General features: G+C 35.8%; 8 protein-coding genes and 2 long non-coding RNA genes across 16 annotated transcripts in view; 4 read left to right on the top strand and 6 right to left on the bottom strand.

Moving 5' to 3' along the window:
- Positions 1 to 7313, top strand: part of tcf4 (transcription factor 4) — a 162976-nt gene extending 155663 nt beyond the window's left edge. For 2 of the 3 annotated variants that reach the window (XM_026196959.1, XM_026196961.1), the window contains 3 exons: positions 3076 to 3305; positions 4569 to 4701; positions 6384 to 7313. In XM_026196959.1, coding sequence (XP_026052744.1) covers positions 3076 to 3305; positions 4569 to 4701; positions 6384 to 6432 — 412 coding nt within the window. In that variant the 3' untranslated portion in view covers positions 6433 to 7313. Of the gene's footprint in view, positions 1 to 3075; positions 3306 to 4568; positions 4726 to 6383 lie in introns of all 3 variants that reach the window. The other variant, XM_026196960.1, reaches the window with a different exon arrangement.
- Positions 7314 to 15848: 8535 nt separating this feature from the next.
- Positions 15849 to 47797, top strand: LOC113039067 (cingulin-like protein 1). 4 transcript variants are annotated; one of them, XM_026196956.1, is made up of 18 exons: positions 15849 to 16046; positions 26994 to 27081; positions 30183 to 30309; positions 37094 to 37333; positions 38663 to 38758; positions 38964 to 39101; positions 39959 to 40051; positions 40196 to 40402; positions 40495 to 40599; positions 41466 to 41618; positions 41711 to 41878; positions 42744 to 42917; positions 43012 to 43101; positions 43726 to 43809; positions 43899 to 44017; positions 44103 to 44211; positions 44709 to 44872; positions 47105 to 47797. In XM_026196956.1, exons 3-18 carry the CDS (start codon positions 30277 to 30279, stop codon positions 47232 to 47234), a joined length of 2103 nt encoding a protein of 700 aa, XP_026052741.1. In that variant the 5' UTR covers positions 15849 to 16046; positions 26994 to 27081; positions 30183 to 30276; the 3' UTR covers positions 47235 to 47797. The 4 variants fall into 4 exon arrangements, with proteins under 4 accessions (XP_026052741.1, XP_026052740.1, XP_026052743.1 ...); XM_026196955.1 differs by having other exon boundaries at positions 26994 to 27085; XM_026196958.1 differs by lacking the exon at positions 15849 to 16046 and adding an exon at positions 26775 to 26896.
- A 2565-nt stretch (positions 47798 to 50362) lies between these two features.
- LOC113039084 (ras-related protein Rab-27B-like) lies at positions 50363 to 81947 on the bottom strand. 2 transcript variants are annotated; one of them, XM_026196982.1, is made up of 7 exons: positions 81706 to 81947; positions 67542 to 67605; positions 61844 to 62015; positions 57803 to 57888; positions 56978 to 57081; positions 51631 to 51754; positions 50363 to 50852 (listed from the first exon to the last, which is right to left on the bottom strand). In XM_026196982.1, exons 3-7 carry the CDS (start codon positions 61994 to 61996, stop codon positions 50666 to 50668), a joined length of 654 nt encoding a protein of 217 aa, XP_026052767.1. In that variant the 5' UTR covers positions 61997 to 62015; positions 67542 to 67605; positions 81706 to 81947; the 3' UTR covers positions 50363 to 50665. The 2 variants fall into 2 exon arrangements, with proteins under 2 accessions (XP_026052767.1, XP_026052766.1); XM_026196981.1 differs by lacking the exon at positions 67542 to 67605 and having other exon boundaries at positions 81706 to 81946.
- Positions 81948 to 88191: 6244 nt separating this feature from the next.
- wdr91 (WD repeat domain 91) lies at positions 88192 to 100669 on the top strand. Its single transcript, XM_026196954.1, has 16 exons — positions 88192 to 88303; positions 88562 to 88727; positions 89534 to 89713; positions 90889 to 91096; positions 91200 to 91282; positions 92290 to 92396; positions 92924 to 93089; positions 93948 to 94103; positions 95480 to 95658; positions 95765 to 95915; positions 96804 to 96898; positions 97014 to 97173; positions 97571 to 97679; positions 98740 to 98852; positions 98934 to 99131; positions 100087 to 100669. The coding sequence occupies exons 2-16, from the start codon at positions 88605 to 88607 to the stop codon at positions 100249 to 100251; spliced, it is 2193 nt and encodes a 730-aa protein (XP_026052739.1). The 5' UTR covers positions 88192 to 88303; positions 88562 to 88604; the 3' UTR covers positions 100252 to 100669.
- Positions 100670 to 101691: 1022 nt separating this feature from the next.
- On the bottom strand, positions 101692 to 104735 carry LOC113039093 (vitelline membrane outer layer protein 1-like). The gene is made up of 4 exons (XM_026196993.1): positions 104446 to 104735; positions 103331 to 103467; positions 102420 to 102533; positions 101692 to 102176 (listed from the first exon to the last, which is right to left on the bottom strand). The coding sequence occupies exons 1-4, from the start codon at positions 104644 to 104646 to the stop codon at positions 101993 to 101995; spliced, it is 636 nt and encodes a 211-aa protein (XP_026052778.1). The 5' UTR covers positions 104647 to 104735; the 3' UTR covers positions 101692 to 101992.
- A 147-nt stretch (positions 104736 to 104882) lies between these two features.
- LOC113039099 (uncharacterized) lies at positions 104883 to 107341 on the bottom strand. The gene is made up of 3 exons (XR_003274861.1): positions 106830 to 107341; positions 106563 to 106667; positions 104883 to 105902 (listed from the first exon to the last, which is right to left on the bottom strand). It is a non-coding gene; the product is annotated as an uncharacterized LOC113039099 (long non-coding RNA).
- Positions 107342 to 111625: 4284 nt separating this feature from the next.
- On the bottom strand, positions 111626 to 113911 carry LOC113039086 (vitelline membrane outer layer protein 1-like). Its single transcript, XM_026196985.1, has 5 exons — positions 113524 to 113911; positions 113208 to 113341; positions 112941 to 113054; positions 112160 to 112341; positions 111626 to 112086 (listed from the first exon to the last, which is right to left on the bottom strand). The coding sequence occupies exons 1-4, from the start codon at positions 113719 to 113721 to the stop codon at positions 112161 to 112163; spliced, it is 627 nt and encodes a 208-aa protein (XP_026052770.1). The 5' UTR covers positions 113722 to 113911; the 3' UTR covers positions 111626 to 112086; position 112160.
- A 3292-nt stretch (positions 113912 to 117203) lies between these two features.
- On the bottom strand, positions 117204 to 118904 carry LOC113039097 (uncharacterized). Its single transcript, XR_003274858.1, has 4 exons — positions 118278 to 118904; positions 117962 to 118068; positions 117784 to 117810; positions 117204 to 117261 (listed from the first exon to the last, which is right to left on the bottom strand). It is a non-coding gene; the product is annotated as an uncharacterized LOC113039097 (long non-coding RNA).
- A 2347-nt stretch (positions 118905 to 121251) lies between these two features.
- LOC113039085 (vitelline membrane outer layer protein 1-like) lies at positions 121252 to 126734 on the top strand. Its single transcript, XM_026196984.1, has 5 exons — positions 121252 to 121588; positions 125146 to 125270; positions 125426 to 125539; positions 126170 to 126351; positions 126432 to 126734. Exons 1-4 carry the CDS (start codon positions 121382 to 121384, stop codon positions 126348 to 126350), a joined length of 627 nt encoding a protein of 208 aa, XP_026052769.1. The 5' UTR covers positions 121252 to 121381; the 3' UTR covers position 126351; positions 126432 to 126734.
- A 9166-nt stretch (positions 126735 to 135900) lies between these two features.
- LOC113039082 (vitelline membrane outer layer protein 1-like) overlaps positions 135901 to 136984 on the bottom strand; it is a 1461-nt gene continuing 377 nt past the window's right edge. The window contains exons 2-5 of the mRNA XM_026196979.1: positions 136768 to 136889; positions 136490 to 136603; positions 136121 to 136299; positions 135901 to 136037 (exon numbers count right to left, since the gene is read on the bottom strand). Of these exons, the coding sequence (XP_026052764.1) occupies positions 136122 to 136299; positions 136490 to 136603; positions 136768 to 136889 (414 nt within the window). The 3' untranslated portion in view covers positions 135901 to 136037; position 136121. The remainder of the gene's footprint in view (positions 136038 to 136120; positions 136300 to 136489; positions 136604 to 136767; positions 136890 to 136984) is intronic.

Genomic DNA, 136984 nt, shown 5'->3' with positions numbered 1-136984 from the left:
TTAAATTAATTGAATTTAAATTATTTCTTAATATTTAAATTTTTTCAGGATTTTTTGATGAACATAAATCTCAAAAAAGGACAGCATTTATAGAAATCTTTGGTAACATGTAGGGGTGTAACGATACGCGTATTCGTATTGAACCGTTCGGTACGACGCTTTCGGTTCGGTACGCGGTACGCATTATGCATACCGAACGGTTCGTTGGACAAATTAATTATATTTGGAAAAAAAAAAGAGAAATATAATGATATGCGTTCAACAAGGTAGCCCAATAACCCAAACGACGTAACAGGCAACGCCCCTGACACTCCCGAAGAAGAAAAAAACACCATCTTATGTTTATGTTATGTTATGACTCAGTCAGGCGCTCGCTCACTCAGTACGCGCTGAAGGCTCGTTGCAAAATGGCCAATGCGTTTAACAGACTAGAAAAAGAAGATGACTCTCAAACATATTGTTTGAGATGCATGATTCCATCTATGAGCTGCTCGATCAGAGTGACATGAGAGCCCCTCCTTAGAACATTATTTGTAAATCCATGTTATGGTAAGTGTGCACGTGAAGTCTTTGCACAATTTCTGAAATCCACACTGTGGTAAGTTTGCACACTACACTAGTGCTCTGCATTCTTTCTAAAATCCTATATAGTGAGGGCTTCGCGCGGTTGCTTCATTGCTTTAAAAAAAAAAAAAAACACCAGCGTGAATACTTGAAACATGTCAACTCATTTACGCCGACATCACCTTATTGTGTCAGTATCTGGGAAAAGACGAACAAAAGGAGAAACATGCACGCAACAAACTATGCCTGCAGCATTTAGACACCAGTATTATAGCTTACAGGGAATCCAAAGTGCACCCAAACACCAGACCTGTTGGTTATTTTAGGATCTTATATTTCTGGTCTGTTAAATGCATTAGACATTTTGCAACGAGCCTTCAGCGCGTGCTGAGTGAGCGAGCGCCTTAGGGGCCGTTCACATATCGCTCCTAAAAACGCGTGGAAAACGCTAAGCACGTCTTTCTCCTCCTTTCCAAAGCGCTCGGGCAGAAGCGCTCATGAGGCGTCTGTCTTTGCTAAGCAACAATGACGTGCTCTCTCCATGAGACGCGGAAATTTCAGCAAAGGATAAATGGATTTGCAGCTCTAAAAATCGCTTGCAGTAGCTCTGCTACTAAATTTATTTCAAAATTGCAATCCATATACAACTATGATCAGCTGTTCCTTCATCTTGGCTGAGCTCTCAACGTTGTTATGGGAAAGGATGAAGCTGATTGGTTGGTTCTTGTCACATGACCCGCGGTGCGCTTGCGGCATTCTGAAAAAGTTGAGATGTTTTTGCATTTTGCTGTATCTAAAACGTATCGAACCGAACCGAACCGTGACATCAGTGTATCGTATCGAACCGAACCGTGAATTTTGTGAACCGTTACACCCCTAGTAACATGATAAATGTCTTATGATAAATGTCCATGAATTTAATGTTAACTGAAATAAAGCTGAAATTAAATCTATATTCAATTATATTTAATATATATATAGACAGAAAACACAAACCCCGCATAAGGAAAATTTTTGCGTTAAAGTTTCAGGAGTTGCTAGTAAACTTGACGAATCATTAGAATGAAAGTGTTAATATCTGCTCTGTGGCAGATGATGAATATGAGATGTTTCTACCAGAGGTTTGCGATCGAGACACACACATGTTGGGGTTGTTGAGCATCTGGTGTGGTCTTGAGCCAGATGTTAGCTGTTTCTCACACATGAGAGTAGGGCAGATTCATCCAAATTCATCAGCTCTTTCCAGGATAAACGCCTGATTCCTCGCAGGGTTTATAGAGTTACACCTGGAAACACCAATCCCTGCTTCCTCCAAATTAAAGGCGATCTTTGTGATGTCTGATATATTTCATGCAGATTGTGTTGGTTCTTTAAAGTGTTGAACCTAAAATCAAGAAAACAGACAAGCGATTCACTGCTAAAGGTGTTTTAAATGTATTCTTTTTGTGTCTGTTATATCTTTTTATACTTTATATATCTAGGATTGTATGTACTTCTGTATACCACATGTATTTTATATACTATGTATATCTAGAATTGGGTATTATTTTTATATATATTTTTTATATCTAGAATTTTAGATACTTCTTAAATACTTATATACATATATACAATTTTATATACATTTTGTATTTACTATATATTTTTCATATACTTTATCTAGAATTGAATTATTAAGAATTTTTATATCGAGAATGTTTAGTTACTTTATATAGAGATAATTTTATGTATTATATAAAAAAATATATATATATATATATTTTTTTTTGGTATACTATCGTAATCTATAGTTGTTATATACTATATATAGTTTTATAATTTTATATACTTTATATATCTGGAGTTTTATGTTCTTTTAAATGCTTTATATATCAAGGATTGTATGTACTTTTTCTATTTATTATATATTTTAATATATACATTTTTTTATTTTATATATTTAGAAGACTTTCTTTTTAGAGACTTTCATATCTATTTTATCTTTTTATTTACTTAATAACTCTAGAATTTTAGTTACTTTATATAAAGAGAATTTTAAGTATATATATATATATATATATATATATATATATATATATATATATATATATATAAGCATATAAAATAATATAAAATTGTAAAAATATATAAAATGTAAAAAATATATAAAGTATCTTAATCTATAATTTTATATACATTACATATTTTTACAATTTATATATCTGGAATTGTATATTCTTTTGTATGCTTTGTATATCTAGGATTGTATGTAATTCTCTGATGTTCTATCTATTATATATTTTAATATATTTAGAATTTTTTATTTTACATATTTAGACTTTTACATACTTTTGTATCTATAGTATCTTTTTATATACTTTATAGGTCTAGAATTTGATATACTGTTAATATTATATCTTTTTATCTAGAACCTAATGTGTTCAGCACTCAATGTGGCACAGGTTGAATCAGAGAAGTATAAGCGCTTCTCACTGAATGAATGAATGAATATCGTCCCGCTTCGGCCCACAGCAACAACGACGACGAGGATCTGACCCCGGAGCAGAAGCTGGAGCGGGAGAAGGAGCGGCGCATGGCTAATAATGCGCGGGAGCGTCTGCGCGTGCGCGACATTAACGAAGCCTTCAAAGAGCTCGGCCGCATGGTGCAGCTGCACCTGAAGAGCGACAAACCCCAAACCAAGCTGCTCATCCTTCATCAGGCCGTCGCCGTCATCCTCAGCCTGGAGCAGCAGGTCCGAGGTCAGTCACCTGTCAATCAAACTATCATCTCTATTTAAAGAGACAGTCCACCTTTTATCATGTGCACTGCTCCTCTTCATGTCACACCAAACCTGCATCAGTTTCCTTCTTCTTCTGAACACACAAGAAGACATTTTGAAGAATAGTTATGAAGAATAATCCCTAATATTGAAGGTTACCAGCTTTCTTTAAAATATCTATTAATTTGCGAACTGTTCCTTTAATTTGATTATTGCAAATATATTTTATATAGTATTTATATACAGTATAATATAAATAATAATTTAATAACAATAATAAGAATTATTACTATTATTAATATTATTATATATGCATTTATGTTTAATTGGATATTGGATGTTATTAACTGGATAAAATGTATTGTTCATAAATATATGTTTATGTTGTATATACTGTATTAAGCACTTTCTGTATTTATTACTGTATAGTAGCTGTTCAAGAATAGATCTGCTTGATTTTTATATTTAATATAGTATTATTATGTTTATTATTATTATTAAATAACTAGTAATTATAAATAATATTTAATGATTTTTTTATTCTTATAAATAATAATACTTTGTACTGTTTATAGCAAATGCTTTCTGTTCATTGACCGCTATTCTGGTTTAGAGTTTTAGTATTTGTGTTTTATATCTAATATATTTATATTAGTAATATAATTGTAATACTATCATTAAATACAATTAATAATTCTTAAAATATATTTATTTTTATTTCAAGTTGATATTATAAGTATTCATAACTATTTTGTATTTTATTTATAATATATTTTTTTATTATTAATACAATTTTAATATTATTCAATAAAATTAATATTGATACAATATATTTATTTTTATTTTAAGTAATAATAAATGTTGTATATAGCAAATGCTGTTCATTGATATACATGTTCTGGATAAGATTTGCAGTATTTTATATGTGTATTATTAATAATAATAATTTCTGGGTTTATTAAGGTAGCTGATACAAATTAGATTTCCCATGTTTTATATTTAACATTTAATTTCATTTTAATTTATGGTCTTACTATTATGTAATTATTAGTTTTAAAAAACAACTTTTTATTTATATATAATATGATAAATACAAAAAAGTTTCTGTTCCTGACTAGATCAGTCATATTTCACCGTAGTGCCGCTTTTGTCCTCTGGATGGCGTGGTCTGGTTCCTCCAGCAGCAGCTCAGTGTGTGTATGTGTGATCAGTAAACAGTGTGTGTGTGTTCCTCATCTTCCAGAGCGCAATCTCAACCCAAAGGCGGCGTGTCTGAAGAGGCGGGAAGAGGAGAAGGTGTCATCAGACGGCGCTCCTCTCTCATTGGCCGGCGGTCACCACAGCATGGGCGAGGCGTCCAATCCCATGGGACAAATGTAAAGAGCCACACTCCATATATGGTCAGAATATTTCCCTCTACACTGATCTGCTGTTGTACAAGTCCCAAAGCCATCAATCCTGCAATCACTCGCTTACTCACAATAACAGAATTATTAGGCAAAGTGATGCAGAACGTTTGGATTTCTAATCATTGGTCACACGCCACGAAACTTCATTAAGACTAGTAATCTATGAGTGGCGACAAAAACAAACCTAATCACCTTTAAAAATGTAAAAATGGGCGCATTTTAACAACAGATTGGCCGTAAGTGTGGGTTATAATTTGTGTACATAGAGATTTTGATTTTTAAGCTAAGTATTACATATTGTTAATTTGCAATAAAAATAATTAATAAGTCTAAATTAAGACATTTGCACACATTGAACGGTGCGTGTACACAAAATCACTGACCATTTCATTTTTATGATGACTGTCATGATATGTTTTAGTCTCCAGATTGTCTGATTTAATTCTTTACTGTTTGTTTGATGATGTAAAAGCAGAAATAAATCAAGTAAAAGCATGAAACGTGCGATGTTCACATTGCATTATGGGTGTGAACAGACACATGCAGTTCCAAAGGTTCATGTTTTCCGTGTAAATCACTGCAATGTGCACTTAATGAGTTTACTAGTTATAATTTTGAAGGTGTGAATTAAACCCAGTTTATTCATCTTCACTTTAATTTACAGATTTTATAATGAGGGAAAACATTCGGTAAACACACATTTTTAAAGAGCGTGTTTTTAGAAGAAAAATATGCAATATTTTAAATGTGCAGGTTAAATTTTATATTTTGTATGTAAAGGCATTTTTAGGAACGCTTATATAAAATATAGTTTAATTTTCACTACTGCATTACATTAATGAGACTACTTTTATTATTTTTTATTTATTAACATATTTTGCATTACAGTAACAAGAATTGTTTAGTTCAATTAAACGATAAAATAAATATTACATAAGATATCAGATGTAATATAAATTATCATTTACATGCAGTATAATATTCATTAATGTACTATATTTTTGAGAGTATGTATTTAAATATTTTGCATTACATGAGTAAGAATTAATAAAGCAAATCAAAATATTACATTAACAAAAAAAAAAACTGTTCATTATTGCATTACATTGATGAGAGCACTTTATAATTTTCAGAAATGGTCGTAATTAAAATAATTGTAATTTTTATTTGCGTATTTGCATTAAAGTAGCAAGAATTATTAAATAAAAAAAATATATAATTTAAATTACGACCTTAAAGTATAGTTCACATTGCTGTTTTACGATAATGATATGATTTTTATTATTATGTAAATTTTTACATAGTTTCCATATAATAATTATTATTAAATAAATAAAATTAAGTATTAATATAATATAATATAATATAATATAATATAATATAATATAATATAATATAATATAATATAATATAATAAATTATTGTGCCCATAATGTATAATTTTCATTACTTTATTACTTTTATTATTTTCATTTATTTGCACATTTTACATTGCCGTATTAATTAAGTTGCATTGCATTAAATTAAAGAACTGCGGGAAAAAAAGTGGTTCATTGGCATGAAAACATCGACCTCCATTTACTTTAAGCACAATACATGTTTAGAAGTGCTTTTGTGTTAAGGTCTCTCTCCCTCTGTCCATCTTTCAGGTCGAAGCTGCCAGAATTCATCAAAATGATGAGCGATCACTTCCTTTGACAGCGTTATTTCTGCTCCGACCGTCAGTCAAACAATCAATCGACCGACCGAACGAACGAACGAACGAATGAACTTCCATCCATCTGACCAACTCCTGCGTGTTCCCGTTCCTGACTGCGTCTGTGAGGATTTATCCTGTAAATTAGGGAGTGGGGCCGGATTCGTTGTGCATATCTTCCTCCAAGCATTCCCTGTTGCAAAAGAAGACGTTTTCATGTTTGAACACACACACACACACACACACACACAAAAGAGCGACGGGCGATTCTTCAAACATATCATGATGTTGTGGAGTTGTGGAGAGCAGCCGTCTGATTTCGAAGGCAATCCTGTCCACACTGTGGAACTTTAGTAGCTGTGCCTCGCGGAACTCCTCACGGAAAAACAGAATTAGGAAATTCCCAATCAATCGGACGAGAGGAGCTGTCAATCAAACGACCCAGACGGGAAACGGCTGTAGAATCTGACAATACCCTTCAAACCTTTGCAATAATGTTGTTTCAGTTCCTGTGAAACCAGCAGATCCCGACAGTTAAACGTTCAGAGGCCGTTCTGGATTGGAACTGCTTTGGGCTCGTTTCGCGAACTTTTTGCGGATCGCCTACGGAAGTCATTTCTCTCCATCTATTCGTTTGTTTCTAGCCATCGACTCTCCCGAAAGCCCTCCCCGGACCCCGAAGATGCAATTTTAACATGTCGAAACTACAACCAAACGTGCCTTTTAGAGCTCATATCATCACACAACTGGAGGAGAACATTATCTAGGATGCAAGCGTATAGGAAACGTTAGTTATTAGGTCTATGCAGTCAGGTTTTTTAAGACCTGGAGTTTAAAAAAAAAAAAAAAAAAAAGTAAAAAGGTAAAAAAAGTATTTTTTTGGATAAACTGTATTTAATGTACTGTACGGCTATATGTAATTAGAAGGTGTGTCCAGCCCCATGTGGCCCCGCCCACAGCCCCGCCCACATGTGGCCCCGCCCACCTGTCACCGTCGTTATTGAGCATTGTATTATAGATATCCGCTTTTACGAATACAGGCTTGTTGTTGAGCCGCTGTAGTACAAATGTGTGGTTGTACGTGTAAAATGGCTTTTTCTCTTTTTTATCTCTCTATTCTTCGTCTGTACTGGTTTCTCTGTCAAAAAAAATGGGAAAAAATGGACGGGAGGCACTGAAAGTGGACACAAATCTATTAGAAAATCGTTATATATAAATGTAGAAATATATACAGTATATAAAGAGACGGAAAGGAGTTCACATGGAGCGGTTTTTCATTCTTTAAAGCCGAGCGGAGACGTCACCAAACGCCGTCTGCTCCGAGAGACGTGACTCTATTTTTCATAACGTCACCGCGATCGTAACGAAGGCGAGCGATGCTCTCGCGAAAACCGTTGACGATGGGAAACACACACGGACATTTGTAAATTGTATGCAACAAATGCAAACGTACCATTATTTTGAAATTGTGTATGTAAAAGTTATATTTTTACATGTAGGCTGTTGTTATTCTGTGTTTAGAAATGCGTTGTATCAGTTCTTCTCTTTTGTTTTTTCAGAAAAAATACTTCATTGTGTGTTGAAACGTGTCACATTGAAAATGTAGTGAAAACAAAAGCAAAAAAAAAAAGTATGTTTATATTTGCGGGAACATTTTTCTTTTCTATAACGGTGGGTGGTGGGGGTCGGGAATCAAAGCTATACGATTACTCTCTCATCCTCTTTCATCATTACATTGTCATTTTTAATTGAGTATTTTTTGTGTAAATAGACGCAGGTCGACGACCTGCCATTGATCATGTGGCCTGGTGAGGACGTGATTGATTACGTTAACGTGTGTCAACAATCAGAGCCTAATTTACATTCTCACTTTTGTAAAGAGACATTGCTGAAAAAATCCAAACCACGACTCGGATGTTTTGTGCATTTGCCATCGGTCTTCTTACGCAAAATTTAGGCCTGAATTTAATATAAGTTGCATATAAAATTTGGACGACTTAGTTTTAAGACAATAAACTTAATGTGGTGCATATTTCTCGTACATAAATGAGAGGAAACTACAGTAAATGGTTTATAACTTCAGTAAACCCATTTTGTTCCAGTTTCACGTTTACGCCACTGGAAAAAAAATTGTTAATAAAATAAAATAAAGGAAATTGCGACTTTCTGTCTTACAGTTCTGCATTTTTTTTTTCAATTCTGAGAAAAAAATCTTGCATTTTTTATTTTTTTTCTAATTCTGTTAGTATCTCACAATTTTTTTTTTTTTTTCTGATTATATCTTGCAATTGTTTTTCAAGTTTCAAGTAAAAAATTTAGAATTGCAAGATAGACAGTAAACTCAGAATAGTTTTTTTTTAGATCTACTTTTATATCTTGCAATTTGGACTTTATATATCTCACAATTAAGATATATTTTCTCAAAATTCTGCATTTATATGAAACTTTTCCTGGCAATTCAGACTTTGTTCAAGTTTTGTGTTTATGTCAAAAAATTCCAAAAGATTTGCTCAAAATTCAGAATTTTTCTCTTTTGTATGTTGGTTTTCACAATGGATTAAAACATAAAAAAATTAAGATTTTTTTACAGAAATGTGGGGAAAAAGTTGCAAGCTACAAATAAAGAAATGAGACTTCTTCTTGAAAATCTGCTTCTGACAATTTTCTCACAATTCTGTGTTTATATCTCACAATTCAATAATTTTATCTCTAAATTCTGATACTTTTTCTCTGAATTATTTTTGTTTGTTTCCCACATGGAATTAAAAAAAAAAAATAGAAAAAGGTAATTGTGACTTTTTATCTCAGAAAATATCTAAAAAAAATCTGAATTGTGTGATAAAAAACGTTTATCCCTGAAATAAGCTTCCATATAATCCTGCTTGTTCCACAGCTATCCATATTTGATATATTAACTAAATGCATTTTATTGATTAAAATTAACTGATTTTAATCAATGTGAATAAATGTGTTTTGATTATTTATTGATGCCATTATTTTTTGTACAGTATGTTTTAAGTATAGTTCGACTGACAGAACGGCATCACATCATGTTTATATGCTAACGGTAAAACTCGTAATCCAAATTTTATACAGCATAAATCAAAAATTAAGGCCTAAATGTGTTTTATTTCTGTTTTTTTTTATGCAGAATCGCAACATGCACAATGTCATGGGTTTTCCTACTTGATTTGCAGGTTCAAAGATTGCCGAAAACACTCCAGCAAAAGCCTAGTATTGAAAAGTGTGGTACATCTGTACTTTTGCATTGCTTCAGACATGCTAGTGTTCTTGTCCTTCAGTAAATTTTGAACATCTGTATTTTGCCAGTGCTAAAGATGTTTGGTAATTCTCTCCTTGTGCCACATCATGTTGTTGTAGCCAACTGAATTACTATGATTGCAGTGGAAAAGATGATGTTTTCCTCTTGGTTGTTCATATGTACATACTTGTTCTTGCTTTTATGAACTGATTTTTTTTAGTCCAATGCAGAACTGAACTGTAAGTGATCTTTTCCATCCTCAGAAAGCAAACCTGGGCAGTGTCATCTCTGTTTATTTAAGTGCTCCTCACGTGGAGGATTGTGAGATAAAGATTATTTGACGCAAACAGCATCGTACAACTGGTCTTTGCTGCTTTCTCAGTGCGTTTGTCCAATTGATGCGTTGTCTTTGTCACTTGAGTGTGGTTTCAATAAAGAGAGATGATCTAGAAGCTCAAAATATCCTCTATATCCACTGCCAGATCACATTTTCACGTCAGTTAAGTGGATCGAGTGCTGATTTCAGTGCAAATTTAACACATAAACCAACAATTAAGAGATTCAATAAATGTAATCAGCATTTCTGTTATGTTTTCAGCTAAAAACATCTTTAAAAGTAGACAAAAATGATGGAAACTTGTTTGAAAACAGTCTTTATTTTTGTCTATATGATGCACTTCACCTTTAAAAGAATGATTTTATTTGAGAAGGAAGTTTGCTTAAGATATTGAGACTTGTTTTAAGGTAATATATCAAAATTTTGTGAAAATAATGTGGCGTCTGCACTAAAAAAGATACTTTGAAAAAAATTTTACTCTGAAATTGCAAGTAGATTTAAAAAATAATAAATTGCAAGCAACACTGAATTAAACATGACATTTAAAACCAGTCTAAACTGGAATATAAACAAGTTTAACAACAAATATTTATGACAAAAATGATGGAAACTTGTTTGAAAACAGTCATTATTTGTGTCTTTATGACACACTTAAAATATGTGTTTTTATTTTGTGAAGCAATTAATATGCATAAGATATTAAGACTTGTTATAAGTTAATATATTCGAAATTGGTCAAATTGTTTTGTTTTTCTTAATTTATGCATATGCAAAATTTGGGGCTGCATCTGCTCTGAAAAAAAAATGCTTTGGAACAATTTTCATAAATTTAAACTATAATTTTAATAACACTGTGTTAGAGTTAAGGTGAAATGTATAATGGCGTAAAATAGTAGAAACTTGTTTGAAAACAGTCATTATTTGTGTCTTTGTGATGCACTTCACCTTTAAAAAACATATTGAAATGAGATACAATTTGCATAAGAACATGTTTTGTTTTTCTTAATTTATGCATAGTGGGGATAAAAATTGTGTAGCGTTTGCATTGAGATAATCTTCTCTTTGAAATGACAAAATTTCACAATTTAAGTAACACTGAGTTAAACATAAAATTTTAAACCAGGCTAAACTAAAATATTAACAATTTTAATAACTTTACCATGGTAAATTATTGATAGTGAAGTGTGCAGTGCCAAACATCATAATGACTCAACCAATGACAAACATACAATGGAAACTTGTTTGAAAACAGTCATTATGAGTCATTAATTTGAAAAGCAATTTGCATGAGATGTTCAGATATTTATTTTATTTTACATTTAACGTTTTGTTTGCATATGCATGTGCAAAAACAATTTTCATTCAGAAAATTTCACAAGTAATTGCAAACAAACGGCAAGGAAAACAGAATTAAATATGAAATTTTATAGCAGAATTTTTTTATATATATATTCATGTAAAACAATCTTAGGAAAAAAGTAAGTGGCTAAAAAATGAAATTTAAACGTAATTTGCTTAATAAATGTAATGCTAATTTAAGAGATATTCTCTGAGAGCAAGACTAATACTGAACGCAAAGTTAAGTGCATAAACTAGTCTTGAACTAGAATAAAAAGTCTAAACATAATCGCGAGCGCGTTCAAGCACAACTGACAGGAGGAAAGAAACATCTCCAGATCACACTGAATAAGTCCAACCGCTCTCAGCCTTCAGCAAGAGGTTTATCGTCGTAATAGAAAGCATTTATGAACCGTGGCCTTTAATTCTTGTTAGTCGCGATGCAACTCAAGTGAAGAATCGTGTGTTCCAGTGCCTGGATTTTTGTTATTAAGCTTCTTTTGTGCATTTTTGCTATAAAAAAGACGAGTGCATTTGGGAAAAATGTCACCTGCATTTCAGACCAGACTCGATTTGGCAAATATGTTGCAGGGCGATCCTTTTATACCAGAAATGTTGACAAAATAAGAGTCTGAATCAAGACTGTTCCAATTTATATAGTCATGCAGATAAACGTTTGTTACTTTATTTTGCTATTTAAAGATGATTTGGAGACGCAGATGTGTTTGAATGAGAGAAATGACTAATGTGTGTGTGTGTGTGTGTGTGTGTGTGTGTGTCATTTCTGTCGTAAATCTGATGTTGTTGTTGTGTTTCTCTAAAGCTCATCCTCATCTGTCTGTTCTCATCCTGTAGTAACTCGATGATATCATGTACATCATCATCTGTAGCAATAAATGTGCCATTTTTAAGACCTACTGCATTCAGTTTTGTTTTGTTTGTTTGTTTGTTTATTTGAATTGAAATGTTAGATTTTTAATGTAACAAATGAACATAGTCGCATTCAGTTTGCATGAATTAACCCAAAATATTCGTAATAGTTGTATAAAAGAATTGCAAACATGTTTAAAGCACATTTATATCCAGACTAAAGGACTAAACCGACTCTATATGACACATTTTTAGATATTATATTATATAGCATCATGTTCACTATAACATTATAAAAAGATGAAAAATAATGTTCATTTTACTTACATTTAAAGAGCACAGTACTGTGGTAACAATAATGTTTTACTGAATGAATATAAAATGTTTTTACTATAATATAACAGAAATAAAGGCACTTTTAAAACCGGTGTAAACAATGACAAGAACAATGCTTTAAAAACAAAAATGTTCAGAACTGCACTCTGACAAATAAACAAACTTCACAATGACATACATAGAAGAACATTTGTGTCTAAATGTTTCCATAAAGAACCTTTAACATGTGAAGAACCTTTCTGTTTCACAAAAGGTTCTTTTTTTGGTGAAAGAAGACTCTTCAGATTCTAAAAAGGCAAAGAGATGTTTCTTTAAAGAACCTTTGACAGCGATGCCATAGAAGAACCATTCCGTCAAAGGTTCTTAAAACCTTAAACCTTCCTTTATTTATCCAGGGAAGTCCCACTGAGTCGCAGCATGTCTTTGGGGAGTCCTAAACCTTGTTTTACTGTAAACTGTGAGACGCCCAAAGCAGGACGGTCCTGTACAGAACGTCACAGACGTGCCTGAGCTCTGAGCTGTGAATCTGTCTGTCTGTCAGCGCAGATCCACCCAGGAGCTCCTGCCAGAACACACACACTCACACACACACACACACACTCAGCACAGCGACATGCCTCATCAAACGTGTGTGTTTCATGATCAGTTTATGTAAGGAGCACATTTATGGTTCATGACTAGAGTTGTTTAGGTTTTAGTATTATTCATGGTCAGTTTATGTAAGAAGCAGATTCATGCCTTATACATGTTGTTTGGATCAGAATGTGTGTGTTTCATAGTTATGTTAGTATCATTTAGTTTTGGTAATTATTTTTACATCGATTTTATTTTCATGATCTCAGTTTTCACTTTAATTTTATCTAGTTTTAGTAATTAAGTAATTTAAGTTTTTTTTATTATATATATATATATATATATATATATATATATATATATATATATATATATATATATATATATATATATATATATATGTATGTTTTTTTTTTTTTACATTTGTAAAAATAAAAAAATAGAAAATTACCATATAATGACCACATTAGTAAAGTAATATTTAATTTAATTTAAATTTTATTGAATTGTTATTTATTTATTTATTTTAAAAGATTTTTCAATTTATTTAATTTAATTAGTTTATTTCATTATTTTATTTTATTTAATTTATTTAATTTTATTTTAATGCATTTAATTTTTACGTTATATATATATATATATATATATATATATATATATATATATATATATATATATATATATATATATATATATAAAATTGTTATTGTTTATTTAGTTATTTTATTAAATGAAAACAAGAAATTTTGTCTTTGCATAAAGTTTAATATAAAAAAAAATTAGATTTTTTATTTTATTTTGTTTCAGTTAACATTTCTTTCAAGTACTGAGTTTTTTATGGTTTTAGTTTTAGTTAACCAAAATAACCTTTGAAAACCTTTATATATATATATATATATATATATATATATATATATATATATATCTATATATATATATATAAACAAAGTAATTCTGGCCCTAAATACATTTGTAAAAATCCACATTACTACAATAATATTTAAGCAAATACTGTTAAAATAAATAGCTGAAATATTTGTATTCATTTACTGTTTATAATTCATCCCGTATGAATATGTTATGCTTTTACTGTTTCAAATCCTATACACTTGTATTATTTTACATCAAATCTGACTGATTTGTAAAGAGCTTTTATGGCCTAATATTGTGTTAAAGGGGGATATAACCTGATATGTGTCTGAACATGAAGAGATGAATGACGACATGCTCTAAAAGACACAGATACTCTGAAAGCACAATAGGTTTCTCTGACTTCTTCTTTTCCCTCCTTATTCAGCATGCTGGCTAAAGGCATGCTGGGAATCCACTCCCCGCTGTGGCACGCAGGAGAAGCGGCGTGTCTTCATACGTAATGCAGTAATGTAATGTATGAATAAAGCAGAAGCACGCCGTCAGGTCAGTCCTCGAGCGTCTGCTGCAGTGCATTGTGGGTGTGTTGGAGGATCAGGTAAACTGATCTGTTAGTGTTCAGTGGCGTGTGTCTAAGTGGTGGATTTGTCAGGAAAGATGATTTTGCTGAACTAATGCTCTGTCAGCACTGATTCATCATAGACATGCATGTTGACTTGTTAGATGTTTATTTTATTGTTTTAAACAGGCATTCAAGCTGGACTTAAAACCAAACAACTTAAAATTAAATGAATTGTTTTATGCATGCAATTAACACAGAAAATGATTTAAAAAATGAATAAAATCATATAATTTTATTGTTAGTCTATTAAGTAATTAATTAATTTATTTATTTATTTAACACATTTTATTTATTATTATTATTATTATTATGTGTTGAATTCTTACCTTATTTTCTTAGTACCAAATAATAACAACAACGAGACTTTGCCAAATTTGTATGTTAATTTAGAAGTCTATGGTTTCATTTTATTTATTTATTTGTTTGTTTTGTTTAAAGTGACTTATACCACTATTTTTTATTACTGGTATAAATTATTTTGATTATTATTATTATTATTATTAAGTATAAATTCTGGCCTTAATTTCTTGACATCAAAAATAAATACATTTTAAACAAACGCTTTGACAAATTTCTAAATTCATTGAAGGTTTATGGTATTTATTTTTTAGTTTGTTTAAAGTGGCTCATATAATTTTTTATTATTATTACTGATGTGATTTATATATATATCTTTATATTTAAATAATTAAAAAATATTTTTATATTATGTGTTGTCATAAACTACTTATAAATAATAATTTCTAAATATAATTTATTATTATTATGAATTCTGGTCTTGTTTTCCTTTAGTGCTGGTATTAATTTTAATGGATGAATAAGGGCATCTCACAGATATAATCCCAAAGCATCCAATCATTTATTATTTTTATTTTTTTCTAATATTTCTTCATTATATTCATAATATTGCTGGGTTAGGCATTTTATTGGATCCTGAAGGACTGGATATAAACGGATATAAATTGATCTGACTCTTGAATTCAATCAAAATTCCTTAAATACCTCGGAATCATTTGAGCCCAAGAAGATTTCCAAATATGGTGAGGAATAACATCCGTTTTTGTGTAATGTTGATTTACCACAGTAAAACCATGCTGCTGTTGATAGGCTTTATTTCATAATGCGGCTGGAGGGGGGCGTGGCCCAGATCCACAGGCGCGTCTCAGGCCACGCCCACTCGCGCACAGGTGACCCGCCCAGGTGTGAAAGTCACCGTGCACTTCAGCAAGAACAAACACACCTGAGAGACCCAAGAGGACACGGATCAGCTCCACTTTCGACAGTGAACTCAATTCACTTCACTTGACGCTGCTTTTACTCCACAAGCGCTTGAATAGATCGATTATCGATCATCTGCGACTCGACAGTGAGTGATTCTGTGCGACCAGAAGGTCAAAGTGCGCCAAAGGTAAAGATATTTATCATTTCTGATGTTTAATATTAAATGTGAGCTGCTGTTGTTTCAGATTTAACAAGTTTAGTAACATTTAAAGCGATTTTGTATAACAAAATAGTTTATTTAATCAAATATTATTAGAAAGCTGCATGACATTTACTATGGTAAGGCTATATAAAAGAAACATACAACCTTGGAAAATACTATGATAATACCGTAATGTCTATAATACCAATATATAAATATGCTAAAATTAGTTTTAGAACCATACTACATTTTTGGCATATTAACCAGTCTATTACCATGCTCTATAAGCATTTATAGGTTTATACACACACATGTACCATAGTAATCCATTATTTTTTGGATCTTCGAACATGTACCATAGTAATTGCATGGTAATCTGTTAAGCAAGGTAATTATCGATCATCACAGACTGTATGTAACTTGTAAATGGTTTGTGTGAAGTGTAAACAAGAGACACCAGACTCGTCGAGCCGCATCTATGACAGTAATCATTAAAGAACCACATCAAGGTGTCAGCGCTCCGCTTTATTTGATGCTCGCAGTGTTTCTAGATCTTGACACTGCATTGAGGAATGCGATCCGCCCAAGAGGTGAAAGTGCTTATTGCTCTGGTATTTAACAGGACAGATTCCTTCTTTTCACTCGAGGACAGGCCTTAAACCAGCAGAACTAGAAGGAAGTATTGATGTGCTGGGTGTTCACAGGCAGTCCGAACAATAGCGGCAGGAGCGGCTCTATTGTGGCATGATAATTAGAGAAAACAAGAAAAATGCTGGTCAGCTTTATTCGGCTGTTTTTGCCCTGGTGACTCCCTGTTGTCACTAGGAATCATTCATATCGATCAGTTTCTATAAAATAGCAGGCTGATCTTTAGCGCTTATGTTTTTGGAGAAGCTTCTAGCTCAGCGTTTGAAAACAGTTATTTTAGACATAGATGAATTCATGACTTGAGGAGTAATGCGTCATAGTGAGGTTTGTTACGCAATGATTTACAATGTTTGACTAATTAATGTTCTCACCGGTGCATGACAAATCAACATTATTCAGGAGTGATTTGTGCTTTGCTGTGATTACACGACCAGGCAGACGTGTGGACTTTGGAAGTTCAATGCATTAGCTACGATGTGGCATTCCTAGAGCTCAAACTGTAGATCATAGTTGTTCCAGCAACGACAAGGTCATGGGTTCGATTCCCAGGGATTGCATGGAGTTTTAGACAAATGTTCTTTTGAGATATTTGTTTAGAAATCTGCATTAATTGAATGATTGGTTTTAGAAGACACTGAAGGCAAAAACTTATCAAGTGATCTATAAATGCTAAGATTTGGATAAAAGCTTCTGCTAAATGACATGTAAATGTAAGGTAATGGGTTCCAAACCCAAGGAATGCATTGATTTTTTTTTTTTTTTACTATATTTGTTATTTTTCTTTACAAACCTACATTTATTTGTTTGTTTGTAGAATATATTGAAGAAAAAACAACACAAGTTGCTCCAGCAATGACAATGTCATGGGTTCGATTCCCAGAGAATGAATAGATATTTAGACATATATTCATTTGTAATGTTTGTTTATGAAGCTGCATGATTGATTGATTGATTGATTGTAGAAAATACTGACAGAAAAACTCATCAAGTGCTTTAGAAATGCAAAGGTCATGGGTTCTAATCCCAAGGAATGCATTCATTTATTTTCTTTACAAACCTACATTTATTTCATTTGTTTGTTTGTAATAGCTATTGACGGAAACACAACATGAGGTGCACTAGCAATGACAAGGTCATGGTTTCGAGTCCCAGAGAATGAATAGATATTTTGACCTATACTGTATTCATTTGTTATATGTTGGTTTGCAAAGCTGCATTAATTTACTGATTGATTGACTGTAAAAATACTGAATGAAAACTCAAGTGCTTTAGAAATGCTAAGGTCATGGGTTCTAATCCCAAGGAATGCATTGATTATTTTAAACTTACATTTATTTTATTTGTTTGTTTGTCGAAGATTTTGAAAAAAAAAAACATCATGAAGTGCTCTAGCAATGGCAAGGTCATGGGTTCGATTCCCCTCAGAAAAAAAAGTATACCTTAAACGCAATACGTCACTTTGGATAAAAAACGCTAAATATGTAAACATAATAATCCTACTTTTTTCATGTAAAAAAAAAAGTCTCATTAAATCCTTGAAATTAGATTTTTAGACGAATATATTTCTGAATCATTTCGTTACAAACCTACATTTATTGTAGGTGATATCTTAGGAAAAACGTCAAGTGCTGCAGAAACACCAATATCATAGGTTCGATTCCCAGGGAATGCATACATTTTTAGACATGTATTTGTGATGTGTTTCCTTTACAAACCTTGACTGTAATGATTGTAGAAGTTACTGAATGAAAAACACAAAGTAAATGCAAGGTCATGGGTTCAACTCCCAGCAAATTCATTGATCTGTAGACATATGTATTTGTGATGTGTTTCCATTACAAACCTTCATATTTATTAAATTATTTATTTAATGACAATAAAAGATATAGAATAGATCATAGGTTCGATTCCCAGGAATGATTCCTGATTGCTAGTGTGTGTTTGCATCTCTACCGATGTGAGCTTACAGATCAGCTGCGTCTTTAAGGAAATCTTCTTGTAGACTTACAATTCAATAGAATGCAATAGAAATGCAATATTTTTTAAAGTGTTATTGTTTATACCATGGTAACTGGTTACATTTGAAGTACAATGTCAATAGAATAATATATGATATGATTAGTGTCAGTTCAAACTTGCTACAACAGCACCTTGTAGATTTGATTCAGGTGTTTGGACAAGGTTTGTTGTCTTAACTGCGGGAAATCGGTGAGAATAAGAGCTGATGTCTGATGTGAGGAATGTTTCCTGATGTTTTATTCTGAGTGACATCAACACACAGGTATACGAGCGCCGCCCTCGAACGCATTCTTTCATAACTTTCATTGTGCATCAAGTCAATCGTCTGTTTATTAAACCATCTGTGATGTTGCCATGGCGAACATTAAAGAACCCTATGACTCATGTGACAGAGGTGAAAGTGTAATTGTTACAATGTAACATTCCGTTTCCCGCCATCCACAATAGAGCTGCAGGATCAAACCTCCTGTTATAAACACACATACGCCTTATTAGTCAAGCGCTGGCCGATGACATCATACAGGGTTTTAATAAACGGCCTTATTGAGCTGAATCTGTAATAGTGCATCAGGGGTGGACTATGATGCCACTGAGTGTTTTTTCCTGAATGTGAGGAATGCAGTTAACAGCCCTGTGAGCGTGGAGCTCAAGTATGTTCAGAATGAAGGTGTCACCCGTCGCTTTTTATAGAAGCAAACACCCCAAATCAACCTCAGAAATATTTCAGGAGCTTGTCATTCTCCTGAGGGTTTGCCTTATACAGCAGCATATTTCATTAGTGTTGTGCAGGCTCTTGTTTACACTGATGTTCTGCAATATTGAAGTGCAAGAATGTCAGTAAGTTTCTCAGCTCTTTTTGCATTTCTGGAATGAGATCTGAAGCATAAATTTGGTGCATATGCTCAAAAGAAGCACTGTAGTATTACCATGGTTTTATTGTAGTGCTTCCGTGCCAATATCGTTTTCATTGCTGATAAGTGGTTATAAATTTGAAGTATATCATATGATTAGTCTCATTAAGTTTGTTAAAGTACCATAAAATAAAACTAATGTTTTTTTTATTAATATTTTGAATTAGTGTAAATATATACATACATACATATACGTATATATATATATATATATATATATATATATATATATATATATATATATATATATATATATACATGTTCTGTTTTAATTAGTTTAATAAGATATTAAATAAATGACATTTTTATTAGATTTTATTATATTTATTTTATTAGATATTAGGGGTTGCAAAGGGACAGTACATTTCAGGTTAAGTTTTACAAACTTTCCAAAAAGTTTCCGAAAACTTCCCAGATTTTCCACCCAGTTTCCAAAAAATCCTTGGAAAGTTTCTGGAAATTTGCCTGGAAATGTTCCAACCCTTTGCAACCCTTGTTATTTTCATACATCAAGTTAATTAAAATGAGAAATGTTGTCTTGGCATATAGCTGATTAAATTAAATTAAGTTAAATTTAGACTCACAGTTCTGCTCCTCTTATTGCAGACACATCAGTTTTTCCCATCTGACTCTATCTCTGTTAAACTCAGTCGGGAAGTTACTGGTGCCAAACGATTGCACTGAAATTGTACGGTGGATTTGCTTTTAAACCACTTTCATTGAGGAACTGCTTGGAAATTACATTGAATTAGAAGTGAAATTAAAGTAGAAAGGCTAAAATAGTATTTACTTGTTAAACATACTCCAGTAATTGTATAATGTTTTATTTACAGCTTCAGGACATACTAAAAGTACCTTAATATTACACACTCTTAATTTCCAGTTTTTAAAAAAATCAACAAATCCTTGAACTAGAATAAATGTGATTCTACATGCATTCATTTATGAGTGTTTAGCTCTTTTTAAAACATTTTTTTTTAAGTTTTAATATCTTGTGAGGCATTACTTTTTCAGCTTTTTTGCGTGTATTTTTAGGATCTTTTATATTTTAACTTAAAAATAGTAAAACAAGGCTGATACAAAATGTAAAAGCAGTGTGTTTAATTTTGCATATGTATTATTTTATTTATTTTATATATATATATATATATATATATATATATATATATATATATATATATATATATATATATATATATATATATATATATATAATTTTTTGAATAAAAGGCCTGAGATTTTAATCAGAAAAAAAGTGTACATCAGGATTATTATTGTTAACAAAAACGTAAACCATAAAAAATGCCATTATTCGAAATAAAAATAAATATTAACTGAAATAAAAAAATCGTAATTTTATTATTGATCAAAGTAATTATAAATGTGTTAATTGTGATATATTTACTGTTATCTAACCCAACTAGAAAATTAAAAAATAACTTATTATTGTAAATAATAATAATAATAATAATAATAATAATAATGCATTTAATTAATATTATTATTTTTTATTTTATTTTTTTATCAACCAAACCTTATATTTGTCTAATTGTAATCAGTTTGTCAGTGGTAGAGTATTTAAGAGATGGATTTGGAGTGTTAATCATTGTACGGATAAGCACTGATCTGTTTGCTCTGATAATGTCCCACTATAGAGTCACAGTGTGAAACCTCGTCAGTGCTGTGTGAGTTTAAAGTGAGTTGTCTTCATCTGTTCTGCGTGTAATGATGGTTTTGGACGGTAAGGCCACTCCTTGGATTGACAGCAGGACTCTTCAGCTGAATGTGTGTTGGTTTTGAGTTGTCAGTCGTCTGTCAGAGCCTCCTTGTTTCTCTCTCTCGTCTTTCATTACGGTCTTATTTGCATGTGAAGTCGGTTGTCTGGTATTTTTCCGCCTCCCTGAAGGATCGCCGTCCGTCTCGCAAACCCAAAACTTGGCAACCACCCAATATTTGGTCACCAATTATTTTTCTTGATTGGGCTTCTGTCTCCGGCACAATTAAGCTCCACATCAGGGCTAATTAGGATGGAGTTTGTAGGGTTGTTTTCGAAACTCAAAGGAAGTAAACTTTGTTTGAGGAGTGGATGTATATCGCCCCCTGTCTGCTGCTCGGAGATCATTCGGATCAGAACAGATCCAGATCCAGAGATAATGATGTTTATGTTCATTTCCAACATGTTCATGTATTTAATAATGTTTTAAAGTCCTGCTCATTTGGTTGCGTGTTTTTATGTACTTTTCAGTTTAGATTTTTAGCTCTTCAACAAATTTAATAAAAAAAAAAAAAAAAAAAAAATAGAAATGTCTTCTTGACAACTATGTGATTCGGAAATAATAATAATAAAAAAAAATTCTAAAAAAATTCTACTATTTTCATATATATTTTAAAATATTTTGACATTTTTATATTCCTTCATTTTCTATTATTTAAGTTTTTGTAGCTTTGTTGTTTTTGTCATATTTTTATTAGTTTATTTTAGTTTACACCCCAATGTTTCTTTTTCTTTATTTAAACAAAAGGTACCAATTTATATAAATAAATACAAATTTTAATTATTGGTGTGCATTTTAAAATAAAATACTCTTCGTTTTTCTATTTAACAATTTCAAACACACACACACACACACACACATATATTATATTAAAATAATGTTTCCCTTGTTGATGCGATTGCTTTGGTTCATCAGAAATCTTGAATATGCATTGCATGGTTGTTATTTTGAGAAGTCTAGACGTCTAAATATATGTTCTTGTCTCCGTGTTTTTGTGTTTTGCTTGAATTATGGCTTGCAGTCAGTCGTATGAATCCATTGTTTCATTACAGTCTGTCTAAAGAATGTGAAAGCTTAAAGCAGACTGTCAGCAGATCGTCCGTCTTCTTTAGAAACTATGAAAGCAGAATCTAAATCCAGGTCGTCTGGACTGCACGGACAGCATGCGTTCAGTTGATCTAATAATTATCTGCACGCTCAGATGCTTGTGTTTTAGCGGCTGAACTGCATCTGCGTGAACTCTCCTCTCTGTAATCACTGCTGTATTGTTGGGCCGGTTCGACGAGGCTCTGATGGAGGATAAGTGGCCAGAGATGTGTTTGTCAAGCTCTTGAGATGGTCAACAAAAGGCCTTCCAGCTGTGCCACCTGACATCCGGCATCAGCACGTTCACTTCGGCTTTTATCAGAGAGAAGTGTGTAGCGATCGTCAAACAAGCCTTTGTCTCCTGCTAAAGCTTTTAGTTTCTTCATGGGAGCGTTTGCTCATTAGTTGTGATGAATAGAGATGGTAATAATCATTTTCATCATCTTATATTTTATTTATATTTAATTTGCCAAACCTTTAACTGAAAATAAAAAATAAAATGTTTTATGAAGAATAATAAATAATAATAATTGTGTTAATGCAATTGTTAATATTTATTTTACAGTTAACTAATTTTATATATATATATATATATATATATATATATATATATATATATATATATATATATATATATATTAAAAATAATGCATTTTATTAATATTTTTATTTTTATTATTGTAAGATCTTTTACTGAAAAAATACAAAAGTTAATAATAATAATAATAATAATAATAATACATTTCATTAATATTTGTATTTTATTTTTATCAAACCTGAAAATGCTTATTATTATTGTCATTGTCATCATTATTATTATTAGTAATAGTATTGGTATTGTTTATTATTATTAATAATAATAAATTCAAATTTTCATATTTATTTTCATTCTAGCTTTTAACTGAAAAACACTAGAATAAATTATATTATTATTATTAATAGTAGTAGTATTGTTTATTAATAATAATAATAATATTTTTTTAATATTTGTATATTATTTTCAATCTAAATTTTAACTGAAAAATATTAAATAAATGTTATACTTATTATTATTAGTAGTAGTATTTATATATTTATTTTCAGTCAGGAAAAATACTAAAATAATTGCAATTTCTTGTTCTTCCCATTATCACTGTTTTATTATTATTTATAGTATTTTTTAACTGAACGATTTTAGATTTTTTACATTTGTGTATTTTTACTGCTCTGGTGTGAACGCTCTTATCTCCTGGTTCCTGCTCTATCAGCGCTGAGCTGGTCTTCTCCTGCTGTTGTGTAACGGTTCAGATGAACACCACGGTGTACTCCGTCTCCTAGCTGAGGGAATCTGGGAGTGTTTGGAATTTGTCCAGAAGTGACAGTTCTATTGCAGAATTCCAATGGAATGAGTCACGTTGTCATGGCAGCAGGTGTGTGAGGCTGTGATTGGTCAGCAGTGTCTCTGGGCTTCATTCAGACCCTCTGCATCATCTCCATCAGAACAGGACGAGACCTCTCACGCAGTTAAATCTGCAATAATTCGCGTTAAAGCAGTTTTATTGACCAGAGCTCCACAAAGACACCAGCTGCTCTCAGGAAAAGACTTTAACTCTGATATTTAACCCCGGAGGCAGTGCACTAGATGAAACGCTGAAGGTCTGAAGGTCAAAGGGCACTGACAAACACCTTTGTTTCCGTCTGTAGCACCTGACTGATCCATCACACACAATTCAGTTCAAGTTTATTTGTTTAGCGCTTTTCACTATACAAATCATTGCACAGCAGCTTTAATGAAAATTAAGATTTTACAATATATTTAGTAGTAGCTGACTGTTTATTTTATTTTTATATTTAATATTTTGTTTTATTCATATTGTTTTTATTTTATTATTATTATTTTTAAATATGTTTACATTAATGTAGCATATATATGTGTGTGTGTGTGTGTGTGTGTGTTTACATTATTATTTAATTTAATTTATATTTTATCTTCTTTGTGTTCCCAGCATTACCTGACCAATCACAGATAAAGATTTTATTTTATTTTGTTTTATTCTATTTTATTTTATTTTATTTATTTATTTATTTATTTATTTATTTATTTATTTATTTATTTTTATTTTATTGTGTTAGCTTTTATTTGTTACTCTTTTTTTATTTTTTATTAGTTTATATATATTTATTATTATTATTATTATTATTATTGTGTTCACAGCACCACTTAATCTTTTTTTTAATTTAATTTGTTAATATATTTTATATTTTATCATCTTTGCACCATCTGACCAATCAGAGACAAGCATTTTTATTTTTTTTTAATAGTTAAAACATTTTTGTTTAGTTTTATTCATGTATTTGATATTTGTGTATGTCAGTCCTCAGTCAGATCAGGTTCTGCAGGTTGAAAAGTCTCCTGTACATTTCTAAAACAATATGTTACAGAAGGAGCGTTGGTTATTGAGCATCAGAATGCATTTATCAGTGTTCAGTTGGTAATAATAAGCCAGGTGTCTTTTATCTTGAAGCCTGTTTGACCTGACGCACAGATTATTGTATATTGCGCCACCTTTATGAGGAATTGTGTGGACCGGGTGTATTTGAGCTGGATTGAAGCTGTGTGTGTTTGGTAACCTCTTAAAACCGAGTGATATTTAAAACAGCCGCACCCACACACACACACACACCCTGCGGGAGAGAGAAAGTGTGTGTGTGTGTGTGTGTGTGTGTGTGTGTGTGCTTGAGTTGAATGCCCCTCCAGCACACGCCCTGTTCCCAGCATGCCTTTCACCTACATGCCACAGGACGCTGTCACACAGAACTTTGCACATGTTTTCATCTGCTGGACGAGTGACAGGCAAGGAAACCATGGCATATTTCTCCCCAAAATTATATTAAAGAAGCCTGTTTTTAACATCATTAACATTTTTTGCATTGTGACATTTTTCATGACATTCAGAGACCAGTCTGACAGGGCGCTCCTCTCTGTTGATAATAAACAGTCATGCATCAGGGGGAGGGGCTTCCTCCTTCTACAGGACATCTGATTGGACGGAAGAATAACTCCAATCCTTCCTGTAAACTCCAGCGTGAGCCGCTCTGGTTAATACATGATCTAACTGAGGAATATTTACTGCGTTTATTAGCCTTAGCCTTTGCTCATAGAGCTCTTGCTTCAGTATCAGTGAGACTCTATTATAAGTTTTTCTAATAGTTTGAATTTGATGTTATTTTTATGTTTCCCTTTTTTATTATAATTTTTTTATATGCCTACGTAGTATTTATAAGGTTTTAGTTATTTTAGTGAATCACATAAAAAAAAAAAATATATATATATATATGTTTTATGAATTTGCTGCAATAATTAATTTTTTGTTTGCACCTTTTTATGATATCACTGTTTGTTGCTTCAGTTTGCATGATCTGCTGGATTATTGTGGATGTCAAGCGGTGTTTATGCAATAAACAGACTGAAGATGATGAAGATGATGAGGATGTAATGGCCAGTGCACTGGGATCAGCTGTGGCTGTAATAAATCTGCTTGTTTTGCATGTTTAATCCAGTTTCATTCTGCAATCATGAGTCAAGAATAAGATATAAAAAAATCAGCAGTGATGTCATGTTTGGGGTGTTTTACAGTGTCAATTAATATTTCTGAAAATATGCAAATCAGTTTAGTAACCGTTGGAGTGTGCATTGCATCTTGAGATACTGTGTACAGAACAGAAATAGTAGTATGATATGGTAAAAAAATTATTCTAAATCATTCGGAAACCAAGAGATTAATGTGCACCATTTTATATATATATATATAAATTTATATATCTTTTTTAAATTTAGTTTTTATTTGTCAGTTCAATTTAAATTTGTATTTTTAATCGACTTTTATTTGTTATTTTTTTGGAATTTTTATATGTTTATTTTCTTTATCTTTTCTTCTCGTCTTATTTTTTGTATTTAGTATGGTTTACGTCTTTTGTTTTTCGTTCTTTTTTATTTTATTTCTTAAGTTCTTTTATTTCTATCAATTTTTTCTTCATTTAATTTTTAAATTTTTTGTTTTATTTTTTTTATTAAACTGTTTTAGTTTTATATTTTCTTTCTGCTTTATTTTTAAATACAATGTATTTTCTTATCTTTTTTATTTATTTAGTTTTTTTTTTTCTATTCAGTGTTATTCAGTTACCCCCCCCCCCCCCCCCCCCAAGCTAATATCTTATATATATATATATGGTTGCACATGCACCAGGAGTTTTCTGCATTGATGAATGCGTGGCCGTCTCCGATCCGAGGTGTGTGTGAGTGTGTGTGTGTTCAGATGGAGACGTGTTGTGATTCACATCAGCAGCAGATCGACAGATTGAAGTCTTCTGTCTGTGTTCGTCCCATCTGGGACTGAAATCTCCCAGCAGCTCCGAGGTCCAGCGCCGTCTGAGTCCATTAGTCCATCTGTGTGTTATAGTGACACTTCATCAGCTTAACGTGTGTGTGTGTGTGTGTGTGTGTGTTTCAACAGTGTGTTTCTGAAGAGCACAGAGAGACTTCAAGGAGACTTGAGAAACTGATTAACTGAACTAACAGCAGAACGACACGAGAAACACCACGTGAGTGAGTACAAACACACACACACACATCAGAAATATGAATATCTGTGAGAATACATGAGTGTACATGAGGTAATGATGATGTAATGTGTTAATGTGGAGTGATGAGACACACAGGACTTGGATTAGATGTAATTATCATAACTGTGCAAGCACCAGAGACTAATATTACACACTGCATCAGACTGATCCCAGCATGCTTTGCTGCAGAGCAAAGAGACATCTGACACATTAGTGTGTGTGTGTGTGTGTGTGCGTGCACATGAGAGCGTGTGTGTGTGTGTGTGTGTGTGTGTGTGCACATGAGAGCGCGGCGTGTGTGTGTGCGCGTGTGTAAACGCACATCATGTGATTTTCTTTCCTACTCTCCCTGCTTTCTTTTAATTTTTTACTCCTTTCATTTTTCTTTTCAGTTTAAGTTAATTTTTTTATTTAGTATTTTGTTTTATGTTAATAAAATATAAAAATATTTTTATTTACTTTTATTATATTGTTTTTCTTTTAAATTAATTATAATTTGTATTCAAAATGTATTTATTATTTTATTCAATTGTTTATTTTTCTTCTTTTACTGATTCTTACATTTGTTTTAATGTAATTATTTTTTTATTTTTGCTTTGTTTTTTTATATTTAATTTATTTAAATCTATTTTAAATCTTATTTTTTTTTTTTCTCTTTTCCTTCTTTTTTCCTGCATGCGTCTCTCATTCCTCTCTAATCCTTCGTTCTAGCAGCCGTTACGACTGAATTAACTCTTTAAGCGGAGGCTGATTTGCATATTAACCCTAAATCAGTCTGGTCCGAGCTCATGTCGATGCTTGTTCACGTTTGGGAAACTAACACCTGTTTTCTCTTCAAGAGTCAAACACACGGTCCGTGTAATCCCATGTCTTACACGTTTCATGATTGCTGAGACTTTATTTGGTGAACTTTCATTTTTAATCCGAACTGAAAGCACATGTTTTTGTACATTAAATCCTTTAAATCAGCAACAATAAAAACAAACATCTCATATTCAAAGAAAACTCAGATTCTTCAGACTTCTTTCTTTCTTTCTTTTCCTATTTATATTTATTTTTATTGTTTGTTATTTTTTTTATTTGTATTTACTGTTTTTATTTTCCTTCTTTTCTTTATTTTACATTTATTAGTTTTTTTATGTTCAATTGTTTTTATTTTGGTCTATTTAAAAAAAAATGTTTTATTTATTTTTTTCATTAATTTATTTTCACATTTTTCTTTATCTTTTTATTTTTCAAAATTAATTTATTTTTATTTATTTTTCCTTCTATCTTTTTTATAATTTTTATTGTTTTTGTTTTTAACCCTTTCTTTCTTTCTTTCTTTTCCTATTTATATTTATTTTTATTGTTTGTTATTTTTTAATTTGTATTTATTGTTTTTCTTTTCTTTTATCTTTTCTTTATTTTCTTTATTTAACATTTATTTGTTTTTATTTATGTTCACTATTTTTTTTAATTCTTTATTTTTTCTTTTAATTTATTTTCAAATTTTTTATTTATTCAAAATGAATTAATTACTTTTTTTTTTCTTTCTTTCAATCTATCTTTTTTTTTCTTATTTTAAATGTTTTATCAATTATTCTTATATCTTTCTTTCTGGTTGAGTCTTGCATTGAAGTGTCGTCCTGCACGCAGCGAGATTCGTCTGGTTTCTGGGCTCATATCAATATGTCATTCATGTTTTCATAATTAATCGCATGTAGTTGTTCGTCAGGTTTCGCAGATTCTTCTCCTGTTTAACTTCTTAATCATCTTTGGTTCTTCTGTGTTCCTGGAGTTCTCTGCATTTGTTTGTTGGTCCTCTCAGTGTTTTTATTTCCTGAAGCGTCCGTGTTCGTGTCCGTCCTCTTTGTGTGTTGTCTCTGGAAGGAGACGATGATCAGATCTCACCTCATAAATCATGGCGTCTGTGATGGAGAGGAGTGTTTCAGACAGATCCTCTCATTATCAGCCTCATCTGTCGCTCACGCCGCGTCTGATTGGTCCAGAGAAATCACAGCGCTAGTGCTGCTAGTTAACTCAGGCATAACTAGTACAAGTGCTGATGAAACCCTAACCAGCCAAAACACTCAGAACTTCAGTCTTGTTTTATAAGATATCACAGTTTTTGATTTTTTTAACCAGATTCGACGTGCATCATTCCCAGGTGTTTTACTCTATAAATTAATGATCGCTACAGAAGATGCATCCTTTCACTTTATCTTTATTCTTAATCTTCTGTTTTCATCTTATTTTTAAGGAAGATCGGTATCATTTAGTATGTTTTTAGAGCTTCACATTTTCCTGAGGATCAGTTCTTGTGCTTTGAGACTCATGGTCACTTCATAGTGCACACTTCATAGTGCTTTACTGCATCTCCCTCTAGTGGAGAAATCACAGACTTCAGATGGGGACCTGACCTTACGACAGATGATTTTACAGAAATCTATTATTTTTATTTATGTATTTATTTCTCCAGAGGATGCATATTCAGTGTACTATAATGAGAATATGAAGGAAATTAATTGTGCTTTTTTTTTTTTTTAAGAAGCGTGCCCAAAATCACAATAATTAAATAAGAATAAAAAAATGTAAAATATAAAATAGTGAAATAAGTAACCTGTGGCTCCTACACTGAGATAAGTTTGGTCTAGAGTAATCTTTCACTCAGAAATTGCTCGTAAATTTCAGAAAATAACATTGCATCTGTGAAACTTTAAAGTAGACGACTGAAAACTGAAATATTGTTTAATTAAATATTATTATACAATTATATAAAAATTAATAGTATTATATGATTAAAATATATATTTAGTTATTATTTGTTAAACAAATATTCATGCAAATATATAAAGTATTTAAATATATAAACATATTTATATAATCTAATAATCTTTATTTGATCTCCTGTAACGTCCTGTTTAATGTGTGTCACAGGTTATAGCAGGAGATTGTGTGGAGTTTGAGTTGATCTAAATAACATCTTTATGTTTTGGTGAAACTCAGTGAGAGTCTGGGTGAGGTGTGTTTAACTGTCATGTTTTATTCTCCGTCTCTCTCTCTCTCTCTCTCTCTCTCTCTCTCTCTCTGTATGTTAGTTGGCATTAGAGAAACGAGAGCTGCTGAAGTGCATTGTGGGAGTGTAAAGAGGTGGAAGAACTGAAGGAACCGCGTGACAAACTGAGCGACGTGATGCCAGGAATGAGTGCGCAGGACAGCAGCACGGTAAATACACACCGAGTCTCTAAATACAGACTTCTCTAATGCTCATCTGTTCAGTCAGGAGCATTAGTTTCTCCAGTCTTATTCTGCTATCATTAAGATTTTTTTAAATAGATTTAAGTGCTGTGTTTTCAGATGTTTTTTATTTTTATATATTAAAGAATTATATATATTTATATATATGTCTATATATATATATCTATATATATATATATATATATAGAGAGAGAGAGAGAGAGAGAGAGAGAATTTTTTTTCTTTTATATATATATATATACATTTTTAGTTTTTAGTACATCAAGGCAACAACAAGCTGAAATAAAATGTTTACCTTTTATATATTTTATCTTACTTCAGTTAACATTGTTTATTTCTAGTAATTACATTTTTCATGTTTTTTTTTATGAAATTTTTGGGCCAGTTTTGTATAAATGGCTTAAAAACAATATATTCATGACAAAAAAAAAAAAAAAAAAAAAAAAATCAAATATAATTTTTTTTAAATTAAAATAAGGCAGAAATGCAGTTTAAATTAGGATTTTGTTTTAAATAGATTATATATATATATATATATATATATATATATATATATATATATATATTAGTACATCAAGGCAACAAGCTGAAATAAAATGTTTACCTTTTTTATATTTTATTTTATTTCAGTTAACATTGTTTATTTCTAGTAATTACATTTTTAATGTCTTTTTTATTAAATTTTTGGGCCAGTTTTGTATAAATGGCTTAAAAACAATATATACATGACAAAAAAAAAAATTATTTAAATATTTAATAAAAAAAAAAAAAAGTAAGGCAGAAATGCAGTTTAAATCAGGACTTAGTTTGAATATCTGAGTGGAGTTTAGCTCGGCGTGTCTCTGCAGAACGATGTTGTTTGGCATCTATTCCTGTTAAACCCAGGCGTGCGTGTGGCCTGCTGCAGGTGTGTGTGTGTGTGTGTGTGATCCAGATGTTGTTGCTGATGCTGATGTGGATCTTCTGGAGCATCTGTCTGCTCACCTGCAGCTCCTCTCCTCCGTCACGCCTCCTGTTTCTCTCCTTCACCATGTTCTGTCATTCACAATCAGCTCTTTCTTTCTGTTGTCTCGCTCTTTTCTCCTGAGGTTTGGATGATGGATGAACATTGCTGGGTGTGTAATAATAACAACACTGATGATAATTAAACAGGCCGTTTTAGAGATGAATAAAAGGCGAGCTTGTGTTAAATGCACCGTTTGTGTAGTGTAAAATCAATCCATTTATAGTTTTTATTCACGGTTTGGTAACAATTGACAATAAGGTCTCTTTTGTTAACATCACATAACATGAATTATCAATGAACAGTGTATTTGTACAGCGTCTTTCAAGTTAAAGTTACTAGCCTCGACAACTAGCTGAAATAAACATATATATATCGTAAAGAGTGCAGTGTGTAAAAGCGGCGTCCGTCCACTTCTGAATCATGAATACATGACTGTGTTTAGGTCAGTCATGCAGACACTGAATCACTAGCGATCTCATACCAGTGTGTGTGCATCGCTCTTGTTTGAGTGTGAAGTGTGTAAGTGAAGCTGTGTGTTGAGAAGAACAGAAGAACACAGACTCGGTGAGATCCTGAGCTCAGAGTCACAGGAAACTGGGTCAGAGCACTTCCTGCTTTCAGCACCATATGTTCCTCCACCACAGCCTGAGGGACACACACACACACACACACACACACACACACAGACACACACACACACACACACACACGCACACACACACACGCACACACACACACACATAGACACTCACACACACACACGCACACACACACACACACACACACACACACACACACATACAGACTCTCACGCACATATACACACACCTATACACACACACACACACACACACGCACACACACACACGCACACACAGACACACTCTCACGCACATATACACACACCTATACACACACGCACACACACACACACACGCACGCACACACACATACAGACTCACACACACACACACACACACACAGACTCTCACACACACACACACATACAGACTCACACACACACACACATATACAGACTCTCTCACACACACACACACACACACACACACACACATACAGACTCACACACACGCACACACACACACTCACTTACAGACACACACACACTCACTTACAGACACACACACATACAGACTCACACGCACACACACACACACACATACAGACTCTCACACACACACACATACAGACTCACACACACACACACACACACACACACATACAGACTCTCACACACACACACATACAGACTCACACACACACACACACACACACACATATACAGACTCTCACACACACACACATACAGACTCACACACACACACATACAGACTCACACACACACACACATACAGACTCTCACACACACACACATACAGACTCTCACACACACACACATACAGACTCACACACACACACACACACACACATACAGACTCTCTCACACACACACATACAGACTCACACACACACACACACACATATACAGACTCTCTCACACACAGACACACACACTCACTTACAGACACACACACACACACACGCTCACTCTCTCTCTTAATTAGATTACAAAAAAAAATGTGTGCAATGTGCTACTGAGAATTTCGGGACAATTTGTTTAATTGTTTAATTTTCAAATATTATCATCATGATGAGAATTAAACGGAGAGAACACATAAGTCCTGATGCACATTATTAGGCCTTTTCTAGTGATTACGCAGTTTGTGTGAACGAGGCAGATGATGATTCTGACCCGCTCTCACGCCCCTGTGACCCGCCTCATTTACATACTAATCCCCGCCCCCTTCTGTCATCATAACTACAGGCTCTGCCATCATCACAGTTTTGGGGAGTTTATTGGTCATAATGTTAATCATCTCTGTCATATTCATAAATGCCCGGCTGTCACAGGCTTGTCTTTTATTTCAGCTCACTGATGCAGACGCAGACAGATCAGATTCAGTGCAAGTTAATCACATTAAATCATAGATTAATTATTATCCACTCTGAGCTCTTAAATACTGGAAGTGATTGGCATTGTCGCTGAAATACTCTGGTAAAGATGATAATACCACGGCATCGTATAATATATCAAGATATATCAGCCCACAAACTCTCCTGATGGTTCATCTAATTTCATATTATGGTTTGGATTAATTTATTCATTTATTTATTTGATTTTTCTTTTTTAGATGCACCTATATAGGTTTTTTATTTCAGGTTTAGTTTCTTATTTGACTATATGAAGCTAAACTAAAAACTGTTTAGTTTTTAAAGAGAAATTTGGCCTTGCTATTTTATTAAATAATTTTAGATACTATTATTTTTCTATTTATTATAATTTGAATCCGTTTTTATTTTTACATTTTCTGTTTTCATTTCCATTTTACATTTTGATGTTAGTTTTTGCAATTATTGTCATTTTTCTATTTTCATTTTTAAATGTGTAAATTTGTTCACATTTGGCAATTTTATTATTATTTTTTTTAGTATATTTTAGTACATTAAGCTAATGAGAAATGTTGCTTTGGCAACTAGCTAAAATAACATTTAATAAAATATTTACTGTCATTGAGATACAACTATAAGTTTTATGATTTTAATTTTATTTGTAATTTTATATTTTCTGATTTAATTTAAATTCGATTTTTTTTGTCATATTTATATTTTATTTTAATTATGGCTGCAGTTTTTATTGACGTTTAAGTTTTAGTTTATTTCAATATATCAAGCTAAACTAAATAAAAATGAGATGCTGAGAACTTGCTGAAATATTGACACTATTTTATTAAATATTTTGAGATACATTTTTTTATTAATAATTAAATTTATATTAATTTTAATTGTAAAGTTTTAGCCATTTTTATAATGTATTTTTTTATGTAAATCTTTTTATGCATTTTTATTTCAGTTTATTTAATCTTTTCATCAAATTAATCACATTAAGTGATAGATTAAGTGATAATCCCCTCTGAGTGACCGGGGGGAGCCGGCCGCTCTGTTACCCAGAGATCAGTGCAGCGTCCCTGGGGAAGAGCGCTGAGCGAGTCCCTGGATTAGGCCTCAAATCACCCTCATTTCCATAATTACGCTTTATTAATTGATATATTGGATGATGGTGTATAGTGTGTGTGTGTGTGAGAGCGTGTGTAGTGTTTACTGACAGCCAGCTGTTTGGGATTTTTGTATTTCAATATAGGATTGGATTGTAAAAGAGCCGCCAGCGAGTATCAGAGCTTATATAATGTGAATTCATCGCCTCTCGTCGACCCTGATCTCTTTAAGCTCACAGTAATAACGCAATTACATCTGTGCGGTTCAGTGGCACATCAGATCAGTTTCCACATGAGCAGATCGGAATCTGTCCAGAATCTCACACACACACACACACACACACACACACACACACACACACACACGCACACACACATATTTAGTTTGTTGTTTTAGTATATCAAGCTAAACTAAACTAAGTGAAAAAGAGGTTAAATTGCTACTTTAAATAATTTAAATAACAATTTAAGAAATGAATAATACAAATTTAATTAGAAGTAGCATGTTAAACATAGCCATCTGTAAAATGTCAAATAAATATAGTTTTTTTTTACTATATATACACATTATTTCAATATTTTTGTCATGTGTTTGTCACACCAGAAAGAAAATAACTACTTGGAATTACTTTGCATTAAAAAAAATTAATTGCACATTATTTTTCATAGATTTTCAAACTATGCATTCATGCATTATTATTGTTGTCCACAAACCCTTGAACAACAGCAGAGAAAGAGTTTGTGACCGAACTGAGGCAGAAACGACTCATATTTGGACTGTGTTCTTCAGTCTGGGTGAAACGGCGCTTGTGTGTTTCGTAATGCATCAGTTCAGTCGTAACTTGCACACGTTTGAAGGGTGTTTCGTGTGTTTTCACTCAGGATTATCACAGTTGCGTAACTCTAGTGGGTGAAACGAAGAACATTTCTTCAGAAAAGCGAATGCAGTCTAGTGTGTGTTGAATCAGTGATGTATTTCTAGGGAAAAGAGAGGGAAGACGCATCAGTGCGTGTCTCCAAACACAATGCAGACGCTCAGAAAAGATCGTCCAAAGCGCGGAGCCTCGCGCTGGAGGACGAGGACTGGATCTGGACGGCCAATAAGAAGACGCCGCTGATCACTGGATCCAATCTGACGCGCTCTGGAAGTGTTAAAGATCTTATATACAGGTTCGACGGGCCGCCGACGCCACCGCCGCGCCTCGGCTCGCTCAAGATCAAACGGCACGACACGAGCGCACAGGATTCTGGGAAAATGAGACATGAAAGCAGGGAGAGAGGGAAGAACCAGAAACAGAACCAGAACCAGAACCAGAACCCGGTCTCTGGTGAACCGTCCGAACCGGAAACACAAGAAAGCTCTGAGCAGAAACGCCTCGCAGAAGAGCAGAAGAAGAGCGATGATAAAAAACAATCGTCCAGGCGCAGCAAAGACAAAGCTGTTGTTGTCTCTGATCCTGGTCCGGTAAGTGTCTGAGCCGCTCTCGCTCTCGGACCCGTCTCGTCCCGCCGGCCGATCTGCTTCACTGTGAATCTGAGTCCTGACACACATGAATCTGCCGCAGTCAGCCAATCACAGCCTTTGATTTCAGACACGCGCTTCATCAATCAGCCCACACTAATACAAACTCTTCTCTTTTTTTTGTCTGTGCATGCGCAGTATTGTTGATTCACTACCTGTGAGATTCTGTTATTTTATATTTACAGTCATATTTTGAATGCGTTTTTATTGTTAAATTTCCCTTTTAATCTTTTATATTTATTTAGGTAATTTTATATTTGTTACTTATTTTCATTTATTTTTTATTTTTTTATTTTTTTACTTAGTTTTAGGAATTGTGATTTTTATTATTTTATTATTATTATTATATATTTATTTATTTCCGTATAGTTTTTTTTTTCTTAAATTTCATATCACCTTTAGTCAAGATAAGTTAGAGGAAATAAGATGTTGCCTTGGCAAGTAGCTGAAATTATTATTATTATTATTTTTAATTTAGTTTAATTAATTTATTTTGTTATTTTATTAAGGTTAACTATATTTGTTTATTTGATATTTGTTTTATTGATTTTTTTATTTTTTTTTTATTGAAAGTTTAGTAATTTTGTTGTGTGTTTTCATTGTTATTATTATTATTATTATTAAGTTTTATATCAGTTTTAGTTATTTTAGTACATCAAGTTAAACTAAATAAAAAGGATAAATATTGCCTGGGCAAGTAGCTGAAATGAAATAAGTTTGTTTTTTACATTTTTTTTTTTTTGCATTTGTTTATGTTTGTATTTATTTATGTATTTTTTACCTTAAGGGACAGTGTACATTAATAAAAATAAATAAATAAAAGCTAAATTAAATGGCACATAATACACTGAAATAATCAAATTGTAACAAAAATTGTTATAGCTGAAAGAAAAACAAGTAATGAACTTTTGTTGTTAGTTGTGTAATAGCCTTGTGCATGATGTGTGTGCTTCAGATGTGTGTGTTTGTTGTATCTCTGTGTTTGTAACACAACATGCATCTGATCTGCTGTAATAATTACTGTGTGTTGATTTATGATTGAAACAGCAGCTCTGTCCTCACTCGTTTGTGCTCTTATTCATGACGCTGAGCTTGATTTTCGTAGTTTAATGTTTAAATGTCTCTCATGCCTCTCTCTTTCTTACCCAGCATTCCACTCTTAACGGCGAGCAGCAGCGCAGCGGCCCTCAGTCCGAGGATGAGCCCACCACCCCCAAAGTCCGGCCCAACCCCAGGTACCAGCTCTTCCTGGGCTCCAACGGCTCCAGCCGCTCCAATGGGTCGGGGGACGGTGGCGGGAGCAACGGGAATCTGATGAGGGTCAGTTCAATGATGCGCGGATCCATGGAGTCGCTCTCATCCCGGGACTGGGACAGCATGTCCGACAGAGTGAGTCAAAACATCTAATTACTGCCTTAGTGAGTAATTTAAATGTTAGTAAAGAGCATAGTGTAGTACAGTATAGTATAGTGTATACTAGTCAACATTTGTAGTGGATCAACACCTTACCCTGAACCTAAAACCAAAATGCGTTCTTGTCTATTGCATAGCATAGCATAGCATAGCATAGCATAGCATAGCATAGTATAGTATAGTATGGTATGATATGATATGGTATAGTATGATATGGTATGGTATAGTATAGTATGGTATTATGGTATAGTATGGTATAGTATAGTATAGTATAGTATAGTATAGTATAGTATAGTATAGTGTGATATGGTATGGTACCATATAGTATAGTATAATATGATATGATATGATATGATATGATATGATAGGATATGGTATAGTACCATATAGTATAGTATGGTATGATTTAGTATAGTACAGTATAGTATAGTAAAGTATTTTATGGTGTGATATGGTATAGTATCGTACAGTATAGTATGGTATGATATGGTATAGTATAGTATAGTATAGTATAGTATAGTATAGTATAGTATAGTATAGTGTGATATTGTAGAGTATAGTATTGTATAGTATAGTATAGTATGATATGGTATAGTATCTTATGGTATGATATGGTAGAGTATAGTATTGTATAGTATCATATAGTATAGTATGGTATGGTATCGTATAGTATAGTATAGTATGGTATGATATGGTATAGTATTGTATAGTATACAATAGTATAGTATGTTATGGTATAGTATAGCACGTTATAGCATGGTACGGTACGAAATGGTATGGCATAACATACTATAGTATAGTATGGTATAGTATAGAATGGTAGAGTAGAGTAGGTATAGCATATTATAGCAGAGTAGAAAACTATAAATTGACTAATAAACTCTAATAGCATCTCAGTGATATTAATATGATAGAAACTAATGCTTTTTGCAATATTTTGGTCAATTCTTCCACAACAGTTATGCAGTGCTTGGTTTGCATGTTTTTAAAAAATAATTGGAAAAATATTTATATTTTGCATTAAATAAAACAATGCATTATTTATTAATATATACACATGTTTATATTTAATACTGTTTAAACATATATATATGAAATATCTGTCACAGCAAAAGTTATAATTTATATCTAGAATTAAATTTTTGGCATAATTTTAATATAACCTGTTAATTCTATTATTGTAATACAAGCAGTTTTGTTTTATTTTAGGCTAACTATTTTTCAATTTTACAGGAATTATTAGTATTAATATTCTTTATATTATGCCATGCTCTAACAGTACAGTGATGTCTCTGTTTCTTTCAGATGGGTGGCTTTGAAAGTCCTCCCCGAGTTTTCAACAGTCCGTATTCAACGCTCTCACTGGAATACAATCCCATCAACAGAATGTCTGACTTCAAGGTGAATAAACTCAGTTACACAGATGCTAGTGAGTGTGTGTCCCTCTAGTGGACAGAACGTGTGTGTGTGTGTCCTACAGTCTCACATAAGACACTTCACTCTCTTCAACAATGACTGTCTACTTCTATTAGAATTATATCGGCTTCTCTGACTTCAGATGAATTCAGGTTGCAGTGCTCTGATTGTGATTTGATTGGTCTGTCAGACACAGGAAGTGATGTCACCCACCTTCTCTGAGATGAACCTGTTTGGTCTGAACAGAAGTGTGAGTCCTGTTGGCAGTCCAGCTATGAACCAGCGCACACGAGTCCACGGATACGAGAGTCTGCCCCGCAGACGAGACGTGAGTCTGCCACAAATACATACGAGTCAATAAAATAACCAATCAATTTATATTACAATTATATGCATGTTAACTGAAAAATTTTAAATAAATATAAATATATATATTTTTTAAAACTGATTCTGTCTCAATCTGTTTCAAAATTGCAAACTATAAATAAAAATGTTTAGAAAATATATATTTTTTTTAATACTGAATATTGTATATAAATATGAAAACTAAAAAACTAGTCAACAAAACAAACTTACTTTAATTAAAATTTACAAAAACTTTGAGAAAAATTCAAATAATTTAAAAACCAAATAATAAATAAAAATAAACAAAAATCTAAATATTAATCAAAATATTAAAATAAGATAAATAATAATATATATACAGTATAAACATAATATAAAGATTACAAATAAAGATTTATATAAAGATGCAGTCAACATACATAAATATAAATGTAATATTAAAATAAACAAAATAAAGTGATCAGTTTGTATTGAAATAAATAAAAACAGAAAGAAAGAAATCAATTAATATTAAACTACATAATGCATATAAATATAATATATATATATATATATATATATATATATATATATATATATATATATATATATATATATATATATATATATATATATATATATATATATATATATATAAATATAAATGTAATATGTATTCAAACAACATTAATAAACTACATTTATTGTATCTGTTACATTTTATATAGGTTTTCTAACAAATAATACAATAAATAATTTATTAAATGCACTTATTTATTAAATAATTAAAAGCAATAAAACTGAGCACCTTTATGTCCCAGAGGATGATTTTCATTAAACCTCATGTTTTCTCTCTTGAAGGCGACTCCAAGTCAACTCATGCAACGAAACAACCAGCCGAACAAACTGGATTTCATCCAGGAGCTGACCAAACAGCTGGACGACTGTCGCAGGGTACGTGTGCAACACACACTCATCCATAAAACACACTTTAATTCACATGTTATGCACAGTTGGTCATATGCCTTTATGAATACACTGATGTCCAGGTCAGGATCCATGCACATTAGCTTTAACCCGTCTGTTCATGTGCTGCAGAGGAACCAGTTTCTGGAAGCGGAGAGCATCGAGATGGAGAAGGAGAGGAACCAGATCCGCTTCGAGATGCGAGGTCTGCTGGTGAACAACGAAGATCTGCTGCGGACGAACACACAGATGCAGGGCGAGACCAACCGTCTGCGAGAGAAGATCGTGGAGCTAGAGAGCAACAACAACGTCATGCAGGAGCGCTTCAGAAAGATGGAGGTACAGACACCACCTACAACACCCTACACACACCCTGCTGCTCGCAGGTCATCAACACGTGTGTGTGTGTGTGTGTGTGTGTGTGTGTGCAGATAGAGCTGAAGGAGGCGCGCGAGGTGATGGTCGAGGCAAACACTCAGGAATACGCCTTCAACTTCCTGCAGCAGACGCTCAAGAACAAAATACAGGACACTGAGGTGCGGAAAAGAGCGTTTACATCACAAATAAATATGCTTCTCATTACTTTCAAAGACAAAATAATAATACAAAATATATTTTATCATTATTTTATGTTCATTTAATTTTATTATTATAGTTTTTATTTTTAGCATTTTATTTTTTCTACTTTTGTGATTTCCATTTTTTATATTATTTAGTTTATTATTGTAATATTTATTTATTATTTGATTTTTTCATGTTTATTTTATAAACCCCATAAAAAGACTTTTCAGGAATGTAACCGTAATGTCAAAAAAAGGTTAAATTAATTAAATAATATCCTGAAATAACCATAAAAAAATGGCAATAAGTTTTATTTATTTTTTTCTTACATTTATATGTATATTATTTTTTATATTATTCTTACATTATTGTACATTTATTTATTTATTTATTTATTTTATTATATTATTTTGTGTGTATTATTTATATTGTTATATTTCTTATTATTTTAAGTTTTTGTTCATAAAACAAAAGGTCATTTGTTGTATTATTTATTTTTATTATTATATTAATTGGATTTTTATTATTATTATTATTTATATATTATTTATTAGTTTTTTGTTTGTTTTTGTGCTTTAGTAATGCACTGCAGCTTTGTCATGCAAATAAACCCTAAAAATGCTCAATGCGTTTCAAAAGCTAATGACATTTAATAGGCAAAATGTAAAATTAGGGCTAATAATAATATCATTTTACATCAAGTAACTAGTTACTGGAAGCTGCTCATCTGGGCTTTATTTGCTGTGTGAAAATGAATGAATGTAACTGTTGTTGGCCTTTTTTTGGGAGGTATTCTCAAGCTGAGCTTCTGTGTGTGTGTGTGTGTGTGTGTTTTCTTCAGGAAGCTCTGGAGAAACAGACTCAACACAGTCAGACTGTGTCAGAGAAACTGTGGCTCGCCGAGAGAAACCTGGAGGAGCTGGAGCTGGAGAAGGACACCAAGGCCAAGAAAGCTCTGGAACTCAGCAACACTGTGTCCAGACTGGAGAAAGAGGTACACACACACACACACACTCACACACACACACACTCACTCACTCACACACACACACTGTCTCTCACACACACACTCTTACTCTGTGTCAGCTGGCAGAGGCTCTTCAGGAGGGGAACCAGGCTCGAGCGGAGCTGAGTTTGCAGCAGAAGCTGAGAGCTGATGTTCAGCTGCGGATGGAGGAGCTGGAGGAGAGCGTGCTGGAGAAGGACCAGGAGCTGCTGCGCCTCACACAGATCGTCAGCAGACTGCAGGGAGAGGTTCGACTCACACACATCCATATCACTTCTCAGAGAGATCAGTACTGCCATGCAGTTATGATGAGACAAGAGATTTCTGTTTCAAATAAACACTGTTCTCTTGAACTTTCTGTTCATCTGTGAATCCTGGAACATAATGCATCACAGTTTCCACCGAAAATATTGTGCAGCACAACATTGATAATAATCAGAAATGTTTCTTGAGTAAATCATCATATTATTCTGATTTCTGAAGATCATGTGACACTGAAGACTGGAGGAATGATGCTGAAAATACAGCGCTGCATCACAGAAATAAATTACACTTTAACACAGATTCACATAGAAAACAGCTGTTTTACATTGTAATAATATTTCACAATTTTTCAATATATTTTATCAAATAAATGCAGCTTTGATGAGCAGAAGAGACTTCTTTCAGAAACATTATCAAACTGTTTCAATGGCAGGCTTTTAAATATTAGTGTGTATCATACAGTAGTACTGTAGAGTCATGCGCGGGGTTAACTAAAGATAAAAAAGAAAAAAGAAATCCGAAATAAAAAAAAAAATAAAAACTTCAAACTCCTTTTATTTCAAGAGAAAGAAAGTATTAAAAAACTTAAGAAATACACAGACATATTTCATAATAATAATAGTAATAATGCCAAAACCACTAAATCAAAAATTACTTAAAATAAAAAATAATTAAATAAAAAAATTACAAAATTAAATGACATTACTAGTAATTTTTGGAAAGCATTTAACATTTTATGTGCAAGACAAAAGATGCAGTGCATTACTGGAGCACAAGAACAAAGAATAAAAATAAAACAGCAATAAAATAATAATCAATATGAAATGTGTGTGTGTGTGTGTGTGTCAGGTGACGTATAAGCTGAGTGATAAGGAGCAGACGCTGGAGGAGGAGATCCAGCTGCGAGAGCGTGTTCAGCTGCAGTGTAAACAGGCCGAGAGGACGGTGGAGGATCTGCGCATGGAGCTGCAGACGCTGGGACAGTCCCGAGACGAGCTCTCCAAACAGCTGAAGCTGGCTCAGGTACGGCGCTGACGCCACACACACACACACACACACACACACACACACACACGAGCTCCACTGACAGAAGCGCACGCATCTGTGTGTGTTTCAGGAGAAGATCATCGATCTGGAGGCTGATCTGGAGGAGCTGCAGGAGAACGAGCAGCGATCGGCGGCCAAACACAAGAGAGCTCTGGATCAGGTCAGAAACCGCTTCACACCCAGAGATCAACATCTAAACTTCATAAGAAAAATATAATAATATTAGATTTTTTTTTTTACATTGTCAATATTTTGTTTCCTATTATCATAAACGTTTTAAGAAATTATGGATTGAATTGATTTGTCTTTTTTTCAATTTTATTATTATTAAAATTAAATAAACTGTTAAACCAAATTATTAAAAATCAAAACAGAAAACACAGAATTTGGGAAAAATTAAATGATTTTATACAGCCCCCCAAAAAAATTTCGTTACATTTTAATTAAAACCATGAAATGTATATCATTTAACAACATTTTATTAATTACATTTGTTTCATTCAATTATTAAACATTTATGTAATTGTGTCAAAAAACGTCAGAAAAGAAAAACACTAGTATAGTACTGCACACTATTATAGTGTTTATTAATATATTAAATTAAAATGTTATATTTACTTTTTATTTTAATGTTAGTTAAAAGTTCTATTAAATTTGTTGTGCATTTTGTTATTTTTATAAAATTATTTAGTTATTTTGAGTACATCAAGTTAAACTAAATTTTTTAATTTGGGCTTAAGAAATTCTTTTGATGTGTGTGTGTGTGTGTGTGTGTGTGTCTCAGTCGGAGCAGCTGCAGATGAAGCTCATCCAGGAGAAAGATCTCAACAATCAGCTGGAGGGTGACAAGGCCATCCTGGAGAGACAGGTGTGTGTGTGTGTGTGTGTGTGATAATATATTAATAGAGTAATTGAAATTGAGTATATCTGCTGTACTGATGCTGATGCTGTGTTCAGCTGCGGGATCTGCGCAGAGAGATGGAGGAGCTGCAGAATAACAGAGTGGAGGTGGACTCCATCAACAGAGCCGAGATCAAAGCCAGAGAACTGGAGAACACACTGAGAGCCGAGGAGAGGTCAGACACGCTTCATCACTGTAATATCTAATAATACTTCAGCTAATAGCAGTCTGAATGATGGGTCGGCCGTGATTCTCCTCAGGAGTAAAGTAGTGATGAGCAACACCATAAGCAAACTGGAGAAGAAGATCCTGGAGCTGACGGAGCAGATGGAGGAGGAGCACAAGATCTCCAGCGAGCAGAGAGAGCTGGTATGATGAAGATGACACATCCACACCAGCAGAGGGAGACACAGCATCACACACACACACACACACACACACATGAACAAAGAGTGACAAACTGAAAAATAATCAGTTTGAGAATTCAGCAAAAAAACTAAACCGAACTCTTTCACTCACAAAGAATTTCTGCACAATTATGAAATATATGAATTATAAATAGAAATTAAATATATATATTTTTTTCTTATTTATTTATTTTTTTACAGAGAAAAATACATTTTGTAGTGCTGTTCTCATAGTGTTAGTGGTTTGAACAAACCCACAAAACTTACTGTAGTATTAAACATCAGTGGGGAACTAGTTCCCTCCACAGAATTTAAACAAATCAATAATAATACACAGATATTACTATCACAAATCAAACATGTAAATTGTAAGCTATAAACATGCAATTACAAGAAAAAAAGTTGCAAAATTCATATTTATTATTTAAGAAGTGTTTTTTGTGTGTTCTGTGTGTTCAGATGAATCAGCGAATCCGTTCACTGAAGCGGCAGCTGAACGAGGCAGAGGAGGAGGCGAGTCGACGGGACGTCCAGCACCGAATGACACACAGAGAACTGATGGAGGAGAGAGAGACTAACAGCCGTCTGCAGAGACAAGTACTGGACCACCAGCTGCAGAACAAGTGAGACACACACACACACACACGTTTGTTTTTGTGTAAAGTGTGTTCATCCCATAGGTGTAATGGTTTTTATTCTGTACAAACTGTTTATTCTATGTCCCTTCACCAACCCTACACCTAACCCTAACCCTCACAGGAAACTTTGTGCATTTTTACTTTCTCAAAAAAACTCATTCTGTATGATTTATAAGTGTTTTGAAAAATGGGGACATGAGTTATGTCCTCATAAGTCACCCTCTCCTTGTAATACCTGTGTCATACCCATCTCATTATACAGAGTTGTGTCCTGATATGATACAAAAACAAGAGCACACACACACACACACACTCTCACACTCACAATCACAAGCTCACACTCACACTCTCTCACACGCGCTCACTTTCACATGCTCACTCTCTCACATGCGCGCTCTCACACAGTCTCACAAGATCACACACACTTACACTTTCTCACACGCGCTCGCTCACACTCACACTCTCACACACGCTCACTCTCACTCGCTCACACACACACACTCACACTCACACACGCTCACTCTCAGATGCTCTCACACGCTCACACACTCACACACATTCAATCTCACCCGCTCACACAATCACTCTCTCACACGCACTCACTCTCACTTGCTCTCACACACTCACACACACTCGCGCTCACTCACACATGCTCTCACACACTCACTCTCACATGCTCTCACACACTCACACACACTCGCGCTCACTCACACATGCTCTCACACACACACACTCACTCTCACACGCTCACACTCACATGCTCACACACGCTCACACACTCACTCTCTCACACACGCTCACACTCGCACACTCTCACATGCTCTCACACTCACTCACACACGCTCACACTCACATGCTCTCACACACTCACTCTCTCACACAAGCTCACACTCGCACACTCTCACATGCTCTCACACACTCACTCTCACACGCTCACACTCACTCTCACATGCTCTCACACACTCGCTCTCACTCTCACATGCTCTCACACACTCACACACACTCGCGCTCACTCACACATGCTCTCACACGCTCACACACTCACACTCTCACATGTGTTCACTCTCACACACTCACACTCACATGCTCACACACGCTCACACACTCACTCTCTCACTCACTCTCACACGCTCACACTCACACTCTCACATGCTCTCACACACTCACTCTCTCACACACGCTCACACTTGCACACTTTCACATGCTCTCACACGCTCACACTCACACTCTCACATGCTCTCACACACTCACTCTCACACGCTCACACTCACACTCACATGCTCTCACACACTCACTCTCTCACACAAGCTCACACTCGCACACTCTCACATGCTCTCACACACTCACTCTCACATGCTCTCACTCTCACATGCTCTCACACACTCACACACACTCGCGCTCACTCACACATGCTCTCACACGCTCACACACTCACACTCTCACATGTGTTCACTCTCACACACTCACACTCACATGCTCACACACGCTCACACACTCACTCTCTCACACACACTCACACGCTCACACTCGCACACTCTCACATGCTCTCACACACTCACTCTCACACGCACTCGCTCTCACACGCTCACACTCACACTCTCACATGCTCTCACACACTCACACACGCTCACACTCACTCACACATTCACGCTCACAAGCACACACTCTCTCATGCACACACTCACTCCCATGCACACACATGCTCACACACACACTCTCTCTCTCTCACACACACACACACACGTTTGTTTTTGTGTAAAGTGTGTTCATCCCATAGGAGTAATGGTTTTTATTCTGTACAAACTGTATATTCTATGTCCCTTCACCAACCCTACACCTAACCCTAACCCTCACAGGAAACTTTGTGCATTTTTACTTTCTCAAAAAAACTCATTCTGTATGATTTATAAGTGTTTTGAAAAATGGGGACATGGGTTATGTCCTCATAAGTCACCCCTCACACACACACACACACACAAACACACATATATACACACTCACACACACACATTTTTGTGAATTGTGGGCACATACCATAGGCGTAATGGTGTTTATACTGTAGAAACTGTGTGTGAGAGTCCTAGACCTAACCCTGGCCCTCGCAGGACACTGTGCATTTTTTCTTTCTCAGAAACCCAACTCTGTATGATTTATAAGTGTTTTGAAGAATGGGGCCTCGGGGTAATGTTGATGTTATTTTGTTCATTTGTCCTGCAGGAGGAAAGAGTCCAGACACACTCTTGAAAGCCTGAATCTGAACCTGAGTGAGGATGATGTTGGTAAAGAAGAGGAAGAGAAGCAACAGAGTGAGTCCCAACCCACAGAGAAGCAGATCACTCAGGTGTGACTGGACCCCAGCCAAATCCCCCTGTAAACCTGCTGTTTCCCCTCAACTATCAAAGACTTCAAACCAAAACATTCACACAAACCACTTGAGTCCAGGTCTACGAGAGAGAGACCGGATCCAGAGATGCTCTGCGTGAACAGGAAGTGGAAAACACTGTGGGAAAGCTCTTTCCTGTGGACTGACACTCTTAGGGTTTTATTGAGAAGCTCTTTCAGGAGACTCTACCAAACCTGGTTACAGTAAGCTACCGCGTGCATTAGTTCTCTATCAAGCTCTCCTTTCTGTTTCTGTTGTTATTTTCAGTTCAATCAGCCGTTTACATTATGCATATATTAATATAATGGAGATTATGAAGTGATGAAGTGTTTGAGATTGATTTGCATGCGTTCAGCGATCAGGACAGCTGATGTATGGACCTGTGCTGATTGTATTCTGCTGAAGGTTTTTAGGGAATCCTCTTTATTAAGTGTTGATGATGCTGTGTGTCTCTGAAACACAGCAGCAGTTTCTGCTCCAGGGTGTTCATGTGTACTACCGCATGGTAATAAAATATTATAAACCAAGATGGGTTTTTTTTTGGTCTATAACTTAAAATACTGGCATTAACTGTCAATTAATAAAATGACAAAAACGTTTAGTTTATGTCTCACTTGTCAGAGAATACAAGTCATAATTGTTGCATTTTAATAATATATATAAATATATATATATACTGTATATTGATGAAAAAAGCTGTTATTTTGAAATGTATTTTAGTAAAAAAAAAAAAAAAAAAATTAAATTGTATGTGTATTTTGAAAAATACATATTGAAGTATATTTTAAAATGCATTTGAGAATTCTATATATTCCTCATTCAGAAATGGACCATTCAAACTCGAGATGATTTTTTCCTCTTTATTCTTTAGTAACATGTTGCACGCATAACAAAAAATAAACGCTCTCAAAGGAAACCGAAGAGTTAATTTTTTTAACCGGTTGTGTTGTTTTCTGTACCGTGATGCAGTAAAAGAGTCGGGCAGCGTTTCATTGGTCAGTAGATCTTTACAGGCACGAGGAGAGAAAACCCTTCAGTGTAAACGTCAAGAGAACAACATCACTGCTCATAAAGCCATTCCTGAAACCACACGAGGTACTAAACCAGTAAAACAGCAAAGCTGTCAAGCCAAGCAGGAGTTCAGTAGAAACACGATGCAGCGCTCCAGAGATCTTCATGATCAGACATGATGTGATTATGGCACACGATGAGTTAAAGTTTTGGCACCAGAAGATAGAAATCAAATCAAACTAGCACAGAATTAACCATCTCAATCCCAGTACAATCATAACCAAACCAGCTCATATTTCACCCCAAACTCACAAGACAAATATAAGACTTGATATGCACTAAGAATATTAAACTTATTTTAAGTTACATTTTTTTGGATTGTAATTTCACAAATGTGATGAAAATTTTTGAAAAAACATAAATTGTGATTTATACATCCATAGTATTTATGCAGCCTTTTTTTTTTTTTGCAGATTTAAACATCGTGTTTATGATATTTTGTGAGAATGAAAAATAAATTGACTTTTTTTTATTTTTTGAAATTTGGAATAGAGATAATGTCAATGGATTTTTTTATCTATGGTGAAATATGAGATATCCATGACATTCACAAAAAAAGGTGATTTGTACAAGAACACGTTCAGGTCATATTTCACCCCAAAAAGACCAAAAATAATCATATATTTTTCATTAATAAATGTTTGCAATGCCACAATTTCAAGATTTAATAAAACTGAAGTTTTTTCATAAAATTTTAATTACTACAACTAAAAAACACACACACACACAGAAATGAGAAAAAAATATTTAAAAACTATTCCAGAAAAACTAAAAAAAAAAAAAATCATGAATATGATGTCACAATGTGAAACATCCTACTGATTTTGAATTTAGGGTGAAATATGATCTTGACGTAATCTGCATTACTTAGCCTGTTTATGAGATGTTTCCCAGATTTCAAACACAGAAACACACCGCACATCTCCAGCTAATCATTTGCACTTGTTTGCATGAATCTGAACACAAGCTAAGAGGACTGAGACGTGAATATGCAACATCCATGCTTCCAGTTTCTCCAGAGCTCTGTATGGAGCGTTTGATTTGGGGATCGATCGTGTTTGGACGTCAGCCGCGTGTGACCGCATGCAGCGACACGCATGAACACGCAAGAACACGCAAACATTCACAAGCTCACGTCAGTCATGCACAGGCTTCGGTTCAAGCCAACACTCTGACAGCAGTCTCTCCTGTTTATTTGATCAAAAATACTGCAAAAAATCTGAAATATTACAAGAATATAACACCGCTGTTTTCTATTTGAATTTAGCGTAAAGTGTAATTTATTTCTGTGATGCACAGCTGTATTTTCAGCAGTGTCACATGATCTTCAGAAATCAGAATAATATGCTGATTAACTGCTCAAGAAACATTTCTGATTATTATCAATGTTGAAAACACTTATCAGTAATAGTTTTGTGGAAACTGTGATGCATTTTATTTTTCGAAAGAAAAGCATTTATTTGTAGAAAGTAGAAATATTTTGTAACACTATAAATGTCTTTACTGTCACTTTTAAGCAACTTAATGCATCCATTTTTTTACTGTGTGTGTGTGTGTGTATGTATATATATATAAAAAATTACACCTAATGCATTTGCAACATTTAAATGACTAATATATGTATACAATAAATAAGTAAATAAGATATACACATATTCTTGAAATAAGCTCAAATTTGACATAATAATTACTACTAATATTACTGCACTTCAAAATAAAGGTGAAAAAAATCTTATCACAGTTTCCACAGAAATTTTGGGCGCCTTAACTGTGTTCAACATTGCTAATAATCAGAAATGTTTCTTGAGTAAATCATCATATTTTCATGATTTCTGAAGATCATGTGACACTGAAGACTGGAGGAATGATGCTGGAAATACAGCTGTGCATCACAGAAATATATTACACTTAAACAGAGATTCACATAGAAAACAATAATAATTTTTTCAAATTTGTACTGTTTTGACTATATTTTTAACCAAATAAAAGCTGCTGTGGAGAGCAGAAGATACTTTTTTTTCAGAAACACTAAAAACTCTTAATTATTCTAAATTCTGTCTGGTAGTGTATGAACGTCGTTCAGCTCTCTCTGAGTTTTTATGTACATTCATTTAGATAATGAGTGTCCAACTCCAGATTATGGCCACATCAGGTTTTTATCTCTATATGAATATTTCAGATGCATTTCCTGACAGTAATAATCTGGGCTAAATGTGGACGGGTTATTAAAGATGACGAGGCAGTCCCACAGCTCTCACAGACTCAGTCCACACACATCTGTAATACAGTAGGCCAGGAGGATCCGGATGGGTGCCGTCGCTGCTTTAACACGCACACTTCTTCCCGTCGGCCGCTGCGGTGTCCAGTTTGCTGCTGCCGTCGGTGTTTTGTGCGTCCGCCGAAGGTTTGTCCACACACTGCTCCATCCTCTTCATCACCAGATCCAGCAGCGTCAGGACGGCCTTGTCCACCTCCGCTCCGGTCGCCGCACTCGTCTCGAAGTAGGGGATTCTGGGAAAGAGGAGACAAAGACAAACATCAGAAGAAGAACCTGGATTTTCTCACACACATACAAACAATACATGTTCTGTTATATAATGACAGACATCCACATACATAGATATGTGAAATTGAAAATAAAGGGAACGCTTAACAATAAAATGTAACAAACAAGTATTTTTGAGCAGTTTATATATATATATGTATACTGTTATGTGTGTGTGTGTATATAAAGTTTTTTTTTTTTTTTTTTTTTTGTGAATAAATTTTTGCCAACTTTTATGTCTTCAAATTAATCCAGGCATAAAAATTTTATCACGTTCCGAAATGTAACTAAGTACCACCAAGAAAGTAAATAAGATGCAGACAAAATTACAATTTTAGGCAATCATTACTATATTTAATAATTAAAAATATTTTTATTTATTTTACTACTAATATTTGTTTCTCTTTAAAAAATGGCAGATGACCAGGAAACTTTGCATTCAAGTTATTCATTTCACCAGTTGATGCATTGCTTGGGAATCTAACCCATAGCCTCGGTGGCATGATTTACTGCTTAAACCAGAAGAATGGTATGATAGCTAATAAACAATTATGATGTGTTTGTATCCGGCCAAGCAGAAGAACGGACGTTTTTATGACAGAGCAGCATCAGCAGATGAAGCTCAGACTGATTCAATAACACCACAGAGAAATTCATTAGTTTTCACATTAGTCTTTACACACAATGCATGACTGTGTTTTCATCATCTCACACACACAAACACACACATACACACACACTCACCCGTATTTGTCTGCTAGTTCCTTCGCTTGTTTCTCCTGGACTTCTCTCTGGTCATTCAGATCGGCTTTATTACCCACAAGAACAATATCTGGGTTCTCACAATACGCGTTTGCCTGGAGCTGACCTACAAAAAGAAGTAGAAGATAAAGATTAGGAAGATGAAGAAGGAAGAGGAAAACGGAATTTTGAAAAGAAGAGTATGAAGTAGATGAAGAAGAGGAAAAGGAAGAAAAGAAGAAGAAAAAACCAGCACTGTAAGTGAGAATCCCGTCTACACTGAGTCTGTTAATCTGGTTAGTGCTATTTAATGTTGGTGAGTGCTTGTGAGTGGTGGTGAGTGCTGGTGAGTGCTCGTGAGTGGTGTGAGTGGTGGTGAGTGCTGGTGAGCGCTGGTGAGTGCTCATGAGTGGTGTGAGTGGTGGTGAGTGCTTGTGAGTGCTGGTGAGTGGTGTGAGTGCTGGTGAGCGCTGGTGAGTGCTAGTGAGTGGTTGTGAGTGCTGGTGAGCGCTGGTGAGTGCTCATGAGTGGTGTGAGTGGTGGTGAGTGCTTGTGAGTGGTGGTGAGTGGTGGTGATTGGTGGTGAGTGCTAGTGAGTGCTGGTGAGTGGTGGTGAGTGCTTGTGAGTGGAGGTTAGCGCTGGTGAGTGGTGTGAGTGCTGATGAGTGGTGGTGAGTGCTGGTGAGTGGTGGTGAGTGCTGGTGAGCGCTGGTGAGTGCTAGTGAGTGGTGTGAGTGGTGGTGAGTGCTGGTGAGTGGTGTGAGTGCTGATGAGTGGTGGTGAGTGCTGGTGAGTGGTGGTGAGTGCTGGTGAGCGCTGGTGAGTGCTAGTGAGTGGTGTGAGTGGTGGTGAGTGCTTGAGAGTGGTGGTGAGCGCTGGTGAGCGCTGGTGAGTGCTCGTGAGTGGTGTGAGTGGTGGTGAGTGCTTGTGAGTGGTGGTGAGTGCTGGTGAGCGCTGGTGAGTGCTCGTGAGTGGTGTGAGTGGTGGTGAGTGCTTGAGAGTGGTGGTGAGCGCTGGTGAGCGCTGGTGAGTGCTCGTGAGTGGTGTGAGTGGTGGTGAGTGCTTGTGAGCGCTGGTGAGTGCTCGTGAGTGGTGTGAGTGGTGGTGAGTGCTTGTGAGTGCTGGTGAGTGCTCGTGAGTGGTGTGAGTGGTGGTGAGTGCTTGTGAGTGCTGGTGAGTGCTTGTGAGCGCTGGTGAGGTGCTGGTGAGTGCTTGTGAGTGGTGGTGAGTGCTTGTGAGTGCTGGTGAGTGGTGTGAGTGGTGGTGAGTGCTTGAGAGTGCTGGTGAGGTGCTGGTGAGTGCTTGTGAGTGGTGGTGAGTGGTGGTGAGTGCTGGTGAGTGGTGGTGAGTGCTTGAGAGTGCTGGTGAGGTGCTGGTGAGTGCTTGTGAGCGCTGGTGAGTGGTGGTGAGGTGCTGGTGAGTGGTGGTGAGTGCTGGTGAGTGGTGGTGAGTGCTTGTGAGTGGTGGTGAGTGCTTGTGAGTGGTGGTGAGTGGTGGTTAGTGCTTGTGAGTGGTGGTTAGTGCTTGTGAGTGGTGGTGAGCGCTGGTGAGTGCTGGTGAGTGGTGGTGAGTGCTTGTGAGTGGTGGTGAGTGCTTGTGAGTGGTGGTGAGTGGTGGTTAGTGCTTGTGAGTGGTGGTTAGTGCTTGTGAGTGGTGGTGAGCGCTGGTGAGTGCTGGTGAGTGGTGTGAGTGCTAGTGAGTGGTGTGAGTGCTGGTGAGTGGTGGTGAGTGCTTGTGAGTGCTGGTGAGTGCTTGTGAGTGGTGGTGAGTGCTGGTGAGTGGTGAGTGCTGGCGAGTGGTGGTGAGTGCTGGCGAGTGGTGGTGAGTGGTGGTGAGTGCTGGTGAGTGCTTGTGAGTGGTGGTGAGTGCTGGTGAGTGGTGTGAGTGCTTGTGAGTGGTGGTGAGTGCTTGTGAGTGCTGGTGAGTGGTGTGAGTGCTTGTGAGTGGTGGTAAGTGCTGGTGAGTGCTTGTGAGTGCTTGTGAGTGGTGGTGAGTGGTGGTGAGTGCTAGTGAGTGTTGGTGAGTGCTGGTGAGTGGTGTGAGTGCTTGTGAGTGGTGGTGAGTGCTAGTGAGTGCTGGTGAGTGCTGGTGAGTGGTGTGAGTGCTTGTGAGTGGTGGTGAGTGCTGGTGAGTGCTTGTGAGTGCTTGTGAGTGGTGGTGATTGGTGGTGAGTGCTAGTGAGTGATGGTGAGTGGTGTGAGTGCTGGTGAGTAGTGGTGAGTGCTTGTGAGTGGTGGTTAGCGCTGATGAGTGGTGGTGAGCGCTAGTGAGTGGTGGTGAGTGCTGGTGAGTGGTGTGAGTGGTGGTGAGTGGTGGTGAGTGCTTGTGAGTGCTGGTGAGTGGTGTGAGTGCTGGTGAGTGCTGGTGAGTGGTGGTGAGTGCTGGTGAGTGGTGGTGGTGAGTGCTGGTGAGCGCTGGTGAGTGCTAGTGAGTGGTGTGAGTGGTGGTGAGTGCTTGAGAGTGGTGGTGAGCGCTGGTGAGTGCTTGTGAGTGGTGTGAGTGGTGGTGAGTGCTTGTGAGTGGTGGTGAGTGCTGGTGAGTGCTTGTGAGCACTGGTGAGGTGCTGGTGAGTGCTTGTGAGTGGTGGTGAGTGCTTGTGAGTGCTGGTGAGTGGTGTGAGTGGTGGTGAGTGCTTGAGAGTGCTGGTGAGGTGCTGGTGAGTGCTTGTGAGTGGTGGTGAGTGCTGGTGAGTGCTTGTGAGCGCTGGTGAGTGGTGGTGAGGTGCTGGTGAGTGGTGGTGAGTGATTGTGAGCGTTGGTGAGTGCTGGTGAGTGGTGGTGAGTGGTGGTGAGTGCTTGTGAGTGGTGGTGAGTGCTTGTGAGTGGTGGTGAGTGGTGGTGAGTGGTGGTTAGTGCTTGTGAGTGGTGGTGAGCGCTGGTGAGTGCTGGTGAGTGGTGGTGAGTGCTTGTGAGTGGTGGTGAGTGCTTGTGAGTGGTGGTGAGTGGTGGTTAGTGCTTGTGAGTGGTGGTTAGTGCTTGTGAGTGGTAGTGAGCGCTGGTGAGTGCTGGTGAGTGGTGTGAGTGCTAGTGAGTGGTGTGAGTGCTGGTGAGTGGTGGTGAGTGCTTGTGAGTGCTGGCGAGTGCTTGTGAGTGGTGGTGAGTGCTGGTGAGTGGTGAGTGCTGGCGAGTGGTGGTGAGTGCTGGCGAGTGGTGGTGAGTGCTGGCAAGTGGTGGTGAGTGGTGGTGAGTGCTGGTGAGTGCTTGTGAGTGGTGGTGAGTGCTGGTGAGTGGTGTGAGTGCTTGTGAGTGGTGGTGAGTGCTGGTGAGTGCTGGTGAGTGCTTGTGAGTGGTGGTGAGTGCTGGTGAGTGGTGTGAGTGCTTGTGAGTGGTGGTGAGTGCTGGTGAGTGCTGGTGAGTGCTTGTGAGTGGTGGTGAGTGCTAGTGAGTGTTGGTGAGTGCTGGTGAGTGGTGTGAGTGCTTGTGAGTGGTGGTGAGTGCTGGTGAGTGCTTGTGAGTGCTTGTGAGTGCTGGTGAGTGGTGTGAGTGCTTGTGAGTGGTGGTGAGTGCTTGTGAGTGGTGGTGAGTGCTTGTGAGTGGTGGTGAGTGCTGGTGAGTGCTTGTGAGTGGTGGTGAGTGCTGGTGAGTGCTTGTGAGTGGTGGTGAGGGCTTGTGAGTGCTTGTGAGTGCTGGTGAGTGCTTGTGAGTGGTGGTGAGGGCTTGTGAGTGCTTGTGAGTGCTGGTGAGTGCTTGTGAGTGGTTTTGAGTGGTGGTGAGTGCTGGTGAGTGCTTGTGAGTGGTGGTGAGTGGTGGTGAGTGCTGGTGAGTGCTGGTGAGTGCTTGTGAGTGTTTGTGAGTGCTGGTGAGTGGTGGTGAGTGCTGGTGAGTGGTGTGGGTGCTGGTGAGTGGTGTGAGTGCTGGTGAGTGGTGGTTAGCGCTGGTGAGTGGTGGTGATTGGTGGTGAGTGCTAGTGAGTGATGGTGATTGGTGTGAGTGCTGGTGAGTGGTGGTGAGTGCTAGTGAGTGATGGTGAGTGGTGTGAGTGCTGGTGAGTGGTGGTGAGTGCTGGTGAGTGGTGTGAGTGCTTGTGAGTGGTGGTGAGTGGTGGTGAGTGGTTGTGAGTGGTGGTGAGTGGTGGTGAGTGCTTGTGAGTGGTGGTGAGTGCTGGTGAGTGCTGGTGAGTGCTGGTGAGGTGCTGGTGAGTGGTGGTGAGCGCTGGTGAGCGGTGGTGAGCGCTGGTGAGTGCTTGTGAGTGCTGGTGAGTGGTGTGAGTGCTGGTCAGTGGTGGTGAGTGGTGTGAGTGCTGGTGAGTGGTGGTGAGTGATGGTGAGTGATGGTGAGTGCTGGTCAGTGGTGGTGAGTGGTGTGAGTGCTGGTGAGTGGTGGTGAGTGATGGTGAGTGCTGGTTAGTGGTGGTGAGTGCTAGTGAGTGCTGGTAAGTGGTGGTGAGTGGTGGTGAGTGGTGGTGAGTGCTGGTGAGTGGTGTGAGTGCTGGTGAGTGGTGGTGAGTGCTGGTGAGTGGTGTGAGTGCTGGTGAGTGCTGGTGAGTGCTGGTGAGTGGTGGTTAGCGCTGGTGAGTGGTGGTGAGCGCTAGTGAGTGGTGTGAGTGCTGGTGAGTGGTGGTGAGTGCTGGTGAGTGGTGTGAGTGCTGGTGAGTGCTGGTGAGTGCTGTGAGTGCTGGTGAGTGGTGTGAGTGCTGGTGAGTGGTGTGAGTGCTGGTGAGTGCTGGTGAGTGGTGGTTAGCGCTGGTGAGTGGTGGTGAGTGCTAGTGAGTGCTAGTGAGTGCTGGTGAGTGGTGTGAGTGCTGGTCAGTGGTGGTGAGTGGTGTGAGTGCTGGTGAGTGGTGGTGAGTGATGGTGAGTGATGGTGAGTGCTGGTCAGTGGTGGTGAGTGGTGTGAGTGCTGGTGAGTGCTGGTGAGTGGTGTGAGTGCTGGTCAGTGGTGGTGAGTGGTGTGAGTGCTGGTGAGTGGTGGTGAGTGATGGTGAGTGATGGTGAGTGCTGGTCAGTGGTGGTGAGTGGTGTGAGTGCTGGTGAGTGGTGGTGAGCGCTAGTGAGTGGTGTGAGTGCTGGTGAGTGGTGGTGAGTGCTGGTGAGTGGTGTGAGTGCTGGTGAGTGCTGGTGAGTGGTGTGAGTGCTGGTGAGTGCTGGTGAGTGGTGGTTAGCGCTGGTGAGTGGTGGTGAGCGCTAGTGAGTGCTAGTGAGTGCTGGTGAGTGGTGGTGAGTGCTAGTGAGTGCTGGTGAGTGGTGTGAGTGGTGGTGAGTGGTGTGAGTGCTGGTGAGTGGTGTGAGTGCTGGTGAGTGCTGGTGAGTGCTGGTGAGTGGTGGTGAGTGGTGGTGAGTGGTGGTGAGTGGTGGTGAGTTGAGTGAGTGGTGGTGAGTGGTGTGAGTGCTGGTGTGTCTGCGGTCACTCACTCATCCAGTTCCTGACATTGAGAAAGCTCTGCTGGCTGGTCAGATCGAACATTAGCAGGAAACCCATCGCATCCCTGAAGAACGCTGTGGTCAAACTCCTGAACCTGAGCCGGAGAACAGACCACAATCTCTGATCAGTGTCCAGTCTGTGTGAGCCTCTCAACGAAAACCAGTCAGCCGTAAATCAGGAGAATACAGTGCAATGTAAAAATAAATACATATAAAAACAAAAAACAAAAATTATTTGTAAATAAATACAAAGTTAGATTAACATAAATTTAAAAATAAATTAAACAAAGTAAATTAAACAAAAAGATAGTAAACAAATAGTTTCAATACATAATAAAAATAAATATAAAATAATATAATTATATAGTTATATAAGTATATAAATGAAAAAGATAATAATAATTAGATTGGCATTAATAAATAATAAAATAAGTAATAATATATATAAATAATCTAAAAATAAATGTATAATATGAATATTTAAAACTATTATTTTAAAATACAAAAATACTTAGATTATATTTGAAGAGTTTATTTGCAAAAACCGATAACTGTTTTTTTATTATGTTATGTTTTTATTGTGTTAGTTAGCTGTATTTCCTTTTTTTACCTAATCAAAATAACCCAACTGCATCTGTTTTTGCAAACGAACTCTTCATGGTAAGATAAGGGGCCAATGCATGTGGTTGATCACATTCGGGGTCCAAGGCATCTATAAGATTGAAAAGCCCTGGTCCAGAGGACACAGATGGAGCTGATCCTGGGAAAGCAGGAGACTATGGGACTGTGATCATGACTATGAAGGGAAGAGCACACCTCTCCTGTCCCGCCGTGTCCCAGAGCTGCAAGTGAACCTTAAACGTCTTCCCTGTGGTTCCATTGGGGCTGTTTGTGGTATAAACCTGAAGAACAACACAGACCAGCAGAGATCAGCACCAAACCTTCACTTCATCAGATATTCAGAGTCTCTGAAGGTGTTCTGGCTCGAGGTCAGACTGAAAACATGAAACATTAACTCTAAACAACATGATTCAGACGCCGGGGAACTGCTATACTTATGCTCGCTTCAGCTCAGATTGATGATGTTATTGATCTGCCTGAGCCGCGTTGCATGCTGGGATAGATGCTTTCATCTCGCTGTCTTCCTGCCCACTTCATCCGTGACATTAAAAGAGTCTCCGAAGGAAAAGAGAATAACACAACACACCAAAAAAAGGATTTTCTCCATTGTACATGGAGAAACATATTATAATGAAAAAACAAGACACAAAAAGTAGATTAAGATAAATAGATAGATATATAAAAAAAGAACATTCCTAAATTAGAAAAAGATAAATTTAACAAATAATAGAAACAAAATATTTTTAATAAATAAACATCTGAAATAAATCAAGATTTTGTATTTGCCACTAAATAATCATATGCTTAAAGGGGTAAACATAGTACAATAAAACAATAAAAAATAAATGTAAATAAATAAATAGAACAGTCCTAAAGTAAAAAAAAAAAAAAGTTAATGTAACAATTACATAGAAACTAAATATTGTAAGTAAAAAAATATATATATATTTTTTTTAACAAAAATAAATAAAGATCTGAAATATGTGTCCATCACTAAATAATTGTGTGCTTACAGAAGAAATAAAAATTACAAGAAAACTATTTAAAAAACAGTAGTGAGTAGAAAAAAAGAAATAAATCAGGATTTGGGTCCGGCACTAAATAATCATGTGGAAATGTGAAAAATACTGTCTGTAAGGAGCCCATGTTTATGGGTCATAAATGTATGAGATTGTGTTTCTAATGCTGGAGAATAATGGAGGATTGTTCCTGACGTGATGTGAACACGTGTCTCTGATTCTCGTGTGTGTTTCTGAGCTCAGATGATTCATACTGAGAGTGTGTTTGAGAAGTTCAGGCCTCGTTCTCATTATCGATCTTTTCCAGATCAGCGCAGGCTCATTCAGTGGGTGGAAACATGCTTTGCACATCCTCACACACACACACACACACACACACACAATGAGGAGCCGGTGATCTTGTGTTACCGTGAGTCATAAACATTCATTTAATCCAAGACACTGAAACTCTCCAAACTGTCAAAGTGAATTCATTGTGTTCTAAAATGTGTTTTAAAATGTGAATTCAAACATGTTCTAAAAAAACATTTTTTGTTAATTAAAATGAAGTGGAAATAAAAAATAAATATTAGAAATAAAATACGTTGAAGTATTAAATTACAAAAAAGTAAAACAAAATATATGATTTAAAAAATAATAATAATAATAAATTATTAAATATATACTTTTTATATAAGATTAAAATAAATACCAAAAGAACATAAAATCACTAAAACTACTATAAAACTGCAACTCATAATGCAATGAAAAAAGAAAATCAGAAATGTTGCCTTGGAATATAACTGAAATGAAATAGGTCTAAATTAAAATACCAGAATTCCAAAAAACAACTAAAAAAATTAAAGCTAGAGAAAAAAAAAAATAATTAAATGAATACTAATTTAAATTACAAAATCACCTAACAAAATATTCCAAATTAAAATGATTTAAAATATGAATAAATACTACAATATTATCTAAATAATTACAAATAATACATTAATATAAACCATCTTCTGGAGCAACAACTGAGGACTTGAGTAAGTTAGTTGATTAAATTAAAGTTTAAGTGTTAGAATGTAACATGCATTAAATTTCATATATTAAACTATTTATTGTTCTATTGATGCATATAGAAATTAAAATTAGAGACTGTATTTTATTATCATCATTTATTGCACTGAATTAAATAATTATACATATATGATACATAAAATTACATTTAAATATAAATTAATTTGTCATATCCTCTGTAATGCCAGATTAACCATATAAAATGGTAAAGTTGGATTTTTTTTATATATATATTCTATTCTATTATTCTATATATATAATGCATCTGTGATATGGTTTGTTATGAATAACAACATGTAAAACAGACAGTTTGGCTAATGTATGTTTCTGCTGATGGACTCTACATTGCAACAACAGCGATTAACAAAAAAACATGAACAAACCATTGACTCTTTGTTCTGTGTTAATGTCATATATTTGATTATGAGCAGTAATCGATGCGTCATCACCCGGGTGTTGATAGCACGAGACCTGAACAGCACACATTGCTATCTGTCTTTAAACTAAACTCATTTAAGCCTTGCGACAAGAGACATTTAAGAGCCAGAAGATGCAAAGGAGAACTCGGGTTCACTGTGAGAAGATATGTGCGTGCAAACACATGTCTAAGAACGCACGCAAATATTCTCTTTCAAGCATTGTGTCTGAATCAAATTCATACTAAAATTATGTCAAAATGTAAGGATTTTTTGTAAGGATCCTAGCAGACATAGCTGGCTGAATGTACTGCATTAATGCGCTGGATCAGTGCAGTCTCTTAAAGTGACAGTACTTTTTTTAAAGTTAATCAAACAGCAGAAACTAGGGATACTCTTGGCTGAAGTCGAACAAAATGAAACACAGAGTCGTTTTTTTCACATTTTCCTTCTATGTAGGCCTATTTTGCAAAAAAAAAAAAAAAAAAAAAAATTCAACATAGCATTTATTAAATTTTCACTTTTCGTCCTGCTTAAAAAAAAAAAAAAAAAAAAATCAATTACAAAACAACAATTGAAAATAAATTACATAACACCATTAAATAAATAAAAAAACATTCTAACATACATTATACCTACAAAGCACACTTAAAATAATAATTTTAATAAAATAATATTTTTTGGCTGTTTTTAAGACTTTGTATTTTTTACTGTAAAAAAACAAAAAGGCAGCCTTGCTGAGCAGAAGAGACTTTTTTAAAAACATTAGTAAATTACAAATGAGATCCCAATTTGAACACTATGCGTGAATGTTATGATCAATGTATTAATAGAGCTGTTGTGGGATAATTATTATTATCATCATTATTATTGCCTTTTTTATTTTATTTTACAAGTACAATTACAATACTATTATTTATGAATGTCGATGGAGTTTTTAGGGGGGCTTTTATTTTGGCAGAAACCCACAGGAAGATCTCAGTGCTACTTTTTGTTGACAACAGCATGCATTAATAAATGATTCTTATTACAAATTTTGGGAAGATGTCTGTTGCACGTATCACATTGTCACATGCATTAAAAATAATTCTCAAAGACATTACGGAGCAGCTGACGAGTATCAAGCTCATGCAGCGCGGTCAGAATACATGCAATTCCTGCGTGCATTAGAAAATATAACATTCTGCAGTTTATTTACTAATCGTTTGAGTTAATTTCCTGATTTCAATCATCATATATACAGTAACCTCTAAAAAAACACTGCTGACATGTTTGCTGCATTAGCGCATGCCTCTATTTAATCGCGTTAGTCATTGTTCAATATATATTATTCGGCCTTTTTACATATTATTTTGCTAAATACTTTTTTTTTTTTGCTATTTCCGGCCGAATATTTGGTGCATCCCTTGCAAAAACAAGGAAATCACTTACTGCTCTTAACTGAATATCTTTCGTAAGTTTAATAAAGATTAATATTTATTTATAATACTGACTCTGGCACTCGTGAGCTCATCATCGTCTCAGAGATTTGCTCTTTTAACGCTGCTGGAGTGTGTGAAGTCCACTGTGTATGACTCTTCACACTTTATGATCCACATCAGTAAGCTTTATCACCCTCACACACACACACACACACACACACACACACACACTGACTTATGAGCCAATTATGTGAGGATGGAGGGCCGAACTCACAGGAAACATCAGAGCTTATAACTCAAGACACAAACCGCAGAGCATGCACTAACCACTCTCTTTTCCCTGAAATCGATGCCCACGGTGGTGATGAATTTGGGGTTGAACTTGTTGTCGGTGTAGCGGTAGAGGAAGGTGGTCTTGCCCACTCCGGAGTCTCCGAGAGCCAGGAGTTTGATCAGATAGTCGTAATCTCCATCGGTCATAGTGCTGCTGGAGCTGAACCTGCACAACACACAGCATGAGGAGATTACAATCAATCAATACACACACACACACACACACACACACAGTGAGCATGTTAAATCCACCTTAATAAATCAATACAACACACTCCATAAATATGAAACCAAAGTAAATCAATGATATCACAAGGGTATATATTTTCATTACATGAAAGACAATTATTTCACATAGCTGCCAGGGCAAAATGTCTTATTTTAATTTATTTTAACAATGTACTAAAAAAGGAAATAAAAATGAACTATACAGACCTATAAAAAAACAAAAACTACTAGAAATTACAAAAACATTGAATGAATAAAAAAAACGATAAAAATAAAGAACTGACTGAAAATGAGTAAAAACTATAATTGGATCTTAATGATATTAAAATAAAACTGGAAATCACACAATTAAATAAAAACAGAAGACAGAAAAACAGGTGCTGTAAATAAGAGACAATCACCGAAAATCGAATTCATTTAAAATTACATTTTTAATTTTTGCGCAAAAAGTTGAGCACAAATTATGCACGTGAATATACACTGATATTTTATACTATCAATAAAAATAAACAAATATTTCTTTTTCTAATATATGTGTGTGTGTGTACTGTAAAATCTACTGGAAATGCAAAAGAAAGCATTTTTTGTGTATGCACGTGTGTATACATATGCACACACACACACACAAACACATTCATATTTTGCAATTATACAACTCTGCTCGCTATTAAAAAGCCGTATTACTCAACCAATACCACACATCAAGGCCAGAGAAACCAGAAAGAGACGGACTGAACAATATCTGAGTGTGACAGAGCTGCGTCTCTCTCTCTCTCTCTGGATTTACATGCATCTCTAGCCGAACCACAATATACGGTAAGCTACAATAAAACAACTAAATTACACACTGCCCATCGCGCAACACAACCATAATCACCGTGCAATCACTGTAATCATATGTACAGTAGTTACACACACCAGAAGGGAAAACAAATGAATTATAATTGTTAACCTCTAGCTAACTTACCATTTAAAGCTTTATAATGGACAGAGGGACAAAAGTCTATAAAACGGGTGTGCATTTTGATGCATGCAACTAAGAATGTTGCTTGTAATTATTAAATGACTTATGATGCATTCCATTACAAATGCATTTTGTTGCACGCAATTCCGAAATACGTTATGATGCATTTTATTGAGAAATGCATTTTGGTGTGTGCAAAAACAAAATGCATTGTTTTTTTTTTTTCATGCAATTGCTAAATAAATTTTCTTGCACGCACTTGTGGAATGCAGCATGAATTTTGTTAGAACCTATACAGCATTAATGAGAAATTAAACACAAGACCATTGGTGTGTTCTCCTTCAATGCACATCTTTTTAGTTTACTTAATTCACATCACTTTTCTGTTGTTATTACAGAAACACACAGTCATATAAACCACCCATCTGCGTGACATCTGTATCTGTGCTGGCAGTGAAGCTGTGGAAAGGTTATCTGTGCTGTGAAAGGCCCTCAGGGGTCGATGTTACACAGGAACCAAACCGGGCCAGAGACCCCTGGAACAACCTCCCATGAGCCCTGAAACCACACACTACATTTCTACATTCATCTTAAGACGATGTGTTCACCTGAGCAAAAGACAAGATCATGAAGCTGGGCTGCAGTGGCTGGTGCATGGTGTGCTAAGCGTGTTCTGAATGACTTAGCATGCTAATATCACTGCTATTTTAGGAGCAGAAATATACTCTTCTAGCATTTATTAGCCCTAGTATTTTCCATTTTCAAGAAGTTAAATCTAGTTATTACGGTTTCTGGTGAGGTGTGTTTGAATGAGAAATGCGCATCTTCACAGAGTCAGGTAAATAATAAGGATAATATTTATTTTAGCGATTAAAAACTTAAATTCTGTTCTGCACCTTAACACAAAACTAATGTATTCATCATTGTATTACTTCAACCTAAACTAAACTAAAATTAAAAAACTAACTTTGTTTTGTGTTCTGGCTGCATATACTATTATAGCATTTTTTTTTAATTTTCCATTTTCATTCTATTTTTTGTTATAGTTTTAGTATAGTTTTGATTTGCATTTTTGTATATATATATATTTCAAATTTTTGTTTAGGTTGAAGTACTAAAACTACTTAAAGCTAAAAAATAATAAACACTTAACTGGCATAATTAAAAAAAATAATTAGAAATGTATATAATGTGGGAAAATGGTTAAAGCTTTAGTAATTTTGTTCTGGCTTTTGCTTTTTTTTTATCTTTTTTTTCTATTTAAATGACTGATAAGTGCACCTTCACAGACTGGATCAGGACAATAATAAGGATAATATTAATTTTTTAGTGATTAAAAATGTAATTCTGTTCTGCACCTCACACAAAACTATTGTATTCGTCATTGTATTACTTCAAACTTTGTTTTGTGTTTTTAATTTAGAAATGTTGCAATGTTGAATTACTATTATAGCAATAATTAGTATTTTCCATTTTAATTCTTTTTTTTTTTAAGATTTATTATAGTTTTGCTTTGCATTTTTGTATCTTTTATTGGTTTCTGTTTTTAATTTTATTATTATTATTTTATTTTTAAAATATGTAAATTAAGTGTTTATTATTTTTTTTAGCTTTACTTTTACTAATTTTAGTACTCAAACCTAAAGAAAAAGTAGAAATGTTGCTTTGGGAAAATAGTTAAAGCTTTAAGTAATTTTGTTCTGGCTTTTGTTATTTAAAAAAAAAAAAAATTAAATGTCTGTTTAGTTTTATATACGTTATATATGTTTTTAGTTTCTGTTTTAGTCATTTTAGTTCTTTAACTAACTATATTTAGATATGCTGCCTTGGCAACTAACTGAATATACTATTATATTCTTTATTAATATTAATTTTTGCAAAGTTGATCAAATACTCTTGAATGGTTTCCAGAAGAATCTCTCTATGAAAGTGAAAGCTAGTGATTCATTTTTAATGTTTTTCAATGGCTCTGATCACAAAACAAAAATAAGAGAAAGTACGTTAGCATTCAAAGCAGATAAATGGTTTTATGTCAGAGGAAAATAAGCTTCATCTGAATGAAGGGTCAAAGCAGATGACCTTAAAACAAACTCAATAACAGAGACCTCTGACATCTCGACAGATCCTAAACCGATGACCTTCGCACACATCAGCTCCAGTCAATCGTAATGTGACCAGATCGTTTCGGCCGTCTTTCATTAGTATTGTTCTGGATACAATGTCTCGCTCATTAACTAATTACATGAAGTTAATCAAGCCAATCTGCTTGTCAGACGGACGTGCAAGAACATTCAGAGTAAAGCAGGTCTAATGCATGACATTTGATCAGACAGACGCTCACATTTAGACAATTAGACCGAGCGATTCATTAACCTAGATCTCTAAATGTGCTCTTCATCCTTCTAGCATGTTCTGAATGGAGTTATACAGATGCTATGAGGTTGATAAAGAGTATCAGTGTTAATGGACAGAGACGGACAGCACATACTGCGTCCTGATTGGTTCTCTGTGATGATGTCATAATCGAGGCCTTATCGTTTCCCATCCTACATGATCTCCTTCGGTTTCACGCTGAAATAAATCACATTACGCACATTAATTATGTTGAACGTTACGGTAAACGCTCTCGACCGAGCAGAGGAGAAGATCTTGTGTCATACAAACACTTTAAATCAAACTAACAGCCAGAGACTGAGTGAGAGCAAAGGCCTGTGGGAAAACACTACTTCTTTGTCAGTTTTTAACGTCTATATACTAATTTCTTTAGCAAATTAAAATGATCAAAATGAGAAATATTAGCTATTATAACCCTGATTTATGTATAATCTAAATGTAACAAATTTCAAATGATGAACAAATTATGAATATAACATACTATATATTACACATTTCCCAGGTTGCTCTTTTCATTCAATGGAAGGGAATGTGAGCTAATTTCTTTTATGTTTTTAATGTTTTGTGTGTGTGTGTGTGTGTGTGTGTGTGTGTGTGTATAGATATATATTATCATCAAATTATCATGACAGTACAAAACTAAATACATCAAAGATTATTGGAGTATGTTTTACAAATATTCTCAAAGTAAATCCCACACCATTTTTTTAGTGTAATATACATAACTTGTGCAAAATATTGCCTCAACTCTTCTGAAGTCAAACGGTTTTTTCCAGCAACTAAGTGTTTTTGGTTCCCCAAACACTTCAGTGATCAGTTATTTAAAAAAAAAGAACATTTCAATAATCTCAAGAACATTTAAGTTCACAGAACATTCTTCATGGAACCACTGATGATTTAAGAGTGCACAGGTTTGAAACGACGGGGTTTGTAATTGAATGCATAATAATGACAATAAGTAAATGATGACAGGAAAAAAAATATATATATATACTTTTTTTTTTTTGGCTGTACTGTTCCTTTAAATCACTGACACACACACAAACACTGAAACCCAGAACTGATCTGGACGACAGTAGCCTGCGAGCATCAGCAGCGATCACATGCTCAAGACGTTCAGAAGAGAAACACTCCTCTAAAAAACACACTATTGCAACATCCCAACACTGTAAAAACCCTTTTTTGCACAAAAGTCTCATCTGTGATTCTGTACGCCTCAACATCTGCAACAAAATCTGATTTCCCCCCGTGCACTTCACCTCATTTAATCTGTGAGGCATTCAGACATTTGTGCCGCTGCTAAAATGAGCATCTAGAGGTTAAAACCTTACACTTTCTTACACTGAGAAACACAAAACAAGAAAGCAGAACATTCACACACACATATACACACACACAGTATACTACTTTATAAATATATATATTTCAAGTCTCACAGAATCACTGAATATAAATCACATAAATATAAAGTTTCGCATGCACTTAAAAAAACAACAATATTTAGCATCAACCTCTCCAACATCTTCATGCATCAAATTAAAATCCCAGGACTTCTGAGTTTAGAGGTGCAATGGAGAAGATTATACGTTTAATAAGATTTAACATTAAACTTTGGGTCTATTAGTCACACGAAGCATCATGTGATGGTTATATATGTGGCATTCATCTGCACTTTCTGTTGTTGCATGAGGAAAAAGAGAAGAAAATGCTCCGACTTTTTTTTTTATATAAGGGTTAAAATGTTGTGCAAATAGTAAAGAAGTAGTTAAACCTGCCAAAACTACTGTGAAGTTTAAGTGCACAAAGCAGATCCATTTTCTACACTTTTACTGTGAAATAATTTTAACTTAGAAATTGCTAGTTATAGCTATTTCACGAATTATTACAAAGGTATGGCACTGGTGACTTTTTTAAGTAGAAAGCATGAAACTGCATTTTCTTGTAAAACACACGCAGAAAAACAGTTTTTAAACAGTGTGCACTAAAAACAATCCTGATCTTTAAAAGTGGAAGAAACAAAACTACATCCCTGTAAGTGGTTAGCTGCATTATTTGCAGCTCTACACTTCACACAGCGTCCGTCCGTCAGAGATCTGAGCTTCTTACCCTGCTGTTCCTCCTCGTGTCGTGTCCCTGATGCTGATCGCTCTCACGGTCAACCACCACAGACCTGATCCACACACACACACACACACACACACACGAGTGACAGTCATGTGACACAGCACGATTACACCAGCACAGCAGATCTGTGTTCATGCATTCAGCATTAATAACCAGAGCCATCTGCAGTGCATTAAATCCCTCTGGTCATCCTGACCCGGAGAGGACGGTCTTTGTCCAGAAAGTGCTGGCTAATGTGACCGGGTATAACTACTCCCCCCAAACAAATCAATCAATTAATACAATGATTAAAAAAAAGATTACTTTTGTACTTTCTTGGAATTTTTTCCCTCCAACTTTTTATACTCAGGGTGTTCCCGGCCTACACAAAATTGCTTATTAATTTCTTATGATGCTATATTATTATCAAATCTTGGATTCAATCAAATTATTGTTATTTAATTATTTTATTTTTTTCGGAGCTGATTGATCATACGGCTCACATATCGGAACAGATGCACCTCAGTTTATTTTGCTTTTATTTTTTATTAGGTTTAATTTCAGATCAATAAGGCCTATAATCAATCAGTTCCAAAAAGAAAAAAAAACCTGCGCTAATTTAAAGAAAACAAGTTTATAAAAAGATTAAATTCAAGATTTGGGGATAGTTAGGGCTGGTCGATATGGCCAAAAAAAAAAAAAAAAAAATCTTAGTATTTTTTTTAAAGACTGTTTCACCAGATTTTGATTGTGTGTTTGTGTGTGTGTGTGTGTGTGTGTCTGTGTTTCTGTGTGTGTGTGTGTTTCTGTGTGTGTGTGTGTGTGTGTGTGTGTGTGTGTCTGTGTGTGTGTGTGTGTGTTTCTGTGTGTGTGTGTGTGTGTGTGTCTGTGTGTGTGTGTGTGTGTGTCTGTGTGTGTGTGTGTTTAAAAAACATTAATCATAGGGATGCACGCTAATATCGGCACAACATTGGTATCGGCCGATAAAAGCTTAAAATGACCATCATCGGTATCGGCCGATATGAATATTTCTGCCGATGAGCCAAACCGATATTCTCCAAGTGAAATAATTGACCTGTTTTTCAGATGTGAATGTCTGTCTACATTTGTAAAATAATACATTTATGGTAGAATCAGTACAGAAGAGATACATGGATTTCTTTTCAGTAAAATTAAAGTTTAAATATATCAGGCGAAAAATTTGTATATAAATCGATATCGGTATCGGCCAAAATTATTTTGAAAATATCGGCATATCGAATATCGGCCAAAATACAATATCGTGCATCCCTAATTAATCACAATATGATTCAAATAACTCTCTCTTTATGAACCATCTGTCCAACAAGAGGTTCGCTCCAAATACAGCACACATGAAGATCACATGGTGTTAAACATATTTGCAGAAAAAATACAAATTCAAAAACTGGACAAACGTGTCTTAAACATGCTCATCCATTGAATTTTATTATATGATTAGAAAAAACATATTTTTGTGTTTCAGTCGTATAGGTCAGTGAGTGAACGATGACAGAATGATGATTTCTAGTGAATTATTCATTTAAAGATGTGATTTGGTGGTAGATGTGGGGTTAATGTGGTACAGGGATGCAGTGTTAATACACTGCTCCACATACACATCTCTACAGCTGATGCATTCTGGGTAATGAGATCCAGGAGCCTCGGAGGGCATCTTCAGTCCTGTGAACTTAATAACTGTGAGCGCTTGTGCCGATACGCCAGTCATGCAAGAACGCTTCTGAAGTCTCTCCAACGGGTTTATGATCGTATTAGTAAAAAGAAAGCTTGACTAGAGCTCGGGATGGAATCACAGGATCATTACAGTCGAATTAAACATGCAACGTCACAGAATCTGGCAAATATGGGATGCAAAATCAATAGCAAGGCTGTCAGTAATATATGACCATTGCACATTAGAATATACTCCTCAAAGCAACAATAATAGAGTTTATATGATTTTTATTAAAAAAGGGATTGCACAGAATATTTCATCCATGTTTTAATTCAAACAGTAAATCTGTTTTGAAGCACTTTGTTTGACAGAATGAAAGGAATTGCATTTAAATTTAATAACACTTTAAGATTAAACTGTTGAAGTTGTATGCATTCTTCGCTTACCAATGTTTTCCATAATAATTTTATTTTTATTCCCAGGCATCTCTTCCTGAGTTTAACCCATGTAAAGGAATAGTTGATTATTAATAAAAGAAAGATATTTAGTGAATATAACATATCTGTTGTGTTAAATAAAACAACAGAGGAACCATAAAAAAGACAATACAGAATATCTGAAGAAAATAAATTAATGAATAAATAATTAAATACTCATAGGGGCCCATTATAGTTTGCATTTTAATCATTAATTAAATAGTTATCAATTTAATTTGTTACATGGAAATGATTTGGGGGGGAAATTAAACATTTTATAGGGCACTATTATTGATGAACTTTTAATAAATAGTTGCGTGACTTTTTTTAAGACTTTTAAATTATTAAACTGGTTTTGGGAAATATCAAATTGAATTTCTCTATTAAATGTGTATTAAATTTCTCTAATAAAATCACCAACGTTTTACGCATTAATTTCTATTTTTGATCATTAAAAATATGTATTAAATCACAAAACAGAGACGGCACAGAATTTCTGAAAAAGAAGCCATTATAAGTGTTAAATGTCCAATGAATTATAATATTTTTTAAAGTTGTCTGAGGTCATATTCCGCTTTTCATCAGGAACGGACTCAAAATTAGGTTGCTTCGGTGCTTTTTGTCTTCTTTGGTGGTGCTTTTTCTGGTGCTTTTTGTTTTCTTCAGTGCTGTTTGTCTTCTTCGGTGCTTTTTAGGCATTTCTCATTGTCAAGGATGCTTCCTTGGTAGGACTGATCCTTGCAAGTCACTTCCTTCAGAGGCTAGGTGAGACTCCTCGTTAGCATACGGAGAACACATAAATGGAACAGGCTAGCAAGTGCACGTCATTGCGTCATTACGTCAGTGAAAAGGTCTGTTTGAATAACGCTACTTGGACCACTTAACTAGTTATTTATAAAAGAAATGCAGATGACGCAACCAATTGTTAAATGACAGGTCCGGTTCAGTTAACCATTTGTATTTGTATAATTTACAATATCAATACGGTAGTAATTTATACTGGCATTTAAACATCAAACTTTACTTATATTTACTACAGTTATAACAAATGTTTGGTAACGTAAATAAAAACCATTAACGCTCCGACTACACTAATGTTCGACATTTTTTAACTAACGTTAGATAGCAAAGCTGCGCGCTTAGGATTGTGGGTGATTTGAGAGCGCGAAGAGCACGAAGGCTACACATATGCATCCTTTCCTGTGTATGGGATATTCTTCGAACGAAGGACTCAGTCCTTGGTTAAAATTCCGAGGATCCTCGACATTGGAACAGTCCTTCGACGGATGTCGATGACGTAGCATCCTCGAAATACTGGCTTCCGAGGATCCTTCCTTGACATTGAGAAACACCTTTTGTCTTCTTCTTCTGTGCTTTTTGTCTTCTTCTTCGGTGCTGTTTGTCTTCTTCTTCGGTGCTGTTTGTCTTCTTCTTCTGTGCTTTTTGTCTTCTTCTTCGGTGCTTTTTGTCTTCTTCTTCGGTGCTTTTTGTCTTCTTCTTCGGTGCTTTTTGTCTTCTTCTTCGGTGCTTTTTGTCTTCTTCTTCGGTGCTTTTTGTCTTCTTCTTCGGTGCTTTTTATGGTGCTTTTTGTCTTCTTCTTCGGTGCTTTTTGTCTTCTTTGGGGGTGCTTTTTCTGGTGCTTTTTTGTCTTCTTCTTCGGTGCTTTTTGTCTTCTTCGGTGCTTTTTGTCTTCTTCTTAGGTGCTTTTTGTCTTCTTCTTCGGTGCTTTTTGTCTTCTTCTTCTGTGCTTTTTGTCTTCTTCTTCGGTGCTTTTTGTCTTCTTCTTCGGTGCTTTTTGTCTTCTTCTTCGGTGCTTTTTATGGTGCTTTTTGTCTTCTTCTTCGGTGCTTTTTGTCTTCTTTGGGGGTGCTTTTTCTGGTGCTTTCTTGTCTTCTTCTTCGGTGCTTTTTGTCTTCTTTGGGGGTGCTTTTTCTGGTGCTTTCTTGTCTTCTTCTTCGGTGCTTTTTGTCTTCTTCGGTACTTTTTGTCTTCTTCTTCGGTGCTTTTTGTCTTCTTCGGTGCTGTTTGTCTTCTTCTTCTGTGCTTTTTGTCTTCTTCTGTGCTTTTTGTCTTCTTCGGTGCTTTTTGTCTTCTTCGGTGCTTTTTGTCTTCTTCTTCGGTGCTGTTTGTCTTCTTCTTCGGTGCTTTTTGTCTTCTTCTTCGGTGCTGTTTGTCTTCTTCTTCGGTGCTGTTTATCTTCTTCGGTGCTGTTTGTCTTCTTCTTCGGTGCTGTTTGTCTTCTTCTTCGGTGCTTTTTGTCTTCTTCTTCAGTGCGGTTTTTCTTCTTCGGTGCGGTTTGTCTTCTTCGGGGGTGCTTTTTCTGGTGCTTTTGGTGTTCTTCAGTGCTTTTGGTCTTCTTCTGTGTTGTTGTGTTTCTTCGGTGCTTTTTGTCTTCTTCGGTGCTTTTTCTCTTCTTCGGTGCTTGGAGCTTTCTTTATTTTATTTCATTAGTGGAGGCTCAGACATTCTGTTCCACAAATGAAAGCCGTGCGGGTTTAGAGCACATGAGGGGAAGTTCATGATATTTTCTGAGGTGAATGACTCCTAAAAACCAAACGTGCTCCTGCATGTGTTCAGATCGGTGAGAAACTCTCGTCTCAGCCGGAGAGTCACGCCGTCCGTATTACAGAGCAGGTATCTGAGGAATGTTATTTTCCATGAGATCCATGTGGATTTAAACACTCTTCTGTGTTTACAGCCGTTAACTCAATACAGAGAGCGTATGAATCCTCTTAAAACAGAAAGACTGATGATCATGTGCTCAGTCTACAATTCACAAGTACACACAAAACAATCAGTCTGACAGAACATGCTGAGAAAGAAAACACTTCCTGAAACAGAAATCCAATTTGTTTGGAAATATTGGAATCATTTTTATGTTTTAAAGTCTCTTCTGGCCTCCAAGGCTGCTTTATTTGATCAAAAACACAGTAAAATTATTAAATAATATTACAGTTTCAAACAGCCTTTTTCTATATGAATAAATGTTAAAATGTAATGAATTTATGTGACCAAAGCTGAATTGTGTGTGTGTGTAAACAGTTATACTCCAAATTTGTGCATTTTTTAAAAATAAAAAATATAATTTCATCAAAAGTGAAAGTAAAAGACAATTGTAATGTTTAAAAAAATATATTTTAAATAATTGTTGTTGTTTTGAGCATTGTATTCATCAAAAAATCGTGAAAAACAAATATTAGCAGTTTCCAAACTATTTTTCAAATTTGATAATAAAAATAATAATAACGAATAAAAATTATTGCAGCAGCATATCAGAATGATTTAATTCAAATAGAAGTTATTTTACGTTATAGTAATATTTCTCAATATTATTATATTACAGTACTTTTGAGCAGAAGAAACTTTGTTAAAAAATAAGTCAATTATTTCAAGCTTTGTTTTGATCTGTAGTGTAGTTTAGAAGATACATATTGTGTTTTATTGTTAGTGCATATAAAGAAATAAAAATATTTAGTGATTAAATTAAGTGGAAGTGAATGAAATGAAGTGGATACATTTTTACTATATGCTTTAAATATATAGCATATATAAATAACATATTTTTATAAATAATAAAAACAGCTGTTTAAACTGTGTGATAGACTGCATAATGAATACAGCCAAAGGCTAGAAAACATCAAGACATCTTCATATTTTGTCATATTTTCTACTGTACATGGCAAGAGAGCAGACAGAAACTTCTCTGATCTAAAACTAAAATTAGGGCACAGCTGCCTGAAAAATTTATGCGCATGAAATATTGCAGCTCATAAATCAAAAGGACTTTCTAAAATAAAATAAAATGCATGAGCTTCTACTTTGGGAAACTGCGGGTGCTCACGTCAGACCGATCGGATTGGTTCACTGTAAAATACAGACTGGGCGAAGATGATGATGAAGATGGTGATGAAGATGAAGATGATGAAGAAGATGATGATGTAGAAGAAGATGATGATGTAGAAGATGAAGATGATGAGGATGATGAAGATGAAGAAGAAGAAGAAGATGATGATGATGTAGAAGGTGATGATGATAAAGATGATGATGAAAAACAAGATGAAAAAGATGATGAAGATGATGAAGAAGAATATGTTGATGAAGATAAAGAAGAAGAAGGTGATGATGAAGAAGAAGATGATGATGATGATGAAGATGATGATGATGAAGATGGGGATGATAAAGATGGGGATGAAAAACAAGATGAAGAAGAAGAAGAAGAAGAAGAAGAAGAAGAAGGTGATGATGAAGAAGATGATGATGATGATGATGATGATGATGAAGATGAGGATGATGAAGATGAGGATGATAAAGATGATGATGAAAAACAAGATGAAGAAGAAGAAGAAGATGATGATGATGTAGAAGAAGATGATAATGAAGATGATGATGATGAAGATGATGAAGATGTTGTCACAGGAATCCTCTCAATCCCTAAAACCAGTTTTTATAACGAATGTAACAGCGCTATTATAGTTAGATTTAAATTCTTAAATAACATTCGAATCATTGATCATGTGTCTGAATGCCTCCATCTCATTATAAATACAATGATGTCATCACAACGATCGCCATGGCAACACATCCTCATACACTGAGCGAGTAGATACAGACGGCACACAGTCTCTTCATTCGTTGCATCATTAGTTCAACATATCCGAGACTTAATAACAGACACCGGAGCGTCACAGGAGTAATGTGGACTGCTGTAAGATGATAAGCTGCTTTTAAAGTTGATTCTGAACAAGTTGAATGTAAAAGAGCTGAGTAAAGATGCCATTTGATGTCAGTAATGCGACCACATTAGCCATAAAACTCACCAAAGCAGCACAGTCCCGTCCTGAGAGGAAATGCTGATTAACAGTAATGTGGCTTATCTTCGAGAGAGACTTCCTGACAGAGAGGAACTCACGCTGCACACTAATGTACACTACACACAGATCACACCCATAGAGTATATGAGAGAATATATAATGTATAATCTCCAGAGGCACTTCCCCAACACTTCACTTGTTTACAAACATCAGAAACACAAAGAAACCCCAAGCCCAAAAATAAAAGTTCTATTCAACTTAAAGAAATTATGCCTTATGCATCACTTACTTGAACTAAAAATACAGAAATAATCATATTAATAAAAAAAAAATGCATTGATCTGTTGTAAAGGAAAATGTCATATTTGTCATTTGATTGATTCATTTTAAAATATTTATTAATGAAACTGTTAAAGTTGTATTAATTTAATAGATTTGACTCGCTTTTTGATAAATGGGCTAATTAATACAATTTTAACAAAAAAAAAAAAAAAACGTATTACTTTAGGAACATTTTTTTCCACTAATTCTGTTATTGCATGTACATTTTTCGGGTTTAATAAAATTTTAATGAACAAAAAAAGTTAACCATTTAATAAATTATTTTAATTTTCGTACAACAATAGGGTCCTATATGATTTTTTTCCAACACAGAAATATTTTAATAGTTTTTATTAGGGATGCAACAATATTATCAATATGGTGGTATAATGTTAATAAAGTGTTTAGTATTTTTACATCCCTATTATTTAAGAATTAATCCATATTTATTATAAAAAATGGTCTCAATCTAAAATTAACATTGCAAATAATCTTTTAAAATGCAACCAACTGAAACGTTTACCGTGCCGCTCATATTTTAATAGCAGTCTTTTTGTACTTTAGCATGCATGGACATTATGTACAGCCCATCTTTTTATTTCTTCATCCAAAATTCCATGATCCTCAATTTAATTCCATTTTTATGACAGAATTCCATCTTTCCGTCCATTCTCTCAATCATGCATATCATAGAACCCTATTATAGGCACAATAAACTTTAACAGTATGAAGATGCATTATAAAAGAGTTCAATAAAAATTGCCTATTGTGCATCCGTGCATGCAAACATTACCCACAATCCCTCGCCATGGAAGAAACTGTGCTCTTTTAAGACTGTGAATCTGTTTCTTTCAAAGCTACACAGACAAGAGGATGAAAAGCAGAGCTATTAAGAGACCACAGGTCCACACCGCGACTCCTTCAAAGCTCTCTGCCATTTCTTAACGTCTTCAGCCGCATTAATTATTTGTGGCGCCTAATTAGCCCTCGTGTGTCCACAGGCCCTTAAAGAGGAGACAAACCAGACACTGACGCCATAACAAACGCTGAACCCCTGCTCGATTGGCTAATATGATTACACCAACATGCACTCGCTCTAATAACTTAAATGATAAAAGAGACAGGGTGGACTTTAATAAGTGCAACATCATGAATTATTGATCAGAATCTTAATGCATAAGAGATGGCGTGTGTTTATGAGCGTTGGGACGTGAAAGACAACATCTCCCCGAGGCCTTCCTTCTTTTACAGTCGCTGGAGTGCATCTATTAGCGCGTTCAGGTTCTTGGCAGCATGCTAAAGCAATTACAGCAAGTGCGTAAAGCCAATTACCGTTGTATTTTGCCAGCTAACATAAAACCAATCAGCGCCGTCACAGTTATTTCATGGCTCGCTATTAGAAATGTCCTCAATGCGTTTGGAGGAACTCGGTTTGGATGAGATGGAACATGTTTCCTTCATGTTACCTACTTTTCTAGACATTTTAGGAATGTAAAAAAAATATATAATCTGTACACATCTGATCCAAACCTAAAATACACTCAGCACAGAAAAACAAACACATTTTAGTTGGTCTGTTTTCCAAGTCTGCATGATGATTTTCAGGCTTATCGCTTATAATAGATCCTTTACATCTCAGCAAGTGCTTCTTAAGTGGCTTTTAGGTGTTTTTACACAGAATGTTTGATGCAACTTAAAGTTGGCATTTACACAACAATTATAACTGTATACTCTCATACCAGGGACTGAGGAGAGTCAAAGCAAGCATAATGCAGTCTGGTTTTTATGCTGCATTGCATCATTACACAGCTAAGTTAAGGCTGTTCTGTCCCTGCTTAAAATGTAAATGCAGCGCTGCAAACATGCAGAACATTGCATGCAATGAACTATAATAAATTTGTCAAATTTAAACTGCAAAGATGGCACAGAAGCGCTTTTAAAGTGGCAATAAGGTGTCTTTAAACAGATGTTTGATGCTGCTCAGAAGCAGAATATATACATTTATACAAGATTTACACAGCTGTATACTACGAAGGCTAATGTGGGTTGGAGCAGGATTAATATAGTCTGATTTTTATGTTGCATTGCGTCTTTACACTACATTTACATATTAACTCAAAGATGCTACAGAATAATGCATGCACTGCAGTTTAATACTTACGACAAATTTACACCTTAAAGGTGGCACAGAATTGCCTCTGAAGCAACATTTAGATGTCTTTACACAAACTGCTTAATGCTGCTTTAATACAAGCGACGACGGTGAGACAAAGCCAGCATAATTTACAGTAGTCTGTAGGGATGCACGATAATATCGGCACAACATCGGTATCAGCCGATAAAAGCTTAAAATGACCATTATCGGTATCGGCCGATATGAATATTTCTGCCGATGAGCCAAACCGATATTCTCCAAGTGAAATAATTGACCTGTTTTTCAGATGTGAATGTCTGTCTACATTTGTAAAATAATAAATTTATGGTAGAATCAGTACAGAAGAGATACATGGATTTCTCTTCAGTAAAATTAAAGTTTAAATTTATCAGTATATACTTGTATATATATCGATATCGGTATCGGCATCGGCCAAAATTATTTAGAAAATATCGGCATATTGAATATCGGCCAAAATCCAATATCGTGCATCCCTAGTAGTCTGGCTTCCATGCAGCATTTAGTCTTTACACTGAATTTTGAGCAGGCACAGAGCAGCTTTAACTAAAACATTGCAGGGCGATGCATGCACTGATTTTTAATACTAAGTGTTCGAGTTTTCATCACTAACAACAACAGCAAACCTGACAATTTCAGTAGATTAAAGTAAATCTGACTGGAGTTTCTCTCTATACCCACATCTTAGGGGTTTAAATGGAGATCAGCGTGTCTATTTAGAGTGCAGGAGGTGTTTGGGGGTTCCTGGCGCGCAGGTAATGCCCCCAGCGGGGCGTCTCTTCCCTGGGCATCTGAGCCTGTGGTGTGTGGCGCACAGCTCTTCCTCAGCAGCTGGTGAGCCCTGTGACCTCTGACCCCTGCGGTGGGGCGCAGCAGGCGGACCTGAGGTAATTACCCAGCGAGCAGAGAGACACGCTGAGCTGCAGAGGAAGGAGAAGATGCACAAGGTCTTATCCAGTATCTTTCTTCTGTCCGTCTCGCGCTGATAACTGTGCAAGGTTCAAAAACACTTCAGCTTTGAAAACAAATCTTTCCAAATTAATACAACATTTATTGAGCCCTCAGGATTTACTGTGGCGTTTCTAATTAAACCGTCTCTCTGACACAGCTGATTCACATTCAGTGCTTGATGATTTTTGTCACTGAACATACAAAACATCAAAAAACAAATAAATAAAGAAATAACTTTGAAACACCTCCTTATATTTCAAAGAAACGCTGATCCTGAGCTGAACTAAAAATAAACTTCAAACAAGTCTAATACGGGCGACAGCTAAACTCAACATGAAACAGCATTCACTTCAGTGTTGAGATGATTGATGATAACAGAGAGAAAAAGTTAGCATTTGATTTAAGCCACTGACTGGACTCTTTTCACTTAAGATATTAAAGATCCACCCGGCAACCACACCGAACTCCCTAGCAACCGCATAACATCAAACAAAAAACAACCACTAAAGAATCCAGCATGTAACGGCATGTTAAAAGGGTCCTATTACAAACGCTTCTCAATAAATTATAATGTCGTGGAATAGTTCACTTATTTCAGTAATTCAACTCAAACTGTGAAACTCGTGTATTAAATAAATTCAAATCACACAGACTGAAGTAGTTTAAGTCTTTGGTTCTTTTAATTGTGATCATTTTGGCTCACATTTAAGAAAAACCCACCAATTCACGATCCCAACAAATTAGAAAATGGTGACATGCCAATCAGCTAATCAACTCAAAACACCTGCAAAGGTTTCCTGAGTTTTCAAAATGGTCTCTCAGTTTGGTTAACTGGCTCACACAATCATGAGGAAGACTGCTGATTGGACAGTTTTCCAGAAGACAATGATCAACATCCTTCATGAGGAGTAAGCCACAAACATTCATTTATTGTCAAAGAAGCTGGCTGTTCACAGAGTGCTGTATCGAAGCATGTTAACAGAAAGTTGACTGGAAAGAAAAAGATGCACAACCAACTGAGAGAACCGCATTTATGTCTTTTTTGTCATTTACGTTTACCAAGAAAATTTGAGCACTTCATGCTTCCTTCTTCTGACCAGCTTTTTGAAGATGCTGATTTCATTTTCCAGTAGGATTTGGCACCTGCCCACACTGCCAAGAGTACCAAAAGTTGGTTAAATGACCACGGTGTTGGTGTGCTTGACTGTCCAGCAAACTCTCCAGACCCGAACCCCAGAGAGAATCTATGAGCTATTGTCAAGAGGAAGATGAGAAACAAGAGACCAGACAATGCAGATGAGCTGAAGGCCACTGTCACTGCTCATTTGATACAGGAACTATTCGAGCCGTTCATGCCAGACTGAAGAGAGAGGTGTTGTAGTAATGTAAAATATGCCAAAAATGTGTTTTTGAACAATCTAGTATAAGAAAATGTTCTAGTAAACCCCCCAAAAATCAGCATAATATGACCCCTTTAAAAAGTGATGGTAACCAAAGCAATACCCCAGCAACCAATAACAGCACACTAGAAACAGCCGGTAAGCATATAGCAATATATCAGCAACTGCCCCAGGATGAGAGTGGTTTTTCTTCAGCATATAGCTATGTATTTGTGTAATGAGATTATAAGAACACTAATAGATGAGTGATAGATGACTCTCCTAATGAGCCTCCTCAGCTTCCTCCACATTCATTTCATTTGAGTGATCGGCAGTTTTATCATCTTATCAATGATAAGCGCAGCACGCCGACGAATATCTGTTTTACAGAGGTTTTCAACTGCAGCGCTCTATTTCCACAGCTCTGAAGTGACTGAAATCAATAAGCGTTTGACACTCATGTTGTGTCTATTATACACCCTTCAGAAGATCAATAGCAAACAGTGCAGTAGGAAAGCAAGATCCCTTCTGTTCAGGTGGTGCGGATCACGCATGGGAACTTCTCGGTTAAAAATAAATAAATAATATTTTTCTGGTTTGGAACATTTTCACACGCCGCTTGACTCACTGCGTGTGGGGGACGACACGGAGCAAACAAGCCTGAAAAACCTCCAAGTATCCTGAAATACACTGTCCAACGATCAATTAAAGGGATGGTTCACCCAAAAATTTACATTTGCTGTTAATTTACTCACTTTCAGGCCATCAAAGACGTTCTTGGTGATTTGTAAAATGCAAGTCAATGGGTGCCTGCACTTTGAGAGTCAAAAAATCATATTAGGCAACACAAAATTAATACCCAAGGCTCTTGACAATATATTGTGATCTTATGAAACAAAACAATCGGTCTATGCATTATTTACAACATTATTACCTGTAATACAGAGCCTCAGGCAAATGGTCCAGAGCGATGTTTTGTTCACAAGTGAATCATTCTTTTGAACTGATTCTTTTTAGTGAACCGAATGAACCAGTTCATCAAATTGGACTGAAGCGACTGAAACAGTTTGCGGCTCACATTTTGTCATTGCATGATTATGTATACGAACTAGTGAAGTGAACCTGTTCAATGCATCAAACTGATGAAGAATCAGTTCGTTGATAATAATAATAAAAATAATAATGTTTCTTGCACAGACTGATCATTTCGCTTCATAAGACCTCAATATATCATCAGATCCCCGGGGTATTAATTTGTGTTGTCTGCTTTAGATTGATCCGCCGACCGATTAATCGGGACCGATTTTTGACATTTTATTTTTTAAATCGGCCGATTGTGCTGCAAAATAGACCATTTCGAAAGCTTAATTAAGTTTTACTATAGTAGAAGTGATGCCGACCGTGCTCGTCATATTCATAATTGCAACAAGACATTTGCATGTGAAAGTAGAAAGAGACGTTTTGAAATTAAAATGCAGCGCTGAATGCAAAACTGAATAAAGAGTAAAGAAAATCAGCCAAGTAAATAGTAAATTTCTATATATCGGCATCGGCTGGGAAAAACCCATATCGACCAACCTCTAGCTTGTATATGCTTTTTTTGACTCTCAAAATGCAACAAAAAAATAATAATAATTTGCCATTGATTCGCTTCTTAAGAATCAACAAATCGTCTTTACTGTTCTGCTGAAGAAACAAATTGAGTAAATACACACCAATTGTTTTTGATTTTGGGAGAACTATCACTTCAGATATCAATCTGGTTAAAAAAAAAATCTCAGAGAAGTTGCAATAATGCCAAAATAATGACCGATTTTTCATCAGCACAAAAAATGTAGGGTGGGGCTTTGGTTCTACACATCAGATGATAACTGGATGATGAGATGTGGGCGTGGCACTCAAAAATATATTCAGATGAGTGTGAGCTTGCAGGGGCGGGGCTTAAGCACATGTCAACACCCTAGCAACCCCCACTACATCCTAACATTTTGGCAACATCTTCATCTCCAGCAAACACTCTCTAATATACTAATGTTGTAACATGACAAGGCTGTGAGCTACTAAAAGGGATAAATCCCCCAAAAACAATAATTCTTGACACTTGAAAATAATCAAGCAGTAACAGACACTACTACTACAGTATGTCCAAAAACACATAGTAATAACATGGTACATGTGCACAAATAAAATAAATAAGTATAGTGTTGTGTTGTGATCAAGTTGTGATGCTGCGCATTGTGTGTGTCTGGTGACTCACACACACACACACAGACACACACACACACACCGAGCTCACGGATCCACAGAAGCAGATATGAGGATGTTCATAAGCACAACAGAGTTTTCACCGGTGATTTACTCACATCTCAGAGACTGATGCTGAAACGTGATCACAGGTCTCTCGCGCTCTTCATCATCATCATCCTCATCAAAGACCGACGCCGCTTATTCCGCTCGAATCGCTCCTCATCCGAACGGGAACCTGCTCAATGCAACGCTCAAACACTAAAACACACCTCCTCGAGTGTGTACTAATGAGAGTGTGTGTGTGTCAGGCTCCTGCGCGCTCTCGAGTAGATATGTAGGCAGTCCAGCGGCGGCGCGCTCTGATCCGGGTCCTAGCGCCGAGTGAACGCCAACAACAGGTTGCAGCGCGATCATTGGCAAGTATCCCAGAGTGCAGTCTGGACGATGGGGCGGGGCGACACGTTGGGGCGGAGCGACACGTGTCGCCCCGCCCACCTCAGCGGTTATTGGTTTATGATTAAGATGAGCTTATTGGTGTACAGATGAGTGATGATTTTACAGCTTATTGGTATAAAGAATTATGACGCTATTAGCAGGATTGGAATGCGGAAGTAGACACTCAGATGAATAAACTTTTAATACAAACTAAAAAGTGAATATAAATGTTGTGTTTTTGCATTTATTGTTGCATTTCCACAACTTCCCGTATAAATACAAATAGTTTTGGATTACGACGAACAGAATAGAAATAAATGGTCTACTCCCTGGCTGTAGTGTAGACGCTACCTCGGCATTACTCACTGGTTTGAAAATGACACGGCAATATTATGCGAAGTATGGTTATGTAGATAGTCATGGAGTACCTTGATTTATATATTCAAATTATATATACATACATATGTATATATATATATATATATATATATATATATATATATATATATGTGTGTGTGTGTATATATATATATATATATATATATATATATCTGTGTGTGTGTAACAAATTGTCACCAGTCTCTGAACGTCACCAATAATATTCTGAACATTCCCTTGGCCCCTACGAAAATTTACCATGGTTCTGCTACAGTAACTATAGTAAAACTATGGTGTTTTTATAATTGCAGCTCATAGTAATTAATATGCCAACAAATATTTTTACTACAATAAATCCATGGTTACTTTTTGCAAGGAAGGAACTATACAGGTTCTAAAGAACTTGCCCAAAAACACTTGTTACTTTCTGTTATTTGTTTTCTGAACTGCACTACTGAAAACCTCATTAATCCTCACAATCCTGTCACAACTAAATAAAGAATTCATTATGAGCAATGCATAGCAAATGATGTTATCATCAAATATGAGAAACCTTAAAGTATGATAGACTGATGTAAATGACTGAAACCTGTTGTCATGCACGTGTTTTCCATAGCTTTTTTATTAAAACATTATACACTGCAAAGTTTAACTTTAAGTGACATCAATTAATACATCAAAACCAGTTGATCTCAGTCCATTCTCTATTTCCCTTCAATGAATTTAACACACAAATGTGTTTCATGCCGCAAAAAAAAAAAAAAAAAAATCCTGTGTAAACAAAAGCCCAGAAGATCACCACTCCGGCCTTTTCCCTGTACCCTGGTGGGTTAAACTTGAAAAGGGCTCTGCACTGCAAGCGTTCCCTGATGCTGTACATCCGTCTGAACTCGTTCCGGTCAGGAGACAGGAGGACAATTCTTCCAGTTGGCCACAACTTATAGTGTAAAGACAAAATACATGAAAGATAATAATAATAATACAAAAAAAGTTTAACAGCCTTCTACTACAAAATTCAATTGGAGAATGAGCATTAAACAGGGAAATCTTACTGTCTAGCCAGGCAAACTGTGCCGCTTTCCGAAAAACTTTGGAGCACATCCCTAAACCATCTGCAAACCAGAGAAAGTGTCAAATATGGAGAGTCACCCACCGACAAAATAACTTCCCTGAGGATTTCCAGTGAAAGCTGTTGAATCAAAAACATACATAGGTTTATTTATACATGTATATAAAAGTTATTAAACATTATATAAACACTGAATACAGACAACCTTGCTTTAAAACTCTCATTAAAAACTCTATAGATTGTTGTCACAACTGCATACTCATTCTTTTATAATAACACTAATAAAATGTTAATATATACAGTACTGTGCAGAAGTATTAGGCAAGTTAGTATTTTCACATTGAAAAAAAACTGTTTTAAGACAATTATTTATATCTTTTGCTGTTGTGTGTCAGTAGGATATATTAGTTTACATTTCCACACATTCATTTTGCCATCAATTGTAATAATCCAGTGAGATATTTGTATGCATGATCCACATGAAGATCTTTTACATTGAATATAAATATTTCTGTCTTATATGGTGAACAAAATCCACATTAGATCGCAAACAGAAGTTATTTAAAAAACTTGCTGAAAATGAATTAAGCTGAAATGTTTTTAAATGTCTTTGATGCTGATGTTAACTGATAGCTATATATGAAATAATCCACAGTGCTGACCAATATAGTACTTGTACATAATACCAATTTCACATCTGAACAACTATGTAGCTGTAATAACTAAAATACCTCTGCATGCACACATATGTAATTATTAGTTCTTAATGAATGTATGTGCACAAATAACCTGCTTTGCTGGACTCTGCCTGAAGACATGGTGAATGGTGAAGTTCCCCTCAGTGGTTGAGCTCTAAAAGAACAAATGTCAAGAGGTAGGTATATTGCTAGATATAGTACACAGTAATGTTTCATGTAGCAACATTCAAACAGCTACATACATTTGCGGAGTAAAGCTGTCCAGAAGAACAGAACACCACCACCACCTGATCATGTCATCCTGAAAAATAATAATAATAATAATATACACACAAAAATCATGCATGTCTGTTCAAATAACTTGACAAATGTGATGCCATACCTCATGAACTAAAGCCATGTACAGAGTGTACTGTTACAATCCACAAAGAACAATAAAATGAGCAATTTATAACAATTATTAAAAATAATTATTCAAATTGAACGTACCATGGATAAATAAATGATCGAACATCGCATTTCATATTATAAGATATTTACACAACCACTTTTACTCACCTCAAGCAATCAACGGAATAGCGTTATTACTCTGCTGCTGTAGTTGCCACCGTTCTGTTTGTTTCAACGCAAACTGCCCCCTGCTGGCTCGGAGGAAAATGTCAAAGGCGGGGGAAACAAATATGGGCGGGGCGACACGTGTCGCTCCACCTCGAAGTGTCGCCCCGCCCCATCGTCCAGACTGCACTCTGGGGTTACTCATCATTGGACATTCGCTCATGAATATTAATCAGATGATGACGTTCTTTACTGGAGTGTCCAATCAACCTGAGCAATCAAATCCATAGACCATAAAAATGAACTCAAATGTAAAAATCATACTGTATAGACTGTATAAGGTACCATTGCACTGTTTTTTTTTCTTTGTATTTTTACTTTGAGTTGAAATTATATGTTATTTATTTAACTTTATAATTTTTAAAACAATATTTTTGTATAATATCATAATCACTTATTTAAAAAAAAGTATTTTAGTCAAATATAGGAAAAAAGATGACTAAAAGGTGCATGTTTTCTCTTCAGATAAAAATAAATGTATCTGCATTGTGGATTTGTTTTAAATTTGTTCTGTTATAATTATTTTTACAGTGTGAATTCAATATATAAAACATAAAATATATAATGAATAAAATATAAATACATTTTGACAAGCAAAAACTCTAATTTTAGTCATATTATACATACACTTAAAGAAAAAAGAAAAAACATGATAATATTTCATAAATTATAATGTTTTGACGACTGTTTACTTTTCTTCGTATTTTTACTTAGAGTTGAAATTGTATATTATTTCTATAATTGTATAATATTTTAAAACATATTGGCTTCAAAATAAAGTTATCACTTGTGAACAAAAAAGGAAAATCCTAGTTTTAGTCATACATACATATATTCTCATATATTAAAAAAACATTTTTATAATTATTTATTTTTATAATTACAATGTAAATGTATTTTTTTATTTAAATAATATTATATTTTTGCATTATTTTTATTATAATTAATTGAATTAATTATTATAGTTATAAAATAATTATATAACAAAATATTATTCAATAGCTATAAATATAACATATAATAGCACACACTCTCTAGCACACACTCTCTAGCACACACTCTCTAGCACACACTCTCTAGCAAACACTCTCTAGCACACACTCTCTAGCACACACTGTCTAACACACACTGTCTAGCACACACTCTCTAGCACACACTCTCTAGCACACACTCTCTAGCACACACTCTCTAGCACACTCTCTAGCACAAACTCTCTAGCACACACTGTCTAGCACACACTCTCTAGCACACACTCTCTAGCACACACTGTCTAGCACACACTCTCTAGCACACACTCTCTAGCACACACTCTCTAGCACACTCTCTAGCACAAACTCTCTAGCACACACTGTCTAGCACACACTCTCTAGCACACACTGTCTAGCACACACTCTCTAGCACACACTCTCTAGCACACACTCTCTAGCACACACTGTCTAACACACACTGTCTAGCACACACTCTCTAGCACACACTCTCTAGCACACACTCTCTAGCACACACTGTCTAGCACACACTCTCTAGCACACACTCTCTAGCACACACTGTCTAGCACACACTCTCTAGCACACACTCTCTAGCCCACTCTCTAGCACACACTCTCTAGCACACACTGTCTAACACACACTGTCTAGCACACACTGTCTAACACACACTGTCTAGCACACACTCTCTAGCACACACTCTCTAGCACACACTCTCTAGCACACACTGTCTAGCACACACTCTCTAGCACACACTCTCTAGCACACACTGTCTAGCACACACTGTCTAACACACACTGTCTAGCACACACTCTCTAGCACACACTCTCTAGCACACACTGTCTAGCACACACTGTCTAACACACACTGTCTAGCACACACTCTCTAGCACACACTCTCTAGCACACACTCTCTAGCACACACTGTCTAGCACACACTCTCTAGCACACACTCTCTAGCACACACTGTCTAGCACACACTCTCTAGCACACACTCTCTAGCCCACTCTCTAGCACACACTCTCTAGCACACACTGTCTAGCACACACTCTCTAGCACACACTCTCTAGCACACACTGTCTAACACACACTGTCTAGCACACACTCTCTAGCACACACTCTCTAGCACACACTCTCTAGCACACTCTCTAGCACAAACTCTCTAGCACACACTCTCTAGCACACACTGTCTAGCACACACTCTCTAGCACACACTCTCTAGCACACACTCTCTAGCACACACTGTCTAACACACACTGTCTAGCACACACTCTCTAGCACACCCTCTCTAGCACACACTCTCTAGCACACTCTCTAGCACACACTCTCTAGCACACACTGTCTAGCACACACTCTCTAGCACACACTCTCTAGCACACACTCTCTAGCACACTCTCTAGCACACACTCTCTAGCACACACTGTCTAGCACACACTCTCTAGCACACACTCTCTAGCACACACTCTCTAGCACACACTAGTTCTGTTCACTAATCATGAGATCTGTGAAGATCTGTGTTCACATGGCATCAGCGCTCTGTCTCCATGGGAACTGCTAATGTGGAGAGGCAATAGCTTTTAATTGTTTATCAATGCCAATTAGACTCAATGAGGAAGTAATAAAAGTAGAAAGGAAGGGTTTTGCTGGGTTTGTGTCGAAATTGGCTGGAATATTTTTGACCAAAAGAGTAAGATAATAAAATTTACGACATTCAGTGGGTTACAAAATCTGTTTTGCAACAAAAACAGCAACTCACTTTAATGCCTGACTTACAATAATGTGCATAAGCTTTTTGTGAAATTTGGAGTAACTCTTTAATTGGTTGTTTGGACTCTTCATATTTATAGTTTTCAAAGTCGGACATTGCTGTGTTTTTTGAGTGTTTTCATCAGAATAATCTTGTTTCAAGACAGCAGATTCACCAAATTGAATTCAGGACAAGTTAATATAGCCTTCAGCCTGTCTCTGACCCTCCTCTTTCCATCACTAACACTAGCCTTGTGTTTGATTATTCAACCGTGACAGTAAAATGAGCAGCATGAAAATCAGCCGTATAACATCAGCTTTCTATGCGGCTCAAACACCTCAGGAGCTTCTGCTGAATACGTTATTGTTCAGCTTTGCTCTTTCATCATGGAGCCCATTGCTGTCTAGGAGAAACCATTAAGATCATAACAGAGGCCCTATAGGATTTTATGTCTTATGCATGCATGCATTAGTTATTAAGAGTTTTATATAAGTGTCTAAGTAAGGTTATTTTAATAAAGTATTTCAGTACTCTGAGAATAATCTATGAAGACAGAGATTTATTGTATTTCATGAGTTTATTAGCGTTATTAAATTACTTTATTGAGGGTTTTTGCTGTATAGCACGCACGGCGCGCGCGCCCTCTGGCGGGTGTGAACGGCGGCGCGCCCGGACGGCGGCGCGCCCGTCAGCTGACGTCATCCGCACAAGTCGGTCACATGTCGCTTGCAATCACATGACGACTAGAAGCTGAAAACAGGAAGAGTCGCACCAAACATTTATTAATCAGGTAAAAGCTTCGTTTGTTTTAATCCCTGTGTTTATATTCAAAATATTTTAATTGCATTTATTTATTTATACGCGACTATATGGTTAATAACGATGTAGTAAACACATCGTGTCATACCCGAGCTCATCTTTGCTGATAACACTATCACCTTGCATATCAACTCATTTATTGCTATTACTCGGCAAAATAATCATGCATGTAAAATGCGGTTTTTATATCGCATGTATTATGTGCATTGTGTATGTTCTGTGTTGCCAGATGTGCATTGTTTAGGTGTGCGCGCATCAGGAGACGTGTGAAGATGGCCTCTGCGGTGGAGAGGACGGATGATCTGGTCCGAGATTATCTGCTCTATCGCGGGTTCAACAGCACACTGAAGCACCTGGACTCAGAGATCAAATCAGACAAAGAGAAAGGCTTCAGAGTGAGTTCATGTGTGCAGATGCATGCATTCATCTGATCTGATCTGCAGAAGCTTTGTGTGCAGGACTGAAGAGCAACAGGAAATAATAAACACACATTATATACGGTTTAGTAGATAAGTGCATTGAAGTATGAGTATGCATGATCATGCAAACGTCAAATGCACGTTATTGCTCTCTTAAAGGAATAAGTCACCCAAAAATTTAAATGCACTCACCTTCAAGACATCTAAGATTAAGGATGAGTTTGTTTCTTTGCCAGATTTGGAGAAATGTAGCATTGCGTCGCTTGGTTGCTCTGCAGTGAATGGGTGCCGTCAGAATGAGACAAGATAAAAACATGACAATAATCCACAGCACTCCAGTTCATCAGTAAACATCCGGAGAAGACAAAAGCAGAAACAAATATAGCATTAAGACGTTTTTAACTCAAACACATAGAGTCTATAATCCATAATAACGCTTCCTCCAGTGAAAAAGTGTTCTGGTCTGAATCAGGAGAGAAATCTGCACAGATCAAGCAGCGTTTAAACAGATCTAAACTAATATGAGAGGCAACAAGAGATGCACTTTTTCACTGAATGAAGCATTATTATGGATTATGGAGTCATATTTTGGCCAAAAGCAACGGTTTGAAAGTAAAAACATCTTAATGCTGGATTTGTTTCAGCGTTTGTCTTCTCCAGATGTTTACTGATGGACTGGAGTGCTGTGGATTATTGTGATGTTTTATCAGCTGTTTGGACTCTCATTCTGACGGCACCCATTCACATCCATTGCTGGATTGTTGACTGGTGTTTTATGTCAGGTTGATAAGATCATCGATCAGCTCCAGCAGCTGATCCAGAGTTATGATCTGACCGGTCTGAAGGAGTACTGGGCGTATCTGGACCGCAGGCTCTTCTCCAGACTGGAGGACGTCTACAGACCCACCGTCAACAAACTGAGGACCAGTCTGTACCGCTTCTACGTCATTCACACCATTCAGGTGCTCCAGCTCATATTTCACACACAGATCAACAGAGAAAAACAAGAAAACCTATTTTGCATTTAAAAAAATTAAGCCTATTTTTGGTAAAATAGTATTGTTGTGCCATTTTCATGACATTACACAGATTTCGCTTCTCGTTTTGTTAATGTTATGCAATAAAGCACTACATTATTTCCATGTAGTTCTATATTTAATCTATGAAATAATGATCTATAATACAAAATATAATTGAATATAATTTACTAAATTTAACTAATATCTAAAAATAAATTATAATTAAAAAAACACAATAATAAATAATAAAATTATTTTATTTCAGTGTAGTTGAAAATATAATCTATGCTGATAATTAAGTTAATAATTAGCTAAAATATTTCAAGGTGATACTAAATTTAATTAATGACAATAATGAATTTATACCGAGCTATAATTACATATATATATATATATATATATATATATATATATATATATATATATATATATAAATCATTGAAAATATCATTAATATATTATTCACTAATACATAATAAATAATATATTAAGTATAAGTATTATTCATCCAATTATAAATCATAATAAAAGTAACATTAAATATTAATAATAAAATGTTTTTCATTTATATAAAGATATTTAATATAAAAAAATTGATGAATAACAGCTTAATAAAAAACTATATTATTTCCAAGTACTAATTTTATTCTAATGCGAAAATGCATCATTAATAATATTAATAAACATAATATTTGAAAAGATATGTTTAACATAAAATAATAATAAATATTTATACAAAATTCTAAATAATAGTCGTCAATATGTGCTTATATTTTCTCATATAAACAATAAATTAAAAAAGAAAAACGAATGATAAAAAAAATAATTATGCAATAAAAAAAGCTGTATTATTTCCAGGTAGTACTAAATTGTTGCTAATAACAAATTTATACTGGTCAATAAATACAAATATTATTTATGACTATAATAGGTAACATAAATAGCATTAAATAACATATGTATTAACTATGAAATAATAATAGTAGTAGTTTTAAATGATAATGTCGAATAACAACAATAATAATAAATGAAATGTCCTGTGTCAGTCTCTTCTGCTCAGTATAGTTTCTCTGTGGAAGACTAATGTCTTGTATATCTCTATATCTCGTGTGTCTCAGACGAAGACTCCGGAGAAGACGCAGGAGTTTTTCCAGAAGCAGGCTCTGGAGCTGCAGACTCAGCCGGAGTGGCGTGATTGGTTCGCTCTGCCCTTCATCCCAGCGCCGGAGCAGAATCCCTCCTTCTCTCCGTATTTCTCCCGGCAGTGGGCCGACACGTTCCTGGTGTCTCTGCACAACTTCCTGAGCGTCCTCTTCCAGTGCATGCATATCCAAACACCTCAGCTCTTTCAATAGCATTAATGTGACCCCGATGCCTAGAAATGACACTCATGAACAGATTATAGATGTGCATTCCTTAACATCTTCACCCCAGCCTGTGCTCTTGAGCTTCGACAATGAAGTACAGAGAATCAAAACTGTGCAGGAGGAGAACGAGGAGCTCAGGCAGATGGTGAGGTCTTCACTGTTCAGTAGTTTAGAGAGATATGATGACTATGAAGTCCAGATGACTAGAGTGAAAGGCAAATATATAACGAGTGCAATCTGGCACTTAAACGATGCTGAGAATGAATTTATACTGTTCAATAATTCGAAATATTATTAATAATTAATATAATATTCAGTAATATATAAAATAACTCTAATAAATCAATCCAAATAATACAGTTTTAATACTAAATGCTAAATAATTAAATGGTTATATAATTATTATTAATAATAAAAGTGCTGTTAATAAATAGATAAATGATAATAAAAATTATACTGACGATTTGTACTGAATTTATACAAATGTACAGTTAAAAATACCATTAATATATTAATAAATATAGTATTTAGTAAATGTATACATCATATAATGCAATAATAACAATGAAATAAGCAATAATAAATTAAATAATAATAATACAAATAATAACACTGTAAAAAATATATTAATTTAAGGCAGTCCTACATAATTTATGCTAATGATATAATTCATATATGTGTTATTTTCTTAATAATTAAATGCATTTTATTTGTATTGTGCCTTTTTTACACTCAAGACACTAGAAGTATTACATAATTTTTGCTGATAATGAATTCAAAGTGATTAATAATTGAAATTGTTAAAATATGCATTAATTAATAAATTTGTTTATACATAAATCTATATTTAAAAATAGTCATTTGTAAATATTTTTTAAATAATTATATAAATATTATATAAGTTTTGGTTATTTAAAAAACAAATCATATATATAAGCATATATTATTATATAAAATAAAATAATAATACTATATTATTTCAAGGTAATACTAAATAAATAAAAAATATTTAACTATAACATAATGTAAAATATGATTGTTCCGCTCACTGCTTGGTTTGCAAGCATGTGCAGTGAGGCACTCCCAATGGAAACAGGGTAGTATTTGGTAGAGATGCATTTGTGCGTAATCTTATATCTCCATTGCTTCCAGTTATTTGCTCTTCAAGTAGAATGGCGACAGAAGAAAGACGAGGACATGGTCCATCACAAGCTACCACCTTACGTCCAGCACATGGACCGACTGGGCGACACTGAGCTGTGAGGAGACTTTAGGACCTCAATCATCCGCTTTTAACCACTTCACACAATACAGCTATATTAACTTATTATAATGAGACTGACCGAGTTTGATTAGTGAATAAACGTTCACTTGAAATGTCACTTGATTTGACGTGTTTGTGATCTTTTCTCTGCATTCACTGCGATTCAGATCATCTCGGGATCAGTGCATTTGATTTGAGGAAATCATGTAACAGTATGAGTCAAATATGAAATCAAAGCTTCATTGTATAGATTTGAAACAATGTATTTGCACAATAAACATCTAAATGAGATGTAAAGGTAATTTCTGCAAGCTCTTTGTGAAAATTAAATCACATTTTATACAATCAGACTGCAGCGATTCTTGACAAAAAGCCTCTTTGTGTGATTTACTGGAGAATCAAGGCAATGAAACCAGGAACAGGGTAAACAGAGGAGAGGAAGTGAGCGGGAGATCAGCTAGTGTGTGTGTGTGTGTGTGTGTTTTCAGAAACGTGAGCGATGTTTCGTCTGTTTTCTCTTAGAGATCTCGTGTTCAGTCAGAGGAACGTCAACATGACCACGCCAACCAGAAACTTCTTCTCCACCTTCCTCCCTCAGACCCGACGGGCCCCTGGGAAAACGGCCCCGGGGCCACAATCCTCGCCCACACAGGCCTCGCTGGGCCGGAAGGACCCCACTGCCACCCAGGTAAAGCACAATCTGTATTTTAGAAGCATTGTTGTTTTGGTATTTTCTGTTTTAATTTTAATATAGATTTTTTTTTTAAGAAATGTTGACTTGGGCAATTATAAAGGGTTATTAAAAGCATTATAATTATTCATAATGTGTGTTGCAATACATTATATCATGCCGTAAATAATTACAACCAAATGTAAAATGCTGTGTTAAAAAGTGTTATGGTATTAATTGTGGTTACATGTTTAGATGAAGGACCCCCCTCCTAAAATCTAAAAGGCATATATAAAGATGTAAATATAACTTATTTATACTGTGAAAAGAAAATTATATTATAAAAATATTATTTAGGAAATGTTCGTTTTTTTTCCTACTGATTAATGTACTGTAGTGTTAGATGTACTGTAATTTTTATTTATTATAATCTAATTTTAAAGTGTATTTATTTTAATCTTATTTTATATTTTTATTTTCATTGTTAATGTTAATACTTGTTGTATTGTACTGTATTGATAACTGTATTACTACTTTTTTTAAACTAATAATTGTTTTATTAAGTTACATTATGCTTTTTCTTCTCTTAGCTCTGAGCTGTTTTTTATTATTTATTTTAATCTATCTATCTATCTATATATATATATATATATATATATATATATATATATATATATATATATATATATATATATATTATAATTTTTTTTAATTGTAATATTTTCTTTAGTTAGTTAGCTTTGCAAAAATTTTTTTAGTTTTTTGTCCATTTGTTTTATTTTTTTCTTGTATCTATTCCAGAGACCCCAGCACTTCTTTACGGTATGTTTTTCTGCTAATCTGATGGTTTTTCTGTCTGTGTTTTTTTTTCACAAGGCTGTGAAAGCAAAAGATCTCCCTTCTGCTAAAGACTTGAAGATGCCCTCTGTTTCCACTGCGACGGTGGATTTGGCCACAGGTCATTCCCTAAAGAGACGACAGCATGACCACGAGAAAGAGAGAAAAGAGCTGCTCTCCAAACTCCCACAACAGGTCTGAGAAAACATCCACCAGAGCCAAACAAAGGCCCTTCTGTCTTTCTGTCTTCAGTGTCTGACACTGGCACAACAGTAGACACACACTATTTCAGTGCTTTTGGTTTGAGAAGAACATTTCTTGTTCATTTTCTCCATAAGGATGTTAAATGTTCTGATCCATAACTCAAACTAACCAGCCTTCGGATGAATCATGATTGTAACTTTGATCTAAAACAATAAAATCTATTTGAATCTCAATAAAATAACAAAGATACAAGATGATATTTTATGAGGAAATGCACTACTAATCTCACAAAGAAATCAAATTTTTAGATTTTTGGATATTTTGCTTTGATAAAAACTTGTTTAAAGACAAGTGAAAAGAAAACATCCGAAATGTACATTTAAATGTTTATTTTATTGCACTTTATCTATTTGAGCATGTCAATTTAAATTCTAATCCATACTTTTACAAGTTTTTTTCTCCACTTCAGAACCTACATACATCAAACTTTGCAGTTTTATTCCTCTCTATATTCTGAAGGTTTTTACTGTGGGGTTTGTTCATATATCATTCACACTGATGAATATCACACTTAATTCCTAAAAAAGTGGCGAAAAAGCATATTTTTAATCGTTGTGAGTTTGTGTCTCTACTTTAGCAGAACTTACATACACCAAAACTTAGAGTTTTATTCCTCTCTATATTCTGAAGGTTTTTACTGAGGGGTTTGTTCATATACTATTCATTTGATAATTTTTTACAAACATTTTATCCCTAAAAACATGGCAAAAATTTGTTTTTTATGTGTGTTGACAGTACTTTCTGATTTATGGAGTGATAAAAATAGATATCCAAAAACCCCTCTGTAAAAATCTTTAACTCTTCTATGTCAACAAAATTAAATAAGAATTTTGAGCCTGGGTTTGTCTGATGTTCAGATTAATTTCCTGGAAAATAACATGCTTTACATTGGGTTGAAATATACTTTTTTCTTTTATCAATTTTTTTTTTTAAAGATTAAAAAAACCTGATTAAGTCCTTTAAATAAAATGAACAGATAGAACGTTTGATGTTAATAATGCTAATATTTAGTTAATAATAGTTAATAGTTAATAATGGTATTTTTAATTGTTAGTAATCTAATGGCAACAAACGGACTTGAACTTATTGTAAAGTATTTCCAAGAATATATATTTATAGATTATAACAAAATATTAAGATATATACAAATATAAAAGAGGTTTGAGAATGAAGGTTGAACTTTGTTTCTTTTGTAATGCATCATGGGAGTGCGAGGTCACTGCTGTTATCTCAGTCTGGATATTAAACATGCCAAAAACATCATGCCGGGTCTGTCTAGAACGTTATCGTGTTTCTGATCTCCACAGAGCATGGAGAAGAAAACTGATTCTGATCCAGATTCTCAAACCGAAGCTCTTCCTGATCAAACAGACTCCACCAATCAGACGCGAGTCTGTGAAGTGGGCGGAGCTGCAGTGGAGCAGCCCTTCATTAAACTCAGTCAGGATGAGTACGGAGAGCATCACTCATCCATCATGCACTGCAGGTGAGTGTAGATAACCAACATCGAATATAGCTGTTCATGCAGCAGAAGTAGTTTTTGAACTATGTCAGTCCTTTTTGGTTTTTTAGTCTCATGTTTGTGTTTTCAGGGTGGACTGCTCGGGCAGGAGAGTGGCCAGTCTGGATGTGGATGGTGTGGTGAAGGTTTGGGCTTTCAATCCCATCATGCAAACCAAAGCAACTATCATGTCCAAGTCCCCGCTGCTCTCTCTAGAATGGGCAGCCAAACCCGACAGACTGGTAATTACGTTTTTTTGGTGAACAAAACACTGGTAAATAGATTTAGCTATTTTAGATTTTAGCTTTTAAGGAGTGCAAATAAGCATATTAAATATATTTAAGCTGTAAATGTTTCTAATAAAAACAATCACACTCTACCAAAATGTTTGGGTTTGATGAGATTTTTTTTAAAGTTTTTGAAAAGTTTCTTCTTCAATAATGTTGTGAAATATTAGTACATTTTAAAATAATGGATGTTTTATTTGAATCTGTTTATTTTATTATCATTGATGTCCTATTAAAGTTTTTGTTAACAATATGAATTTGATTTGATTTTTTTTTACATTTTGTTAAAATTTTTGTTGGTGTTTAGTCATTTATTATTTTTTATATAGCTTTTACATTTTTTATTTTAGTTTATCTACCTTTATCTTTTTTAGTTCTTCAGGTTAAACTAAACAAAAACCAAGTGATGAAAATGTGTGTTTCTTCTTTTAGTTGTACTGTAATAACCCTGATTTGAATATATTTTTAAATGTAATGTATTTCTGTGATGCTCCGCTGTATTTTCAGCATATTCCTCCAGTCTTCAGTGTCACATGATATTCAGAAATCAGAATAATATGCTTCTCAAGAAACATTTCTGATTATTATCAATGTTGAAAACTGTTTTTGTGGAAAGCATGATGCATTTTCAGGATTCTTTGATGAATAGAAAGTTCAAAAGGACAGCATTTATTTGAAATATAATTTTTTTATTTGTAACATTATAGATATCTTTACTGGCACTTGTGCAATTTAATGCATCCTTGCTGAATTAAAGCATTGTTATTATTTTGAACAGTTCTGGTAAAAACTACTAGTATTTGCTTGATTTTATTGGTTTATGTGGTGATTTTCCTCCTATAGCTGTTGCTCGGCAGTGGCGTCGGTACAGTAAAACTTTACGACACAGAGGCCAAGAAGAACCTGTACGAGATGACAATAGACGACGTCCATCCACGGTGAGCCCTCACAGATTACCCATAATGCACCAGGATTTTTGTTTTTAAAAGTAGATGACAGTATACAGTAAACATGCAGTAGATTCCTCTTCCACTGAGCTTCCTGTGTGTTTAGGATCCTGTCGCTGGCCTGCAGTCCGAGCGGAACGTCGTTCGTTTGCTCCGCCGCGGCTCAAGCTGCTCATTCTGGTGTTGTGATGGAGGGCGATGCACGAGTTTCGGCTCCCGTATCCGGACAGCTGCTGCTGTGGGACACCAAAACCGTCAAACAGCAGGTACTGGAGCCAAATGACACTAACAAAGAAATGCAATGACTGAAAACTCAATGTATGCAGGTGCGAGTATGCAGCTTACATGCAACTTGTATGTAATTGTAAATTAGCAATATAGCGATGGCATAGAAGAACCATTCAGTCAAAGAACTTTCACCAACATTGGGCTCTTTTAAAAGAAATTTGATATTGTATTGATTAGAATTAGCTTTTGGCTCAACAGATTGATCTAGCAAAGTGGCCTTCGTTTTCTCCTGTGATGTTTGTTTTATTTGCTTATTTATTTATCAGTCTTTTTCCTCTCAGAGATGTAAGTATCATTTTTTATTAGCTGTTGGTATTGTACAGCAAATTGGTAAACCTTATGTTGTTTTAATAATGATTTTCTTGATGCGTTCAGCTGCAGTTTGCGCTGGAGCCGGGGCCGGTCGCTATAAACTGTACGGCGTTTAACCACAACGGAAACCTGCTGGTGACCGGAGCCGCAGATGGGATGATACGACTGTTCGGTGAGACGCTTTCAGCTCTACTGAAGACAATAGTGTTAATATTTTTTATTTCAGCTCAATTCAGTTAATTGTTAGTGTTCCAAATTCCAAATTCTGTTCAGTTCAATAACAGTGTGTCAATGTTCCAAAGTTTTATAAATTGTAAATCAAATTCAAAAACATTCATTTTTAAACTCAGTGTAGTGACAATGTTACAAATTTGATAAATTATGAAATTGATCAATTTCAGTTTTTAAAGCAGCTCTACAGTAAACAATATTCACTCTTCTGATCAGTTCAGTTAAATTTTGGTTCATTTCTGTTTATTGTTAATTCGGTTGAGTTCAATAACTCTATCAGTCTTGTAAAATTAATCAATTGTGTTGTAATTTTAAAGCTCAATTTTAGCAGTACAGCAGCTTAACGGATGACAATAATTTAATTATTTAGCTTAATTTAGTTCAGTATTGATTCAGTTCAGTTTAATAACAGAGTTGATATCTAAAGTGCATTAATTATAAAACAAATTCAAAAATAGTCATTATTCAACTTAATTTATTTTAATGTTCAATGCTGATTCAGTTCAGTAATAAATTCATTGCAAAATTAATTATTATGAAATCAATTCCATTTCAGCAATAAAGCAGCTCTTCAGAAGACAATAGAGTGATTTTCCACCTCGGGTTAGTTCAGTTGCAAAATTAATCAACTATGAAACATATTCTATTTCAGTTATTAAGGAGCTCTGTAGAAGACAATAGAGTAATTTTTTAGCACAGTTTAGTTGAACTTTGTTTCAGTTCATTTCCATGTTGATTCAATTCAGTTCAATAACAGTATCAGTGTTTCAAAGTCCATCAGTTATGAAACTAATTAAATTGACAGAGATGTTCGTCAGTTTATTATATAGATATTCGGCTCAGTTCAGTTTAAAATCAGTAATACTTTGTTCTCATCCGATGCTGTCAAGTCAATGCAGTTCAGCTGATAATATCACTGGATATGAATCCTTTTTTAATTTCACATGTCTCACATTTATTGTGCATGTTGAAGTGTTTGTTTCTGCTGTGTTTCTCTGTAGACATGCAGCGCTATGAGAGTGCATTGAGCTGGAAGGCTCATGATGGTGAAGTGTACAGCGTGGAGTTCAGCTACGACGAGAACACCGTCTTCAGCATCGGAGAGGATGGGAAGGTGATGGGAAATTTGGGATTTTTATAGGAATATCTAGAGTTAAGTGTAGATTCATCGCTAAACGTCATGTTTTGTTGTCAGTTTGTTCAGTGGAATATCCACCGCTGTGGCGTGAAACAGTCGGAGTACTCGCTGTCCCAGGATGCCGTGGGGCCGTTTGTCCTGTCGGGTTACAGTGGTTATAAACAGGTTCAGGTTCCACGAGGTCGACTCTTCGCTTTCGACTCTGAGGGGCAACATGTGCTCACCTGCTCCAGCAGCGGAGGAGTTATCTACCGGGTAAAAATACATTACCAACCACTCACACCTGTCAGACCAGCTTAAACAAGTAGCAAAACAAACTGTTTGGTACAGCTAAAAATAGAGACCGGAACCCAGACCCATAGAATTAAAAAATTGGCAGCTCCCACTTTTATGGGAAAAAAACGGTGGACAAACCAGGGTTGTTTTTAGTATAATTGATATAGTTTGATAGAATAATGAGGTAATTTTTTTGTGTTTTCATATTAATGTTAGTTCAAGTTTTAGTCATTTTGTTGGATTATTATCTTTTTTTATTATTTTTTGCTTTTTTATTTAGTCTATTTAGCGTTTATTTTTGCTTACGTTTTAGTTATCTTAGTACTTTAACTTAAACTAAACAAATTGAAAAATGCTGCCTTTACTTAACTTGATTAATTTTTATATTTGATTCAATTGATTCAATAACATTTATTTTTTTATTCTTTAGTTTTATTAATTTTATTAATTTATTTTTTAATATGTCTTAATAGTTTTATCAAGTTTATTTCAGTTTTGGTTTCAGTTATTTTAGTACTTCGACAAAAATGAGAAATGCTACTTTAGCAGCTAACTGAAATAAGTTTATATTTAATTTTATTTCAGCCATCATTTTTTTTTATTCCGTAGTTTTAGTATTTGGTTATCTGTTTTTTTTTTTCATTATTATTATTATTAGTATTATTATTATTTTAAATATCTAAATTGTTTTTATTAATTTTGGTATCAGTTTTAGTTATTTTAGTATTTCAACTAAATAAGAAATGCTGCCTTGGCAACTATAGCTGTAATAAAATATGTTTTCTCTTTATATATATATATATATATATATATATATATATTTTTTTTTTTTTTTCAGTTAATTTTTATCTTAGTTCATGTATCAGAATGTGTACTCATGGTTTTAGGTTTAATGTTTCTGATTTAACCTCATATCTGCTCTGCTCTTGTCTAGTTGAATAAGGCGGACACTGGTCTGGAAAGCGTCTTGTCTCTTGGGGGTCATAAAGCGCCTGTCGTCACAGTTGATTGGTGCACGGCGATGGACTGCGGCACCTGTCTCACCGCGTCTATGGACGGCAAGATCAAACTCAGCACGCTACTCGCACAGAAACCCTAAAGTTCACCAATCAAGTACAGCAGATATGAAATGAGCCAGTTCTATAGTTTAAATCACATGATGTCTTATGAACCAATCAGCCCTGACTGGTGACCATTAGAATATCAAAACAATGTTAATGATTCAAAGAAAACAAAGTCTGTATTTCCACTGAATGATAAAACGGACCATAAAGTCCCAGAGAGTGATGACGTATTATATTTTTCATAAATCATTTATGTTTCTGTGTGAGTTAGTAATGTCTGAGCATGTGGAGAAATGTTACTTGAGAAAGAACAAATGAACAAATGTTCAGTCAGGTCAGTGAGGAAGGGCATTACCTACACATTAATGTTTCTTTTCTTCTAAGATGATGTTTATTTCTTACTTCTGGAACCATAAAATAGAGCTTAGCCAAGTAATAAACTATTTGAATGATGTTCATAAACTTTTTTTTTTTTTTTGCATCCTGTTGAACAATAAAAACAAATATAATCAACTAAAGTTCTTTGTGTCATTTAAAGTGTCGTGTCGAGGTCCTAAGTTAATTTATAAAAAAGGGGAAAAACTATTTTTGTATAAATTAATTCCAAATATGTTCACAGTAATAGTACAATTACAAAGGTAAGTCACTTTAAGTCAAATGTCTTAATTTATAAAAGCAAAAATAGCCACTTAATTTAATTATTCTGAGCTGTTATGAGTGACCTTCATATAAGCACAGAATAGTTACCCCAGACCCTTTACTGGCATCTTTGTTTAGAAGTTAAACCTGGTATACTTTTTAGTTCATCATGATTGTATCATGTTAATTTGTTAACATTGTCCATTAGTGCATTGATGGTTCAGTTTTACAATATGAGCGATAAGTTTGATTATTTGTGGTTATTGAAAGGGATAGTAGGCTACGCACACAAGTCAGTACCCTTGATGTTCTGTAGTATTGATTTTTGGCTTTTTCAGCGCTTTAAATAATAGTTGGTAAAACAGACTGAAATGTTAAAATACTACTAGCGAAAATCTCGACCGTTGCACTAGTGTGCGCGTTCATAACTGCGGAGTTTGGCGCGACTAGAATAATTCGCGCCCATTTTTAAAAATCAGTGCTCGCGTCAAATAAGAACCGACAAAAGTAACGGACATAACTTACTTCAGAGAACCAAAGCCTATTGTATGTCTAGCACGAGTAGCAACGGAGTGTACGAGGTGTTTCTTTATTTATTTTCTAGATCTTTTAAAATTAGATTATATTGTTGCCCTCTTTTAAATATGAATGATTTTATAAAAAAAAATCTATTTTAGATCTGCCCAGTTCATTCTGGCCAAAACCGTTTAAGAACTATTTCACATCAACAATATCAAGGTGAGTAAAATTACAGATTTTTTTTTTTTTTTTTTTTTTTGAGGGAACTAGTTTTTTAAGTTAACACCGGTAAGAACTGACCCATGAGGAGGCCTTAAATAAATTCATCATCTTTCACCTTTTTAATGATATCCTTTAAAAAAAATCACAAGTAGTAACTTTATATAAATTGACTACTAGTCACAAATCTTATCTCATGACAAACCTGAAGAATACATAAGTAAATTCTTCAGTATGTTCAAGATCTATGCAGTTGCTGTTGTCCTTTAAATGTGAATGGGAAGAAGTCTCTCACTCTTAGATCTGCCCAAAACTAGCTGAGCACTACTTGAAGGTAGGTTTACTGATGATGCATTAAACAATTCCACCAAATGATTTGTTTCTGAAACAACCAATCATTCAATCACAGCAGTACATGCGCAGATCATTGAGGGCCGTGTCGTCTCCGACTCCCTGCGGCTGCTCAACCATCGTCTCGATGCCACAGATTCCCTTTCCTCCACACTTCTCGCTCCAGTCGCCCCATTCGCCCCACGACATCCCGGATCCCTGCAGCATTTCGGCATTTCCACTGCAGTTAAACCTGGAAATACAATGACCACACAATAATCACAACCAGTGCTAGCCTATGGGTCCAACTGTGCATCTCTAAGCATTTCAATAGCTCTAAACGCTTGACCGGGTGACTTCATATCCATGTCAGATGAGTCTCATGCAGTGGTGTGTTTATACAGCTTGTTATGGGATGCTGCGAGAACCACATTCTTGCTCCAGAATCCTGCGGCTTTAGAAAATCTGGTTGCCATAAATTAAATAAGTTCATCACCTGATATTGTTTGCGGCCGTGTCGTCCCAGGTCCCTTGGTAGGGTTCCACTCTCAGCTGAAAAGATGTCAGAAATCCACTTGAGCACCATTTGATATCTGACCATTTACCCCAGCTAAGGAAAGAACATGATAAGGAACGTTAGCGGTATAACCAATTATTTGTTAGTTTAATAAATATGGAGTGTCCATTTACACTAAGTGCAAATAGCCCACCTTGTTGACAGAGGCTATATACACTAATCCGCCCACTAACATGTGATTGGTTTAATCAAAAGTCAAAACACGGTTATCTAACAACAGTCCCTGTGACGTACATGGCTAGGTATACTGCAAATTTCAAATATTTTCAATATCACATGGGAATGGCCATTATTTTCAATAAAAATTAAGGAAATAATCGCTGAAAATAAAGTATTGGGTAGGGTTAAAGTAGGTGTGGTGAAGGCTTTATTGTCCCAATAAAGTGGCATCCATTTAATAATTTGAATTAAAATAATAGTTTACATTCAATACGTTATTATTGCAAATGGTTTTATAATGTACTACAATAATGAGGCACAGATACTATTTGCAATAAATAGCAGTAAATCCTGCTATTTTACCATAGTGTAAATATAATCTGTCTATTTGCACTTGTGTAAATGCTCTTTAGACTTAGTGCAAAAAGACGCTGCCTTATAAAAAATCCAGCTTAAAAGAGATAGCATAACACTTTGATGTTGCCAGCTCTGTTCGAAATACGAATATGCTGTCTTGCACACGGCTGCATCTAATTGAAATGATCCTCATTAGTGACTGATTTGATGCGCTCTAAATAGGCAGCAACTCTGTCAAAAGATGCTCCCTGTATAGACAGCTCACTAGGTTTTGGCACAGAGCTTCTGTATTACATCCAGTTCAAACTCTTCACCTTCCTACGTCGGACTGAACTGTGGCGTAGTCCTCGTATGGGCCCGATGAGCCTTTGGACGGGTTGATGCAGTGAAGACGAATCCCATTGAGCGCTGTGTTATCACCAACCAGCAGAGATTCCCACTTACCTGCCACCTTTAGAAAAACAACAGCACTAATAACGTCATGGTTTATAGTCACACTGAGCAGTTGATGTTATTATGGTTAACTAAAACAAAAACTAAGAACTTATATTAACTCAAACGAAATCAGTCAAACAGTTACACTTATAGAAAATATTTCTCATTTCTATTAAGTTTCAGTACTAAAATGACACAATTAGAAATAACTATAACCTAACATAAAATCTAAATGAAAACTGAAAATCTAAAAAATTCAACGAAATACATGAAAACCATAAAACTATATATATATATATATATATATATATATATATATATATATATATATATATATATATATATATATATATATATATATATATTATACTAAAATGTTTGTAGCTGTGTGAAAGGATATTTTACATATGGTGTTTTACTAAAATAAATTAGTTGAGTTTTGGTATTTTTTTTTTATTTAGGTTGTGAAGTTGGATATAAATGTAATAGTTGTCAATTGAAGTTAAGATACTGAAGATTATGAAACCTATATGTTTTTTTTTTAAATTTATGTTGTTTTGGTGTTTATAAAGCTACCATGGCTGTTTTCATGGCAAGAAAAAAGGGTCAAATGTAGCCAAATTTAAAAATAAGAAAAAAAATTAATTACAATATTTTTTTTTTTTTTTTTACAATTTATTGATTGAAAGATCTAACATTTCTGGTCTGCAAATATCTGACTTAATATTTTGTTCCCATGAAAAATGAATCACTTTTAGATGGTGTGTATCAGTGCCATGATAAAAATATCGCACACATACCATATTATAATAATATCATATAGTGTGCTACTGTAGAATTCACTATTGGTTATATATTAACTTTAACATGACCTATAGTCTGGCATTAGGTGAAAACTTCACAATAATCAATTAGATCAGAAACATTGAGTTAAGTTAGTTTGGTTACCAACAACTAAACCTCACACTACAGTATACTGGTAATAGTTACTCACCTTAAGACTAAAACCTGTGGCGTACATTCCAGTTGGACACATTTCTTTCTGACCCCATGTGCCCCATCGCATCCCATTATGGACCTTCAGCACCGACCCAAAAGGTCTGCTGATGGTTCGCCCGAAGCGTCCTCCTGCGATCACATACTGCCCGAAAACAGCCAGCAGTGAAATCAGCGTCAGAGAAAGAAACCTGTACATGGTTTGAGAGCCGTCTTTATGTCTCCTGCTGGAGATCCGAACAGATGTGTGTGTGTGTGTGTGTGTGTGTTGGTTCGTCACAGAGCTCAATGTAGGACATTGACCCTCCACCAACAGCTGGATCCAAGTCCAACCAGCACAACAAACAGAACCTCTCTCCAAAAGTAAATAGAGGCAGAATATACAGTAAACTGACCATTCGCTCAAGACATAAGACTTGATCAGTATTATTATTCTCTGGTTCAAGACAATTATGCAAAACTGTGGCACAGAAATACAGATATGCTTAGATATCAAAGTGAATGACCTGCATGTAAACTCACAATAACACAAACACGAAATAGGTCAAATGTCACTCAGACAAAGTTTAGCTCATTTAAAACTGCGTTGCTTGGCATTTGTATTCAATGTATTTTTTTATTTTGATATCATAGTAGTTCACAGAAATACTTTAAATATATATTGTAAAGATCTTCTTATGATTGGAGTTCTACAGAAATTAAAGTTATTGTAAATGTACCTGTTTTATTCATTGTTTGATTAGTCAGTCAAATCCAAATGCATTTAGAGAAAGGAGTGTGATGCAAAGATACATTTAAATGTGAGTCAGTTTAGTGGGAAGGGCATAATATAAGGGCGAAATAAAATATAAGACGGTATTTCTGTCTTTCAAAGATTATGTTAATTCTTAGACATGGATGTCCTGCTAAACCAAGAATGCCTCAAATATTAAAATGTTGTTTGTATACATTTTTGCATCCCTTTCCATGAACATTTTTGTAAGACATTATTGTCAATAGAGTGCATTGTGCCATTTCAGGCTAACTGAATACATTTTAATACACGGCTACATGATGCATGTATGATATTAGGTTTACTTTGAATGCAATGTAAGCTTGTATAGAAGCATCTGCCATATATACTACTGTAATAAAAAATGTTGTACAGTAAGATGTTACAGTAAAGGATGTGAAACTGCAAGGTGCTTCTTAGAAAGAAACTTTAATGCTGATATTTGTTGCCAGATCAGGAGTCTTCAAGCTAAAGAATTACATGAAGGAATTAAAACTCTAATCATTATTTCATTATAAATATTTTTATAAATAGCTGTGTGATAAGTGAGAGGCTATCTAGTAAACTTTATAATCAGTGGACTGCACATTAAACTATACTGTATGATGCAGTTAATACTATAGTTCATTATAGTATGATGATCAATTATGATCCGTCTCGCGTTTCTGGTCGTCCTCTTACACCTGAAAGAAAACAGATCTCAGCTCAGCCAGCACTTCTGTTGTGTAATCAATCAAACGGACAAACAGTGATTTAAGTGCCATCCGAGTGTGATTTTGTCTGGATTGAGGAGCTGTTAATGTCAGAGCGCTTCTGTCATGCATCCAGTTGTTCCAAATCTGCATTTATTTCTTCTTCTTCTAAAAAAAAGAGTCTTCTAAGAAAGATATTTTGAAGAAAGTTGACGAGAAAACAGTTGATGGTAGCCACAATGTAGTCAATGGCCACCATCATTCTTGAAGGTGACTAAATGATATCAGAATTTTCATTTTGGGTTGAATTGGCCCTTCAACACTTTCTCGTTAGCCCCAAAACAGCTTTCAGTAAAACCAAAATGATTCATTTTCTACTTTATCCTCTTTATTATGTAATAGAGATTGGCAAAGGATTGCTTGCATGAACAGATAAATACATACTTCATCATTGCTAGGCAAAAAAGCAATCCATGACCCCTTTAATTTATTTTTATTGAACTGTTGTATAAAAACAATATCACACAATCATGCTGTTATTCTGAACATCAGTTATGTGATCATCTACAGCCTTGTGCACAGTCACAGCCACGCTCAGATAAACATACGTGTTTAAAAATATATATATATATATATTATACTAGCACTTACTTGATGTTTGTGATCATGCCGTCTTCAAATCTTAGCTGAAAAGCAGTTAATAAGGACACACAGGAACAAGATCCATCCAGTCCATTTAATATCCACTGATCGGAGCTGTGGACAAACACAAATTTAATGATCAAACCAGTAATTATTTTCAAGAAAATACTTTTTTTTTTGCTAGCTTATAAAGAAGCTGCTCCTACGTATTAATGTAAGAATTCTTAATATAACCTGCTATAGTTAGTTTTATAACTTGTAATGTGAGCGCTTTACCGGTCTACTTCTGACTGAACTGACTGTCTGTAGTCCACATATGAGCCCGTAAAGAGATTCGATAGGCTGGTACAGTAAAGACGAATCCCGGTTAGTACTCTGTTATCATCCCCAATAACAGAGGGCGGTCTATACACCTTAAAAACAAAACACGACAATCCTCCATTGGAAAGATGGAGCCACAAGCAATGTTTTAGGGTTAACTTGAACACAACCCACAGTGACTTGAGCTTCATGTTCTTTAGTATTAAGCAGGTACTTAAGGAAATCTTAAGCAGACGCTGTTCATTACTAACAGTGACTGAACCGTCAATTACCAATTACATGTTTAATCACTTTTATTTCATCCCAAGTCCCCCACCAGACCCCATTCGGCACAGTCAGCACTGATGTGGACTGAACGCTCAAATGTAGCCCAATAATGACCAACAGTAAAGAGAGAAAGCAATGCATTGCTGAAGATTGATGAAATCGGCCAAAAATACTGATGGAATTATTTCTAAAACTTCAGAGTGCATTTATATGGTTCTTCGGTGTTGTGATATCCTGGTTCTAACCAATCAGTGAGCAGGAGAACAATAAAGTTTAGTACTCTATTCTTCGTCCAGTTCAAAAGCCCATTACTTTCATGTATTTCGGGAGAAACTGAGGAATTCAAGTGCTGTACGTTTAATCCGGCTGACAGGACTCTGAACTGCAGCGCTCATCTCGTTATAGATCAAGATAATTTATAAAGGTTTTTAAACGAAGAATCAGAATATCAGATAGTTGTGGGTACCTGTGGGTGGCACAGGCACACCCTGGCACACCCGTGGCTACGCCACTGTAACAATGGATGAAAAGTTTAGAGCCCTACTGATGATTAAGTCTAGAGTGTGTCCACCTTTGTGTGTGGGTCCATGTATGCTGAATCGACAGGTAAAAAAAAAGCTTCGACTTCCGATCTGAATCAACCGAGTCGCGAACAGGCTCCGAAGTGCTGAATCAACCGAGTCGCGAACATGCTCCGAAGTGCCGATCTGAATCAACCGAGTCGCGAACAGGCTCCGAAGTGCCGATCTGAATCAACCGAGTCGCGAACAGGCTCCGAAGTGCCGATCTGAATCAACCGAGTCGCGAACATGCTCCGAAGTGCCGATCTGAATCAACCGAGTCGCGAACAGGCTCCGAAGTGCCGATCTGAATCAACCGAGTCGCGAACAGGCTCCGAAGTGCCGATCTGAATCAACCGAGTCGCGAACAGGCTCCGAAGTGCCGATCTGAATCAACCGAGTCGCGAACAGGCTCCGAAGTGCCGATCTGAATCAACCGAGTCGCGAACATGCTCCGAAGTGCCGATCTGAATCAACCGAGTCGCGAACAGGCTCCGAAGTGCCGATCTGAATCAACCGAGTCGCGAACAGGCTCCGAAGTGCCGATCTGAATCAACCGAGTCGCGAACATGCTCCGAAGTGCCGATCTGAATCAACCGAGTCGCGAACAGGCTCCGAAGTGCCGATCTGAATCAACCGAGTCGCGAACAAAAAAAATATATATATATTCTAAGTAAACAACAATAGCCCAAGTTTAGTAAACATTTTTTATTGAGACTATAAAAAATAATTCTGCATCTATTTTTAGGTGTGCCAGCTGCCACTGTGGGTGGCACAGGCACACCTGTGGCTACGCCACTGCATGTAATTTTCCTAACGTAAAAACAGTGCTTGCAAGTAAGAAATAGTTTTACTAACAATGTAAATTCAGTCATCATTTACTTTCCGTTTCAAACCTATGAGTATCTTCCTTCTTACAATGATAATTTAAATATTATGATGGATTTGTTTGACTGCTGAATAAGTCTTCTTATATTAAAGTCAGTGATCTGCATGTTAACACAATCACCTCTGATCATTGCCAGTAAAAGCATTTGCCCTTTGATTGATGAGTTAAATTAATAAATATCTATCTGAAAATTAATAATAAATAATAAACAGCAGAAATCAACACTGAACACCAGCTTGAGTTCATGAAATGAGAGCAGTGTGGTGACATGACTCTCCTCTTCCCAGGTCATGCTCTTCCGTTTCCAGCTGATGAAACTTAAAAACAATAACATCAAAAATATAGCCCCAAGCACCAATCATCTGGTTCCAGTCACAAATATCTCATGTGGATGATTAGATGATATTAGGGCTGGACAATATGACCAAAATTTATATCACAACATATTTCTTAAAAAAAAATAAAGCCTTAGAAAAACTGCAACTACAGGTACATCTTAAAAAATTTGAATATCATGGAGTAGTTTCTTACAATTCTAGATTCATTTGACGAACTGAAATATTTCAAGAATTTTTTGTTTAATTTCGGATGATTACGACTTAGGAAAATAAAAAATTCAGTATCTCAAGAAATTAGAATATTCCAATTTGAGCTTTATTAGTTTGATTAATTTTGAGTATATATACTAGTTCAGTACATGCAACAAAAATTATGGGAAAGACCACTGACTTGACAGTTGTCCAGAAGACAATCATCAACACCTTCCACAAGGAGAGTAAGCCACAGAAGGTCATTGCTGAAAGGGCTGCTGTTCACAGAGTGCTGTATCGAAATATAATCATAGAAAGTTGACTGGAAGGAAAAAGTGTTGTAGAAAAAGGTGCACAAGCAACAGGGATCACCACAGCCTTGGCGAAGATTGTCAGGAAAAGCTGATTCTAGAACTTGGGAGAGCTTCACAAGGAGTGGAGTCAGCGCATCAAGAGTCTCCACACTCATATATCTTCAGGAAAAGAGCTACAGCCGTCACTATAACCAAGCAACTCCTGAACCAGAAAAAACATCAGAAGTATCTCACCTGGGGTAAAGAGGTGCTCAGTGATCCACAGTCCTCTTTTCAGATGAAAGTAACAACAATTCATACAAACAAGACATGTGAAATCATTGTCAAATAAATAGAAGACTCTCAACTTTAATAATATTAATATCCTTAACTTTGAACTATAAATTACTATTCTTATAGATTTTAACTAAAAGCTTCAGCCAGGATAAAGTATATTAAAAGTACTAAGAGTTGCAGCAAAAAAACAAAGAGTGAGCAACAACAAACACATGTTGCCTAAGACAAGCTTATTAAAAATGCAAATTTATTCTCTGCCAGTAGGAGGCGCTTTTGAAACAGCAGAAACAGAGGTTTCCCTGATAATAGGGTGTAAATAAAGCAGGGCTCCGCTCATGAACTTTACTTTATTAGATGAAAATGGCATCAAAACTTTCTGAAGACAGTCTGTTCAGTGGCAGAGCCAGGGTGGCAATGAACATCTGATCCATGTTTATTGATACACTATGTCTCCTGTCATGTTTCAAGTGTGGAAAGACAGCAGCTTGAAAACACTGTCACATAGCAGAATCCATTCACTGTCCATAAACTAGAAAAGTGTACACTAGAGAGGATAATTTTATATATTTATCATGGGCGTAGGTTTGGTCTCAGCTTTGGTGGGGACACCCCGGGAAACACCCCCCCCCACCCCCCCCAGAATATCACAATACAGAAGTGAATCTACTTCATCTCATTATATTGTATCCTGACCCCGATATACCATCCTGTATACTGTCCCTAAAGAGCTAGTATAACTGTATAATCTAAAAAATGCACTCTCAAAAAATAAAAACCTGAGACTGTGTAATGCTGAACAACCAAACGTTTTATTAACATAAATTATTATATACATTAGTATTTACACTAACACAAAATACTCTGCCACAAGGAAACACATCTAAATAAATAAATATAATAACCCTTTTCTATTATAAACACTATTTACTCTCCAGTACACTCACGTTTATGTTGAATGCATGATTCCAAGTTAAGGTAGGCTACAGGCTTATTGACATTCAGTTAGGCTACTTGCTAACGTAGCATTCTATCATCCTGGGTAACACATAATATCACCAGTTAATACTATTTTCAACAGTAGAATAAAACCGAATTAATTTTTTTTTTTTTTTTTACTGGCCTTTGTATGTGGGACAGAGACAGCCCTGGTAAGTCACCGTCGGCAGTCGTCAACATGTGCGCGCACGCTCACACACACCACCCGCTCGCTGCGTGTGCCAGCACAAAAATAGTCCCGGCCCGCGCAACAGAGAACATTGCTTAAAAAAGGTTTGCTTATATCTCATTTTCCTGAAGAAAGATATGTTTATCCTTTTTTTATTTTTTGTTCCAGCCAGTATTCAGACAGATTATACAAAGTTAAAATGTTGATGATCTGCATGTTAACAGAATCAGCTCAAATGCTGCTCATTGCCAGTAAAGTCTTTAAATGGAACAGCTTTGATTGATGAGTTCTCAATATTAATATTTAATAGAAACTGTAAACATAAATCAACACTGAACTTGAGTTCATGATAGGAGAGCAGTTAGGTCACATGACTCTCAGTTTCCCGTTTCCAGCTGATGAAACTGTCATACAAAAAAAAAAAAAAAAAGTAATTGGCCTGAGTAAATTGTACCATTGTAGAATTATTAATGCACAGGTGTAGTAATTTAAGAGGTGAAAATACAGTGAAATTAAATACAAATGGCATGAAATCTGTTGGCTAGCCTACTTCTGGTGCATGGATTTGTATTTCATTAATGCGGTCCAAGAATACGCTAGTATTGAATTTTTCTGTATTTAACAGCATGAACTTACAATAGTGAAAGATGTCTTCCCTCAGGAAGATTGAATGTTTTCCTGGATGTTGGGTTCATGATCAATAAGTTGTTTGCATTCACCCAAACTGATTTGGAAAAATTTAAACGCAGGCAGTAAAAATATTTATGGTAAATGTTTTGTTACATTGCACTGAATAAGCAATTACATGAGACATTTGAGTTGTACTGGGCTATCTTATAAAATAGCCTACGTTTTGATATTCATTCATGTTCTTATCAAACTATAAAAGAAAGATGAGAGTTCATGAGTGTTCCTGTAGAGTTCACTGTTCATTTCCAAGAAAAGCATTAATGGATAAGACTTTGAATGCAGTGTAAGTCACTTTAGGTCGAACCGTATGCCACATGCACTAATGCAATCAAACATCTGATGTAAAATGTTTTGATAAAGGATATGAGACTACAAGATTTTATTTAGTTTTGTGATAATGACCAGTTGAATATGCATTTTCACAGTGTCATACCACAGCTTTGTTAGCTCATCATTGCATTCGATCAGTTATTACAATCCATCTGATCTTTTAGCTGTTCTTTGCTGTCGTCCTCTTACACCTGAAAAAAAAAAAAAAAACTCAGTTGCTCTGCAGTATGTGACAATCCGAGTGTTTGATTGCGATCGCATCACCTTAATCGCAGCATAACATCCAGGCATCATTGAGAGCGGTGTCGTCTCTCATTCCCTGTGGCTCTTCCACCTGTGTCTGGATGCCACAAATCGCTTTTCCTTTACATGTTGTGCTCATATATCCCCACTCGCCCCAGGCTGTGCCATCACCCTCCAGCAAAGACCCTCGACTGCATCTGAATCTGAAAATAGAAGAAAAATATTATTCGAAAACACCGACAGAATCTGGGAACCCAGTTATTAAAACCGATTGTATTGTATAACATGGAATACCACAGAACTTTGCCCGTTCTGGATGAAGAAATCAAGTAGGGCTTAACATTTGATCAAATTAAAATGATGAATCTAGTGTTCATTAAACCGCAAAAACTTCCTTTTAAAAATGTACGGTCCCACTTTATATTAAGTGGCCTTAACTACTATATACTTACATCAAAAAATAAATACAATGTACTTATTGTGTTCATATTATATTGTTAATTTGTTTTGCTGCTATTGAGGTTGGAAACAGGTAAGGTTAGGGACAGATTTGGAGGTATGGGTTTAAGTTTAAGGGTGTGTTAAGGTGTAAGGGATGGGTCAACCGTGTAATTATACATGTAATTACAGAAATTATTTACAAATGTAATTACGTGCAGATATTTTTCAAATATAAGTATAATGTAAAAACATGTATGTACACAATAAGTGCATTGTACCAAATTAATAATTTAAATGTAAGTACATAGTAGTTAAGGCCACTTAAAATAAAGTGGGTCCAAATGTACTTCTGCATTCTCACCTGATGTTGTTGACGGCCGTGTCGTCTTCAATTCCTTGGGAAGATTCGACTCTCAGCTGAAAAGCTGTCAGTAATCCAGAAGGACACCATTTGATTTCTGTCCACTTACCCCAGCTGAAGAAAAAACAGGTTTACTACTGAAATTTCAAGAAAATTGATTTGTTTACTGTTGCTTATGATAAAACTGCTCCTAAACCTTAACCTAAAAACTCATAATAACCCCAAACCTGCTATAACTAGTATTACTCTTTAGTCTGAGCCCATTACCTTCCTACTTCTGACTCAACTGTGGCGTAGTTCTCATATGAGCTTGACAAGCCTTTGGACGGATCGATGCAGTGAAGGCGAATCCCATTCAGTGCAGTGTTGTCATCCCAAAAGCCTTGGGAAAGCTGTTCCACCTTAAAAAAAAAGAGCTATGATCAATCATTGAAAAGTATACTGTAACTTCCTATAGTAACATTCATCTTAGTGTCCTTAGTATTAAGCATGTGCAGTTCCCTGGAGATACCTGGGATTAAATAACTAACTAGTAATGATAAGCCTCCCCATATGACTGTAATGTATTTAAAGCCAGACTTACCTTTAGACTGAACCCTGCAGCATACGTTCCATTTGGACAGATGTCTTTAACCCCCCACGATCCCCAGTTCGTTGTATAGTACACTTTCAGCCACCATCTGTTTTTTCTGTTGATGTCTGGATCAGAATGCATTACATATGACTGAATGCTCATATGGAGCCCAATAACGACTAACAGTAAAGACATAAAGTGATGCATTGCTGGAGCTGTGGCCTGATCGATAAAAAATACTGATGAAATTAATTCTGTTTGATTTCTACACTATGAACTGAACTAAGGTCAGTAAAACTGCTCAAAGGAACAATAGTTTCTTCAAATCCAGAACAGAAACCTGATCGACTGCAGTCTGTCCGCAGAATATGCCTGATTTTTCAGAATGCATTTTCATGGTTTATAAATATCATGATATCCTGGTTCTAGCCAATCAGCAGCCAGGAGCGCAGAGTGCACATCAACAACCTTTACGCGACTGAAAACACAAAAATACAAACACTGATCCAGCAATATATCTGTATGCTTAACCCTAAATGTCCCTGAAAACTGATTTCTTGGGAAAATGCCTAGAAAATGTTGAGCTGCTTGTTTGATTTTGTGTTTTTGATGAGTAAAATATTAAGCATGCACTGAAACAGAAAATATAAGATCTATTTCCTCAAGAATGATTGCGAAGAAGTGATCTGCTAAAATGATCATTCTGTCATCATTTAATCAAGCTAATGTGATTCCAAACCTGCGACTGTCTTTCTTATAAGAGACAGAAGGAGAATTTAAGTATCATAAAAGTATGTTCATATACACTGTAAAATCGATTTAGTTAACCCTACTTTAAAATGCATGCAAACCGATCGTCTTAAAAAAAAACTAAGTCAAGTAAAAACATTTTAGTGTGACCTGCTGATCCCAATTTTGCAGATTCAGAACTTTTTTCTCTAAGAACAAAAATTGACAGCACATACAAACAAAAATCTAATTATTCAATGCAAAAAAATAATTTACATAATTAAATTAATTATTCAACAGTATGTTTCCCCGTCACAGTCATGGACTTCTATTCTCCTGTTGAGTTTTCCTTATTTGGTCATGTTCCTTTCCTTGTTTAGTTAATTGATTACTCCCCACCTGTTTCTGTTCTTGTGATTACTTTCCATGCATTTATATACCCTGTGTTTTTAGTTCTGTTCTGTGAGTCCTTGAAGTAATGTAGGGTAAAGTAATTATTTTCATTAAGTAAATGTTTTCATTAACATCTCACTTCTTTTGGACTTCATTTGAAGACACGAGCTGTTACATCCCTCATTGAGGACTAAGTAACACTTGAACGTCTCTCAAAATAAAGTGCTCTGTTACTGGTGGAAATTAGTAGCTTTAACAAGACCGATTCTCGCTATGTTTATACATTTTCCATCACTTTATTATGTTTCATCTTTCACATCAAATTCTTACATTGTTTCGGTTAATTCAGTTAGAATGATTTAATAACTTTAGAGTTGTTGTTCAAATGAAATCAGCAACAAACTCCATCCTTCCATTGCAAGAAACACAGAAGCTGAAGCAGAAAAAATTAAACTGTATTGTGTCAAATGATATTCACTTAATTTTAACTTGTTTTTTGAACCACTAGCTGATGCATAAAATCATTGTCACGTTGCAATTGTGTTAATATTCACAGAAACATTTTGGTTGTGTGATGTTACTTACAATAATCCCCTGCAGTGTGCATCTAATACTTTCTGTGAGTGCTTTTGCTCTCATTCATCTTGATTTCTGCACAAGTCTCTCTCTCTGCGTGAGCCTCATCTGGCGTGACATCAATAAATTATCAGTCGCGATTAGACAGAATGCAATAATATCTGGATCATTCTCATACAAGAATTTTGATGCATGTAGAAAGATATATTTGAGAATCAGTGTTTATTTGTGTTATTGCTTGATATTGCTAGCTAGACAACTATGCAAATCTAAATGAACTCTGATATTAAAGTCAATGACCTGCATGTAAACACACTTAATACAAACACTGACTGATTGGCACAAATGCTGCTCATTGCCGGTAAAAGCATGTGCCCTTTGAAACAGCTTCACTTATTTACTTTTTTTTGGTAACACTTTATAATAACTTACATTTCTAAATCATTAACAAACATTTTTGTCATAACAAATCATTAGTTAATATATATTAACATGAAAATATGAGATAATATGCTTGTCGATTATTACTTCTGTACTTATTAAACATTACCATTAAACTTTCAATTCATTGTATACACATTTAATGATTTTAACATGATTTTAATGTTGTAACACTGGTCATTTTATTTCCGTATTTAAAAGTATTAATCTGTTTTCTCTCATTTTGAATTTCTATATTCCAGTTTTTACATTTAAAACATTAATCTCTTAACATTATTTATGCTTTCTTGTGCTAGAAATATAAAGAAAAAATAGTAGAAAGTAGAAAGTGTCACCGCTACGGTGAATGAAACGCACAAAAAAAGACAACGAACAATGCAAATAATCTTTAATAATTTATAAAAGGCACAGGTCGGACGTGCAGAGTCACATATAGACTGGACCACAAACAGTGAACAGAACACAACTGATATAGTGGAGCAAATAATAATAATTAACTAGACATACCTGAACATAACTACATTAATCAGACACAGACGGGAAACTAGATCACAGAGTGCATGGGAGAAGAAAACACAACACACAGTCCTTGGGTCTGACAATAAGTGTATAGAACCCTGCATGTTTAATAAGGCCTTTACTTGGCTTAAAAAACTAACTTTTTAAGTTTATGTAAATAAGTTTATCCTTTGTATTTTGACACATATATGGATGTCTCTGGACTAAGCTCTGGTTATCTGCTAGCCCACATCTGCCATGGACTAAAACGTCTTCATACAACTTGAAACCTCTAAAGTCATAGTAAGTTGCACAAATAAATTAATACACATAGCTACAGAATCGGTGTTTGTCTATATTATTGTTCAAAACAATAGTGTAAAAATGAATGATGGTACAAGTCAATAAACACACTGTAGACCAACACTGACTATTCAGGTCAAATGCTGCTCAGTACCAGTAAAAACATGCTTGATAGTTTATACTTTTTATTTAAAGACAAATTCATATTGTAAAGCAGATTCATTTTAACCCCTTGCGTGGGGTTTTAATTCAACACAATTACACAATTTGTTAAAACACTCCACAGATGTTTACTTTATCCCAGTTACAAGCAATATGAACAGAATATATGGTTGATATTTGCCTTTTATCTTTTTTAGTATCACATTTATGAGTTTAAAGGTGTCGTGGGATGTTTTTTCCACAAGTTGATATGATTCTTTAGGGTCTAAAAGGAAAAAGTCTGTAGCATAGTTTGATTAAAATTTCTCAATGGTAGTGTAAAAAAAAAAAACATCTTTTTAACCTTGTCAATGAGTGTAAGTTGAAAAAATAATTAATAGTATAATTTTTCTTTTGACAAAAAGTCTATACAAGGGTTAAAGGAACAGTTTGTCCAAAAATGGACATCTGCTGTAAATGTGCTCATCCTCAGGCCATCAGAGATGTAGATGAGTTTGTTTCTTCATCAGATTTTGAGAAATGTAATTATCCATCACTTTCTCATCAATGGATGCTCTGCAGTGAATGGGTGCCATCAGAATGAGAGTCTAAACAGCTGATAAAACATCACAATAATCCACAGCACTCCAGTCCATCAGTTAACATCTGGAGAAGACAAAAGATGAAACAAATCCAGCATTAAGATGTTATTAACTTCAAACTGTTGCTTCTGGCTAAAATATGACTCCATAATCCATAATAATGCTTCCTCCAGTGAAAAAAAGTGCATCTCTTGTTGTCTAATCATAGGTCAAAATATACCCAATTTGGATATTAACAACACTTAAGATGTGTGTATGAACATGAGTGTGTGTGTGTGTTCTGGGTGTGTCAAACATGAAGCTTAAGAAAAAAAAAAAAAAAAAAATTACGCAGTACCTTAGGGTTGTAATCTAAAGCTTTACTAAAAATAGATACTGTACAACAGAAATCAGACCTTCAAGCAAAAAGAAACCAAAATTGTGTAAAGAACATCTGAATATTAATAACCTTTCTGAACTATAAAGTAACTTTTATGCAATGGAAATATGTCATGGATGTTAACGGTTCTTTAAGGTAATTGATAAAATATTTAAAAACAAAAAGAAAATATTTTCATTTTATTTGAATTCCTTACGTTCATCTTACCATTTGATTTCTGTCCACTCACCCCAGCTGAAGAAAAAAACAGGTTTATTACTGAAAATGTTAAGAAAATTAATTTGTCTACTGTTGCTTATGAAGAAGCTGCTCCTAAACCTTAATGTAAAAATTCTTGATAAGCCCAAACCTGCTCTAACTACTATATCTACTCTACAGACCTTACCTTCCTACTTCTGACTGAACTGAGCCTTTGGACGGATCGATGCAGTGAAGGCGAATCCCACTGAGTGCAGTGTTATCATCCCAAATCACACAGAGTGTCTCTTCTACCTTGAAACAACAACACAACATTCCTACATTTGAAAAACCTACAAGCAATCCTTTAAAGTTAACTCTAACCATCCCATAGTAACATTCATCTTCATGTCCTGTAGGGTTAAGCTTGTGCATTTCCCTGGTGATGAGTAATGATCAGTCACCAGCTCACATGTTTAACCACTAAGCCACCACCACATATAAATCTAATAGATTCAACTTACCATGAGACTAAACCCTGCTATGTTTGAGTTTCACTGGACACATTTAGCTTCGATCCTTAATATATGTTGATGTTCCCGTGGACTCATGTAACCCATTAATGACTAATAGTAAAGAAATTAAGTAATGCATTGCTGCAGAAAAAGCCTGATGGATTAAAATACTGATTAAATTTAATTCTGCTCACATCAGGAACTGTTTAAAGGAACTGCTGCCTGATTCTCTCAGAGCTGCTTCAGAATACATTTATACGGTTTATCAATGCGGTGATATCCTGGTTCTAGCCAATCAGCAGCCAGGAGCCCCGAGTCAACGTCAATGACCTGTATGTGAACACACACATATATAAACATCTGTATGCTTAACCTCTAAATGACCCTGGAAACTGTTTTGCTGAAGTGAAGACTGAAGACAAACCCCAATGATATTATTGTTATCCCATAAAGCATAGGAAAGTGTCCATTGGGAACAGAGTCCAACCAACCAATAATAATCATCATGGCACGTGCATTGGAGATTAAACATTAAACAAGTGAATACACATATTTCATTCTTACTGCACTGCAAAACAATATTATTTTGTCCTTGTTTTCCACTACAAAATCTAAACATTCTTTGAACAAAATACATTTACTAGCATTTACTTACATTCATGAGAGAGTTGCATTCAAGCAGATGATGTAGGATGTAAACATAGCGTAACCTCTATGCTAGTCTCACGAGAAACAAGTTTTCTTTACAGCAAAGAGAAACCAGTCTCCTCTTGACTAATATCGAAATTAGTTGTACCAGTCCAAGTTTGCACTTCTACTTCATGACCGGTGTTTCGTTTTGCTCCCATTCAATGCCATTATAAAGCTTGAAAGAGCCAGGAACTATCCCTTTAACCCAGGATTAAGCCATAGTTCAATTATGACAGCTTTTATAAATGTGCCTTAAAAAAAAAAAACCTTACTGATGTGCATCTTTAGAAAAGTAAATGACACTTACATTTTTAGGAGATGTCAGGGCAAATTCAAATTTCTTTTAGGTAAATCAACTCAAACATGATTTTTAGTCTACGACTTAAAATACAAGGTAAGATGTAGTAAGATTTATAGGGACGATTAAAGCCACCTTGAGACTGAACTCGGACACAATTCCCTGTGACCCCACGACCCAAACTGCATCCCATTGTGTTCCATCAACGATGTTATGAAAGATCTGTCAATGCTCCTCTCAGGACATCTTCCTGTGGACTGAACGCTCACCTACAGCCCAATAAAGGCTAGCAGTGAAAACATAAAGTGATGCATTGCTACAGCACTGGTCTGATCGATTAAAATACTGATGAAATTAAATCTGTTTGGTTTCTACTCCAAAAACTGACCCTGGCTTTCTGAGCTGTCTGTGGTCACTCAGCAGAACCTGCCCGTTTCTTTGAGACAATCAGAAAAATACATTCATGTAGTTCATCAATATTTCAGCCAATCAGCAGCCAGGAGCACTGAGCACACTTCAGTGATCTGTCAATAAACAATCATACCTAGGTGTCCTTGGAAAGAATTTTATTTGGTAAAACTCCCATAAAGTGTTCAGTTGCAGCTTTGATTTGGTAATTTTGGAGAGTACAGAGAGAAATGCTAAGCATGTTGAATTTAATTTATTTATTTATTTTTTTTGCACAAGTTTTATACAAGTTTATAAAAGAAATTCCATACACTTTAGAAAAACTGTCAAGGTTAAAAACACAATAAAGCCCATGGCTTATTTCCATTGCGGCCCTCAATGTTGATATAAAAGTTATGTCTACATGCAGGACAAAGCAACAGTATCTCATAATCATATTATCATAGTGTACATAATTCAGCAATTAAACAAATACAAATCACAATTGACAATAAAAGCACAGCTACTTGACATACTAAAGACAATACTTTATTGAACCTTTTCAGTAAGTGTGCGCTGTAAAAACAAGCATTTTGTCCAGTTTCCTCTCTGCTTTGCTGCCTCCAGTTAGCGCAGTGACGTCCGCTGACGCTAGTTCCCTGTGGTTGGCCTTATACAACAATCCATAACACCACTACAGCCTATCTTTGTTGAGTTAGATACCAATATACATCTATAAGGGAATTAAACATTTTCATAACAACTTGACTACTGAAATTATAGTCATTTGCATGAAGAAATGAGTACACACAGCTGCAAAATCAGTGTTTGTCCATATTATCATTCAAGATGATTATGCAAAACTAGATGATTGTGCAAGCCAATAAACACACTTTAGACAAACACTGAGTAATCAGGTCAAGTGCTGCTTAGTACCGGTAACATGTGCCCATTGCTTAATAGTTTACATTTTTATTATCTTTCATGAGGTTTGTAAATACAAACTGATCTTGTAATGTGGATTCTTTTAAGATAATAAAAATTAAACACTGAAAATGTCTTCATCCTCAGGCCGTCTGAGATTAGGATGAGTTTGTTTCTTCATCAGATTTGGAGAAATGTGTCCTTCCATCTCTAGCTCATCAATGGATGTACTGCAGTGAATGGGTGCCGTCAGAACGAGAGTCTAAACAGCTGATAAAACATCACAATAATCCACATCTCTCCAGTCCATCACTTAACATCTGGAGAAGACAAAAGATGGAACAAATCCATCTTTAACATTTGCGTCTTGGCAATTATTCTTATTTAATCAAACGCCTGTTTTATTCTCTGTGGTGCAGTGCATGCTTACCATATTATTCACTAAAAATACAAAATCAAACTCAGGTAACGCAACATTTTGGTATTTTACCAAGCAAATCCGTTTTCAAGGACATTGGTTAATCATACAGATATTTTGATTGATCATTGTTTGTATTTTTCTGTGTTCAGTCACGTACAGGTTTTTTGACGTGGGCTTTGTGCTCCTGGCTGCTGATTGGCTAGAACCAGGAAACCACAATATTGATAAACCATATAAATGCATTCTGAAGCAGCTCTGAAATAATCAAGCAGATTCTGCTGAAAAACCACAGTCGGTTCAGAAAGATTTCCTGTCCTGGATTTGAAGAAACTGTTCTTTTGAGTAGAAATTAATTTCATCAGTATCTTGATCCGTCAGGCCAGGTCTGCAGCAATGCATCGCTTCATTTCCATCATGTTTTCACTGCTAGTCATTACTGGGCTGCAGGTGAGCGCTGAGTCCGCAGGAACTCGTTCTGAGCGAAGCGTCGACAGAGATTACAGATCGCTGCTGACTGTGCCGAATGGAGGGGGCTGGGGGTCGTGGGGTCAGAGGGAAATGTGTCCAGCTGGAACGTACGCTGCAGGATTCAGTCTAAAGGTAAGCTAAGAATTAAATTAATTAAAGTAGTGTAGAGCTGACACAACTGGCCCAGTGGAAGTATGCAATGGTGGTATTTTCAGTGCACAAAGTGATATAATTTAAGTTAAACTCTAATCAGACTCCATTTCATTATGACTTTGAATTTAGGTTCCCTTACCAAAAAGAAGTATACTTCAAGTTTATTTTATTAAGTATACTTAAGTAAAGGTATATTTCTAAGTATACTTTATGCATCAAGTATACAAATATCAGTGTTCTAGTAGTATACTTGTAAGTGTACTGTTTCAGTACTCCTTGGGACTAAACTGGCCCACTTTCTAGTATATAAAAGTATCAAATCAATCAAATCAAAGTTTATTTATAGAGCACCTTTTTAAAACAGCAGGTGTTCACCAAAGTGCTGTACATACAATATAAAGTAAACAGTAGAACTAAAAAGCATAAAAAGAAATAAAATATAATAAATAAAACACAATAAAATATGCAATAAATACAATAATGATTTATAACACACACTTAAAAGAACTCCTAACAGGTAACTCTCATACTGTGTTATATGCTGTACTATACAAATATGTTTTTAAATGTAATTTAAAAACAGCAAGTGAAGATGCCTGCCTAATGTACAAAGGTAAATTATTCCAGAGTTTCGGGGCCGCTACTGCAAAGGCACGGTCACCTCTGCTCTTTAATCTTGCATTGGGGGAAACTAAAAGCAGTTGCCCAGCAGACCTAAGTGCTCTGGATGGAGTATATGGCTGTAATAGATCTGAGAGGTATTTAGGAGCAGTATTATTTAATGATTTAAAGACTAAAAGTAAAATCTTGAAATCAATTCTAAAACGAACTGGCAACCAGTGAAGGGAAGCTAATACAGGTGTAATGTGGTCTCGTTTGCGTGTCCCTGTCAATAAACGTGCAGCCGCGTTTTGTACCCTCTGCAAACGTGTTAGAGATGCCTCACCAATGCCTACATAGAGACTATTACAATAGTCCAGGCGGGATGATATAAAAGCATGGATGACCCTCTCAAAATCAGTAAAAGATACAAATGACTTGACTTTAGATAATTGCCTTAACTGATAAAAACACGATTTAACTACCAAATTAATCTGTTTATCTAGTTTAAAGTCACCATCCATTAAAACACCTAGGTTTTTTACAACGGGCTTCACATATGACTTTAAGTCGTCAAGATCTACATCAGGGGTATTGATGGTACCACCAGGTCGAAACAAAATGATTTCAGTTTTATCTTCATTGAACTTTAAAAAATTAGAGGCCATCCAGGCTTTAATATCCTCAAGACATCTCAACAAAGGTGCTATAGAGTTTGCATTGTTTCGTTTTAAAGGCAGATAGAGTTGCGAGTCATCTGCATAACAGTGAAATGAGATGCCATGTTTCCTAAATATGGACCCTAAAGGTAATATATATAAGGAAAATAAAATGGGTCCAAGAATGGAACCCTGAGGGACTCCACATACAAGAGATGCAGTAGAAGACACAAATTCCCCAAGACGTATCGAGAAAGTTCTTTCACCCAGATAAGATCTAAACCATTGTAACGCGGCACCCTTTATACCAACACAATGCTCAAGACGAGAGATCAGTATATTGTGATCTATAGTGTCAAAAGCAGCAGTAAGATCTAACAGCATAAGAACAGCATAGTTACCTGTGTCAGTGGCCAATAATAAATCATTATAAACTTTTAACAGGGCCGTTTCTGTGCTGTGGAGTGATTTAAAACCAGATTGATACATTTCTTGCAAACCATGTAAGTCTAGAAAGGACATTAATTGTTTAAAAACAACTTTTTCCAATATTTTGGAAAGAAACGGAAGTTTCGAAATGGGTCTAAAATTAGTAAGAACCGATGAATCCAGATTGGGTTTTTTCATCAGTGGTTCCACTATTGCGTGTTTAAAATGTAGGGGTACAACTCCATGAATGAGACTACTATTTACAATTATTAGTATTTTAGGGCCAAGGGTGTCAAAAACCTTTTTTAGGAAATCTGGGGAAATAATGTCTGTGGGACAAACAGATGGATTCATTTTGTCAATGATGTCTTTTAAACAAGCAAGAGACACTGGCTCAAACTGATTAAAAACAAAAGAGCACACAGAGAAAGAAGACATATCAGCAGAAGGGTGAACAATATTGGCTCTAACAGTCACAATCTTGTCATTAAAAAACTGCAAAAAGTTTTCGCATGTTTCTTTGGAAAATTCCAAACTCATTTGGTGAGATGTATTTAAAACATAATTAATAGTGTTGAACAGAACACGAGGTTTATGAGAATTATTTGCGATGACATTTGAGAAATACCTTGACTTTTCCATTTTTACAGTTTTTTGATATTTAAACAAGCTGTCTTTCAAGATCTCAGACGAAACCTGCAGCCTATCTTTTTTCCATTGGCGTTCCGCTCTCCTGCACTCCTGCCTAGCAGCACGGGTAATGTCATTTAGCCATGGTTCAGATTTTGACTTAGCACGAAGAGTCCTGAAAGGGGCAACAATGTCCAGTGCATTCTGACAAGAAGTATAAAACAATGATGTTAACTCATCAGTATTATAATGCTGAGTGGACACTGAGAAGGCCATATTTGCGCTTTTAAAAACATCAGTAAACCGTTCTGCAGTTAAAGAGTTAAATGCGCGACAGCGACGAGCAGGAGCACATGGTTTAGCACTACAGAAACAAGAAATCTCGAATAACACAGGCATGTGGTCAGAAAAAGTAGCATCACAAACATTAATATTGTTAACAGGTAGACCACACGATAAAACCAGGTCTAATGTATGTCCGTGCTCATGTGTAGAGCTAGCCACAAACTGCATCAAGTTAAACGACTCCGTGAGATTTAAGAAGTCTTTAACCAATGGCTTGGAGGGACAACAGATATGGATGTTAAAATCTCCAACAATTAAAACTCTGTCATACTTCGGCATGATTTCAGCCAGTATACTTTTAAGTATACTATAAGTATAACAGTAGCAAACTTTGAGTACACAAGTATTTTACCTCTATGTTTGTAATTGGTACTGCAATTAATCTGCTGAGTCAGATTTCAACGACACACCGGAGTGAGAATTAGTGGTATTTCGGTGAAAAGTGATTACAGATAATGGTTGAATACACTTAAGTCAAAAACTGCATTAGCTGACTTTAATAAAACAACCGAGCATGGTGGATAAAACATTTATCCCATCCAGCTGGGTCAAAATAACCCAGCATGTGTTCTGTCCGATATATATATCGTACCTAGTGCCTGGTTGCCAAATAAACTAAGTTGTGTTGTTTTTAACCCAGCATTTTAAAGTGTATGTATTGGATTAGTCCAGGGATTCCCAGCTCTGTTCCTGAAGGCACATCAACAGGAAAAGTTTCTGAACACACTTGATTCAACTCATCAGGTCTTTAGTAGATATCAGAAATGTGTGATGTCGATGTACCTCCAGGAACTCTGGAAACTAAAGTTCAAATTGCTTCTTTTCTGTTTCTAATTTGTCTAAAGTCTTGTTGTTTTTTGTTTTGTTTTTAAGGTGGAAGATCCTATTAATGGGGATGATACTGCACTCAACGGGATTCGCCTTCACTGCATTAACACTATTCAAAGCTCATCACACTTGCATCACAGCTACTCCTCAGTTTCGTCAGATGTAGGCAGGTAATGGGTTCAGTCTAAAGAGTAATAAAGGAGCAGGTTTGCAGTTAGTAAGATTTGTTACATTAAGAGTCAGAGGCAGTTTTTTCACAAGCTAGACAAATGAATTTCTTAAAAATAACATTTGGTTTGATCAATAAAACCGTTTTTTTCTTCAGCTGGGGTCGGTGGACAGATATCAAATGGTGTCCTTCTGGATTCTTGGCTTCTTTTCAGCTGAGAGTCGAATCTTTTCAAGCAGATGGTGACGATACGGCCGCAAACAACATCCTGTGAGTTTGTGCTGTGCTAAAAATCCTTTAACCCAATTTGGTGCTCTTATTCAAAAATGATCTTCAGCAAATTGCTTGTAAATCACTCATTATTATCCTTTATTATTATCACCAAATCATTTTGGAACTGACTGTAGAGCTCCAGACTGTTTTACAATCACATCATTTGTTATGTTGACGTAATAAACTGAGATAATGCGCATCAAAGTTTTGGTGAAAAAACACCAGCGCCGATGGCACACCTGCTAAAAGCAGCTTCGGTTGTGGAAGCATGAGGGAGACCGACAATGAAGGAGATGTACAAAGAAAAAAGTGCAGAAAATCAGTAATTAGTTAACATAAACTGCTAATGGAAATTGGTTTTTATACAAACTTAAAGACTCAGGATGTGTAACCAAATCAACCAAATCAATAAATCTTTTTGGCTTCAGACTAGTGTGTGTTTGTATTATGACAACATCTATTTGCAAAAAAAAAAAAATCAATAATTGTGATAATACTGTGTACCATGATAAAAGCTTTAGCAATTTATCACTTGCAAGTTCAAAGAGATTGGTTTGTCATGTATTGTTACTATTGATTGAAACAACATATTTTATCGTAATATTGTCAAATCCAAACCTCTTCTAGGTTCAGATGCAGTCGAGGGTCTTTCCTGAAGGGTGGCGGCACAAACTGGGGCGATTGGGGCACCTGGAGTGACTCATGTGAAGGAAAAGGGATTTGTGGTCTCAAGACACGGATTGAACTGCCTCAAGGACGAGGAGATGACACCGCTCTCAATGACGTGATCATGTACTGCTGTGATTAAGGTGATGTGAACACAATCAAACTGTTTGGATGATCTCTGTGATGTTAGTGCTCTCTTACCTGAGTTTGGCTTTTCTTTCAGGTGTTACATGGGACGACAACAAGAACAGAAAGATCAGATGGATCATAATTGATCAGCATACTGTTATGAGCTCAAATTAACCATGTGATACAATAGCTAATCAAACAGTGAAGCCTGAGATGTGATCAGGACCTAAGCACAAAGCAGAGGCTGACAGTTTCTCACTTATTGTGTCTTATCAGTTCATGCATTACACCATCCACAAACTCCATACTCTACATTAACTGTAAAGCTGTCAGTTCGCTTTTTTCTGAGTGTATAATTATATCCTAACATCTATTAAAAGATCTATTTAACTTGAAATGACTCTAGTTTGTGTCTGTTTAATGTGCTTCTTCTTTGGCCTGATTGAAATCATTAACAATTGAATATTTCTTTGCATCTCATTCATTCATTTTTTTAGTTTTCATGATTGACTAATCAAAAACTGAAGAAATGCCTTGTGAAGAACTGGCACATCTCCAACAACTTTCATTCAAGCATCAAAGCATGAGAAGAGTCTTCACAATGAATAATTAAATGATTTCTGTGAACCCACAAATATAAAAATAAAAATCGCATTCAATAAAAACTTTCCAAAAAGGTCCAAGCAATTTTATTTGAAATGAGTTTTTTATGGTGTCCAAAACAGCTGATAAAAACATCCCAATAATCCACAGCACTCCAGTCCATCACATAACGTCTTGAGAAGACGAGATAAATAAATCCATCAAGATGTTTTAAACTAAAATATCCATAATAACACTTACTCCGGTTGTCAGATTTTAATGTGAGAGACAAAAGGAGAAGCACTTTTTCACTGGAGGTAATTTTATTATGAATTATGGACTAGGATTTTAGTTAAAAATGTCCCTCGCATACACCTTTCTAACACAAATCATGTCTTACAAAAGTTAAATCAATACATTGTTTTCTGTGGAAGAGTGCACAGGATGATTTTCACATCATTTTGTAGCAAAAACTAACTTTAGTCATAAATATGTTTTTTTTTTAAAAGATATGTTTACACACACAAGGAATTTGACTTGACTAGACAGCCAGCTGCTCAGCCTCCTGTATGTAAGCAGACTTGGCTGTAGTGTCATCTGCAAACTTTAGGAACTTGACAGAGGGGTCATTTGAAGTGCAGTCATTCATGTAGAGAGACAAAAGCAATGGGGAGAGAACACATCCCTGGGGGGTGCCAGTACTGATGGTGATAGTCCTGGATGTGAGTTTGCCCAGCCTCACTAGCTGCTGCATGTCTGTCAGAAAGCTGATGAATCCACTGACAGATGGAGGTGAGCACGGAGAGCTGTGTGAGTTTGTCTGAGAGAAGGTGAGGCATGATGGTATTAAAGGCCGAAACTCTGTGAGCTCATCTAGATCGGTGGCTGCAACTTCAAAAACACTTCAATCATTGAGGTCAAAACAAGCTTGTAAATCACTCTCTGCTTCATTAGTCCATCTTTTAACAGTCCTTCACTCAGATTTAGCTGATTTCAGTTTCTGCCTGTAGGTCGGTATAAGATGAACCACACAGTGATCAGACAGCCCCAAAGCTGCCCTTGGGACAGAGTGATATAGATCTTTTCTAGTCGTGTAACAGCGATCCAATATTTTACTGTCTCTGGCGGGACACGTAATGTGCTGATTGTATTTTGGCAGTTCACGGGACAGATTTGATTTGTTTAAATCTCCAAGAATGATTCAAATAGAGTCCGAGTACCTTTGCTTCATTTTAGTTATTTGTTCGGCCAGCTGTTGCATCGCAGCACTCATGCACGTATCCGAAGGCACGTACACATTCACGAGAATGAAAGAGGAAAAGTTTACAGTTTATGATGAGTGACTTCAAGTTAGGACAGCATACATTTTTCAGCGTTGTTGCATCTGAACAACAACATTCATTGAGTTAGAAACACAATCCACCACCTCTCGTTTTCCCAGTTAACTCCACGATGTGATACGCTCTGAACGGCTGGTAGCCCGGCAGATAGAGCGCGTTGTCCAGAATGGCTTTTCTCAGCCAGGTTTCAGTGAAACACAGTGCAGCAGAGTTTGAAAAGTCCTTATTGGTGCAGGTGAGGAGAAGTTGTTCATCCGTTTTGTTAGGAAGGGAATGGACATTTGCAATATGAATGCTTGGAAGAGCAGTCCGAAAGCCGCACGTGCAGAGCTTCAGCAGGGCACCGGCGCGTTTCCCTCTTCTGCAGCTGTACACAACAAAGCTGTACCTCGGACTAGAATGTCCAACAAAATGTCTGAATAATCAAAAACACTGAAAAAAATTTGTCTGGAATTTGTTGCTTAATGTTAAGGAGTTTGTCTCTGGTAAAATGTATAGAAGAATGACAAAACACAGAACAAACAAAAAACATCGGAAGGATTGTGGAGCTCAGCGTCGTGTCTGCCATTTTGCGGCACCACATTGTTGTTTATTATTATCATCAGGGCTGTAGCTGGGGTTTGCGGGGCCCCGGTGCACAATTAGAAATTGTGTATTTTGTATCTTCGTTCTATTTATTTATTTGTGCTATTTACACAATGTTTACGTTTTTCAAGTTTGTTTGTGTCCAGGTACAGAAAACAAATAGTTAAATGTGAAATAACACTGCATTGTGTTTTTTTCTCAACCATTCAAAAAGTGAAACTTGTATATTTTATTCATTCATTACACAGAAGGATATATTTCAAATGTTAATTTCTTTTAATTTTGATGATTATAACTGACAACTATGGAAAATCTCAAATTAAGAAGGGTCAACAGGGACCCGACTCGACTCTGGAGGGTCCACTGTGGCTGCTATCTTGTGCGGTGGCGCTGTGCTGGCGGCCGCCTTGTGCGGTGGCGCTGGGTTGGCGTCCATCGTGTCTGGAGAGACAGGTGTTGTCCGTGTATCCCATTGAGGACGATGGTGTAGGTAACTGCTGAACCCCCAAAAGCCCAGGATCTCCAGCCCCTTCATCTCCCACTCAGGCACAGGGTCATCATCATTATACCCCAGCCCTACTGCCGTTGTCCAAAAAATCTGAGCCAAACCACCCACCTCACTTCCCTTTTGACGGAGGATTGTTAGGTTCAAGAGCCCCCCCTCCTCTCCTCCATGCTGACTGGGGAACGGATACGAAATCCCACACCGCTGGATCTGGGCATGATGGAGTCCTTCTGTAATGAACGTACACACAACAGAGAGATCAAGAACACGAAACACGAAAAACACTAGGGAACACGAGAAAGCAGGGTGACATAAAACAAGGACTCCATGAAACTCATAGAAACAAACAGGGTATATATGGACAGGAGAAAACAATGAAAGTGGGAACAGCTGCGTGCAATTAGCAGGTGTGCAATTAACAGTGATGAATGGGAGAAAAGCTTGTGGGAAATGTAGTGCCTGCAGTGGGGTGACTCTATGGGGAAGTGAGACCACTAGTGGACACCCAGAGATACACAGACCAGACACTGTGGCAACAATAAATCAGTTCCAAAAATAAATACAGTCTGAAAGAGAATAAAGAAACCCAGATTTAGTGATAATAAAGCAAAATTTACGAGTTATTTTTACAAGACAATGATTTTTAGCACATCAAAAGCACATGCTAACTTTGTCATCGCCAGCTCCAAAGAGGGGTTTGGGCTCTCAGCTAAAAAGCAGGCAAGAATCCAGAAGGATACCATTTGATAAAAACGGTTTTATTGATCAAATCAATCATTATTTTCAAGAAAATTAATTTGTCTAGTTTATGAAGAAAATGTCTCTGTATCTTAATGTAACAATTCCTAATTAGATTAGATTAGATTCAACTTTATTGTCACTGCACATGTAGGTACAAGGCAACGAAATGCAGTTAGCATCTAACCAGAAGTGCAGTAAGCAGTAAGTACAGAATATACAAGGTCTATAATATGTACAATAACTATACAGGTAAGTATTATGGACTTATCTGTATAGTTATTATGGACATAATTTACAGATATTAAATACTATTAGCATGATATACAGATAGGTGTACTATGAACATACTATACAGATGGATTATGTAAAAGTGTATGTACACTATAGGCAGAACTATGAACATAATTTACAGTATTGCAATGGACAGTAAAGTGCATCTAAAATATTTCAGTGTGCAAATGGATTATACAGTGTTCCTGGATGAACAGGCAGTAGTGCAAGTAATAACAAGTTACTGTTTTTTGCTTGTTGTGAATAAATAAATAAATAAATCAGAGTGTTGAAGAGGGGGAGGAGTCTATGTGTGTGGTGTGGGGGGTGTTGAGGGGTGTCAGAGGGCAGAGTTCAGCAAGGAGACAGCTGTTCCTGAATCTTGTGGTCCTTGTCCGGAGGCTCCTGAAACGCCTCCCGGAGGGGAGGAGGTTAAACAGTGTTTGGTCAGGGTGAGAGGAGTCCTTGAGAATGCTGCGAGCTCGAGGTAGACAGCGTTTCCTCTGGATGTCCTCAAAAGCAGGAAGTGGTGTCCCTGTGATGTGTTGGGCAGTTTTCACCACCCTCTGCAGTGCCTTGCGGTCAGCCACTGAGCAGTTCCCATACCAGACTGTGATGCAACTGGTCAGGATGCTCTCAATCGCACACTGGTAGAAGTTCACCAGGATGGTTGAAGACAGCTGGTTCTTCTTCAGTGTCCTGAGGAAGAAAAGGCGCTGGTGAGCCTTCTTGACCAGGCTGGAGGTGTTTGTGGCCCAGGACAGTTCCTCCGAGATGGTGGTTCCCAGGAACTTGAAGCTGGAGACACGTTCAACAACCATCCCGTTAATGTGGATGGGGTCATGCGTGCTTCCTTTCTTCTTCCTGAAGTCCACAATGAGCTCCTTTGTCTTATTGGTGTTAAGGAGAAGGTTATTGTCAGCGCACCATGTGGCCAGGTGCTGTACCTCTTCCCTGCAGGCAGTCTCATCGTTGTCACTGATGAGGCCAATCACCGTGGTGTCACCTGCAAACTTAATGATGGAGTTGGATCCATGCACAGGCTTGCAGTCGTGGGTGTAAAGGGAGTAAAGGAAAGGGCTCAGTACACAGCCCTGTGGTACGCCAGTGTTAAGTGTGATTGTGGTGGAGTGGGTGTGGCCTGACCGCACAATCTGAGGCCTGTTGGTCAGAAAGTCCATAATCCAGTTGCAGAGGGAGGTGTTAATGTCCAGGTCTCCAAGTTTTGTGGTCAGCTTGGAGGGAATGACGGTGTTAAATGCTGAACTGAAGTCAACAAACAACATCCTAACATATGTGTTGTTATTGTCCAGGAGTGTGAGTGCAGAGTACAGCACTGTGCATACTGCATCCTCTGTGCTCCTATTTCTGCGGTAGGCAAATTGGTGTGGGTCCAGTGTGGGTGGGAGGCAGTCTTTGAGGTGTGCTAGGACCAGTCGCTCGAAGCACTTCATAATGATGGGTGTGAGTGCTACGGGGCGATAGTCATTCAGGCACGTTGGGGAGTAGTGTTTCGGTACTGGCACAATGGATGTGGACTTAAAACATGTTGGCACAGTTGCTTGGGTGAGGGACAGGTTGAAAATGTCTGTGAAGACCCCTGCAAGCTGCTCTGCACATGCCCTAAGCACACGTCCAGGAATGCCATCAGGGCCAGCAGCAATGCGTGCTAATAACTGCAAACCTGCTACTTAATTACTCTTTAGACTCTTTAGCTCATTACCTGCCTACATCTGAGTGAACTAAGGCATTGTTTGACAAGCCTTTACTATTCTTTTTAACGCAGTGAAGGCAAATCCCCAAAAAACATAGCTTTGGTCCACCTTAAAAACAAAACAATACAACACTAAGTCAAATTTGAAAGAGAACAGGAGTAAACTCCAACCTCCACTGTTCCTGGAGGTACACCAACATCACAAATTGTTGATGGCTTATTTCTTGAGTTCATCTTTTCCTAAGGGTTTTAACCTTCAACCTTCATTCACCAGTCTATAGTTTAAATCATCAAACCACCCCCGTACTACTGTAATTAAGTAAATTCTCAGTTTACCTTAAGACTAAACCCTGCGGCATACGTTCCAGTTGGACACTTTACCCCATGACCCCCAGCTCTCTCCATTAGGCACGGTCAGCTCAAATTTATAATGTTTGTTGAAGCTTCATTCATTCACACTCACCAACATTTTTGGTCAGATCAAGCATCTGTCTGACATTTTACAGTCCTCACAAATGTATATGGGAATAGTTGTTACTCTTGTTAGTTCACTTGTTGACACATTGAATGGATACAGAGAGAGAGCTCTGTCTTCAATTAAATTTGGGACAACACAATGACTCTCGCTGAGCAATGCAGTGTCAATGTTGTATATATCAGGTCACACCAAGGATTGAAGGGTATTACATTTCTACACCAATAGCTGAGAGACAGATCAGCACAGATAAAGAATCATTTAGGACAGGCTCCTTTTTTTCAATTGTTGATGTACTTTTCTCTGAGATTAACATAACGTTTTTTTACAGAGTTGTGTCATAATGGAAGGGATAAAAGTATTGAATCCTGGAAGTCCCACATTTTATAAGAAAGAAAGTATTGTTTCTGTTTGCCTCACAATGCAACTGTAGCATGGAGAATCTAGAATACAAAATTCCACAACAAAACAAGTTCTTGAAAGGAAGAAAACCAGCCGTGCGGAAATGCCATCCAATTTAGTAGACCACACACTCTTTCTTAAGCAGAATAGGGAGGATTTCCATGAGATGTTTAAACTTTAAAACTCTTGCAATAACTGTAAACACTGCAGCATGTGAGTGCAGTTTTTCTGTACTAAAGATGATCAAGATGGTCTTGAGAAGCACAATGAGTGATGAACAACTGAGAAATTTGGGGCTGTTAAGTGAAGAGTTAAGAACGGCAAGGGCCATAAATCTTGTTGATTTTGTGGGTACGATACGATACAATATACTTTATTCTCCCCTTAGGGGATTTTTTTCTTGGGCTTGGGCTATAAATAAACAAAGCACATAAATCACACATGAAACATGCTAAGTATACTAAATGGGGGGCAAAGCATGCAGACAGTATATCAAAAGGCACAGTGCACAATGGAACAACCACGATCACACAACTTCCTGACCCATTAACCAATAATAAATAACAATACCAGAAATAAATATGAATAAATAATGTAAAACACTACACAGAGTTAAATTATGACTACTAACCAGAACCAAGTCACTGGCCATTGTCCTACTCCATACTCCTATAAAAAAGCATGGCTCCGTCCTATGGCGACATAGTGCTGCTCTGTCTGTCGATATGTTTGTTAGTGTTATGTTTTCGAGTGGATTATGTTTTTGGGCAGATACAAAAAGGAAAATACGAAAGGCTGGCCCTCCTTCACATACGAGACAATATGTTAAACTATCAATTAAAGTTGGACTCCTACACTGAAGATGTTTTCATCGGATCTGCAGACACCAGGGTTAGGCGGCGGCATGCCAACCACAAACTTCAGCGGAAGCCCAGGAAACAGGGGAAAAGGGCTGGTGCTCTGGTCCGGCCTAAACGACGGAGGCATCGATCTCCACTACCAAGCATTTTAATTTCCAACGTTTGCTCACTAGCTAACAAATGTGATGAGCTTGCCATCCTCATCAATAGCAGACGGGTAATTGCAAACTGCTCTATCTTGTGTCTTACCGAAACCTGGCTTGATGCTGGCATTCCTGACTCGGCAGTAAACCAGAACGGCTTCACCCTCCACCACGCTGACCACACCGAGGCTTCTCAGAAGGCCAAAGGTGGCGGTGTATGTTTTTACGTGAACGAGAGGTGGTGCACGGACACAACAGTGATCGCACAGGCCTGCTCCCCAGTTCTCAAGACGCTTACTACAAAATTCAGGCCATTTTACCTACCAAGGGATTTTACTTCTAACATACTGGTCTCTGTTTATATACAGTACCTCCTCAAGCTACTGGGTTTGAGGCAGCCCAACAACTTTCTGCTCTGCTCGGATACTCAGGTGTTGATTCTAGGGGTCTTTAACCACCTCAACTTGAAGCAGTCTCTGCTCAGGTTTAAGCAGCAGATTTGGGTACCCACCAGGTACGATAAAGTATTGTATCAGTGTTATTATATTATTGCTAATGCCTTTCATGCAGTAGCCTGGGCTCCGTTGGGGCAGTCAGACTATAATAATGACTATAATAATTTCCTTTTGATCCCTGTCTATCGTCAGAAATTTAAATCTGTAAAAACAAAAACTAAGTTAGTTAAACAATGGTCTTCTCAAGCCATCTGTGCACTCAAGGACTGTTTTGTTAATACAGACTGGTCTGTTTTTAAAGAGTCATGTTGTGATCTAAATGAACTAGAGGCTAATGACAGTAGAGGGGTATGGGAGGGTCTGAAGCAGATTAGCAATTATACTAGCATAGCGTCAGTGGTCAGTGATGATCCTAAGCTGCCTGATAGTCTCAATGAGTTTTACTGTTGCTTTGACAGAAACTATGGTGATGACATCACAAAATTGTTGAACATTAATACCCCCAGCCCTCCTTTTGTAATAGAGGAGGATGAGGAAAGCGAAAGCAGAACTGCAGGAAAGCTGCAGGTTCTGACCTGGTATCCTCTGCTATTATTAATCACTGTGCAGATGAATTGGCCTCAGTCCTCACAGACTTATTTAACTGGTCTTTGAGGGAATGCACTGTCCCTCAATGTTTTAAGTCCGCTGTCATAATTCCATACCAAGCTTGGATCCCATGCCTGATTAGACTCTAGAACAGCATGGTAAAACACAGTCATGATTTTATAATTGACACCATAAAGGCGGAGTCTCCTCAAAAAGTTAAATCTTTGTTGAAGTTTGGCACATGACTTGTCAACATGAATCTGTTGTCAATATGGATGGCTAGGTACTTGTAGGAACACACTTGTTTATGTTTGCAAAAAGTCACAGCAATAGAAGAATAAAGCTGTATTGATAAGTTTGTGGCCTAATAAAGCAAGAATATGTGTAAGCTCTGTTAAAATGATAATTTTCTTTGTATTAATGTATTTTGTTTTAGACATGGCCTGTCCTGTGATCTTGTACATATAAAAGTATGAAAAAATAATTGTACTGTAAAGTGTTTTTTGACTAAATATTGTCCCTTTTTTGGTTTTGTACATATATTTGCTCATGTATAATTATTTAAAAGACCTACACTATTTAAAGAGTAAGTGATTAATTGCTTATTTAAATCATATTATTACATTAGCCAGAAACAAAAGTAAATATGTATAACATACATTAAGTGGAAATTTTAATTATTTTATTTTTTACTTGTTTATTTTGGTGTGCCACCCCAAGATTTACTGTGGCCTCATCTAGCAAGACCTATTAAAATCTTCTGGGGGCGCCACTGATTATTCCCTCAGGAAAAAAGCAGGTTTACAGCTTTACAGTTAATGTAGAGTATGGAGTTTGTGGATGGTGTAATGCATGAACTGATAAGACACAATAAGTGAGAAACTGTCAGCCTCTGCTTTGTGCTTAGGTCCTAATCACATTTCAGGTTTTATTTTTTGATTAGCTGTTGCATTACATGGTTAAATTGAGCTCATAACAGTATGCTGATCAATTATGATCCATCTGATCTTCTTGCTGTTCTTGTTGTCGTCCTCTAACACCTGAAAGAAAAGCCAAACTTAGATAAACTAGATCTTCCAAACAGTGTTGGTCTGATCTGAGTGTTTGATTGTGTTAACATCACCTTAATTACAGCAGAACATGGTCACGTCATTGAGAGCGGTGTCATCTCCTCGTCCTTGAGGCAGTTCAATCCGTGTCTTGAGACCACAAATCCCTTTTCCTCCACATTGTTGACTCCAGGAGCCCCAGTCGCCCCAGTTTGTGCCGCCACCAAGTAAATACCCTTCACTGCATCTGAATCTGAAAAAACAATGGATGTAACAACATTATGATAAAATATGTTGTTTCATCAATACTAACAAAACAAGGTAAACCAATCTCTTGAAACTTGCAATTTGACCAGAGGCATACAATCAATCAGTTCCCAAAAAAAACAAAAAACACAATCAAGTTAAAGGATTTTCAGCACATCACAAAAGCACAAACTCACATGATGTTGTTTGCGGCCGTATCGTCACCATCTCCTTGAGAGCGTTCGACTCTCAGCTGAAACGCAGTCAAGAATCCAGAAGGACACCATGCGATATCTGTCCATTGACCCCAGCTGAAGAAAAATAAAAAACAGTTTTACTGATCAAACCAAATGTTATTTTCAAGAACATTAATTTTTCTAGCTTATGAAGAAACTAACTCTTATCATCACAACTCTTAATAACTGCAAACCTGCTACTTTACTCTTTAGAACCATTACTCCTAATGAACCATTACCTGCCTACATCTGACTGAACTGTGGAGTAGCTGCGAAACGAGTTTGATGAGGCTTTAGACGCAATGCAGTGAAGACGGATCCCATTGAGTGCAGTGTCATCACCATCAATAGGTGCTTCCACCTTAAAAATAAAACACAACAACAACGCTAGGACATATTTGAAAGAGAAAAGGAGTAATCTGAACTCCAATCTCCAGAGTTAATTTATATAAGGGT

This window comes from Carassius auratus, chromosome 21 (assembly GCF_003368295.1).
Source record: "Carassius auratus strain Wakin chromosome 21, ASM336829v1, whole genome shotgun sequence".
Lineage (NCBI taxonomy): Eukaryota > Metazoa > Chordata > Actinopteri > Cypriniformes > Cyprinidae > Carassius > Carassius auratus.
Note: the sequence above shows the minus strand (reverse complement) of the source record. Positions and strands in the feature narration are given on the sequence as shown.

Excerpts from the sequence above, each read along its gene's own strand:
- LOC113039067 (XM_026196956.1), top strand. The coding sequence starts at position 30,277 with ATGCCAGGAATGAGTGCGCAGGACAGCAGCACG. Across the intron at positions 39,102-39,958 it reads GTCTGCCCCGCAGACGAGAC|GCGACTCCAAGTCAACTCAT; the intron begins GTGAGTCTGCCA and ends TCTCTCTTGAAG. Across the intron at positions 43,102-43,725 it reads ACAAGAGAGCTCTGGATCAG|TCGGAGCAGCTGCAGATGAA; the intron begins GTCAGAAACCGC and ends TGTGTGTCTCAG.
- wdr91 (XM_026196954.1), top strand. The coding sequence starts at position 88,605 with ATGGCCTCTGCGGTGGAGAGGACGGATGATCTGGTCCGAGATTATCTG. Across the intron at positions 93,090-93,947 it reads AGGACCCCACTGCCACCCAG|GCTGTGAAAGCAAAAGATCT; the intron begins GTAAAGCACAAT and ends TTTTTTCACAAG. Across the intron at positions 95,916-96,803 it reads CAGCCAAACCCGACAGACTG|CTGTTGCTCGGCAGTGGCGT; the intron begins GTAATTACGTTT and ends TTCCTCCTATAG.
- LOC113039085 (XM_026196984.1), top strand. The coding sequence starts at position 121,382 with ATGCATCGCTTCATTTCCATCATGTTTTCACTGCTAGTCATTACTGGG. Across the intron at positions 125,271-125,425 it reads GTTTCGTCAGATGTAGGCAG|CTGGGGTCGGTGGACAGATA; the intron begins GTAATGGGTTCA and ends TTTTTTCTTCAG. Across the intron at positions 125,540-126,169 it reads ACGGCCGCAAACAACATCCT|GTTCAGATGCAGTCGAGGGT; the intron begins GTGAGTTTGTGC and ends AACCTCTTCTAG.
- LOC113039093 (XM_026196993.1), bottom strand. The coding sequence starts at position 104,646 with ATGTACAGGTTTCTTTCTCTGACGCTGATTTCACTGCTGGCTGTTTTC. Across the intron at positions 103,468-104,445 it reads CCACAGGTTTTAGTCTTAAG|GTGGCAGGTAAGTGGGAATC; the intron begins GTGAGTAACTAT and ends GTTTTTCTAAAG. Across the intron at positions 102,534-103,330 it reads GTTCAGTCCGACGTAGGAAG|CTGGGGTAAATGGTCAGATA; the intron begins GTGAAGAGTTTG and ends TTCTTTCCTTAG.
- LOC113039086 (XM_026196985.1), bottom strand. The coding sequence starts at position 113,721 with ATGCATCACTTTATGTCTTTACTGTTAGTCGTTATTGGGCTCCATATG. Across the intron at positions 113,055-113,207 it reads GTTGAGTCAGAAGTAGGAAG|CTGGGGTAAGTGGACAGAAA; the intron begins GTAATGGGCTCA and ends TTTTTTCTTCAG. Across the intron at positions 112,342-112,940 it reads ACGGCCGTCAACAACATCAG|ATTCAGATGCAGTCGAGGGT; the intron begins GTGAGAATGCAG and ends TTCTATTTTCAG.
- LOC113039084 (XM_026196981.1), bottom strand. Across the intron at positions 57,889-61,843 it reads ATTTCAGGGAAAAGAGAGTG|GTTTATACCACAAACAGCCC; the intron begins GTTAGTGCATGC and ends GTTGTTCTTCAG. Across the intron at positions 57,082-57,802 it reads GACACGGCGGGACAGGAGAG|GTTCAGGAGTTTGACCACAG; the intron begins GTGTGCTCTTCC and ends TCTCCGGCTCAG.